The sequence below is a fragment of the Aquila chrysaetos genome, chromosome Z, assembly GCF_900496995.4.
Source record: "Aquila chrysaetos chrysaetos chromosome Z, bAquChr1.4, whole genome shotgun sequence".
NCBI classification, from domain to species: domain Eukaryota; kingdom Metazoa; phylum Chordata; class Aves; order Accipitriformes; family Accipitridae; genus Aquila; species Aquila chrysaetos.
Window position 1 is genome coordinate 81,463,308 of NC_044030.1, and position 144,179 is coordinate 81,607,486.

Here is a 144,179-nt window from a genome sequence, read left to right on the forward strand (position 1 = left end):
CCCCTTTCCTCCTTGCATTTCTGATCAGACTTATTTCAGACCCTGGTGAAATATGTAAAGCATCCATGCAAGGACTATGTATGGAGGGGAATCTGGGGGCTTTACCACCTTCTTTTCTATCTGCACCATAAGTGGCCGAAGGATTAGCCTCAGTCCATTCCCAGTGGCTCTGCCAGGGGTTGTCGTCCCATGAGACTTGCTCTCTCAGCTGCTTACGTGGACACTGCCTACCTTCATTTAGATTCAGCCAGGTTAGCAGAGTTCCTAATTAGACTGGTTAAGCTAACCTTGATCGTTTTCACTAAAAAGAGAGTGAAGCAGACAACACAAATAGTCCATCCGTCAGGCCAGCAAAAGCAGAAGTGAACAGATGGGGTAGGACAGGGAGCAGCAACTTCTTTAGCTAGTTGCGCTACAGCCACAGCGATGTGTGATCAAGGCCTTAGTGCAAGTCCTCATTCGGAATAAAAGTGGCACAGCTCTATTGACTTTACACTGATGAGGAGCCAGCTGATAAGGTGGATGCAAAAAGAGCAAGTTTCACAAGTCTCAGAGACAGGTGAATGTCACCCTTATGAGTTTCTCTTTGATCTTTTGGTTGACATCCCAAAAATTAAGCAATTCATATTGAAGCCAGCAGTCTACATGTTGAGCCTACACGATCACTTGGTAGGTTGTAAGTCATACCTTAAGTCACAGGATAACTTGAAACTTAGCCCAGGCTTGTTTAAAATTCAGCTCAGATTCATAAAGCTAAAAACCTCAGTGAACCCCGTGAACTTGGCTCAATTTTAGGGCTTGAACAGTCCAGGTCTAAACACATTTAAAATACTTTTTTTCAAAAGCAGCCTGGGCAACAACTGAAAGCCTTGGGAAAAGTTCCTCTGCATAAGAAAATAGCTAATGCATCAAGTTATGGTTTCTTAATGGCATTCAATTAACACATCACCGTTGTTAGTTGATTAAAAATTAACTGTGAATACACATTTAACATTTAGTACTTACAAATGTTCCTTGATTTATTAAAATTGTCAGGAGTTAAGGAGTCTTGGGATAAGCAAGGAATATTTTCTTTGCCTATTTTGGTAACTCTGTAATGAAGCAAGCAGCTTTTAATAGAGAATGCAGACTTGCTGAAAACTTTTCTGTAAAGCACATTATAAATCATTCTTCACATATTAAATACTCACTTTGCTCAATTCATGCTGTTTGCGAAAGCATGTATCGGCTAGCAGCAGTTGCACTAGAAGAAACCCCCTTTTTCAGCACTGCAAAAGAAGGGAGTTTTGTTCAGAAGATTCCTTCAGGAGTACAGCTGAGTTTCCACTCCTATTTGTGTTTGTTAATGGGGAATCTTCTCCACACTGACTTTTTGGATTGCAATATGCCAACAAATGCCACCACGAGCCTTTTGCTGCACGGCATCCCGGTGCCGCTGCTACATCAAGAGGGCAAGAGATGACACCCCCAGCCTGCGGTTGGGAGGACGCAGGAGGAAAGCCGTGCTCAGGAGAAGCACAGCCACATGCTGGCCAGTGGTGGGCATCCTCTGCACGGAGGGTTTTCAAGAGACTGGCAATCCCACCCAACTCTGGTGGTGCTTACAGGACCACTTCTGGCAGACCTGTCGATACAGCCAGCCTACATTCCCTACCGTCTGACTCCAGCGTCGTTCCTCCTCTTACACGCGATCTTCCTAAATTTGAACGTGTCGGTACTGATGCTGTATACAGGGCTGACTCTGACTGCACGTGCAGTTACTGCAATCGCATGTTCAAATAGACATTTAAGCCTCTGAAGAAATATTTGCACTCTCGGATGTGGCTAATGTGTTTATTGAACCAGGTCCAGGCAATGACAGGCATGAGGACACTGTGGAAATAGAAACAGTCCAACCAAGAAGTAGCAATAGCAGCGCAAAGCGCTCAACATTTCAGCTGAAGAAGTCAGGGGAAAGAGGGCTTTCCTCCTACCTGAGCACTGACATTTCAGGTCTGCCTGCTTTAGTCCACGATTGTGCCTCTCTGAATAAGTGTGTGACATATGGATGCAGATCACGAAAACAAGACCCCTACAATGTGAGCATTTGGTCACCCTGCTCGTGAGATGCTGACAAAAATCTTTTAAACGCAGAAGTTGGTTTCCAGCACTATAATTTTCTGCCTTTGCCCTCCCACATTGCTCTACCCTCAGTATAACACAAATATAAATGAGAAAAAAAAGAAAAAAAAAAAAAAAAAAGAAGGAAAAAAAAAGCTTGGGAGCACTTTGTATCACATCCCCCTCTGACTTGCTCCCGGAGAATGCAGCAGTGTTTTTCCCTAGTTCTGCACCTAATGAAACTCTTGTCATGATGCAGGGATTAATCTGATTATTTATTATTTGCATTAGGATGATACCATCTGCCCTTCCCTCCCCTCTCTTCTCTTCTTCTCTGCATGATTAGAGATCTATTGTGTTGAGCAAGACGGGTACCGTGTTAAGAAAAGGTTGTTATCCCTTTTTCAAGGAAGGGAAGTGAGGTGGGGAGAATTTCGTGATTTAGATGGAGTTTGCTGAAGCACAGTCGAAAGCATCCTATCCATTTCTGTGGGCTCTGGATCAGGCTCTAAGCATAAGCCTGCTCTGCGTAAGACATCACTGTGAGACAGAGATTTAAATTGGCTCCAAAATAGCTGAGTGTCTGCACTGCAGCATCGCCACCTGAAGAGATGCTAGTTCTGGCTGTGGGAGCAGACTGGCCATCCCAGCTTGGTGCTGGTAAACTGAGGTCCGGCAGCCTCCTCGTTCAGAGCTGGCTCAATGTACAGCGCTCCAGGGTGTATCGACCAAATATGACCACGAATGCCCAGAATAACCTTTCCCAATTCACCCAGGAAGCAGTAAAATGAGAAAATAATGCTTCTATTCATAAACTCTACTTTAGCGCTCTCCAGTCTTAAAGTACATCTGCCATACTGATAAAACAGGGTTCAGGATGAATCCAAAAGTGAGACATAGCTTTCACTTTTGTCTCTTCTCAAGTCTTCTGCCATATTTAGTATGTCCTTCATCATGTCTAAAAATCCAGTTTATCCAGTGAATAGCCATTCCTTAGGAAAAGGAAAAGCATTGCTTTATGATAGCAACAGTGGAACTCCTAAATGGTCTGGCAGAAATGCTTTTTAGCGCTTATTTTTAAAATGAAGAATTTTTTATCCAGAAGTCCTCAGAGACATTCTTAAAGACATCTAGATACTTAAAGGTACTAATAAGTGGTAACTGAACTTAAAAAAAGATGCTTCTCTTCTGCTGAAGTTAATGGGAATGAAATACCTAAAAACTTGAAAATCTTCCTTCGCATCTGCTGATCTTTAATCTAAGCACCCTTGAAAAATCTGAGTCTTGTGTGCACTTAAAAATGAGATCCCATTGTGCATGTCTGACACTCTTAACGGTCGAAGTATTTTGCTAGCATTACTTACAGCCAATGATGCCCCAAGACAAAGCCAGCACTAAAAAACCCTATTACCAAGTGGCGAGGCTGACTTTCACATGGTTAAAAGTGCATGAGCTGATGACCAGACTCCCAGAGCCTCTCCAGATACACCCTACTCTATTTACTAGACTGGTCTCGTCTCACCATCTTCCCACATGAACCACATCTTTGTTGTTACCGGCATTTACCCCTTAAGTCTGAGCCTGACATTCTTCAAGAAAATGAAGGGAAAGGGCTTACTCACCCCACTGCTCTTCATGTAAAGAGTATGACAGAGCTTATGTGCCTCAGAGACAGAGAAGGATCTACCCAGGCAACAAAAAAATCTCACAGAAAGCAGGTATTTGTCAGGTTGTGAGATAAAAGGCTCATTTCCACACACACGGAGGACCACAGAGCATAACAACGGGGAGGCGGGGGGGACCTAAATAACTTCAAAGGAGAAACGTGCCCCTGCTGTGGTCCTTCCAGGGCTGTCCTGGGAGAGCATCACCCCACCACGGTGAGTCGCGGGAGCTGCTCTCTGGAGCACCTCAGGGACAGAGAGGGGTCACTGCCCGGGGACACATTATGGGGTGCAGGGGAAGAGTGTTTTGGGATTGAACGGGACTTATTATGCGTTGTTTAGGGGAGGGAAAAAAAAAAAAAAAGGTGGGAAAGGGAGGGATCAAAGTGGTTTGGGAGAGCCAAACTGAGGGAAATGGCGATAAAACAGCCAGCTGTGTGTAAATAGGACTGGCCAGTGCTCTTGTCTGAATCCACTCGTGTGTGTGTGAGGGAGATGGTGCGTGCAAGGTGCGTGTACCCCTGTACCTCCCCTGGAGCGGGGCGGCAGCCCCAGGACCTCCTACCTATGTCCAGGTGCCAGCAGCGTGGGGGAGACAGGGATCCACAGGCAGCTACTGGGCAGACTGAGTGTCTGAGCCCAGCTACTGGGGGATCCGTATTTTATACATAAGTGTATATTTTGCACTGACAGACTTTCACCCTGATCAGCCAGGGAGGGGACGTGATGAGGCTGTTGGTGCTGATTGTGTTTGTGCGAGTGCTTTGTGTGTCTGTGGTCTGTATGGCTCTGAATACATCTATATGTCATATACATCTATATGTATGCTGTATATGTGTGTTCGTGTGTGTGTGTGCCTACTGGGAATACATGCTCAGTCTCTCTACTGGTCAGACCTGGGACGTGGATCTGCAGCAGCCTCGGCTCTGTTGGGCTGCCGAATTCAGTCTTTCCCTAACAATATTCTCAAGGCACTAAAAAATGCACGAGTGCCATATGTTAACCTGCAACAAATTCAGTGATGTCAGTATTCGGAGTCTGACTCTGGAGGTTTGGAGAGGCTACTATATCGTAATGCTCTGTTTGATAAACTTCCCCAGCCAGATCCGAGGAAAGGAACAAGAAAAAGAGGTACCTTTGGACAGGCCTGTCAGGCAGATGGACAGGGGAGCCTTTCTGTTCATGAAATGATCCCAAGCACAATTGCAGGCAACAGTTTATGGTGCAAAAGGAAAGATAATAAGAATCTAATGTGGAGGAAATTTTCAGATAACAACTGTCTTCCCTCTCTCTCCACAGGCTGATATTGCTCGGTGCTTTCATTTTCTGATACTCTTTACATCCAAGCTGACTGTGATCTCTCTTGATGAAGGCACTGAGACAAATAGCAGTTGGGTGCCTAAATATCTCTGAATATCTCTGTGGACATAGCTCTGAAGACTCTGAGCACTCAAAATTCAAAATGGGGTTAGATTCCTCCAGCTGCAGAACAATAACTTTTATAGCCCTTTTCCGCAGACAGTCTCAAAGTCTAGAGTTTGAGACTATAATGAGAAGTTTAGAGCAATTGAAGTCTCTTATTTCATTTTCATCTGAATGAGGACAGCCCGGAACATGGGATATCTCACTTTTTGGTCAAATAGCTAGACCTGTTTTATCTATGAAAGGGGCCTTGACTGAAGTAAGGCGTTGTGCTGAACTTGAAGACATCAGGGATGGTTCAAGTTGTACCTATCAGATTCAGAGGCTTAACTTTGCCTAATTCCTGGATCTCACTGGGATTTAGGCAGGAGCTAGCCAACCCACTGTTCAAATTTAGGGGAGCCCAGGGTATGTTTTCAGGGTAAAAGCATAGACACCCAGAGAGTTTATGATTCCCGTGAATTAAACAGTTGAAAGGGGGTATCGTTTGGATGATAATTTGAGACTACATTTGGCACCAAAGTCCTTCTATGGGAGTGCTCCTGAGATGCATTTGTGAGCAACAGAGAGCAATGAGCTTTGCAGGCAGCGTTTGCAATTAGAAAAGGTTTCATCTCACCTAGTTTTTCCCATTTCATTGGGTAGCACTGAACTTGGAGTTACCTGGAGTCACCTGGGCTCCTTCCAGTGACAGAGGCGAGCAGAATGGACTCCTTCTTCCGTAAGCTATGCAGCAAGAATTATCTTCATATTTTTGTTTCTCTCTTTCCCCTATAAGAAGGAACCCAGATGTTCAGCTTAGAATAAGAAAAGGGAAGGCAGAAAAGATGAGTCTTGCTCAACACAACACTCTTTCTTCCCAAAGCCCTGACTTAACCAGCACGGAGTTTAAAGCAGAGAAAACTTTGGGAAGTGACCACTCATTTCAAAATCTTATTGTATAATTGGAAGATGTTCACTAGCGCAATACAGCTTGATAATTATCAAGCATTAAACATACGAGGCCAGACTTTGACATCTTGACAATGACGGCAATCTTGTATACAAATAGTCCTGCTGCAATAAATTGGACCATTTGTGCAATGGGATCTACCCAAGGCTACGAGTGACTCAGTGTGAATCCAAATCTGACACCTAATATTTATAACAGGGGACTAGATGACTCAGGGCTTCGTAACAAAACACAGAGTTTTTCAGCCTCCGGCTACCTGCTTTAATCTCACCGCTGTCAACCATGACAAAAAGTCAGCACCACATGACAGCTGTTCAGAGACATCCTAATGAGCGGGTGATGTTGGAGGTCCTGGTGGACATCACCCGGGAAAGCAGCTCTACGCCTGGATCTCCGCGCTGGCAGCTGCACCGGAGGACCGGTGGCCTCCAGGTCAGGGTCGGAGCATGTCGGGTGGCGTAAAGAAACCGGCACGGCCGCAACTCCTGCAGCATCTGCTCGAGGAGAAAGGCACGTCTCAGCTCTGCGGGCGCAGCGAGGAGAGAGCTCCCCATCAGCATGCATAACCAAAAATAATCCCCCCCCGACAACTTTGGCTCACCAGTGAGGCCTAAACCATGTATTCTTCGGGGAGTGCAGCAAACCCGGAGACCATAATTAAAATATGTTAATCTACACTGGGCACTTACCCATGGATAAACACTTCCATTTGGCACAATTTCCTGCAATCTTCTGAGGTTTGAGACTGATCTCAGAACCCCACTCCTTTCCCTTTTGACATTTTTGGTCTTACTTTTGAGCCAAAAAGAAAATTAAAAAAAAAAAAAAAAGGAAGGAAAAAAGAGAAAGAAAGAAAAAAAAAAAATGACACTTGTTTTCTTCATAAGCTTTGTAATTCCAGTTTGTTTTTACTGGGGGTGGGGGAATGCTGTAGCTAAGCTATGTGTTCATTACAGCCAGGGGGAAAAAATGAGGTTGGCTCCCAGTTTTGCTTATGTTGTTAAAAGAGCCTCTGAAGCTGCAGTTCTGGAACAGGTCTCCTCTTTCTTTGAAAGCATGCTGTTTGATAGACTGTCATTTGTCCCCTCCTTTCAGAAGAGCCAGCTGGCAGCTAAGTGCTAAAGCCAGTGACTTGCATGTGTTTTTCTGACATTTAACAAATGGGAACAGCTTGCAAATCTGCATTAACTCACTCTGTCTCACAAATAATCATCGGCTACGCGGTGTAGACATTCGGAACATTAGCGCAAACACAAAAGGGAGCGGGAGTCTGTGGGAAAAACAAGTTGGCAAATAAAAGATGTTTTACTAAGGGACAGATATAGCTTTTTGGTTCAGATGGAGGGTTCGGATATAGATCCTGAAGATGGGGGGTGGGTGGAGGTATGAGAAGCGCGTGGCGAAGGGAACTAATCCTCTCCCTCGAACCGCAGGGAAAGCTATCAGATTTGCACCTGAAATGAGAGCTTCTTTCACCTACCATTCACAAGTGTTTATCAGTGGAGCATTTTCATTTTGCAGCCACCACCTGAGATAGTCTGAGGAAAATACAGAAAGTGCACCCAATGCCAAGTTGTTTCCTCATCAGTGCTTCTGCGTGGGAGCTTATGGATGTCCCTGAGTTTTTCATTTTGTAAATTAACGTAAGAGGCTGTTACTAGGATAATGAATACTATGGGATGGTTCAGGTAATAAAGGAGCACGGATAAACCCAACACATGATCAGTTCTGAGGCTAAAATACAGCAAGTAAAACATTTACCTTCTAGGCTTAGGTAAGAGATTTGGACTTTTCACTTGAAAAAGAAATGGATACTTAATTCCTTTAGCCTTTCTGAAAACTACAGCCACAGCTTTTAGGGAGTGAAAGAAAAATCCAGCTGTTATTTCATCTTAACCACGCTTTCTTCCCCCTTCTGGGGACGGAGAAAGGCACATCCCCAGGTAACAATGCGGACTTTTTCCCCTGCTCTATGAAAACCCCCTTCCTTTGCAGGTTCACACTCTTGTAGGTCATGAAGCACACGTAAAATGATGGGAAAGCCTCACGTACAGGCCATAACAGTTTGGGGTGATCATCATATCTTCCTTTGTAATAGCACCCAGGCCAGGACTCCAGCATTTAGACCAAAACATCCCTCTTGCTGAAGCTACGGACTAAGTCCTGTGCCTGGGAGTCATCAGAGACTCGTGGCACCTGCAGGTGCATCTCTTGAGGCCATTACTGAGTTGCAGTAACAGAAGAAAACCACCTTCTGTCCCTTCCTGGGACAGAAGAAAACCACCACAACACCAGCCCAGTTGAGTGGATGCTGAGGCAGGATATGTGATTTCCAGAGAGTACCCGGTGGATTCGAGTGCCATTAAAAATAGTTTTGCCGAGTAGACAGGTATGTTACTTTGCATTACTGGTAGCTGAGAAGGAAACATGCCTTGGCTGCCTCCATGTAGCACACTAACATTTCAGAAAATATCACTCGGTGTGAATGAAATATGAATATATTTCTGAGATAATTTAACCAAGAGGCTATAAACTATATACTGTATCACTTTACCCCTGAGTTATCCTGCCCTATGCCAGTTGCGGTTTAAAATACTGACTATATACAAGCTTTTAACTAGTCTCAGTAATGCCAAAAAAGCCCAGGATCAAACCTTGTGCCAGCTTTTCCACTGGGCAGGATTCCGCAGCCCGTAAGATCCCGTGAGGACACAGCCCTTCAGGAACATGCCTGGCCTGTAGGCAAAGCCTTAGCGTGCTTATGAAATTCTATACAGCTCTACTCTTCTTCCATTAGGAGCAAAAGCAGCCCCATAGTTTGCTGGGTGTGCCTGTGCAGTTAAGTGCTTCTCGGTGTGCAAAACCTGTCTCAGAAAGAGCAGCAGAGCCATAGGTGCTGGCTGGCTGGATTTCCCCTCACCTGAGCATCTGCAGGCATGGTTTTTGTCTTTTGGGGGTTAAAGATTCAGGATTCTAGGCAAATAAGAGTCATTTTTTGTATTCAGCTCTGTTCCGCCCACCTTTCCCCTCCAAATATTTACTAGTAAAAATCATCTGGTCATTCAAATCAGCTACAGGAAGTTCAAGACCATGGATGATAAATTATATGCACCATCTCTAATTACTCTGTCATCTGTTTTCCTGTAAGTACTGGGCAATTTCAGTGAAGCCTTAAGTAGGGAACTCAAGTCACACTTCCTTATCATATGTACACTGTGGTGTGTTTGCCTCTCTGAAATATAAGAGCTGCCATTTTTCCTGTAGCATCAACATTTCTTTTCCCTACATCCCTCTACCTCCTTCTCTCTCTCTTTCCCTCTCTCTCTCACAGCACTTGGCAAGTTTCTCCCTGACAAAATGTCCATCTGTAAAAAATAAACAGAACAATAACACCTTGTAGGCATGATGTAAGTGTTGCTTGGGTTTTATTTTTGTACAGATATTTATATATTTAATTAAATACAGTCCTGGCAGCTTTGTAATTGCTTAAGAGTATTCTAACAAAAGCCTAACTGCTGAAGTGGGCAGAATTGCATGTTCCTTCATTTTTCTTGCTCTCCTTTAGCGTATTCTGTGCAGTGCAGCAATGAGCGTATGATTTACTATTGTCCTGGAACAATCTCTGCAAAACCTTGCCTTTGATTCCCCTCCCCACCTTCGACTGTTCATACGCACAGATACACATTTTGTATCCAGAGCGGTCCCAAGGGAAGATCAAATTCGTCCCTTGTATAACTACCCTGAAGTCAGTGAAGTTTCACCATCACGGCTGAGTTTGGCCCCTTCAAGCAAAGCTCTGCAGCAGTTACAAGATATGTATGAAACAACCCAAAAGGTATTCCCTTCCACCCCGTGAAGCAGCAGATCAGACAGACAGATGGAACAACAGACAGACAGGAACAGATAGGATTTGCTCTGAAAAGAAGAAATGGTGAATACTTTCATGGCTGAGCTAGGAGTGATGCAGTTCCGGAAAAAATTTTGGAAAGTAATTTCAGGGACTTGGAGGCAAGTTGCAACGAATGAAATAGAAGTTACCAATTAGAAGAAAGAACAAAGTGTTTTCAAGCACGCTTACATCAGGTCCTACGCCTTTAACACCCTTGATGTTATAGGACACATCTGGCCAATAGATACAACCAGTGTGTGACTTCTGAAGATGCTGTAGTGCATCTTTATAAAACACCACAGAACAAAATAAAAACTGCCCAGAAGTTGACTTCTGAACAACCTTGATTCTAGAAAATAAGTAACTCCCAGCCAGCAGCTGGTCAAACTCACAAACTGCAGGGTAAAACTCACATTCAAAGGTTTCGCGCATGGACTCATTACCAAAGCCAAGTCCTTTGGTGCAAAGCCATTATGCGAGAGCAAATCTCAGTGATGAGATCAATGCTACAGCTATTCCTGAAACTTTGTTGTTTTGTGAAAAAAGTTCCTGCTCACAGCAGCTGCCATGAAACTAATGAATGGACTTTGTCCTCAGGGAGAACTTGTCCTGTGCTCAAGGAGCTTTAGATCAGGCTGAAAGCTGTTGGTTTTCTGTGGTGAGGCTTGCTACGGACAAGCAAAGAAATATGAAGAAGCAGAGACTCACCTTTTCCTAAAGAAAAGTTAGGCCTTGGTAACAAAGTCATTCCCTGCTAACTCTCTGGATGATCTAACACTTTATAGCATTTTTAGATGCACCTTTCCAACCTTAATGTCATTCACAGTTGTTTGTATAAAGATATAGCAGGATTGTTTGTTTTTTTGGGGTTTTTTTTCTGTTGGATAATCAGAGATACCAAACAAATATTTGGAGGTTTTAGAGCTCAATGGCACAGAATACCTCAAAGACAAATCATCTGAGATACTTTTAGAAAAGATCTAGTGGCTTTTTTTTTTTTTTTTTTTTTTGAAGAATAAGAATCAGGCTAACCTTTTCATGTACATTAAGCAACAGTATTGATCTGCATACCTCCAGGGACAGTTTATAGGCAGAAGAGGTCAGGAAGAAATGCTCCCAGTTGCACAGCAGGGTGTTCAATGGGAGGAACTACAGGGAGATATTTGTTATTCACTATTTCCTGGAAAAATCTCACTGACCTCTCCAGTGCTCCTCCTTGCTGTAAAAATTTATGTGGGGAATGAACCCAAACCAAAGCACCAGATTAAACTACTGAGCCTGGGATGGAATGGGAGAGGTTACCCAGCACAGAGCGAATAACAGTTTTGAGTCCTAATGCTATAAATTTGGACTGAAAGTCCAAAATCTGCAGCCAAGGTACCTTTTCAAATTTCCAGGTATCCACTGCAATATCGTTCCGATAGTTGGAGATTTCTCCCCTAGTCACTTTTGGAAATAGATTGTCCTTTCTGGAAACCAGAGCTGGAAAAAAGGAGCAGCTGCAATCAAGCTATCTTTTGTCTAGATCCTGCTCCCTATCTCTTCCAGCCTTTCCCCCAGAAAAAAATAAAAATTGTAAAAAGTCAAAAAGTAACATACAAGCATTTTATAGCTGTGTGGGCATGTATTTGCATGCATGTGAAAGAGAGAGATGGGGAGAGGATTCCTGCCCCAGAAGTGTGATTAAATCCAAAGCAGGTTGATAAAGGATCTACTGTACTAGGATGTATTAAAAAAGAGAGTTATTGTATCTTCTGAACTGATCAAGGTGATAAAGTAACTGATCACACAGAACTGCTGGAACTACACCCAATTCTACTCCATGAGTAAACAGAGTCCTGTGGCTCATTCAAGAGGCTATAAATTTAAGCTTAGTATTTCAGGTCTATATCTAAAGAGTGACAGAACCTCATATCTCCTGATTCATCCAGAAAGAATGCATCATCTTTTTGTACCAATCTAATCAGGAACACTTTTGCCATGTCCATTTTTCTTTTTAAGTCAAAAAAGGCACAGAAGAGATTTATTCTTTTTTTGTTCTTTTCTTTTTTCTTTCTTTTTTTTTTTTTTTTTTTTTTTTCCCCTCCTGGATGTGGGGAAAATAAAACCAACCTCGACTTCGCCAAGCCTCTGACACAGGTATCCTGACTGTACAGCTCACGCTAGCGCAGTTAATTTCAACCCTGTGCTTTAAGTACCATCTAGTGGTTAGAAATATATTTGCATGTCTGTTGGCGTATTTTCGAAATCCGATTTCTGTATCTTTTAGAGATGATCTAGTCTCATCATTTTCTGAAATGAAATAAAAAGAAACACTCTTTCATTTATTATTCTTCCCTTTTTTTTAAAGAAAATAAAATCATGTCTTTTTACCCACCTTGTCTCAGTTCCACTGGGAGCACTGAAATGTTCATCAACTTCAGAGAAAAAAGGGCTCAAGAAAAATGTAGCTGTGCGTTTTTTTTTCTTTTCTTTTTTTACAGATAGAAAATAAATGTCAATGCATGAGCCTTCGTTTACTTATATTTTAAAAAAAAAAAGGGATTTTTTTTCATTAAGAGCTCAACCCATATGTCTCTGAATATGCATTTGAGAATTGGCCTTCAATTTGAGCCATTTATTACTTTTGAAAGCATTGCTCCATCTATCTGTCTGTCTTAAATTAATATCTCTCTTTGTGTGTTCCCCTTTCCATATTGTCTGCCATCTGTTATATGATTACTGAGAGATAATGCCTGGTTCACTTGTTTGATTAGTTATCTTGCTTTCAGTTTCAGTGGACGTTGGTTAAATACCCACGGTGTTGTCCTCCTGATATCAGCAAAGTTATACCATAAACAGGTAGAGGTAACCTCCTCCTTTCTACAAAATCTGTGTGATTCTTTTCTAGTGTAAGACTCCAAATGTTAGTTATGTAAGTCGTAACCAGTTACCTTTAAAAAATAATTTGGGAGAAATTAGATCTTGTATCATCCTAAAACAGACATTTACGACAGATTAATTCAAGATGTTGCTTAAGGCACCTGTCTTCTCCGCGGATCACGGAGGGAGCTCATCGATGCAGGTCAGGCGAGGCCCCTGGACCACGATTCAGTTCCTCGCCGTCGACCTCCAGCGTTGGTCAAGCTCCCCCAGGCATGAAAGAGCCTTCAGGAGACCTGCCCTCTCCCCGACCCGCAGCTCAGGGTCAGAGAATACTAAGAGCAGCTCAAAGGGCCTGAAATCAGATAGTTTGAGTCCCTACATACCTAGCCTCTCCTTATCTCCTGGGGACGATGCTGCTCACCCAATACCAGGCACCAGGACGGCTCCAATAGCTCCCCAGGAGCTGCCAGCAGCACTGACTAAGTCCCTAACGGCTATAAGGACAGCTTAAACACCAGCCTAGGCATAAACATCCCTAGGTGTCTAAATTCAGGTGTTTTACTTACGCACACTATCCCACTCAATATTTTAGTCAGCTAAAATTTGGCAAGACGAATTCCACCTCGGAAGGTTGCTAATTTCACCTTGTAAGTCTAACTGGCAAGTGATGTGAGAAAAATAGAGACAATAAAACATTTATCATTCTCACACTGCCTCAGCACGGGTTATTACCCTCTCAGAGTTTGTCCCCACAAACATTCAATTTGGTGTTTGTCACAAGTGATGGAGCAGGATCCCATAAAGAATGTCCTGCTGCTGCTGGAAAATGTTTCTGTCCCTGGTTCTCCGTCCCAACTGCTTATTCCCTCACCCCCACGCTGGAGATATCCAGCCAGATCTGCATGTAGCCATAGTCTAACTCTGGAGATACCAAGAACATGTGCATGGGAGGAATTCTTATATGACAGTTTAAAAAAGTCAGTTAAGTTCCTAACTGAGAAAAGCAAGAATCATTTAAGTACATCCCATTTGACAAAATTTAGAGATTAGCCCTTTTCCTGTTAGAATACTGTTCATGCTGCTTGTATCATATATCATAAATTGCTGCCTAACATTGAGCTGTGAAGTTTCATCCTAGAAATTCTGCTGGAGACATTTTGACATGAGCACAAGATTTATTGCTGGGCAGCTAGTGGATCTGATGTCTGTGATGACAGATATTCTTTTTTCAAATGAGTATAATGACACCAAAAAGAACAGCATCAACCTTAATGTCCCTGAAGTCTTTTTCTGTGAGCTGCAGATGTACCCACATGCAGATTTCTGAGGAATCCCCATTAGCAGACGCAGCAGCATCACATAAGGTTATCGAGGAGGAAAAAACGTGCATGTTTGTTTTATCAGGCAAATGCATTTTTCCCAGGGTTGGGGGGCAGGAGGGTGTGATTGAGTCCTGGACTGAAGCTAAACTAGTCGGGAGATCCTGCTCTTACACTGGAAGATATTGCACATCTGCACGCTAAAGCACATTTCTGTTACGTTACCCAGAGCGAATAGTTTATTACGTATCATTACCTCCGAACAACAGATAATCAATTTGGATGTGTCCTTATTTACCTGGACAAACACTGGAAGGCTTTGCAATTTAATGGCCTAACAGTTTGTTAGAACAAATAGACCTATTCAATTCTGAGATCACAGTCAATCTGACGGTTTATAGCTGGTTGGTTTCTGCTTTCGAACTGTGAAACCCTGATTTGTTTTCAAGGTGTAAAATTAGCAGTAACATTTTCACATGCTAACGGATAAGTCCCTTATTGAAACATATGACTGCACTTGCTCGTTGTAGAGTGAAAATAGCCTTGCTCAAAAACCCAGCACAAAGCCTGTGGCCCGCCTGAATTTCACACAAGCCCTGATGTGATGCCAGGTGTGAACTGGCCCAGACACCGGCTGTCTGCACAAGAGTAAATTTCAACTATTAATTTACAGGTTGAAGCAGGAGGTTTTCCACTCATTATTAAATTATACTATTTGTATGCAGCTCTGTAAAGCAGCAATGGGGTGCTTGAAGCGAACATGGGCATTTAAAACAGTAATTCTTCATTTCATCTCTGAAATGATTAGCCTTGGTAAATCATTCCAAACACTGAAAAGAGGTGTTAAATCATGTCCCCTTGGTTTAGCAATATATTCCACCTTGTAATCACACCAGTGTAAATAAGCACAAGGTTAAAAAATAAAGGAATATCTCAACTCAAACCTCTGCCTTCAGATCTTAGAAGCCAAAGGAGTCAGAACAACATATAAGGAAAGGAAAAGCAACAAGGGGAGAAAATGCATTTTACCATATTAATGTGGTGGTTATTTTTTTCTGTTTAGTTGGGTAAGCCAAACTAAATCCTCAGAATCAGAAAGCCAAAGTAAATTTTGAACATATCAAACTAGACTTCAGTGAGACAGCTGAAGATGGAGAAAGGAAAAAGTCTGGCAAGTGAAACAGGCTGCACATGTAGCAGTTCCAGTGAAAAGCATCAGGCCTGTAATCTGTTTTTTGGCCAGCGTGGAATGAGTTGCTGTTTCCAGTACAAACATCACCTTATCCAGCAATATCCCAGCATTAATCTGCTTGAGAGACTTATTGGAGTTTGGACTTCTAAAGAAGACACTTATTAGGACGCACTGAAGTATATATGTGGAGTGTATGTGATAAGGAGATACTTCAGAATATATAGTGATGTTCAAAGAGGATGCTTCAAAGTGGCGTGTGGCTGCTTCCAGCACACTCTGTCCAGAGGACAGCTGCACCCAGCTATGCAATTTATCTGCACTTATCTGCATTTTTCATTGTTTTTCTCTAACTTGAATATTTTTTCCTCCTTCCAGGGATTTGTCCCCATGAGGAAAGATAATTATACAGTAATAATATTACTTCCCTGCCTTGCCCCCACCCCTTTTGGTTTAAAAGCCCATTCTCTTTTAATCTTTCCACATAAAATAGGTTCTATATTCCCCTGTTAATTTTAATAGTCCTTCTCTGTACCCACGCCATTTCAAATTTGTCTTTTTGTGGCCATTAGTGCCTTCAAGTTCCTGTTAGAATTTTTTTGTACTCGCCTTTCTTTTAGTTGCATCACTTTAATGATTCACAGACATCACACAACTTCTAGAAAGCCCAGGTCTTTCCCCTTTCTCAGTAATAACTGATGATCTCTCTATTTAAATCAGAAATGGCTAGGTTAAAATTCCTTACGAGTGTTATCACAAAACTGGTTCAAAAGGGGTCCTATGAGCAACCTGAAGGAAAGATGCACATCCGACACAGTGTTTTGATAAAGTCCATTTACATTTTGGTTATCTTACCCTTGTACATGCTGAGATGGATTACTTTTTATTTAATAAAAATTCCCACTTAAGTCATTTAGATTGAATATAACAATTTGCTGAATTGTGTGTTACTTAATCACCAATCTACAGAGAACAGGTATGTCACAAGCACCTCAAGAAGTCGTATGTGAGAAGTAAAACCGCACAAGACACACAGAACACAACTACCCCAGTAGCTCTAGCTCAGATAAGGGCATCCATGAACTTAGGATGCTTCGTTGCCTTATTCAATTCCCAGTGATACTATTAACATCTCTGTTTAAAGGCTCCATCATCTAATAATGAAGCTAGTACACACTGCCACTTAGATTTCCCCATCATAGAGCTTCAAAGCACACTGAATCAGTGGTATTTTGCTTACTCTTCTAAAGCCTTAGATTTTTTTTTTTTTTCAGTTCTTGACAGAAGTGATCATATTTGTCAATCTTTTCTTGCATTTTCAATTGAAGGTTTTCATCAAATGGAAGAAAAAAAATTCCACAGTGAATCCTTCTCCCTCTTATTAACCATTATCACTAATATTATTATTGGCATGACCTAACACAGATTTAAGTTCTTTAGCTCTTTCTACTAAGGCTTCTTGCCTCAGAATATCCGTGACTGCCACAGGAAAGGCTTTTATCGGAGGTCCTGAATAAACTTCCAGAAACATTTTTGGACCAGAGTGCTAGAAGGATTTATTTAGTTATTGTCAGGGATTCATCTTTAAATTAACTGTGCCTTTATAGTACTAAAATTCTGCTTTTTCATTAGTGACATAGCTTAATTGCTTCACAATCAGGGGAAAAAAAATTAGAAATAAGAAGAAGAAAGAAAAAAAGAAGAGTAGCAAATACCTGCCTGACTTAACCACATTAAGCAGCATGGTGCAGAATATAACTTAACAGTCCAGTGAACTGTCAGTGGCAGAAGTAATTGGAAATTGGTGGGATAGTTCTTCATGTGATGGGGATGGGAGTTTTTCATGCCTATTTTTAATGGGCAAATAGCTCTCAGGGCAGCTTCGTATTCTGACATTAATTTGTAAAGATCCTTTATAATGTAGAAAAGTTAAGATAGCAAAAAAAAAAAAATTCCAATTACATGTTTAATGACTTGGCATTTGTGGTAATGCTATCTAGCACTAATTCACCTGTTAGAAAACAGTCTATCTTTTAGCCCCTGGGGTTAATAGAGTGCAAAAGCCTAGTCTTATCAGAGGGTGGGAGAAAACTGATTAATTTTTTCCTACAAATAAGAAAGAAAAGCAAGAATGACACAATTGATTATGCATTTTCAACTTGCTTTTTGAGCTTAGACTATTTATTAAATACCTTTTTAAAGAAAATAACAAACTTCTAATTGCTGGTGTCTATCTGGCCCTCAGTATTTTGCAGAGAGGCATGGGGGACTTCAGTCCCTTTGTACCCAACACGAGCACCCACTGGAGTGAGGCATATACCCATATCGTGCCGTGGGGCTGCAGCGATGATGCCGTATAGCCTGCCCTTGAGATCAAAGCCTCCTTCGCTTCTGTATGGAAATGGGATCCATAATAAAAAACGTCGTTTGATCAGTCAATAGGTGGATGGATGGATTTATCCAGTCCTCAGCTGCATACTCATAACTACAGCGAAATCAATAGCAGATGCTTAAATGGAACTAAGAGCAGAATTTGTTCCACAACAGCAAAGAAATACAGTTTATGCAAACATTCATATCCATTTACATGTCTGTCTTTATCAGCCACTGCTGTATTTGCATCTCACCCTGGATAAAAGGTTAGCAAAGGCATTTGTAATGAACCCTTCCATTTTAAAACATTTAAATAGCCTGTAGTATAAACTGCATATTCTAACTGACTGCTCTGGTGTGAATTTTTGAGTCCACTGAAAGGAAGAGAGGCAGCATTTACCGTGTTTATGCAACATCTTCCTTTGCTTAATACCAGATTTGTCTGTGTCAAGGCTAAACCAGGATTAGCAGCAGAAATACTAAATGATGTTAGAATTCACGCATCCCTGTCTAGCCCATGTAGAACATGGAGATACTGGTAATATCAAAAAAAACCCAAACAAAACAACCAATTGTCATCAGTCCAATCTCTAAAACTAGGAGTTTCACATTAAAGATAAGTGCTGTCTAATGGCTGGAAAACAAGCCCAGAAATCAGGGCTTATCTCCCCTGTTCCTAACTCAGCTCGTGGTTCATCTGTCAGGAGCTAATGAAGGCTGAATACTGAGCATCCAGAATACTGAAATCCAGTGATTTCATCTGGAATTCTGTAACCTTGGGTTTTCTGAGCAGTCAGCCTGTACAACTTGCTCCTGAGCCCTTTAGGGTCAATTATAATTTTGTCATTAACTTCAACTGGAGGGTAAAACATCGCACTTTATATTCCCTGTACCTCAGCACCTCCCATCTGTGGCATGGAAGCAACAAAACCCAGCGCACCCTGAACAATTTGGACGTTTCTGGTGCTTAGAGAACTAACACTTGCAATGTGCCCTTTTGTGATCTGGTGGTTACAGAGAAAAATACATAAATCTCAGCTTAAGGGTGAGATTCACCTCATTTAACGTTAGCTTATAAAGGCAGTGTTTAATACAAGTCAGTCATCTAAGTTCCTTTTACAATTTTTTGACAAAAACAGGGTTGCAAACAGTGGTACATCCTGGCCTCACACAATTATTGAAGGTAAGTGTGATTATATTGGTCTTAAATGTTACCGTCTCCTTCCCTTGACTCTAAAGCAAGGTGAGGCTAGCCTAGACAAGGTAGAATTATGATTCCAAACATAACAGCATCATTTTAAAGCAATTAAAAATCTTTTGCTTATGGCCTGAAGCTTTATTTGGATTCGGATGCTATGAAAATGGACTCCTCTGTAAGTGGATGGATGGGTGGATGGATGGATGGACGCACTAAATTTTGCCTTTACATGCCTGGTCAAAACTTATGTTTACGGTGTTTCATTTTTTTAAAAAGTTGCTATTATCATTGCTTCTTATTTGGAACAACCTAAAAGAGATGTTCAGCTACTTTGGGGAAGCACGGGGTACAGGTGAAAATATGACCCACTCTTATAAAAGACTCAAACTTGTTTTCCCTAAGTTAGTTGAAAGTGATGTGCCCTCATTCCCATGGCAAGGAACATTTCCTTTAGTGCAGCTGACAAGTTTTTCAAGGTGTTTCTGCACATCCTGTAGGGAAAGCAAATTGTCATCAAAATTGAAAATTCAGAATATGGTGGTTTTTTTTTTTTTCCCCTGAAGGTCCTTAGGGCTCTTGAAATGCTAAGTAGAAAACTGAGCTCAATGCATATGGAGGAGATTTTCATATTTTAAAAGACAGACAGAGTGTCAGCCGGCAGACGCAGCAACTCCAAGAATCTTCAAAAAGGCAGAAGCAGAAAAGTTTACTGCTTGTTCGGCGGACACATTATTTTAACCTGTGTTCTGCAGATTGAGAGGCAGATTGCCTAGGGTCAGAGGGTGACCCTGCCCTGCAGCATGAGTATTATTCCTTTTTTTTTTAAAGTGCAAATTTACATTTGGCTGCAACCTGCCTCCTTAATGATGGATCAGCCTTTTGTGCAGGTATAAGCTCTGATTGATGGGGCACGGGGATAGGAAAGGAGAATGGAGAAAACAAGTTTATAAATTTGACATAAGATTTGAATCGCAGCAGGAACTCTGCCAGTCTCCTTAGGCATAAAATTGGACTGGCTGGAGATATGTACTGCATGTGTGATGTTTCAGCACTTACTGCTTTCATTATATCTTTACTTACTCAGTTAACAGACTACTGAACTTGCAAAATCTGGCAGACCAGGTTTTTTTAAAATAAATTTTATGATGGGGGAGGGGGAAGAGGAAGTGGAAAAAACTGAAAATTGCATACCAGATCTTCAGCTGGTGTAATCCAATATCATTTAATTGCTTTCACTGGAGTTATGCTGATTTTCTCTAGCTGATGACCTGACTCAGTATTTTTGTTTTGCTTTAGCTTCCCCCCCCCGCCCTTTCTGAACAGGCTGTGTTGACATTTCATATTTCCTATATATTATTATTCCTTCCCTTCTTTGTTTTGGGAATTATATGGCTTATTGACTAAACAGCATTAGAAAACTAAAGTTAATGGGCCAAACTCTTCCCTAGTGCAACTTTATTGAGTTCAAGTTATATAGAGATGAATGAGTTCAGGGACTTCTCCAAAAGGGTTACTGCAGAGGCTGATTCTATAATAAAAGGGAAGTCCACAGCTTTGTTGTCATTTCAATGGAAATTAAATGTTGCAAGAAGCCCAGTGCTTTCATCTTCAGCTGATGTGATGAAACCTGAGAGTACTGAGCACAAAAAGGTAAAATTATACCTCGTTTTAATGGATTAGAACAAACCCTTTAATATTTTCAAGGATGCATTTAATAACACTCCTGTTCATGTCTACATATTCCCTGGAGCACTCTGAGTTGTATGGCCAACCAGAATGGCCATCTTCTCCACCACATCTCTATCAATGGCAACTGAGGGAGTGGTTTGCTGACTGGTATCGCATCTGTCCCAGGAGCAAGGTGAGACTGTGAGGATCTGGCTCCTTAAAATAGCAGAAATGCAGCACCAGTCTGGATCACGCTCAGAGAAAACAGACTCTTATGGATGGGACAAAAAAAAAGAAGATGGTTCCTAACCAGGAGTGTTTTAGGACAACCTTCTCGTGGTCTTAGAGGAGCCAAAAGCCTTTATGCTTGTAAAGTGGAACTCACCAAGACAGATTGAAAGAGTTGGTGCTGGTAATAGTAGAAGATGGGACTGAATGTGTGAAGAGATGCCTGCAAGTGCATTCTTTGAGCACAAAGAATGATGCTGTTGTTCTTGGACAGAAGGATGGGGAAACAAGAACTTGGAAAGTTTGTTCAGTGGTAGTGTCACTTAACGGCACACACTAGACAATTAGAAAGTACTGTACTTCTTACTGTTGTGTTTAAGAGCTAAGTCCTATGATAGCAAAGCACAGTAGGAATGCAGAAGGGTAGTGACTTCTTCCTCAGAGAACTCTAATCTAAATCTAACAGTCGTTAGTTATGGAAAAATATAAAATCAGCTGGAAAGTGAACCTTGTTAGGTAAAACATCATTCCATAAACCTAAGTTATCAGTACTCTGACTTTTCAAATAGAGCTTTACGCATGGATTTGTATTATCCGGATGAGAATCCACAGGGCCACCCTTGTGACAGCCTCAGCTCTCTACAGAGGTATATGCTGCTGGCCGAACACTCTCTGTTAGACTTTGGACATTTGCTCCCTGCTCCATATGGTCTAGATCTGAATGTTTTTTGAGCACATTACAAGAGCAGCTTTGTTCCAAGGCTAGAATTGTGAGAAGGATAAGGTTTTGGACCCAAATGATACTACTAGGTTTGAATTTAACTCCAAATTAAGGGGGGGGGGGGTCTTTACAGCTAACTATTGTTCTGCATGGATACTTAAAATTATTCAGTATTTACAGTATATGAATCAATGATCTTTTAATGCACCTATAAATAAATGTAAAACATACATTTGAAGAAAGGAAAGGTGTGTTCTTTTCTTAAACCCCATTCTTACCCCTTTTTAAAGAAAATAAGATAACCACTGTGTTAACCACCTCTCCATTGTGGTTCTGAAAACCTGCCCATCATTGTGGTACCCAAACAGCAGAAACTCTCTCTGCTGTACATCCAGCATTTAAAGTCTTTCTCAGGATATTACTAGAGGGAAAAAGGCGGTTGCCAATTCAGTTTTGTTCCAGTTCATTAGTGACCGAAATCCATTACCATCTGACAGATGTACTAAGGGTTATGTGTAGTTCTTAGTTGTCTCAGTCCAGTTTCAAGTGGACAGATGTCCACATTCAGAAAAGATGAAACAAAGCAAGTCTGACAACACAGCTACTTTGAGCAACTTCGCTGAAAGTCTCTACCAAGAATGTGGGACCTGGCTGAACATCCGAACTGATCAGTCCTCTTGCTTATTGTGGTAGTCCCACTAGCAGAAAATAGATGGTGTATAAGGAAGCAATGCCATCCTCTGGAAGATTGTATATATTTCTTAGTGGGATTGAGAGGTTACATATTTCTCTGTGGCTATCAGTCGAATATGAACTGCGAGTGATACTTTTGCTTCAAAACAAGAAAAATAGCTCCATTCCCTCCGAAGAGAATCGTGTCAGTGGCAGAGCTCTCTATTGCTCCCACTGTTTTTCTCGATGCTTCACCTCATCAGACTTCTGGGACCTGACAAACTATCAGACTGAAAAACAGAAAAGAGATGGGGAAGATTTTAATGCATGAGCAAAGCAATGAAGAGTGTCAATCTCATGCTTCCTACAGTCTTCTAATGACAAGAATGGCATAATATCAGTAAGTAACTAAATCTAGGTGTAGCTAGCCAGTTACTTCTAGTCTTCGTGAGAAAAAATAAACTTCACTTTGTGTACCTTTCTTCAAAAAGTTTGTAAACGCTTACATGTGTTGAGTTAAATTGGTGTTTCATGATCAAAGACTCAGGTAAACGTTAGGGCTCCATGGGAACTGGTGGCTGGGCTGTGCTGTGGCAGAAAGCCAGGGCCTGTCCCACTGCCCCAGTCAGAGAGCAGGGCAGACTGGGGGGCGGCCAGGGCAGCTCCAGCCCTGGGCATCAGGCACCTCCATGGGGATGGGACGTTAGCCCAAGAGTGGGAGTTGGCTCAGTGGAGCCCATGGCTGGGCCAGGCAGGGCTGTGGTGGAGCAGGAGACCGATTTCTATGGCATTGCTGGGACATGGAACGCCCTGAAATGGGGTCCTGGGCCATGAGCAGGGGAGATTGGTGACCATTAAGGCCTATTAGTCCCTCAGGTCCCTCTCAGTTTCACCCCAAGTCTAGAAGGGATAGATGCCCTTTTTCTGGCGGCACGAGGAAGGTCAGAGTTTGCTTCTCAATGTACTTGGAGCATCAGCAATCTTGACACTCTGGTTCACTTCCAGAACTTGTTCCTGCTATCGCATATGTGCAGTTGCCTGTACAGTGTGTGTGCTAGTTCACTCCCGGACTCCCTTCTGGAATATGCTTACGAGTTTCCTTAAAGAAGAAACCCATGTAGAGTTGCCAGGAGAGTTTGCTTACGGCTGTGCTGCAGATCAGCAACAGCAGAACAGACGTGCCTTGTGTTTGACACCCAGCACTTGGAATAATCCTGCCCTACTTCAGTAGGCCAGAAACACTCAACCACCACAACGTGCCTTCACGCCATGCCCTAGACGTCACGCTGTGAAAACCTTCCTGCAGGCTGCAAAACAACCCTTACGTTACATCAGGCACTTTGAGCTGGAAAACACACACAGAAATAATCGTGTCTTTTGGCCACAAGAGTGGTCACTGAAGCTTAGAGAAGAGACAGACCAAATATTATTGCAGTTGGGATACAGATGGACCAGTCTGCAGGGAGCAAGTCAAGATAGGGTGGATGTGAGTCACACGTACTACTTGATTCAGGGGCAACAGCCTACGGTGGCTGTTTTTAGCAGTATAGATGTTGCCATGAACGGCGAGTGCCCTGAAGGATCCACAGAAGTGGCAGCAGAGCATAAATGGGATAATGCCCTTATCTAGCTCCGCATCTGCTCCGTACCAAATGGCCCTGCTCAGCTTTAGTGTGCTACCTCGGCTGGTTGTAGCAGTGTGGCATGTCGTACAGACACTGCACCCGCTTAGACATCTGTCACCTCTGGCAAGATCTGTGTCAGTAGTGTAGGCAGTGATGCCCAGACATGTATGGTACGTTCACCACTGCATTTTCGAAGTACTTTAGGGTCCTTCACGGTGAAAAACACTCTTTCTACCTGCCTCTATGGCAGTATTTGAGAACTTATAAATGTAAGGTTATTAATATGAGAAAGTAGTATAAAGTGACATTTTTGATTGAAATTGCATCTTTTTACAACTTCATTGTCAAAAATGTCTTTCCTAAACATTGTTATCCTCTTTTGCCTCCCACAGACCTAATTTATTTATTTAGTTAGACACACTGGAATCTGAGAAAGTTGGGAAATACACCACTTCAAAAACTTTTTATAATGCCAACTTCAGAGGTCTTCTGTAATTTTTTCCCTTAGCTTTTTTTTCTGATAAATAAATAAAAATTCAATAATGACCAAAAAATGTCTCTGTAATGGTGAAATCGATGCTGAGATTACTTAACTGATACTACTAATTCCATTAATTGAAAAAGGATCCAATTTTTCCTGGGACAAAATAATACCGAAACAGGTACACACATATGAATGTATTTGCTGAGATTTACATTGCTTAGCTTTAAAATTGTGACATTTATTTGTCTTTTAAATTTTTACAGTTTTATGTTTTACTTTTTCTCCATCGCCAAGAAGAGCAATACGTTTGTTTATATCTGTTATGGAAAGCAGAGATTTTATGTAAAAAGCTGGGCTGGAACCAAACTAACAAACAAACAGAAGCCATCAAAAATTATGAGGCAGGCAATAAATGAATGGCAGCTGCCAAAGCTGTAGAAACTGTAAATGTGATCAAAAAGTGACAAATTAAGATAGAAAAAGCTGGACACCTTTTTTTTTTTTTTAAGTTATTTTCACATCATCTGTGCGAAGGAGTTTCTTAATTTAATTATGTTTAAATTACATTTTGCACTCATGACACATGCCAGCTTGGCAGTGCTTGAAAGCAAAGGCTTCATCTTAGTGACATATGGTTCTGGGTCACGGCCTTCTGTAACTTCCTAGTTGTTTTGGAGAAAAAGGAAAAAAAGACCTCCTGGTCACAGCACCTGAGGGGAAAAAAAAAATAGTGTTGGGGTGAAATAGTCCTTCTTTCCTCAAAGAAGGGTTCCTTCCCCGCTTTGGCCTCTTCCCCCCTTGCTGCTGACTTGCAAGAGAAGAGGACTAGCTGACGACATGTCCTTCCACATCCACCTGTTAACAGGTCTTGCTGTGAAAATGGAGGAGAACGTGCTGGTTCCAAAAGACAATTATCTTTTTATAATACGAGCAGCACATGCTGGGAGAGAGCACCTCTGTCTTCATGCTTCCTCAGGACTAGTGCTGCAGTATATACAGCGAGCTACATTAAAACAGCACTTTTTATACTTTTGTTCAGCAGTGCTGAGAAGTTCAGCGGCTGTGGTGGATCATAAACCATGAACCTCCTCTTTAGGCAGCCCCGGCTGCTTTGCCTACATAGGCAGAATAAGTGTAGGATAGTAATGACGTGTGTATTTTTGTCACTTAAAAGTGGCTGCAATCCTTAATAACCCTTGAAACACTAAGTATTGTTTAAAATCATGTTATTATTTACAATATGTAAGTTGTGGGTGATTTTTGGTTGCCTGTGTCACATGTAGAGTCGTTCTGTACTTCGATTTTACAATTTTGTTTTCTGTTAGGTGATGACCACTGATCACCTAGTGCTGCTGACAGCTGAGACTTCAGGAAAAAAATAACAAATGAGCAAAAAATACTCCCAAAGTAAGTGTGGTGAGACTTCTGATAAAATCACCATGATGAATTCAGCGATCAGCCTGCAATGTCCACGTCCTGCACAGTGTTCACTGCATGGTGGTAGAAGACAACTGCCATTTCTACTGGGCCTTCTTCAGAGCTGTCAGCAACATAAAGCAAGAATCATTAATTCTAAAATTACCCACCGTGTGACTACCCCTGGAAAAATGTAAGGTGTACAGTCCGTAAGCCTCACAGAAGTAGCACCTGCCTTCCAGGGCACAGAAAGGTTTTGGAGATGAGGGATTTGTCTGCAGCGTGAAGAATCGCAGCCTGAGAAGACAGCGTGAAATCTAGGTAAACTGCTGGAAAACCGAGCAAGAGTCAGAGCCCTGAAACCTTCAGACACCTCACCCTGGAAGCTGCTGCCGCGCCGCCCAGCCCTCTCCGCCCTCAAGTGGGGCAGGCAGCCATCTCGCACCCAGCTGGAGCAGCGGCCATCTTGCCATGCCTCTCCCGGAAGCGGCCATCTTGCGTGCCGTACAGCCGGCAGCAGCCATGGTGGTGAGGGAGACGTGGGCGCAACCCTCTCGGGGCCGCCCGCTCGGCTGACTCAGGCCTGGCGGCCATCTTGGTAAAGGGCCGCTCTAGCGGGAGGCGGTGGCGTCCCGGCTCCTTCCTCCCTTCAGCAAGATGGCGGCGGCGCATGCTCAGAGGGGGGCGGCGCGGAGGGCCCAGGCGGCGCGGCGCTCATGCCCGCGGGCTGTTGTGGTGGAGGGCTCGGGCGCCGCTGAGGCGGCGGGCGGGGACCGGCGGCAGCCATGGGCGAGACCGAGAAGCTTTGTTATGTTTATAGCTGCGACCTGGACATCAACGTGCAGCTGAAGATGTGAGTGAGGGGCTGTGTGGGAAGCGGCCCGGCCCCTGCCGGTTTGGGGGAGGCTGGGCTGCCCGCTCACCGGAGCTGCGCTGGGTCCCGAAGCCTGGCTTCCCCGCGGGAGTCCGGTTACGGGGCGGTGCTGGCTCTGTGTCCCCTCGCCGGCACCGGGAGCCCCTGGATGCCGCCGCCTGTTTCCCTCAGGGCTCCGGGCCGGGCGGAGGCAGCGCGGCCGTGTCGGCGTCCCCTCAGCCCCGCCGCCGAGCGGTGCCGTGGGGAGGGGACGGGCAAGGGACCGCGGCGGCAGCAGGGCCGGGGTTGTCAGCTTTGCCCTAAACGCCTTAGAAACGTTCGTGGCCTTGGGTCCCGCGGTGCAGGACCGTGCTTCAAGGAAAAGGTTGGTTGTCAGTTCAGCTCTGATGTCTGTGATAACATTTCACCTGCTGGTGTCACAGCTCACCCCTCAGTGTTAGGGGAAGGAGGTGAACTGGGGACACTCTTTCCTACTTGTTTACGTGCTCCTTTGAGAGCAAGTTGCTCTTAGTCGGCTTCTTTGTTGTAGACAGATCCAGGTGCTGCAACATGTAAGTATGTTCCTAACTGGGTATGTGTAAGCACTGTTCTTGAAGCTGGTGTTATCACACGCTGATGTATTTGCTGGTTAATTTTGAAGTTTGGGATTTTTCTGCATCACAGCAATGGGATGTTTACATTTGCATAGGAGAGACGTGGCTGGCTCTAAAATGTATACCTGGTGTTGCTACGTTGCACTTTTTTTGAAAACTAACTTGGGGAAGCTTATTCGGGGGTTGTTTAACTTCTGAATGGAAGATGATACCTGAAGTCAGATGCATGTGTTCTTTTTGCTAATTCATTCTGCCAAACAAAAATATAACTAGGATTTTGTGTGTGTGTGTGTGTGCATCAGAGTGTATGTCGTCCTGGAATGTGCTGTGCTAGTTTCTTGCAAGAAACTTGTTCATCTACTCTGAAGTGTTCTTGTGGTACTGATAGATTTTTTTTTTTTTTTTTTTTTTTTTTTTTTTCCCCTGGAAGATTGATTGTATATGTTTTCCCATCACCACCACAATTTCTTTTTTGTTTTCACATGTGCATCCACAGTTAGATATTTAATATGCATGATTGTTTTCATCGTGGTATAGCTGAGGCCTGAGAAATTCCATCAGTTTAACGCCAGCACTCTGCAAATTGTTGCAGGGCTTCAATGAAGTTTGATTTGAACAGTCTGCTTAGTTGAGCTTTGATTTGTTGTTGATTTGAGAGACGACTGGCATTCAAAGCCAGTCATACGTTTCACATTTCATACAGTTTAAAACTAAGGCTCTTCTTATCATGTTGTGGTTTTTTTTTCCAAATAGTATTTGAGCACATGTGATCTGGTGTTTGGTTTGGTTTTTTTTAATAGCATCATATGTTATCTCATTGTTGCCCTGCTTAAGGTACCTCATTTGATCCTGTCTGAGAATCTGCAGGTTGTACTAGAAGAAGTTATCTCCATTGAAAAGGCAAACAAGTAATTCTTCCCTTGTCTGCTTCCCCCCCCCGCCCTTCCCCAATGAGCATAGGAATAAATTTTGTATTTGTTCACCATTTCGCATCCTGAGTTCCTCTCTGATATTTGGATTTCACTACCGGCTAGTAATGCAAAGTGAGGATAGCCTCAGTACTGGGTAATCTAAATATAAGCTATGGAAATAGAATAGGATTTTTATTGTGGATGAAATAAATTCTGGTTTGTTTATTTCCCCCCCCCCCCCCCCGCAGAGGAAGTCTGGAAGGGAAAAGAGAACAGAAGAGTTACAAAGCTCTCTTAGAAGATCCAATGCTGAAGTTCTCAGGACTGTATCAAGAAACTTGCTCTGACTTGTATGTAACTTGTCAGGTGTTTGCAGAAGGGAAGCCTCTTGCTCTACCAGTTAGAACTTCCTACAAGGCTTTTAGCACTAGGTGGAAGTAAGTGACTGGCTTTTATTTCGTATTCCTCTTAGTTACTGGGGCATCAAGTTATATAAATAAATTTGTATGGTTTTTATTTCTGTCAGAAGGGTTTGTTTTCTATTGTCTTCCTCAAATAACTTACGTTTCTTCAAGTCTCTGTATGGTTATTAAGTGTTACCCTGACAGCACAAACCCAACCTTTTTGTGTAATGGGTAAGTGATAAAATTGTTACTTGCGTGTTTGGGCATGGCTCACTACTTAACTTCTGGGGCCTCAACTAGCAAGTTTTCATACTATTTACTGGACAGACTGATCTTTGGTATTTAGTCTCAAGCCAGAGTATTTCTCCTTTGGTCTCTAGCCTTTTAATCATGCTCAAGACAAGTATTTGAATGGTTAAAGCCCACAGGAAAATAGTCCATCTGCTCTTAGAAATTCATATTCTAGGAGAATCTGGGTTGTATAAACTAATACAGAGTAACTTGAATTCTAAAGCTTTATAACTAATAAAAAGTGTTTCTCTGCAGCTGGAATGAGTGGCTGAAACTGCCTGTGAAGTATCCGGACTTGCCTCGCAATGCACAAGTGGCTCTGACCATCTGGGATGTATATGGACCCGGTAAAGCAGTTCCTGTGGGAGGAACAACAGTCTCGCTCTTTGGGAAATATGGGTATACTGCTTTTTCTTCTGTGATACAGATTTGAAGCTTACTTGTGAATAGTAAGGTAGCAGTGGTTATGAGGGTTTTTTTTAATTTATTTTTTTAAACCAAGTTAACAGTTCCATGTTTGCAAAATCAGATACGTAGATGATTTATTTACTCTATTTCCTCCTGACTGTAACTTCATACATGCTACAGTGTTGTAAAAAAAAGTCTTCTCTTGTATAACACCAAAATTTATGCTTTTTTTTTTTTAAAATCTGTAATCTTGGATTTTAAGGTAGCAAATGCTGAAATCACTTAATATTTATACTTTTGTAATGCATGGATGCCAGTACTGATAACTTAACGTAATTGATTTAATTGGCTTGCAATTGGGCTGTTAATATTATTTAGGAGGAATAAAGTATAACTCAGTAAATCAGGAGTTTTCAAAATTAATAATCTGTGATCCAATAGAGGGTGAGTTTAGTAAATTTGTGGATGATAACACTAAGATGGGAAGGATTACAGGTGTGCTGTAAGGTGAACAATACATCAAAAAGATCTTGACTAAGTGCAGAGGGGACTGAAAAAAAAATAGGATGCAGTTTAAGGAAAAGTATGAGGCGCTGGTACTTTTTGCAATTGATTGTAGCCAAATACAGAATGGAGAGCAGCTGCCCAAGAAAACAGAGGAAAAGATTTGTGTTTTGGAGTGAATCTTAAGTTTTTCATGATTCAGCATGGTGGTGCTCTTGGGAAATGTGTGAACAACATTGAATATATGAACAGTTTAGAAGTATGTGCATCTGGGACAATGTTGTATCCTCTATACTTGTCCACTTGTCTGGGATATGTTCAGTTCTATATAACTGACTTTAAGCAAGTTACCGACTACTGGGAGTCTAAGGGAGTCCATATCATTGAACTTCTAGCAAATAGGTGTGATGGAGGAGGAATGAAGACTAGTGAGGCTGAAGAAAAGACTGTAGGAACACTTTTCTAGTATGTAGGTAGCGCTGGAAAATGGGGAGAAATAGCCTTTTTTGTCTTGTCAGTGGATAAGAAGTAATAAGGCTAAACTGAAGTGCAGGAAAAGTTTAGGTTAACATTAGGAAAGCTGTTCTAGTGATGCTTGAATGCAGAAAATGACTGTAGAGAGAGCTTGTGTCTGTCACTGAAGATACTGCTTTGACAAAAAGATTGACATTGTCTTAGGGCAGAAAATTGAACTGGATCAGTTGGGCTATGTCCCAAAGACTGCTGGTAGTTTTTAAAGCATTAGAGCATAGCTCCTGGAAAAAGATACAATATTTATAAATGAAATTTACTTTTATTTCCGGCATGAGGGGCCTGGGGGAAGTAGACAGACAGAAAGAAACAAATAATTGTGGAATTTTGTTTTTGCTTGTAAATGCAAACCCTTATAGTAGTATTCCAGAAATTGATGTGTAAATTCAAGGTCAGATGGTCTGGTCCTTCTAGCTGGTTTTCTCACTTTTAATGGTTGACTTTTTGAAGTGTTCCTTCCAGTTACATTTACCTGAAGTTGTTAGAGTTAAGTGATCAGCTCTTATTGGCAAAAGTAATGCACTTGATTTCTTGGAGCATTTTTTATAGGTGGATCAGCACAAATATGCAAGGGAAGCAGGGTTTTGCAGAGAAAAGATGTGGTCAGTTACCCTGCAAAGTTCTGTTCACTGCACAGTTTCAATTACTAATTCAATTTCAAGCATAGATGGAGAAAATGGTGTGTTGAGGGTTGTGTGGGGTTTTTTTTGGTGGTGGGTGTTTTTTGGGTTTTTTTTTGGCAGCTCAGAAGGCTGCTTTATATCAGTTGACCTTCAAGTGAAACTTAGGTAGTTTTTTAGTTGATTTCTTTTCAGACTGGCAGACCTAAAGTCAGTATTAGAATTTGCAAGTCAAGAGGAATACTTTCTGCTTCATTACAAATAATAAAAATATGAAGGTCAAGCTCTGTCCTCAGTTTGCATTTGTACCACCCCACTGACTTTGGGAATTACCCATTTTTCTTCCACTTGCCAAATAAGTTATCTCAGACTTACTCATTTTCTTCTAAACTCCATGTGCCAATAAAAATGAAGGCCGTAGAGGGCACAAGGTGCAAGGCACTTTGCAGTTCAGTTAAATTATGCATGGCAGTGCATGTTTGCGGGTTTGGCCAAGGAAGCTACTTCATTGCAGCTGCTGCTGCACTTTGATTCGTAACAGCTGTATTATTTTGAATGTACTGAAGTGATTCTGCGTTTTTCCCTGCAGTATGTTTCGTCAAGGTATGCATGATTTGAAAGTCTGGCCCAATGTAGAAGCTGATGGCTCGGAGCCCACCAAAACTCCTGGGAGAACCAGCAGCACAGTCTCTGAAGATCAAATGAGCCGCTTGGCAAAGGTAATGGAATAGCAAGTAAGCTTTAAGATGTATGTGAAAAGTTTGCGCTTTCACTGGAGTGAAATTAAGACAGGCTTTAATGAAGACAGGTGTCTTGTGTTGTTTTCTCATGTGAAAGCTGTCTTCCTTTGTTTGTTTAGATATTTCACAGATTTATACAAATGAGTAATATAGATCATGCTCATTTGCTTGTGAAGTATTTATTAAAAGGGGACATATAAATACCTTTTAATATACATAGCATTCTGTTGTAACAACTTAACATCCTAATTCTTTGTAAAGAATGAAAATACGAAGATGCCTTGAAGATGCTTGAAGCCAAAATTCCATCAGGTTCAGTAAGAGCAGCTCCTGACAGTAACTTGTGAGGACAGCCTAGTTTCTTTCAGTAGCCATCCTTTAGATTTAAGGCTGTCTGGTGTAGTGTTCAGATGTGTATGACATACCTCTACATTAGAAAGAATTTGAGTAGAACTGCGAAAATTAAACAAAGTTTCATCCATTTAAGCTCATGAATATGTGTGTATATTAGTATTTTCTTCTCCCAGCTTGATGGCAGAGTGTTTTTTTGGCATCAAAACTACTTCTGGAATTGATCAGTAAATGTTAGTTCTTGAACTGTTTTACTAGCAGATCTTTCTCATTCTTCAGGTGAGCTTACCCCAAGCTTGCCAAATTGTTCAGCTCATTTACCCAGTGTACTTTCTTCTTAATCTTGGTCTCCTAGTTTTCATCCTCACCTTTGTGCAACTCCCAGTGAAAGATGGGTCCAGTGCCATAAATACGTTCATTTTCTCATCTAGAGATTTATCACAGCAATAAACTAACTTTCATTTAGGGTCTCTCTTTTATTAGTCTAGTTCACCTTGAATTTATAATGGGAAACTCATTGAAGCTTTTTGCCAGTGGTGGAGCCCCATTTCTTGATCATAGTAGAATAAATTGCCTTTAGCCTAAGGAAGCTTTGTAGACAGACACTAAATATCAAGGCTTGTTTATAGTTCATCAAACAGTTACATGATGTAGGCAGTGGGTCTCTGAGAACGGGTTTTTAGAGTGTAAGCCTTCCCTTTCATGTTAGTTCTGTTATGCAAATATGACCATGTCCTACCAGTGTTTTTTCTCTTCTTCCCTTCACTCCCTTATGCTCCCTAGCTCAAGAAATACAAATAATGTAGAGTATTTCAGTCTTAAAATACCTGGGTCTGTTCTAGACCGTTCTTTTGGCATATGGGAGATGAGGGCTCAAAGCCTCTGAGGAAGAGGAGGGAATTCTCCTTTCACATCCCAGTTGAGAGTCCTGGTAATGGCTAATGAAATGCTAATAACATCGCTGCCATCATTCTTCTCTCCTGAAAGCTGTTTTCGGAGATACTAATTTCTGAAAGATGAGAGTGTTTTCACTGATACTTTGTTGTGTTCATTTATAAAAACATTTTACCAGCAGATGCTAGCGAAGTGAATAGGGTTTCTGGGTAGCATGTCTATGAGAGCTTTCATTTGCACAGCTGTTTACACAGCAGATGAGGTTCTTGTGATGTATCACTCCTAAATAGCCATTGTTTGAGCACAGTCAGCTTCAGTTTTTCTATGACTTACTCCTCAGTTGCTGAATGTCTCCTGATGCTACTGTATGTGCAGGTATATTTAAATACTGGTAAGAGGAGCAGGACTAATTAAATACAAGATGAGTTTGTGTGGACTTTGTTATTCTTAGTTTTTTTTCTGTTTATTGCACAGACTTACCATTTATAAGTGTCATGCTACTGATTGATGTCTCATACCAGAGGCCAAATTAGAGTCCTCCAGATAATAAGTAACTTTTGAGAAGAGCTTGCTGAAGGACCTTTTCTCCATCTAAAAGATAACTTTTTATTTTCTTGACATGCTTCTGAGTTTGTGTGGTATTTATTATTATAGGGAATTTGTATAAAATCAATGACTGGCTGCTGGAGGAGTTGCATCCTTTTACCTTAAATAATTGATACTATGGCAAGTCTCTCATTTCATGTTGAAGTGCCATATGGTTGTGCTCTTACAAAACACATGGATGTTGATTGTAAAATTGCTACTGATGAAAAAGCCATGGCTTTCCATCCTCAGGGTCATTGTGAATGCAGATTCTTCCTGTACTAAGGAATATTAATGGGAAGAGTGTGGAATACCTTAGCACGCTCAAATATTAATGACATTAAGATGTTTCCCCAATGAGTGTTGTGTTAATTTATTCTACTTAAACAAAAAGTACTCTTAAGTTCTTTTTGATCCATTCATTTCCCTCACACCTGCTGCTGGCTGAATGAAATTAGATAATAACAATGGTGAGATAGTATCTAAAAGGATGCCTCTTATTTAGTAGCAGAAGATGAATGCTTCTTTCCCTGAAGGGAATGCACTAGCTTCTCTCTTATTTTAAGCTTTAAATATTAATCCAAGAGAACGGTTCTTCATGTGTGTATATATATATGCCTACAGATCTTCTGGGTCTTGTATGCAGGCCTAACTAGTTGCTCTATTATGACTTTTTTCCTCTCTACAAGGGAGGTTTGCAGGTTTAAGAGATTAATAATTTTCCTCTAAAACATACAGAATGACTTTTTTTTATTCTCTAGTGCAGTGAACAAGAAAATGAACTAAGAATTTGTGACCAAGATATCTAAATAACTTTCTTTTGCCAAAGCTTTGATTAAGTGCTCTCCTAAATCTGTGTATCAATGCTGGATGTGAATATGTGGTAGTCGGACAATTTTGATGCATTGGTTCAAGGTAGTGGAAATAAGAGGGCTACCTTGAGTAAGAAAAAATACTTTTGTTAGATTAAAAAAAAAAAAGGCAGGGAGTAATTTATAAGTGGCTAAAATGGTGGACGTGTAACGGTAAGGAATTTCTTCATTGTTGAGAAAGCGAAGACCTTTTCTGTGAACTAGGTAGGACATTTGTGAATGTGTTTAAGTGATCATGTCCAGCCTGTCTGGAACAGCATTTTGGGTTATAACTGATCTGTGTGTTGCTGGTTCTCTACCTTTGAAATATATTATAAAGTCACATAGGAGGCAAAGGCCAAGTCTTGTATTATCCTGTTAGTACAGTCCTGGCGCATTTTGTCTCTGTAATAATGCTGAGATAAAATTTGATGAACTGGCTGCAGAATATAACGTAAGATATCAAAAAGTTATTACTATATTGTGCTCCTGTTTACAATCCTGCTGATAAGTTGAAAGAACTGAAAGACTGGTTATACTCAGCATCCTGAAACGTTAGTAAGGATTATACTTTGCCGCCTCCCCCTGCCCTTCCTTTTCCTTTTGTACTGTTAAGTTTCTGAAGTTTATTGAAGCTAATCTGAAGATTAGCTGTCCCAGAGTTTACTGGAGACAAAACAAATGAAAAAAAGTCCTTTCTATATACTGAATGGAGTTAATTAATTCTTAGAAGTTGCAGTGGTCTTCCAAAGTTTGCATCAAAATCTTATTACTTCTGTCAAGCTATACTGTGGTCTAGAGCTTAAAGAAACGTTAGGTGAATCAGCTGCTTTAAGCGAACAGTATCATAGTCGTTATGGGATTGTGGTTTTGTGTTTCATGGAATGAGTTCAGGACAAAGGGCATCAGATTCTCATGGCTGATGTACTATTTAATGCTTCTTGAAATGGCCAGTTACTAGCAAATCTGGAAATAAGTCTAGTTTTTAAAAAAGGCAGGATTTTACTCCCAGCAGAATAGCTTTTTGACTGCTTTTTAAATTGTGACTGCTTTTAATTAGTCCTTTACTTTGGTGGAGCCACTAACTATAGTTGAGGATTAATATTCAGTGGAAAAATTTAAATCTCATCACTAGTAGACTTAGTAGGAACCAAGAATTAGAAAAGGTGAATTAGATAACATATCTGAGAAATGAGCAAGTATTGGCATTCAGAGCTAAACATCATGCTTGCTTTCATAAGTAATCGCCTTAAAATTTAATTCAGATCTTGAGAGGGTGCAGAGGCCATGGTGTGGGCTGTAGTGTATTCCAACTCTTACTGACATAAACTGTTTCCAAGAAAACTAAATTAATTGGGAGGTTTTTTTCCTGCTTAGAAGTGGGAACCAGTATCCAAACCTGTTAGACCATAACACCAAATTAAACTCTAGGGAGGTGAATAAGAGAAAAAAAAACCCCAATGACCTTGTCTTAAACAGCAAGAAGTCACTTTGTGGAAAGTGAACAAGCAAGATGGTTTGTTGTTGTTGGATATGAAAGGACAGTTGATCAAGGTGTTAAAAGACAAGGATTAAATGCTTACCAGCTGATCTTTGACAGATCAGTTCCACTGATACACGAACACCTGCAGGGAGACTGCAGAACACTGAAATTTCATTTCATTAATGGCTTTAATGGCTGTTTATAGTCTTCTGGAGACTAGATGATTATTTGCCTGTTATCTCAGCATTACTTCTAAGAGATGTAAAAAGCTATGTGATTCTGCATAATTTCTGAAGCTTGGCTTCTTGAGAGTTTGTCATGTATGAATTCTCCAGGTCAGTCAGGATCTGTACCTGGACGTGAAGTTGATGCTCCTTCCAGAGTATATCATGATGGGGTATGTATTTAGCCTAGGTCATCCTTGGTGTGCAATAATACTTGTGCCCATACTGCTAAGACATCAGTTTACTGGGGATTTGAGTGAGAATAGTGAAACAGTATTACTGGTGCAAACTCTTAACCTTTTTTTCTTCACAGTGATTTTTTTTTTTTTTCTCCTATCTATAGTGGTGAGCTACTGAAAGTCTCGTGCAGGTATCTGACAAGCTATGCAACCTAGACAACTCCCAGCATATTGCAAGTGTTAAGTCTTCTGTGTCTTTTTTTTTGTAGTAACCTGATCTTTTTTTTGTAGTAACCTCATCTCCAGTTCTGTATGGAAGAAGCAGGCTGTTGTGTTCTCCTGCATACAATACCTTCCATTCATATGCTCTCCTAGTTCTCCTTGTATATTGCCTGTCCCCTAGCTGTCAGCTGGGCAAGAAATGGCAGTTGGTGTGACTCTGCGGCCTGTTCAAATTTAAATGCTCATGGGTCGGCAGGGTGAGCACAGAACAAAGCTGGTGGAGTATTAGTTGTAACCCTTCCCTTAATAGGAATAATTTTGAGGGTCTCTTCACTGGCCATTTTCTAGACAGTGATTTCTTTGAAACATGAAAGAACTTGAAGTCTTCTAGTTCCTTTGCATCTCTTCTTGCATGCTGCAAGAATCACTGTTTTTTTGAGGAACACTTGTGATTTCTTAGGAGCCAAAAAGATGATTTTTGTTCATATTTGTGTGGTGGTCTGCTGAATTTTTCATAAATTATTGTGTGTCAGTGCATCTGAAACTGCAGGTAGTATGGCTTATATCTTGCTTATCTGCTCTTCCACTCTTCTAATGTTAGGTAGTCTTTTAAACAACTCAACTTCCTTGCTATTAGTACAGCAATATGTAGATGTAGGAGTAAAACTTTTAACTGCTTTTCAGGTGACTAAAAAGAAAGGGAGAACAAGCTGTCTATGGTTTGCTGTAAGCATTCAGCTGACCTTTTGCGGTGTGTAAGTCCTGGTCTGAAAACTTGTTTAGGTAAGGCTAACAAGGGCAGAAATACTCAATTTGGATAGTTTTTGAAATATCTTCTTTTTCTTTGGCTTGGTAAGTTTTACTATATGAAACTTAGTAACACAAAAAATTAAATATATTTGTTACGTGACTTTGCTTAAAAAAAAAAAGGGTCCTGTTTTTAATGTGTTAAAAATGCAAAGGTGATGTGCTTGGAAAATGGTTTTGGTCTTTGCCTTGACTGGGGTTTTAGATAGTAGAACTGCTTTTATGGCATGGCTTAGCTGTTTACAAGCATCTACTGTGTGTGTACTGTACAAGCATTTTTTTCCAGTTCCTTTATTTTTTCCCCTGATTTCACGTTAGTGTCTCTGTTAAATTGTAACTTTGATATTCTTCTTGCTGTGAGCAATTTAAATGTTACCATTGTGGTTTTTTGTGCAGCTCACCAAGTCTCATCGGCAAGGTCACATGGTGAAAGTGGATTGGCTGGACAGACTGACATTTAGAGAAATAGAAATGATCAATGAGGTAGGTCATCATGCATCACGGTTGTAATTTATATTTTTTTGGATCTTGCTAATACGGAACCTTTGCTTGGTTAGGGGACTAAGTTGAAGTACTTGTCCTATTTTTCTTCAGCTGTCAGTGTATATGATAAAAGGAAAAAAAATTCTTGTAAGCTTCCAAAGTTGATTTTACTTTGGCCATAATGAGACTCATAGAATCACAGAATAGTTTTTGTTGGAAGAGACCTTTAAAGGCCATCTAATCCAGCCCCCATGCAATGAGCAGGGACATCTTCAACTAGATGAGGTTGCTCAGAGCCCCGTCCAAGCTGACCTTGAATGTTTCCAGGGATGGGGCATCGACCACCTCTCTGGGCAAACCTGTTCCAGTGTTTCACCACCGTCATCGTAAAAAATTTCTTCCTTTTATCTACTCTGAATATACCCCCTTTTAGCTTAAAACCATTACCCCTTGTCCTATTGCTACAGGTCCTACTAAAATGTCTGTCCCCATCTTTCTTATAAGCCCCCTTTAAGTGCTGAAAGGCCACAATCAGGTCTCCCCAGAGCCTTCTCTTCTCCAGGCTGAACAACTCCAACTCTCTCAGCCTGTCCTCATAGGAGAGGTGTTCCATCCCTCTGATCATTTTTGTGGCCCTCCTCTGGACTCACTCCAACAGGTCCATGTCTTTTCCTGTGCTGAGGACCCCAGAGCTGGACGCAGTACTGCAGGTGGGGTCTCACCAGAGCGAAGTAGAGGGGCAGAATCACCTCCCTTGACCTGCTGGCCATGCTTCTGTTAATGTAGCCCTGGATACGGTTGGTTTTCTGGGCTGCGAGTGCACATTGCCAGCTCATGTCCAGCTTTTCATCCACAAGAATAATCAGCTGTCTTACAAGTTTTCAGCTTTAATTGAACTTGAACATGAAAGACAGGACTTATTAATAATTTGGAATAGCTTTGAACAAATGCTGTTAGGTATGACTAGCTTAACTCTAGGATTTAGATTGTGATGGGAAGCTTTTTGGCATACAGTCGGTTCCTTGGTTTTGAGACCTGTCCAGCTTTATTGTTTTTGATTTTGGGTGCTGAGGAAAAACTCTTGTAAGATTTGAATGAATATTTAAAAAAAAAATAAAAATCCAGTAGTTAAATATCTGAATGAGGTGTTAACCCTCATTGAGCAAAATCACCTCCAAACTGTGAACTGATTATACTCATCTTGCACAACAGAACTCTGTTATTTTCTGCTTTGCGCTCTGAGATTTTTGTTGTCTTATTTATAATTAGATCTCTGGGAATCATATTCTTTTTGAAGTTAAATTTGTGCTTTTATAAACCTTTATGAATTTTTTTTTTTTTTTTTTTAGCAGTCAGCCTATCCCACCCCTTTTTTTTTCCCCCCTTCCCTTTCTGTAAAAATACAGAAAACTAAAAATGCCTGATTCCTAGAGCTGTGCAGTTAAGTTCAGAACCACTGTCTGTGCTGGAAAGTCAGTCCACTATTAATGCATAAAATGAACTTGAGTTGCTCATTATTAAAGGCGATGCTTATTTTTTTATTAAATTTATGTTCCTTGTGGTGGCTATGTATAACTTCTTTCTTGTTTCCCACCTAGATTTTAAAATTCTAAGCACTTTTGCTAGGTAAAGCATTTCAGAAATGCATACATGAGCAAATCTTCCTCCAAAGGTGAATGAGCTGCAAATCTAATCTCATAGTCCGTGTTTAATATGTCTCTTTCATGGTGTTATTTAAAAAAGTGTCTTCTGGTTTTTGACTCTGACATGCGTAATTGTGTGTAATGATTTAAAAAAAAAGCAAACACAAAACATGCGGTTGTCATCTGGTTATTCTTCACTGCCGTTTTTCAGACCTTCAGCCCACAGTCGCAAGCCACTGAAAACAATGGGATTTTATCTGTTAAATGTGGGTGTTTATCATGAAGTAGGAATGTGAGCAAGTAAGAATATCAGGAAGAAGGTGATATGGCTTCAAGTAGTGCCATGAAATGATTAACTGAATAATTGCTACAACAACTGATAATCTAATTAATCAGTTACGGCACAAAGGAAGTAAGGTAATTGCTGTAGTGAGAATGCTGAAGATTGATGCACTTTAATGTATGATGCACATCTGTGGTGGTTCTCTTCTCAGAGGGAAAAACGAAGTTCTAATTTTATGTACCTGATGATTGAATTCCGTTGCGTCAAGTGTGATGATAAAGAATATGGAATAGTTTACTACGAAAAGGTATGTGCCTTGCAGGCTTTATGGTCGTCTTTAAAAAGCAACATATGCACCTAAAATGGATGGGGTTTTCTGCTGAGGTGAAATATTCTGCTGCAGGATAGTGGCAGACAGCTGTCAGTGGCAACTGTTTATGTACGTACAAATCAAGTAGTACAGATGCAACAAGATTGCAGAAGTCAATCATTTGTGTAATACAGTTCGAGATTACAGAATTTAATAAGTGTGAGTGATTAAAAACTTTTTGATTTGTGGTTCCTTCAGTCCTCCAGTAGTACTTTCAGAGTAGCTGTCTGTAAAATTATGTCTTATATCAGGAAGAAATGTACCTGTATTGATTGGTAACTTAACTCTTACAAAGTTGTTAAAACTTTGCACAGGAGCTCTGCTGGTGAACTTTTTATCTAAAATGAACAAATGTAAAAGTTCAGTCTTCCATGCTGAAAATGCTTTGGAAGTCATTTAAGTGAAAGACTTCTGGATTGGAATGTCTTGCATCTTTTCTTCCTGTTTACAAAACAGATCTCCAAAGCAGTGCCTTCAGTGTTTTGTATGAGTTCAAACATAATGGAAAAAAGGATTAACAGTGAGCTTAACAGACATCAGTGTGGCACTGGAAGGCATTATCAGTACTTTTATGGACCTCTGTATTGTGGAAAGACCTACTGAAATAGAAAAAGCAGTGTATCTCTAATCTGGTTTCAAAAAAAATTTGTCATTAATTGCCTCTTAAAATTTTCAGCATGTTTAGATTCATAAGAAGTCAGGAAGTTACTGAATAATACAGCTTTATGGGAAAGAGAAGGTACAAGAAGAGGCTGGAGTCCTGTTGAGATCAGAGACACTAACTTTAAGAGCATCTATTCTGAGAGCTTAAAAAAAAAAATCTAACTCGGTATGCAAAATGTTAATACAATGGAAAACAGATTACAAGTATTTCTATGTATGTGACAACACTACCAGTTGATCTGGACAGAAGAAGTGTGATCTAACTTAAGATTCTTGAAGAAGGTAGTGAAAAATACAGTAATAAATTGCAAAAAGCAGGATTTCACAAAAAAAAAAAAAAAAATCTGAGAAGGCATGGATCAGAATCTACCTCAACTGTATGATATGGTGCAAGTTAAGGCTTGTGAGTGTTTGAAAAAGAACTGTTTATATGCTATTAATCTAGCCCTTTGAATTAAGGTGTTATTGAATATCTGAAACTATTAATAGTAGTCTTGGCACTAATTTTAATAGAGATGCCTCTATAAAAGAAGCTGTTATGATTGTTTTTCAAATTGCTGTAGTCATAAAAAAAATGAGTGGCTGTTTAAGAAATTTTCGAAGCCCTTGTAAGAGCTGTGTCTTGCAAACAAGATATAAGCATAATGCATGCAGATGTCCACGCTCTATCCACATATCCCATATAGTGGTAGCTGCCTTTGTGATGCTTATGGAGGAAATAGGAGTTCCACTTGGCACTTAGTGTCTCCTCCTGCACTCTGAGGCAGGGGTGTGTTTTGGGGGAGGGAGTTTCCTGGGGTTTTTTTGGTGTGGTTTTTTGTTGTTGTTTGGTTTGGTTTTGTCTTTGTGGTTGTTTGGGGGGGAGGGGGGAGTTGGTGGTTTGATTTTGGGGTTTTTGGGGGGGGGGGGGGGGCGGGTTTGGTTTTTTTCAGTGGTGGTGTGGTTTGGGTTTGGGGGTTTTTGGGGGGGTAATTTTGGTGAAACTGTGCCTTAGGCAGATGTCTTGGTTAGCTCTTTAGCATTTCTTTTTGCAGACTGTAGTTGACAATGAGACCTCTCCACACTTTTCCAAGTCTTTTTCCCTTTAGAATAGCTTGTTTCATAGTGCTCCTATACACTTATCCTAGAAGCAGCTATTGTAGAGGACCTTACTGTTACAAAACTCCCTTGTGTTACAAATCAGAATGAAACCTATGATGTGTCAAATTCCTCCAATAAACTAAATAAAGTTACTTCTGTGGAAATCAAGGAAATACTTTTCTGGAGATCATAATAGAGTATGATCAAAATATTGAAACATTTTACTAACCCATTAGCTTTTTTCATTAGAATGTGCTGTACTTTTTTTCACAGGTGCAAACTGATGAGCATGGCTACTGTGTGGCTGTGTGTCCTCTTGGCTCTTATATTTTTATAGTTCTGTGTGATGTTCCTAGAAATGATTTTTCTCCCTCACCTCCAGAAACCTACCATTATAGATTAATTACTCCTGATTTAAATGCACAGCTTTTTTTGTCATCATTATGGTTTTACATATGTGCAAGGTGCAGGAAAGAAGATTAAGACTTGAAGCGTGCCTCTTGCTTTTAATAGATGTTTCTGAAACATATTAAAAGTGCATGGAACAAAATAACTATGAATTGGCTGCTCTTGTGGAAATAAAGTAATTGAATGTGTAATAGTACATATTAAAGCTATAACTAAGTGCAGTTTGAGGGATTTGTTGTTATGAAATAGCTTTTCAACAAGTTCTTGACCCTTTTCTGGCAGCAGTAGGAAACGGTACATAAATTAGTGCCTGTCTTCTCAGTTTTGTCATGCTTCCAATTACAGTGTACAGTATATGTATCCAGCATCACCAATCCAGTATATTGAGTCTAATGAAAGTAGGTTCTGTTGTCACCTGCCTGTGACCGATAGTCGAAGTGGAGATTACTTGTCACAGTTTTGTTGATAAATTTGTTTTCAAGTGTTTACGAAGAACTAGCCTGTTAAACAGTGGCTGATAGAATTTGAGATTCTTTGACTCAACATTCAATTACAATGAAGTGAAGTGGCAGTGGCTCTTTCCGTGTTCTCTGTTAAATTAATTTTAATACAGCATTCAAGACGTGAAGTATAGCAGTCTGCTAGTAATGAGAGCATTGCTTCTGATTCTTCATTTAGGTAAAAACTCAGTGTGACTTTCCAAGTGCAAATAACACCAGCATTTACCATTTATGTGGTTTCATGCAGGTTTCAAGTGAAACCTTAGTTTGAATAAATAAATTGATTTGCACTGCTGCATCCAGTTCATTTAGGAAAAAAAAAAAGTAGTCTTGATTATCAGAGCCTTTTTCATGGCTTGAAAGAAAGAAAAAAGTAGTGTCTACAGCACTGGGTGTCCATTTACTTTTTGTGGGGGAGAAGTTGGATCCCATTGGTGTTACTTGAAATGACGTTTTGGCTAAAGAATAAGATAAATAGAACTTCCTTGTTTATTGATGTTGTGAAACTAATTTTCAGGAAAGTGCAGAAGAACGTTGCTGCTTCAGAAAATTCTGCATATTTTGTTGACTTTCTTAAATGAACTCTAATATTTATATTAAAGTAACACACACTGACCTTAACATAGTGAAATACCTCTAAAGCTTTGCAACATAGTAGTTTAAAGTAAGTTAATGCTGTTCAGTACTGATGTTGCTTTTGTTTCCCAGTGGCAAAATAGCAGGTCATCTCAGGTTGTGGCTGTGCTATGAATGAATGCTTGGCAAAACTTGGTTTCATAGCAAGTTTTGGTTGAAGCTTAAAGCATTGTTCTAAAATGCAACGAAACGCTTGGAATAGAATTTTCCTAGTGCTTGAGCTAAGTAACTAGAGCTTTTCAGCTTGGCTTTTCAGCATAATCTAACTGCATTTGAGAAGAGGCGTTTAAAGAACAGTCATTACAATATTTCTTTTGAAAGGCTAAAAAAAAAAAGATGCCAGCAATGAGTTTAGAAATCATTCTTTTAACACTAGTCTTGGAAAAAATGTGCAATCTTTGTTTTAGAGGGTATTATAAACATTTTGACATGAGGCACTGGAAGGCTTCGCACTTTTGTGCTTTTGTCATTCTCATCCTAATAAGTTCTGAGTTGGTAATAGCTGTCACAGGCTTTTGATTGTGGGGTAGGTGCTCCATTTTTACCAGCCTAAAAGCTTTGTCAGACTTTCGTTTTACAGCTATTTTATCTGAATGTTTTCATTGAGAGAAAGATGTAGTAGTATGGGTGTTATTACTAATCCCTAGAGAATCCGCATGGGGTATGGATGTTATAAATGCCTCTGTAGGAGTTTGAAGATTTATAAGTTGCTAGTGAATCCACTCCTGTGTCAAGTTTTTCCTACAGTGCTTTTATGTGAAGGGTCTAAACAGAGTGGAAACTTGTTTGTCAGTGGGGCATTGGTAATCCTTGGTTGTTTTATAAAGGTCAATTCAGATTGCAGCCTTATGGTTTTGATTAGGAAGATAACTAATTAGTAGATAGAAATTGGTGTGTCATCTCTTGTCATCAGAAGTGTTTATTTTCAGAAGGATTTCCCCCCCCAACCAATCTCATTGTTTTTTATGTAATATGGCTTTGTAAAACTAGTATAACATGATCTGAAAGCTCTGTCTGTTGAGATGGCAAAGGTTTTAGTCCAATGCTAGCGCTGATCTGTCAGTGTGGCTCTACTCACTTCAGTCTACTGTTATGGTGATGCAGTAGTATTTTGTTATAATAGAAATACTTTGGAAATACAATTAATTATATACAATTAGGTTAAAGCTAAGTTCGTTATTTAGGCAGTATGATTTTTAAAACAGAGAAACTGTAAGCAAATGTACTCTTTGTCCTCTTCAGTGTTTGCATGTGTACTTTTTTTAAAGACTACTGGGAAAAGCAATCCTGCTCGTGTTCTGGGACCATCATCAGCCACAGCCAGATTGTATGTGTATTTCCTTTAACTAGGAATGATGTGTGTGTAGTTACTGTCATTATTTTGACAGTAAAATCATTACTTCAGAAAGGCATAAGACACTAATAAATGTAATAGAAGTGTCTTCCTGAACGTGCATTTCAATAATAAGAGATCTTTTACTGTAGTCAGCAACACAAAATTTATGTGGCTGGAAAAAAATGTTTCTCCTGCAAGGTTAATGGCAATTTTAACTCCTGTGTCTTGTTGGTGACGACTGATTCTTTTCTTCCCCTTGATACAAGCACCTCCCTTCTTTGAAAGTTACCTCTGAAAAGTATAAAAGCAAAATCATCCCAAGAGGCATATGTGATTGGAAAAGCAGGAGGGGGGGGGGGCGGGGAAGGAGGGTGGCGACAGAAGCAAACCTGAGCAAGTTATCTCAAAACTTACATTATTGAGGGAAATGTTGATATGTTGAAAAAACTTCATTCTGAGCTGAAATTTACTCCAAAATAAATGAGAACAAACTAAGTATAAATATAGCATAGCTCGTATTATGCTGGTGTTGTCTTGTTGCTTTTTCTGTTTTACTGTTTTATACTGTCTCTTAAATGAAATGTTCTTCCGTAGATTGTGTCAATTAATGCTTAGTTACACTTCTAAGGTAAAAAAAAAAACCAAACTGAACTGCTGGGTGTCACTGAAAGAGGGAAACGGAGTTGCTGTTTTTGTCATGTGGTGGCAGGCTTTGTATTTTTTTGTTCCTTCTGCCTGGTTGAAACAGGAAACTTTTAGCTTCTCCCTTCCCTTATTTATGCAGCAGCAGCTTAGACTGCCCTGAAGAAAACTAGCAGGCTCCTGTTGTACTGCTCTAGAGTAGCACACCATGAACTTCTAGAAGAGACTGTCATGCTCCATGTGGAACCTGTGATAGATGGGCACACATATGTCTTCCTAAATTTGTCTGTGTTGAACTGTTAGGAGATATTTTCTGCAACATGGTTGTTATTTCTAGGAAATTACTTGTTTTCAGTGGAAATACGGACCCTGATTTGGTTTTGTTTTGTGCTTCCAGAGGACACATGTAATGATAATGCAAAATTTCTCCACTTACCTGTGTGCCAGCATGGTAATGAGTTGCCAAGCTGTGTCTCATCACATGAACTTTCATCTGTCTTGCCACCTTGTTTATCATCTGGCAAAAACTAATAAGAAAAAGAATCTATTTCTTATTTTCTGTTTTTCCCTTTATAACTTTCAAAAGTCAACAAGGTGCAGCTGCATCATTTTTTCACTGTAGTATAATTCACAATACATTAATATGACATGTTTTTTTCCTAAAACTTGAGATGTTTAATATGCCTTTAACTTTTTGTCATTCAGGATGGTGATGAGTCATCTCCAATTTTAACAAGTTCTGAAATTGTCAAGATTCCGGATCCCCAGATGTCTATGGTGAGCATGCTTCATGTAATGCAATCCGTATTATAGTATTTTTGTTGAAGTTTTGGTAAATGGAGATGAAAGCTTGCCTCTATTGCTGTCTTCAAGATTTTAAAATTCCAGTGGAAAGATATATTTGACCAGTGGAGAAATATCAGTGGGTTTGACTTTTTAAATTTTTTTTTTATTTGCTGCTGCTGCTAGATTAAAATACAAGAAGTGGTTTACTGTTTATGTTCATCTCCACCTTTCCATACCTAGTGTGCTTGCTTGTGATGTGTAGGAAAGCAGAGAAGGGGGATTGCTGGCAAAAGAGGTCAGAGGGTGGGAATATAAGGTAAGAGGGAGATGAAGAAATGAAATGTAGAGGATGGTGCAGTAACTCTTGGTCACTTCGTCTGTTAAAATATTTTCTCCCTACACTCTCTTGTATGTTGTCTTTCATGTAGACAGTTCCCAAGTACAGTTCTAGAAAAGATTTCCATTATTGTGGATGCCAATTCAGTGGGACTGGTATTGGCAGCTTTGGGAACCTTAATGTAAGTGGGCTTCTACCGGCAACACTGTTTGAGCACTGTGTAATCTAACACTGCAAGAGCAAGTCTGACAATGCTGAAAACTGCCTTGGCTGCTGAAATCTCATTGACACTGTGGCTCCTATTGTGGCTCCTACTGTTGCTAACATGGTATTAACAGTGGGAAAACTTTTTGAGATGTTTTTCTTGCATACAAAGCTTTATACTGCAAACATCATCCTAAAAAACATTTATAAAGTGTCTAGCACGTTGTGAGTGCTGTCTAAATCACAGACATGTCGACTGAAACGCTTACATTTTGCAGCAATTCACCAAAAGGCAAGGTAGGGTTTGTAAATTATGTGAAGTAGAAAACCAAAACAAAACCTCAAAATCCCCAACAACCCTCTACATATTATTGAAGGAGGTTCTTCTAAAACTACAGCAACAACAACAGCAAAAAAATCCAGAAGATGCTGTAGTTTTAGATGTGAATTTTAATTGCCATGCATTATTCAAGATACTGGTGAGTCTTTCCTAGATGGTTTCATTTCAGTAGTAATTTTCTCTGGAGTTTTAAGTATTTATGAATACTGACTTACTCTCTGCGTTTAGGAGAACTTAGTAGAAAGCAAACATCACAAGCTTGCTCGAAGTTTAAGAAGTGGACCTTCTGATCATGATCTGAAGCCTAATGCAGCTACGCGAGATCAGCTTAATGTAAGTCAGTCATATGATGGCTAAATTCAATTTTATTAGGTAGGCTGGTATTAATATATGGTGACAATTTAAGGAAAATACAGTTAATTTCAGTTTATAGAAAGTGATTAATGAAGAAATGTTAAGTGTTTCTTACAAATGCTTAGTTAGATGGGTCCAACTCAGGAGCAGAAGGTACTTGCTCATTTTTCTGTAAAGCAGTTTTGGGGTGATAAGAATGCATATTGTGCACATATCAGGTAGGTGCTAATGGTGGTCTTAAATTAACTGTGTATGTTTGCCTACACTGCCAGTTCAACCACATAACTGAAGAGCATCACCATCATAGCATGAGAACTTCGTGTTGTTGGAAAGATTTTTTGTTTGTTTCTAGCTATTTTCGTGTGTTGTCAGTGTTGTGCTTTGTCACAGTGTAGTCTGTTAACTTGTTAGTTATGCCTGTTCATGTTTTTAAACTCACTTTCTGACTATGTATCTAATAGATCATAGTGAGTTACCCACCGACAAAGCAGCTAACGTACGAGGAACAGGATCTAGTTTGGAAATTCAGATATTACCTTACTAATCAGGAGAAGGTAAGTTGAATGATTTGAGAAGACTTATTAACGCAAGAGGTGCTTCATCTGGCACTTATTCTACAATGTCCTGTCCTTGCAGAGATACAGACCTTCAGTGTCTTAGAAGCTATTCAAGATTATTTTTTCTACAATGTTACTGATTTAAAAATTAGTGACTGTAATTTTTTCTCTTAAATCATGTGAACTGTCTATTACTGCAGCAGCCTTTCTTCAAACACTTTGTCAGCTTAAAATACCAGTGTTGCCAATTTTGTCTGCAGCAAATAAAAATTATTAAAGAGTAGCTTCTTCATCCCTTTTAGACAAGGGTTAGCGTTACCAGAATAAGTAGCAGCACACCAAAAGCCCGAAGTAAATTAAATAACTAAATCCCTCAGCAGTGGCATTTTTAATGTAGTGGTAGTGGTGGTGGAGCAGTAACCATTGACTTTACATTTTACTTAGAAGATAACTCAGCTGCAGTTTTTTGGGACATACTAAAACAATTCAGTGTTGTATTGTCACTTATATCAGTAAGATTTCCCAGGTCTGTGCTTATGTAAACACAGTCTGAATCCAGTTCTACCTTAACATGAAACATTAATTTCTGAAATAATTTGTTTAGCCTGGCTTTTCACTGATGAATTGTCCAATGTCTTTCTATTTAGGCCTTGACAAAATTCTTAAAATGTGTCAACTGGGACCTACCACAGGAGGCAAAGCAAGCACTGGAGCTACTGGGCAAGTGGAAGCCCATGGATGTGGAAGACTCTCTAGAACTTCTGTCATCACACTTCACCAACCCAACGGTTCGGCGCTATGCTGTCGCCCGGCTTCAGCAGGCTGATGATGAGGTATTCATTGGTCTGTGGACACATGTGAAAGTCAGGTGGTCTCAGGATTTTTAGTCTCATTGAGTACTTGAAATGTTTGCTACTTTTTAAGGTGTTTAAGTAAAGAATAGTGATGGAAAACTAAAAAAAAAAAAATAAAAAAAAAATTCACTGTGATGCTATTTATTGTAAGCTCTCTATGGAGCAAAGTCTTCACATTATTAATTGGCACTCATTGATAATTGTCTTAGTGTGAGCAGCCAGTGATAGCTAGTTTTGTCAAACAAGGTGAAACCACCATATGTTCTCCTCAGAAACCAGTGACAAATTTTGAATGTTAACCTGCATAGAAGTGCTCTGAACTTAAATAGTCTACTAAAAGATTTCCAACAAATCCTCCTGCTAAATTGAAGCAGTATATCATCATACTCTTCTGCTCAAGAAAGTGAGTAGAGAAGCATCTGTGGAAATAAGGTGTTTCTAATTGTATACTGATTAGAATATGATGAGCTGTGATTTGTGAGTAGAGCCCACTTAATAGATGCTAATCTGTTAATTTTTAATTATTTATGTATTTAATTTTCTTTTGATGGTAAAAAAAAAATAATACTTTGAATGTATTACCATAACTCTTGAATCCGTGGCAATCAATAGAGTTTAAAATAGGGAGCATAAATGTATCAAATTTTTGCAGGCCTACTTCAATAGCTAAGGTCATACTGCTTTGACTTGAAAAATGTACCTTTTATGAAACATTTAAAGGCAACTATACAGAGCAAGTTGAATAGCAGAGGGAAAAAATTCATTATAAACAGCAAGTGATTAAAATTCTATACTTCAATCTAAAATAGATCAGATATGTGGGTTTTTTTGGATCCCCAGCTATACAAGGGATTGGAAAAAAAAAAAAAAAAAAAAAACCAGAAGAAAAATGATAGTGCATAAGAGAAGAGAGAATCTGAATTCCTGGTACCACGGTCTAAATTTTATGCTTGAATTTTTTTCTTGGAGCCACAAACTGAAAGGTTTATTTTGTGGATGCTGGAAGCAAGTAGGGCAGCTTAACTAAGGAGAACTTTAAAGTAGTAATTGCACTTAAATATTTACTTAATTAGGACTTACTACCTTTGAGTAACAAAACATTAGTAGTGTGATAATTCAGTATCTTTTGCGAGTTGAACTTCATCCTACACCAGTTTTTCTATTGTATATTGCTTGCTAGGGAGACCCCAATTTCCATTTCTTTGTAGGCCACTAAATCCAGACTGAGTTCTCTATAAAATAGAATTTTGAAAACATGGAGGCCTAGTCAGCTTTGTCTGACCCCCTCAATTCACTTTAATTTTTTTCCTCCATGAGGATTTGCTGATGTACCTGCTACAGTTAGTCCAGGCATTGAAATATGAAAACTTTGATGACATAAAGAATGGACTGGAACCTAGCAAGAGAGACAGTCAAGGTTCAATGTCAGAAAGCATGACAACATCTGGAACTAACGGTGCAGAAATAGACAGGTAAGAAACTTAGATTTCCAGTAGAAAAGCAGAAACATGTAACACTGTGAGCCCTCAAATTCTTTCTCCTTTTTAGGGACTATTGCATATTCAACATCCTATTTTATAATCTGAAGCGGTAACATTAAAAAAAAAACAAACCTGATCCCTGAGCTTTCACAGAATGTATTTCCTGACAGATAGTTTACAGAGCAAACATTCTTAATCTTGAAGTTGTGGCCTTTGACCTTACTGCACGAAAGGAAGACAACTTCTGGAGAGCAGGAAAAATGCTGGCATTGCTTCCTTCTGTCCTTGCGAAAATTAGGATGTCTTCAGTGAAGCTATGTGAGGCTCCACTTCCCACTTGCATCAAAGAATATGGATCTAAAAGTCCGATCAGTCTGAAATAGAAATTTCTTCCTGCTCCTGCAGAAGAAGGTGTAGGGAGAGTCCTGTGAATGTAAAGGAGCTGGGGGAGCACAGTTTTTATTCTTGCAGGAACCCAAAAGAAAGGCTGAAATATCTAATTAATATAGTATTAAGCAAGGTGCAAACAAACTTGGTTAACTGAAGTCTCCTGTGCATATTTAATACAAATTTCCAGGATTTTTAGTCTTAAGCTTCAATGTCTAATCCCTTGTATCACTAGGATATACTTTTCGTATTACAAGTACGCTGCTTTTCATTGATCTTGCTGTTAAGCTGTAGAGTGGGTATACTGGGATGTATGGTGTGTTTTGAGGCTGCAATGACACTTAGATGTTAGTAGAGCTGTTTGATTACTTCCTTTCAGGTAAATTTGCTGTGTGATAATTTTGCCTTGCAAGCATTGGGTTTGTCTACTCTGTTATGTGTAATTGCATTCCAGAGACGAGTGCTTGCAGGTGTTGTGTATTAGCAATTTCATCTTAAGAACATTTAAAAAAAGCTTATCCTGAAAATGTGGATTTGCTAAATTCCCATCTATGTCTGCTTATTTTTTATGGAAGATGAAACAAAATGCTAAGTTTCATGTAAGTGAATGTCCTTCAGAGCCATAAACTGTGTAGCTAACCAGGGACAGATTTTTGCCGTTTTCAGGAACTGCAGCTGTCAAAGATGCTGTTCATGCAGTTTGTTCTGAAACAGGGTTGAGATACTATCTTCAAAGTTACTTCTCATCCAGTTTTCTGAATTTATTATGCTGTGAAAGTGAAACGCGTTGCTATTTCCATGCATGCCCCCTGCTCCCCAAGCAAGAAATTCGAATCATGCCAATTACATGCTTTCCTTATGTAGTTCCCAGATCATGAGTCCTATTCCACCTGTTTCCTCACCACCTCTTACTTCTAAGACAAAGGAGCTTGCAGACAGTGAAAACCTTGATGTAAGTCAAATGCTTTACCTTCTGTTTTTGATACTTTTTTAGTGACCTGCTACTGGTTTTGGTTTTTGTTTGTGAATATTTGAATCTTTCTACTGTATCTTGCTGAATACTTACAGTGCTCAAAGAATATAAATCTAAACTAAATGCTAAGAAGATAGCAATAGCTTAACTGATTATTTTTTTTACAGGCATCTATTTATGTGCATGGTCACACTACCCAAAATTGGAGGACTGGCCACTGAATTCTTCATAAAATTAAAGTACTCTCCTTTAAAGGAGAAAATTACTGCAAAGACTATCACATGCTGATTAGATACTGACAACTGCATGTGTTTGAGGTGTTTTAAAGCAGTTTTTTTAAAATGGAAAACAGTTATCCAAATGTTTTAATCTCTGCAATCTGTTCTTCCTGTAGCCATATTCTTTGGCATGGGTGTCATCTTTTTTGCACTTAAGTGAGACACTGTATTGATTTACATCTGCCAAGGATTATACTCAATTTATACCACAAGTAGAAGAGTAATAAGAATGGGACTGGAGGGAGGGAGAGATAGAAGGTAAAGACAGTTTGAAGGAGTCTGATTTTAATGTAATGTGCAGTTAATTGGTCTTTGAACTAAAGATCCATTTTCTGTTGCAAATCTTCCTTTTTGAGTCTCATTACTGCATAGAAAATACACCTCAAATTGAGCATATCAGTAAAGTTACACATATTTCTTGTTAGTTGGAATATTAAACCTTGAAAAAGCAGCTAAATGCTGTGTATCCTCTACAGATTTTTTCTTTATGTTAAAATGTAGAACATCTTAAAGATTTTCACATCTTCTGGATGCAAAACAGGGTAGCAAATCCCTTTCAGGGTTGAATCTTACAGCAATGGATAATTGCATAGGAAGAAAGTGTAATATACTGTAAATAGAAACTTTATATTAAAGATTTATTGTTGGAGAACATATGTACTTTTGACATGTTGGTAAATATATTACTGTAATAGCAGACCTTTTTTTACTTGTAGTGTTGTTGCAGGATTTGGAGTAATATTAAAACTAATATGATTTAAATATTAAGTTGGATTGGATTCAGATTTTAGAAGGAAATGTATCTCTCAAAATGCCCTGCAGTTATTTGGTTTTTTTCCTTAACTTTGTGTCTCTCTCAGGTGCTTAGACTTCTTTACAGCTTAATTTTGCTTTTCTTAAATCCCTTCCAGCAAGACCTTTGCACTTTCTTGATATCACGAGCATGCAAAAATTCGACGTTGGCAAACTACTTGTACTGGTATGTTAGAAACTATTTATTCATACTGTATCAATGTCTAATTGAAATCACAGCTATAATACCCAGAAGGATGCACAGCAAAAGATAACCTGTCTTGAGAACTTGAGAATCTCAGTTTCTCTCAGGATGAAGTAGTGGATTTAAAACAACATGCATTTGAACAGAATGATTTGTAAAAGGAGGGCGCTGGTGGTTTGTAGGTCATTAAGTACAGTGTACTTAATGCATTAAGTACAAAAAAAAAAAAAAAAAGCCTAACTGTACTTTAAAAGTTGTCATTCAAATTGTTTATGGTGGTGGGGTGGAGTTAAAGTTCCTCTTCTGCTCTGCTTTTCTGTTTTGTTTGTGTTTATAGTTTTTGACAGTGTTGGCTAGAATACTGAAGTTATGCACTTTAGTATTAATCAAGAGTGTACTTTAGGAAGGTTCATAAAGCACTATTTTTTTTTTGTGCTAATCTAATTATTTTTTTAGATTCCATTTGTGGGTATATTATGAGCACAAACAAAATGTCATTGCAGATGCATGCTTTCTTAAGGGGGAACTTTGGTTGTGAATAGTTCATTTAGATAGTGGAGAAGTACGATTACTTAGCTAAGGATCTTGTCTCACTTCAGTGGTTTAAGAATTAAATTAGATGCCTAAACCAGTCATCTGCATGCCTTTTGAGTAAGCATTTGCAGATAGGAATTATCTCATTTGAAGGAAGCTGACATGAATAGAGCTGTACCCTGTGAAGGTGTGTGTGTATATGTGTATATATTAATGTACATATATAAGTGCATATACACAACACATACAGCTATTTACTTGTATATACACATGTATTTTAAAATAGAGAGCGTAGATGCCTTTTACATGGCTAAACTTAAGTCAATTTGCATTTGTATCTTTTGTAGATGTATCTAATAATTAAAAATACTAAGACCCATGATCATATGTTAATGTGCTATGAATATTAACCACAAGTAAGTCATGAATTGGGAACAGTGTGATATGTGATGCAAACCTACCAAACCGTTCTTTTAAAATTCTTAAAATAATCCTAACCTATGGTAAGAGTGATTCCATTTGTGTTTTTTATTATTTCATTGCTTTTTCAGTAGCTTGAATTTAAGATATTTAAGTGCATGACTTAACTACAGTTCCTATTGCAGTGGCCAAAGATAATGTTTGGCTTCAGAATAAAGTGCTGTCAAATTTAAATTATTAAAATAATTGCAGGCTGAATTGATCTGGGTAGAAGCCAAATGCTTGACTTAATCAAATATTCTTCATTAAGATCACTGTTAGTAGATTAGCTTATTTCTAACCCATGGATAGAAACTGTGCACTTAAATTTTGGCAACATCTCAGTCTACAGAAAGTTCAAACATCCAGAACTCTGAAGTTTTTGTCTTATGACTTTATAAAAAAAAAAAAAAAAAACCAAAAAACAAAACAAAAAAAAACCCAAAAAAACAACCAAACAGACAAACCACAAACAAAAAAAAAAAACAAACCCCAAAGCAACCACCAAACCAAAAAAACCCAGTCAATTTATTCTTTGTTTTCTTTCCAGACATCTCAATTTCTCGGTGACAAAATACAAATGTTGCAGCCACTGTTTCAGCTGACGTAGCCATAAATCCTCTTGGCTGCTGATCAATTGCTTGTTTCAACTATCCAGACACAGCATGCACCTAAAATAATCAATGGAAAAAGTACAATAACCCTTGAAAATCAAACCTCCTGCTCAGTCACTTGTCACTGTAAAGCTATCCTATCCTCATACTTTAACAGCAGCTACAGAAGTCAGCTACTGCTTTTTTCTGTCTCTTCTTCAGACATACGAGACACCTATCCGAGTATGAAGGATTACTCTTACTCCTTGTTTCAAGATAGCTTTGAGAAACTGTCTAGGGCTTTTTAACAAATGAAGATGAAAATGGCATGTTTCAATTCATTACTTCCTGTTTCCCTTTAAGTTTTGGTGCACAGGCTTTGTAAATATGGACTTATTTTTATGCACATACTACTGCAATCTAATTTTGTCATTTTAGTGAGGGAATGATGTAGAACAATTTATTACCAAAGTCCTAGAAGTAATCTTTAGTTACAGATTTCATTGAGATAATACTCATGGAATGAGTTACATATGCCTTATTTTAATGTATGTAATATATTGTGTATTTACAAATAAGACTTGTAAAATGTATTTACAAATAGTCAAATCTGATCAGCTGCAAATGACAGTCCTCTAATTTGTCCCCTAATCATTCAGTTGGAAAGAGATTCTGAAAAAGTGCATAAGGAAGGGTTAATTCTAGCTGCCAGAGTAAAGTCCAGATGTGTTTGTTGAATGTGTAGAGTCGCTTTTGAATCCAAATTCAGTGTTTTAAAATCGACTGACTTGCTAATTTCTTCCTTTTTTTAACAGTGGGATTATATTTTTTTTTTTACTGGGTGGTGCTAGGAGATAGATTGATCAATGGAAAGAATAACTTCCGTGCATAGCTACTTTTTGATTGTAAGTGCTGTGAACAGAAAGATGCATAAAAGCATTCCAAACAACTGCTTAACATATAAATTTTCAGTATAACTGTCCCAAGTTGTACTGTTTAAATCTTGTACCTGAATCCTAATTTTAGAAATGAAAACTTATTTTGGAATGTAGACTTTGCAGAGCTGCTTCAGGACTAACACCATCTCTTCCACCATTGCTAATGGTAAAATAGGGAACAGGTAAGGTGACATTCTTCTTGGTTTTGCAGGTATATTTGAATAGCAAGTTTGCAGCCACTACATTGTGTAGAGGGTAGTAGCACAGTGGAATGCCTGCTCCTCCCATGTGTACTGCTCGGTTGGAGTGTTCATGTGATTTGGACTTCTGACTTGTCCTGTTTGAGTGATGCCGCTTCATTGCAAATGAAAGACCTCAGAAACTTTGATAGGCTCTCCTGATCCAAGTGGGAATTTGTGACTATGCAATTTTGAAGAGTTCACCTGTTGGTTGAGATAGCGATCTCATTCAAAGATCGACTTTATTTTTAGTTCCAGGCCTATAATACGGGGCTACTGTATTTCACTCAAATTGTGTAGCACCAGAGCACAGCATAACTTGGGTTGTTTTTATGCTGCAGGTATGTAATAGTGGAGTGTGAAGACCAAGACACTCAGCAGAGGGACCCAAAGACTCACGAAATGTACTTAAATGTGATGAGAAGATTTAGTCAGGCTTTGCTGAAGGTAATGCCTCTGCGTGAGGAAATACATAGTAGTTTGGGATAGTCATTCTTTAAAAAGACATAGGTGTCTAGGAGGATGACAGGTTTTTATGTCATAGGTATTGAAATTTTAAAAAAGCTTCTGCTTTTGCTTGGATTTTGAATTTGTGGTAAACCAAAGAAACTACTGAAAAAGAAAAAGAACAAGTATTGGGAACTCTTTCCTCTGTTTTATTGCTTGTTCTTGTTAGTAGCCTGCTGGGCCTAAAATCCTCTCTTGTGTAATCAGTCTACTTTATTTACTATTTCTTTATTGGAAGCACTTGTCCTTGCGGTGTAAATTGAGACAAGACGCCTATCTTTTGAATTCACAGTGTTGTTCTGTGTATCAGCAGCAGAGGGTGCTGGAGCAGTGGGGAAAAAAAGCAAAAACAAAAATAAAAACTTTTGTGAATTGCAAGCTATAACGTATAGCAGATGTGCAGTCTTTCCTGATTTTCATGTATCTCACGCTTCATACTAAAATTCTGATTTTAGGGATGTTGCTTAAATCTGACTCTTATGCTTCATAAGAATATTCCATGTGCTTATCCTTACTAACTTATTTTGGCTGTGTGAATAGGTTTGTCATGCATGACTGTTCACCACTGAAATTGTTGATGCAAATTGAAGTGCACTGCTGGTCAGATAATTGATTGCCAGCTACAGTGATTCTGATTGTGTTTTACAGAAAATACCTTTCGAATTGACAGGAAATTGGTCATTATTCATTTACCTCTTAAAAGCCCAAAGGTCTAAGAATAAAGAAATAATTTCTAGATAAAATAATTACAGAACAAAGAACTAATTTTGTTTCTTTTAATTCATTTAGGGTGATAAATCTGTCAGAGTTATGCGTTCATTGTTGGCAGCCCAGCAGACATTTGTAGATCGGCTGGTTCATGTAATGAAAGCAGTGCAGCGTGAAAGTGGGAATCGTAAGAAAAAGGTAACTAAAGGATTGGAAAAATTATCTCTGGCTAGAATTTGATAATAGGAATGTTGGCTTTTAACTAAAAATTGTTAGCACTGAGATTTTTAACAGATGTCCATCTGTCCTGTAATAACTTTAGGTAACTTGAAACAAACTTTGCAGAGGTTTAGATTGGTCAAAGTTCCAAAGTGTTCTGAAAGTTTGTAGATGAAAAACAGAAGAGGCCCTTGAGAAAAATCTTGGGATACTTTGGCAAAAGGAAGATAGGGGAATAATTGAGTAGTTGAAGATACAAGAGTGAACAAGTTGTGGGGGATGTGGGAAGGTAGCAGAGGTTATTGTGGTGTGAGAATTATGCCAGGAGAGATAATGAAATTTGACTAACAGCAATGTTTAATTTGTTCCAAGCGCCACAAAACTATTCTTTTATAAGGAACTTTGCCTTCTGTTGCATCTTGTGGAAAGGGATTTCTATCATAGGTGCATTTTAAGAAGATTTGTCCTTCTTAGTTAAAATATTTTAAGTGAACTTGACAGATGTGTATGTGGAGGAAGCAGGAAGGCCAGAGGGATTTCTATTCATGTTTGGTTTTTGTTTTTTTTTTTTTTTTTTTTCTTCTGGCACACATCAGTATTTTTAAACATGTATTTTTCAGTGTAATGATTTTTGTCACCCTTCTTTAAATCTGTGGGGTATATTTCTGCAGGAAAATGAAACACAAGTATTGCATCATTGTTATGAAATTTTGTGAATGTTCTATGTATCAGTAATAAAGGTGTAATCACTAAAAGAGGAGGAGTGTTTTTCAATTCGTAAGAATGTATTTCTTGCTTGTACAATACATTGGTAGCATTCTGTCATATAGTCTTTTATAACTGCTGGGATATTTCTGTAAAACTAAGAAACAAATGGCTTCGGTTTTTCAATTAAAATCTAGCTAGCAGCAGTTAACCACTAAAAGTATTCCTAACAGTAGTGGGCTACCTTGCTGTGTGTTTTTGCCTGTTATATTCAGTAAGGGAAAAGGCTAGAGACTTTTCTGTATTCAACCTTTATTATGTAGGGCACCAAGTGTAAAGTACTTGAAAATTGACTGGTATTGTGTTTCTGGTAACTACAGTTGTAGGAATGTAGAGCAAGCCCTGGAATCAGATCTGTGCAAGCTGTTTGCAATTTGGTTCACTGATGGTAGGGGATCTCCTTGAGTTCAGGTATTTAAATGATCAGAGCTAAAGACTTGAATCCAGTTTCTGAAACAGAGCTAATGTTTGATACTGGTATGGAAAACAAATCATCCTGCTACTTGAACAGGTAATTTAGAAATAAATTTTCGTAAGTCTATTATATCTGGCACTTAAAAAATTGCTTGATTATACTCAGACTAGATGGAGTATCTGCTTCCTTATTCACATTACTGCAAGTGGGGAATTTTTATTTCACTGGTTTTTAAGAGTGAAACCTTGATTCTTTGGAAGAGTAAATAATTGAATAAATTGGCTATTTATTAATAATACATCCATTGTCAAAAGACTTTTTAACTCTTCATACATACCTAGTATGTGTTTTATGTTTGTGGTTTTCTTGGCTTTTTTTAAAACAAGTTTTCATTCTTTTATTCTTTTAGAATGAGAGGCTTCAGGCATTGTTAGCAGATAATGAAAAGATGAATTTAGCAGATATGGAACTTATTCCACTTCCTCTGGAACCTCAGGTGAAAATTAAAGGGATAATCCCTGAAAAAGCCACACTCTTCAAGGTAAATAAGATATTCTGAATAGCTGAAATACAAACAAATCTTATGAGCACTAAGCTTAGAAACATCAGTTTGAAAGATTTAAAGGGGCTGACATAGTCAAGGCAAGATGTAACTGTAACGTGCTCTTAAAGTGGTTAAACAACTCTTTATTTTCTTTGTGAAACTCTTTTTTTCAAGTTCATGTGCAAACTTTAAAGCAGCTTTTGTAAGAATGATACAGTTTATAAAGTTTATGAAGTCCCCAAGCTCAAGGCATGCTTCCTAGTTCAGAATTTCTCTGAGCTTTAGTTAGACAGTATTCAATAGGAATACCATGTATGATCAGAATCATACAAATCAAGTCAGGTGTGCGGGATGTCAGCTAGATGTATGTGCCTATTACATTGGAAAATAAAACTGTTAAATTGGTGGAGACTGGAAAGCAATAAGGTGGTCCGTTTCATGCACTTGCAGTGGGCTGACAGGTAGATCCTATATCCCTGTGGTTGATAAGTCCTTAAACCAATCTGTAGCAGTTGCTTGTGATCATATGGCCATCCCTTAAACTAGTTAATAAACAGTTGAAAGGCCTGGGGTTATTTTGCTTCCTAGACTACTTGGAATGTAAGTTATTGCTTGGAATGTAAGTTACTACCTGTGTCCAGTGATGTAGAACCTCTATATAAATTTACTTTCAACTCACAAAGGTGACTGTGATCTAATTTTAAGATGACCAAAATGTGCTTTATGAGTCAGGCCTATGTCCAGGAGGCATTCTCTGCCAGTTAAAAAACGTACAAGCTGCTGTGACAACCAGTGTTAATCCATCATCTCTACTAGCTCATAATTTTATTATGCCCAGTAGTTTCAAACTTTGGTGACTGTGATATAATTTGTGTTTACTTAAAATCAGAGATGAACATTTTTGCATAGTTTTCTACCAAACCATCTCTTGTTTTCCCAGCTTTGGCTTGCCGCTTTATATACCAGTTAGTCTCTTTGAAGAGTATGCTTCTTCAATTGCATGCTCTTGCACCTCAGGTTGAAGGCAGCATTGGAAAGATGTTGTCGTGAAAACAAGATTTTGCAAACTTGGGTCAACTTTTAGCATGAATGTGTTGTAAGGGTTGGGGGAAGAATGTTGACAAAAATACTGCTGGAACAGCAACTAAATATTTCCTATCAAGCATAATTGCTTAACTTGATCAGGACAAACTCAAGTCAGATAGTCTTCTACATATTGGTCTACTGTAGCAATGTAGAAAACTTAGGACCAAAAATCTGAGATATAACTTATTTCAAAATCAGAGATGGTTTTGATGCACCTGATTCTAAAAGGTTGCAGATTTCCATTTAATCTCTCATTCTGTACTGTTGGATAAATGACTAATTTTTGGTGCTCTTGGACATCACATGGCAGCTTTTGTAGGACTATTTAAAGAATTATTTTTCCTTTATTTATCGAACTTAATTTTGAAGCATTCATTGCATGTGAAAATCTAATGTAACTGCTCAAATATTAAACTCTGTATCCTTGAATATTTTTTTTGGTTTTGAGGGAAGTGACTTGGTCGGTTGCAATAGATGAAATAATTCATGTAGGTAATTGATTCCCTTCAACCCATTTTATGCAGAGAAATTGCAAACAATTAAATTGGCTTTCTCAAACAACAATGTAAAAAGGCATTTTTGCTTTTACTAAATAGATTAAGGAAGCAATTAATTGTTTAAGATGTCTTGCCCCTAGCATTTCTTTGATGTTTATCCTATAATTGTGTCTCTTTTTGATCTGGTCAGTTTAAATTTGTTTTGTTGTGACCTTTTGCATAGTGCTTCTGTGTTTATTGGAATTACATGCATACAAACAAAACTTGAATACTTCTGTACTTTTCTGCTGCTGGAGGGGGGATGTGGCAAGGGAATGTATCCTTCACTCCTTGCTAAAAAAAGGAGGAAAGTCTTAAGGGGGTTTTGGTTTTTTGTGGTTTTGTGTTTTTTAAAACATGCCTAGATCACACTTTTGGTAACTAGAAATGGTATGTTCTAACTGTTTAGTCCTAAACAATGAGTAACTGCTTTTAGAAGCTTTAGAATTGCTTCTTTTCTACCAAACTGGAGGAACAGCGAAAGAGATCTGGTACTCACTGCCACACTGTTGGTATTCAAATGGGACTATTCTAAACCTTTTTTGTAACTGAATTTGGTACTTGAATCCGATGACCTGATACTTGCTTAATTCACTTCTTATCTACAGTGCAGTAAACAAAGATTTATATTTTAGAACTCTACTGTAGCAACATGTTAATATGAACCAGTTTAGTAGAACAAGTTTCCTTTTCCAGAGTGCCTTAATGCCTGCTCAGTTATTCTTCAAGACAGAAGATGGAGGCAAATACCCTGTAATTTTTAAGCATGGTGATGATTTACGTCAAGATCAACTTATTCTTCAGATTATTTCACTCATGGATAAGGTGAGAAATATTAATCCACATCCTTGCCCTTCTCTGCTCTTGATTTTCCTTGTTGAGAGCAAGACTGTTAAAACCTGTTAACACAGTTTATGTTGCTAATACATTCCAGGGTCCTCAGATCTTAGGTGGCTTTTTTCTTTTCTTTATAGACATGCAATGATCCTGTGTAGATTTTAAAAAAAAAAAAAAAAAAAGTCAAACAGACTTTCACTCGTTACTAATTTAAATGAAGAACAGTGGAGATCAATGTCCAATACACATTGGTTTTAGAAGTAGAAGCTGCCTTTCTGTTGCATTCATCTTCGCTTTTGTGTGTTGTTTTTTTCCAGCTGTTAAGAAAAGAGAATCTGGATTTGAAACTGACACCCTATAAAGTGCTGGCAACTAGTACAAAACATGGTATGAATACTTTTATTTCCTAAAAATACAGTATTGGGAGGAATCTTCTTCCTTGTTCATAGACTGTGTTGTGACACTGTTTTCATGAGATGTTTTGCTTAGTACAGCATTCTATAAAGGAGCTCAAATGTGTAAGAAAGTCTTATTGCAATAGAAGTCATGGAAGTAAACAACCTGAGTGACCACAGTATTCCATAAGCGACTCAAATATCTTCATAAAAGAAGCCTGGTCTGGTTTTTGGAGTATGGGACAATCAGTAGTCTTATCTTTGCTGCTAGCTTGCTGTGTGATCTTGGACAAATAACTTTTAACTCTCCTATTTATAGATCTTTGCATGAGATGGAGGAAAAAAACAAGACAAAACAAAATCAAACTTGACTATGTTTTTAGAAGCATTCTGGATAAATATTTAGAAAGCCATTGATATACTTTCTCTTCCCATGAAAACTTGGAAGAACAGACCTTCTGCAAGCTAGTTTGGTGTTAATGACAAGTTGTTTCAAAACTACTGAAGGTGTAGAAAATTGGAACAAAATGGTTTTTTTGCTGATGAGAGGCAGCTGAATGAAAGTGTGTATTAGTGTTGTCCTTTAATAAACATGCATTATAGAGTAGCCTGAAAGTTCTATGCATTGGAGATTTTTCTTTTTTTGGTTGTCTTCTGTCACAGGCTTCATGCAGTTTATTCAGTCAGTACCAGTTGCAGAAGTTCTTGCTACTGAGGAAAGTATACAGGTACGTGATGGGGGATTTTTAAGTCGTCTCCTGATCAAACAGTATAAATTGCACACTTAGATCTCTCTTTAGTCTTTAGTCTCCCACTGATTTTTGTATTTGTTGTTAGAAGAAAAATTATAGCTTGAAACATAAGTATATTTACAGCAGATGTTTTACTTTAAAAAATATATACTTAAATCACCACATGAGTATCTCATGTCCTAAAAGTAATACCATTTAAGTAATTAAAGTGTAATTTAGTTGTGATACTGAAATTCTGGCTTTGCTGTAAAGGTGAATGGTAGGTGCGTGACACTCTACTGTACTGTTTTGTTGTTAAGTGTTTCTGTTGTTCCTGTGGTAGTTTTGGCTTGATACCTGGTCAAAGTATGTTTTAATAATTTTTTTTTGATGGAACAACTAAATAGTTTGTTCATATAATTTCTGAAGTCTGTTTCCCTGCCATAGTGGCTGTATAGATACTGTGCGATATTTTTTTTTTTAGCAAACTTTCTGTAACTGTCATGAAATTGAGTAGGGACACATAATTGAGTAGCGGCACACAAAATTCATGCTAGTTTCAAGCACAGCACACAAGCTAGGTAGCAGAGTTCAGCTGGTTGAGATAAATATAGTTAGATAAAAATATACCAAATTGCTGTATGAGAGATATAGCTAATAAGTTTTTTTTAATGAAAACACAGCATGCTTATGTTGGATTCAATTTGTCCCAGTACCTTTTTTCCCTTTTTTCCAGTTGATAGTTAAGTTTGCATGTGTTCATAGCTCAGTAACTGGGAGCCAAAGTAAACAGCTCCCAGCTACTATAAACTACATATATTAAAAATACAGAGATTAAAAAATGCTTGTCACTTGCCATTATCGTTTGCTTAACAAATAAGCATATCAAGTGCTTATCATTTATAAAAAATGCTTATCATTAGTCAGACAATGACCGGCATCAAGTTGCTTACGTTTCTTGAACTTTTCATTCTGTAAATGTGGTGATAAGCTACATCTACACATTCAATAATCATACAGTTTAGAAAGTGTTTTCTTGGCAATCCTTTGTAATCTTGGAAACATACTACTCGTATTCTAGTTCATTGGATGTTTTTATAAAATAATATATTTAGAAATGCTTGTGAAATTGTAATTTTGCAATTACTTACAACATCATATTCCAATCTGAAATGGATGCCCTACTGTTTTAGTTGCTGTGCAGACATAAGGAGCAATTCTTCCTGTGAAGAATTGCTAATCTAAATAGACAAGACGCCAAAAGAATGTGATCTGCAATTACTTCACAGATCAATGACAAAATACATTATAGAGCTCAGATTTCCTGTGCCAAAGCATGATAAAATAGCTGGGCATTGTAGGCCAAGGAAATAAAAACTAAATGAACATTTTTAGGTGTTGTGAAAGTTTGGTTTATTCTTTTTGTAAATGTTCATTTTGGGTGTCACAGCTCTTGTAATAAAGGTGGGTACTGTATATAGATATTAAAAGTTTCACTTCTGAAAAGAAATAAAGCAAGTAATCTAATATGGGCTGATAATGCAGATCTGCAGGACAGAAAAGGTGTTTTGATGTTTGAGTGTTATTTACCTTCTGTCAACAATCTTGAAATTACAGTTTATGTTTTAGAGGTATTTCTGTTCCACACTTGACAATTTAGCATTTGGATGGTCTGAAGTATGTGTGTGTTTTGTTTAGTTTCTGGTTTGGTTTTTTTTGGTTTGTTTTTTTAACATACAGCATCTAACATTTTGGAGCACGCAAAGTAGATCTCACTATAGTATCCTGTTAAGCAGTTAAAAATTTCCTTCCACATTTCGCTTAGGGATTTCATTTAACAGAATCTTTACTCTGTCAGCTTTTTTAACGTATTTCAGAAGGGCTTTTTTTTCTGCAAGCAAAGATAATTAAAGCTTTCTCCAGGCCTTAAATCTCTGATACACATTACAACAGGAGTGCTTTTCAAGCAAAACTTTCTTAAATTGCCTGCAGGTACCTTCCTTCAGTACCATCTCCTCTTTTTTAAGATTCCTTTCATTTTTTCATTATGATTTTAGTCACTTATATGTCATCTAGTTGCCTACAAAGCTCCTCTTCCAGTGCTTGCTTAGATTTGTGTTTGCTTACTTGAAGAAACTTGTGCTTAGGCTTGGATTTAATTTAGTTACCTTTCATCTCAGTCAAGAAAAAAAAAAACAAACACACTTTTCTTCTGAGTGGTGCGAAAGACTGTTTTGGCCCTGTTCCCGTTTCACAGGAAATGTGAAGTTTCCATTTGATGACTTAGATTTTCCTTTTAAATTCAGTAGTGGTTGGTTGTATTGAGGAATATGGAGACATATAGCAACGATAAACCTTGTAAGAGAGTGTGTTCCAAATGTAGTTACTAATCTGGACTGTTAGTCCTGTTTTAGTTTTTGTTGAGCTGGCCTAAACAGTTTCTTGTGGAAGTATTTGCACTCATAGTTATTAATCAGTAACTTTTCAATGCATTGAAGCTGTTAATAAAGAAAACTGCTTTTCAGTTTGAACTTGAGATCTGTTTCTCTTGAGTATAGGAATGTGATGATTAAGACAAAATAAAGCGATAAGAAATTAGATCTTACTAGTTTTTTAAGGAGTGGTTGTTAGTTTACTACAGATTGTAGTAATGGCCACTTGTGGTCTTGATTTAAATCTTTTTTTTCTACCAGTTCTAAAGATCCTGTTTCAGATCATGTGGAATAACTAAATATGTTGATGACTTCCCCTCCAGAACTTCTTCAGAAAACACGCACCTAGTGAGACTGGCCCTCATGGAATAAGTGCAGAGGTGATGGACACGTATGTTAAGAGCTGTGGTAAGTTACAGTCTTACAGTTGGTAACTTCATATCTGAAGTGTAAAGGACAGGGTAGATGAGGTATTAAGACATTTCACGTCAGATGACTGTAGATAGGGCACTAGCATGTACTTGCTGTCAGAATCCCTGTGAAAAGAACGGTTTTGAGCCTGGCATGTCATACGCAATTCCTCTCCTCAGCCCTCTTTTTGTTCTCCTTAAAGGAGACTAGAAGTTAAATATTCTTTGCTTTCTAGCAATAATCTTGCCTCTGACCCTTCCACTTCATGAGTTGGAGCCTTTATAATTCAGGGAGATGTAAAGCATTTATATAATAAGAAATCATCTGTATTTGAGGTGAAAAATTTTTATTTGTTTTTAAAACATCAGATTTTTGGGGGGGTGAGGCTACATTCAACTTCTTGTTCCATTTGGATGACAAGAAAAAGCGTTAGTGTCGTTCAGTAAACTGGCAGCAATGTTAAATATCACATTTGCTGTCCATTAAATGAAAAGCAACTTCATTCTACAAAAAACAAAAAAAGGGAATTCGGTTGTTGCTCCTCAGTATCTTCTCCTTTCCCCTTTGCTTTCTGATGGCACAGTCTTTAGAGCTGCTTCAAACTGTTCTTGTTAGTGGGTGAAAGTAACAATTACCCAGTTCACTACTTATCACTGTCTGGCTTACTGCTTAGCTTGTGAATACTGCTGACGTATACATTCTGATTCATATCAATGTCTAACGTTTGTTACAGTCTTCAGTTCAAAATGAGTACATTCATTTTGCTCAAAGCACTTCATCTTCCTTTGAAGTATCTTGATCCCAATATTGAATGAATTAAGGCTTTTAGTGTTAAGCGCATGATTGTGTAGTAAGAAATTAAAATCTAGGCAGTACTGAATAAACTTCAGAGTTTTTAATCGGTTACTTCAAATGTTCTTCACAGTGCTGACAATCTTGATTATTCTTCACCAGCACCACCCCTGCCCCAGTGTCTATGGTATATTTATTACTAATGAACAAGAACTGAGATAATGTCATACACTGTTGTTAATTGTGTGGAACTTGTTGCTCTCCAGGAAAGATATTGATATTGATGTTTACAATTTACTTGTTACAGCTGGTTATTGTGTAATTACTTACATTCTCGGAGTTGGAGATAGACATCTGGATAATCTTTTGCTAACAAAAACAGGTAATTCTTTTTAGCAATATAATTTTATAACAGCAGTTGTTTAATTTCTAATGTGTTGGTACTGTTGTGTTCCATTTTCCTTGAGTATAACCCACTGAGTATTGTAGATTAGAATATATATTTTTAAATGTAAAGTTATATTGTCTCATCTAAGGTAATATTTAGTTCAGTGAATCAAAGTTGAGGTTTAAATTATTAGTAGTGTGAAACAGCAGCTGAAGAATAAGAAAGCAAGTAGATTAATTGTTCTCTAAATACATTAGTAGGCAAGATACAAAAAAATGTGTATCTGATACGTGGGTTTGATGTCAGTTTAAGAGCCATTTATACATCTCTAGGTTATGGAAGTCTAACTTAACCTCAACACAGACATGTTTATAAACACTGGAGTTTTTGTATAGTTTTCAGTTGGCTTATTTTACAGTCCTGTGTTCTACCATAACTTTTTACACTGAAAGCTGGACCTGTAAGTTGTTTTTTGTTAAACTCAAGAATTTTCTTGAGCGATGCTACCTTTTTTGAAAGTAGTATGGACAATAGTATACGGTAAAATTTGACTGCCTTTACCTAAGACCAAGAAACATTTCACCATTATCTTAAACTTGGCTAAAATCATAATTACATTGTTTTTTTCAGAACTCTTGGTACAAAGCTGGAAAAAAGAATGCATCAAAAAATACTTGTAAAGTGACTCTAACCCCAAGTATCCTAATTGTTCTTTATCAAACCATTTAAATTTTCATTAAATTGTTACATTCCTGTTTAGTAGCTTTTTTAACATGCTATCAGAAAGCAAATTCAAGATCTACTAGTTGGATTCTAGTTGTATTTTAATAGTTGTCAAATAATTCTGCTTTATGTATGCTATTCCAACTACAGTAGACGTTTAGACAAGTATTATCAGTAGTCATAGGGAATTAGGTATAATCTTGATGACTTTACTGAGATGTCCGTGTGAATTTTTGCCTCAGATTTGACTTTCTTTTAAACAAAGTGGTTCTGTGAACTTTCCAGGTCTGTATGTTTTTCTGAGAAATTTACATGATAAGTCCCAGAAGTGGGAACGTAATGTGAGACCTGTCAGAGCAGGATTCACTTCAGCATTTTCTATTCCTTATGAATCTTGTGTTCCTGATGAAACCAAACCACTGCAACAAAAATCCAGTAGTTGAGCTGGCTGGACCATTCAGCTCAAGTTGAGATTATATATGGTTTTTTAAGCCTTCTCTAAAAACAAAGAAGGAAATAGACACTTTAGTGTCCTGTTCATTACAAATTCACAGCTGGGGGAGAGAAGGTAGTAGAAGTTACTGTTTAATCAAGTCCATCCTTTAGTTTGCAGCAAAAGCCATGTATCTTGAAAGTTCAAAATAGCAGATGGGCATTTTGATTCTCCCTAACTTGTTTTAATTTTTTTTCAATGTTATTTTTTGTTGCCATCTGTATGGATTAATAACAGACCAGGTAGAGTGAATAATTCTAGTGTTTCTTAATAAATAGAAGATTTCTTTACCAGAGGAAATGAAGGATTTGAAAATGAAGCTACTTCAACTATTACAATCAGTGCCTTGGGGTGGAGGGAAATTCAAGTGTTTTCATTGAAAATGAGTTCGTGTGTAGCTGCATGAACGTCACAAAGTTTTAACAAAAACATTTGTTGTAGTGGAAAAAAATTTCGGAGTTGTTTTTTTGTTTGTTGGTTTTTGGGATTTTTTTTTTTTTTTGCTTGCTTACTTTAGAACTACAGCTTTTCATAGGAGTTCTGATGCCTTGAATACCTTCACTACATAGTGATGAAGAGTTAGGAGATGTGGTTAAGTGTTTATAATAAAGTGAAATGTTACTGCATGAGAAACATCTAAAAAAATGGTATTTGGCGAAAAGAGACACATTCCCATGGAAGGCTTGTTAGCTTACAGATAAGGCTGAAACATATATTGCTTTGAATCAGCATACTCTGTATGAAAGAGTAGAAAATTAACCACTGGACCTTGATTAGGGTAAAAGGTCTTGCTCTAATAACATGGGGGAACAACTAAAACAAGTGTAGTTTTCCTTATCTGCTTGGAGATGTATAAATGGGCATTTAAAAATCTGTCTTGAGAGGTCTCTGTCATTTGTCTAAGGTGACAGGTATAAATCTTTTCATTGCAGGCACTGCTTGCGTGCTCAGAGTAGCGATATTTTAGTATTTTGTTTTGGGGTAAAGTGCATCTTAACCTGTCTATGTTAAAAAGTAACAGCACAATGGCTGTTTGGCTTAGTGGAAGAATTTAAGCAGTACAGCAGAGGGCAGCGCACATCCACGGTACGGTCTGAGTCTGAAATTGTTTTCGTCTGCTACCTGTGCTCTGTTACATACTGAGAGAGGTTTTTTGAGCTAACAAGAGAAATTCTTATGTTCCAAATACAACAAAGGCTTGCTACAAAGGCTTGTTTTTTGCTACTGGGTATCCCTTAGACTTAAGTTGGAAAAAACTAACTTCTTTCCTCTCTTGGAGAATGGAAGCCGTAAGTACCTTTCTTCAAAACTGCGTGACTATATACGCATCCTTTCTTGATGATGCTTATTTAGTGAATTGAAGCTTTCCAATAGGATAAAGAATGCTGAGTACCAGCTGTGGGTTCACATACTTTCCTTGGATTTATATGGCAATATACATCATTCCCTTTTTTGACTCTATCTTTTAGTTTGGTGGATGTAGCCACATCTGTGTTGGACTCCTTCCAACAGAACTGTTGCATCATCATCTAACATACAGATGTCTATGCTTATAATAAATTCAGTATAATTTAGATATTAAGCAGTAGATACCAAAGTTCATAAAAACAAATTGTTTCCCACTTAATGTTAGAAATGTTTTGGGTTGGGTTTTTTTGCACTATAGAATGAGAGTGTCTGTTATCTGGGTGAAATAACTTCTGCTGTTTTTCATGACTGTTTTATGCTTATAGTTCTAGAAATAGGGTGACACTTTTTTTTAAGTAGTCTTAAATAAATATCTAGATTTCCAGATTTTTTTAAATGCTGTACCATTCTTCAAGGGCAGGTGTAGAAATTTGTTTGGAAAGAGATACAGGGAATCTTCAGTCAAAACATCCTCATCTATAAGTAATGTTAAAAATTACAAGAATACTTCAGTCAGTTTCACAAATGTGTGTTAGCTTATAACCTGAAGGTCACATTATATAATCGGTATTACATAACAGCAATATTTATTTTCTCTGAGAACCTTCAACTTCCTACTTATCCCGGAGATGAAATATGTTATCAATTGCTGTATGTTTTAATTTTTTGTTTCCAAATCTATAACAGCAGATATTACTGTGACTTCTAAATAGCAAGGCACTGTTTTGCAGCTGAATACCCAGCCTTAAGTAGCATCAGCGCCATATTGTAGGATTACAGACTGATTGGTATTTTAGTGCCAGCATCTGACTTACCAGCTAATGTGCTCTCTGTTGCCTTGGAAGGAAGAGCTGGATGGTTGTGAAGCTGGATTGAGATATGTGAGATGTAGCATGTTCAGTTAACTTCCATGTAATATGCGTTACACTAGTATGTTTCAATTCTGTCATGCCTTCCCTTGAAAACACTTTCCTCTGCATTTGTTCCACTCTGGTTTTGATTGCAGTGTTGGGATCTAGCTACTGATATAACATCCAGATATGGATGTCTTCATGTTTACTAAGCCTTTTAAAGTCTTAGGACAGTCAGTACAGCCATCGTTAGAGCTTAGATAGTTTCAGCTATGATAGACCAGTGAAGTCTCCTGTCCCATTTGAGATATCGTAGTAACTTCAACTTGCTTTAGACAGACAAAGGTTTCACAAAGTTCCTGTCATATTTGCAGGCTATGTGTAGATATTTTAGGATATCCTGAGACATTCAAATGGCATTCTTGAGTAGCACTGCATGTGTGTGTCTGACCAGCTAACTCTCATCCTAGTGACTGGTCAGCTTAATCTTTCAATAACCTTTAGGGACCTACATGTAAATTCAAGTTCCCATTATAGGTTCCCTAAATACAGGTGCTTTGATCTGAACTCTACAGCTGAACTTGCTCTGTAGCAGTAGAGCATGCTGCTACACGGATAAAATTAGGTTATTAATATCTGAGGGCATGTCAAAGTCTGAGGGCTCATAACTTGAAAACCACATTTGCTTTTAGCATCATGTGTAGATAGTGAAAGAACAGGACTGTCTTCTCATTTAATGCTTAGAGGTAGAGCTGTGGTCTGTCTTCAGTGTGAAGTGCACCAATTGACATCTGATTTATTCTTCAGTCTCAGTTAGAAAGGGTTGCCAGGTAAGATGGCAAAGATCTGAACAGTTCCATATGTGAGGTGACACCATGTGTTTGTACTTTTAGTGCTTTTCAGTTAAAACCATCTATCCCAAAGCAGGTTTGAAGATGACAAAAATGGAAAAACTATAGGATTCAAACCCTCCTTCTATATCAGTCTTAGATAAGTACATTGATAAATACATTTTTAATGTTGCAAACTACTACAGTATGTGAAATGCAATGGAATTTTTAAATATGTTTTTAAATGTTACTGGTCTTGATAGAGGAACATGCTTTTTGTAAAAAAAAAAAAAAAACCTAACACATACTGTAATCCTTTAGATTTCTCTCTGCAACTCCTATTTGTGATGCCTACCAAAAAGAATATAAACTTCTAGCTGTTGGTCTGCTAAAAAATTTTCTCTTATAGGTATCTTGAACAGTACTTCTCATTTAACAATTCATATCTGACATCTTTTTTTTCCTTACAATATGCCTGCATAGAGTGTATTTTGAGAATGGACAGCTTGATGTGTGAGGGGGAAAAATTACAATCCTTAGCACAAGCTGAGCCCTTATCCATTCTATGGATGGTGATGATAAACTTTGCCTCCAGCTGTTGCTGCATCCTGAGTTTAAAAACTGTATTCTGAGCAAGTCCTTAACAACTCATGCTACTTTCTTCCATTTTTGTGTAGTCTTAGAAAAGTTATAACATGTAGCTGATGAAAATTATGGCAATAAATTAGGCACAGTGCTCTGTTAGCAAAGGAGAAATTTTGATGGTAACATAAGAATTTGCTGGGAAAGCCAGGAAACCACTCTCTCCATCCACTCATTTTCATCATAGGAATTTTTATCCTGTTGCTTCGAATTTAAAATAGGAATTCAGTTAAAATAGTCACTAAATTGTACTTTTGCTATACGAGTCAGGTTAAAATAATAGTGGCAGTTGCAGTTTACAGAAAATACATTGAAATTCAGAGCTTGTTTGTTCCCCCAGCTTCCCAAAAGTGGGAACAGGTAAGTTCAAAATAATTTGTAAGGCTTTCTTACCCGTTAAAGACAATTGCCACCAGACTTCCTTTATTCCTAATTTGCTTTGCCTTCTGCATTTTAAGGATTTCAGAGTTCTGTGCAGGTTTTCAGTAGTTTTCCTAACAGTCCTCTTGTGAAATAAAACAGTTTCTGTGCTGCTATATGGGAACTTTCTCCTGTACTATAATCTAGGCATTAGCAGTAAAAGTGGTGGACAAATCAGCCTCTCTGGCTGCAGCCAGATGTTACTGGCTATTGCAAGCACAAGATATCAATTTTTAGTCTCCACAAGCCCATACTTCACTTAATCAAAGATCAGTTCACTCTCAAGGCTGAAAGGAACTTAGGTGGACTTTCAAATCCCTCATGCCCTGACTGCTAGTCAGGGAAACTTTCCACGTTTGATGGCATTTCCTTGAATTCTCCAAGGCCCTGTCCTCTTTATTCCATATGTTTAGAAAACCAGGTATTCAGGAGAAAAAGACAACCTCATAAAATGAAAAAAAAAAAAAGCTTAAAAGTAGACAACAGTATCAGCTTTTAGGTTTTGAAGGAAATAATTTTATGTGTTTATGCTGCATTATTGCCTATTCTTGGAAACATCTCATTCTTTTCCAGTCAGTGTCGCAGATGGAGTGACACACTTCACTCGTAAGAGAGAAGTAATGATATGTTTATTGATACAAACCAGCAGTTTAACAAAGCTTGATAGTAAATGTGACAGTGGTTTAATAAGATTTGATGGCAAGGTACACTTGAGTATTTACTGCATAGAGGACAGGGTCAGACACAACTGTGAGGGAGACCCTCCCGTTGAGTCACAAGGTTCAGAATGGATCCCCTTGTGTTCTAAAGTCCTTCTCAGAGAGGAGTCTAGGTGCGGCTGGATCCAGTTCTAGTCCCAGACTTGGTCAGCAGTTTATGTCTAAAGGATTATATATGCGCAATCAATCCTTTATATCACTTAGCTAAGATTTCAAAGATTAGCATGCTGTTAATCACTTGCTGAGAATCTGTTGCGGCAAGGAATCTCTCAACCTCGAGGAGTAACCCTGAGAGGCATCTCTGCTGAGGGGGACATCCTGGCGTGCAGCCCGCTGCCGTGCAGGATTGCTCAACGGGCCCTGGGCTGTCCTCTATTTATGGAGTAAGTTAATTGACTCATGGTCATATTTGTATACCGACTACAGATGTTAGCTTTTCCCAAATTTGGCTTGAGGCGGACATTGACCAACACTGTGGTTAGGTGGGCGCATTGTTCAAATTAGCCCTTGGCTATTGCGTTGTTACCCGTCTCCCCCAAATCCACTTTGAGCTGGATGCAGCCATCAGGACCAGACGCATCCGTTACAACTGCCACTGGCGGTTATCGCTTGAGCAGGGTTACTGGAAACAAGGGTCAGGTTGCGGGGGTAGGGGGCATGGGGAGCACACCGCCACAGTCAGAAAATGCCTTATGTCTTGCTTTTTCTATAGTAAAATAGCTTAAATGGGGAGTGGAGAGTGATTATTAGGGCACTGTTTTTTAAGGTGAGAAGCTCTATTCAAAGTCTTTCCAGCAGGGATTTTTCTTGCTTCCTGAAAGAATGCTAATACCATCTTTTAGACTTTGAGGAGTGAGCCACTTTCAACATCAGAAATGTTTGTCCAAAGCTGTGTATCTTGAACTATATGTAGGAGCCTACATATAGTCCTGCTCCTAGCCTCAAAACAGAATAGAAGGTTCATACATATTTGTCTGTGGTCTTGAGGTGTTTCCTGAATTGTTACGTTTTGTTTTCTCAGATACCTAAAATCCCCCATTTTTATAAGGAACTCAGATTTCTAGATAGATGTCTAAAGGTTTCAGTGTCTAAATATTAGAAATCCAAGGCCTTTATATCTAGCCCTACAAAAATGTAAGAGGCTCAGAGGATGAAATGTGTTTCACCTGTTGTCTTAAGTGACTTCTCTTTTAGTATAAAACATGACTCAAACAAAAAAACCCTCACCCATATGATTTAGCAGTTATTCAGGAACAGTAATAAACCAAAACTAGAAATCCAGGTTTGTCTTTTAATTATTAGACATGCTTATAAATTAGAGCCCTTTAAATTAAGATCTAATAAATCTGAAGAAGATGGATTAGAAGCTGAGGTAAAAACATGATGGTTTAAGAGATCAAAGTGTATATGTTATGGCACTGACACTGTATATTGAAGGAAGGAAATGTAATTGTTTTATAAAACATGTAAGTTCAAAGCCTTTAGAAAAAGTAGTGTGACACGAAGGTCACAAGCAGTCTAATTTACTGGGAGGATAGATGATAACTGTATACAAGTACCATGCTATGGGTATGAATTTTTACTCCTAGTGAGGGTGACGGAACACGGGCACAGGTTACCCAGAGAAATCGTGGAGTCTCCATCCTTGGAGATACTTATAAACTGTCTGGACATGGTCCTAGGCAAGGCAGCTGGCTCTAGGTGGCCCTACTCGACCAGGGGCTTGGACCAGATGTCTTCCAGAGGTCCCTTCCAACCTCAACCTTTCTGTGTTTCTGTGAAATAAAGGTTTAAAAGGGTCATCTTCTAAATTTGGTTGAGAAGGTATGTTTCTTACCAACCAAATTACATAAATTTCAGGAACTTTCAAATACAAACTGCACAAATTGTGTGATGCTCCAGAACTAAAAAACTCACTCAACACCTGCCCAAATAAGATGCTGATTCTCCTGTTGACTGTTTTTCAGCTGTGATTACTAGACAAGCTTATTTTTTAATTATTGTCATACCTGAGGCTGACAGATTTCCAATGAGTAGTGTTTTGAGGAGCTGTGCTCTTGAAGAAAAAATTGCATTTAAGCTGACAAAAATTCATGAGCTGGTACTGGCAGTTTTTGCCTCCATCCTTACAGATGTGTATCAGGAGTGATGGCTATGTTAGGAGACAATATGCTATTCACAGTGAAAGTCAATTCTTACAGAATAAAAATTCTTACTAAATATATTTTCTGTCCTCTTAAAATTACATCTTCAGTACAGTGAGTTCTAGAACAAAGTGATATTTTTTGTTTGAAGTTCATATACTCTACGACAGTTGCTTTATATAGAGCTGGGGTGTTAGGTTCCTATTTTTATCCTGCTCTCTCTGCTACTGTTTAGTATTTTCTGGCACTACACCTTGTCAAATAGGTACCAGAAACTTTCTCCAGCCTTGTTCTTGTAATAGAGCTTATACTGAGTGGTAGTCTAATCATCACATTCATTAATGTCTGAAAGTGGGATGTTCAGTGCTATACCCTGACTTTTACTTGGGCTGATCACTTGAGATAATTGCAACATTTTATCTTAGTATTAAAAGATTTCATATCATCTGTTGTTAAACTTGATAAATTTATTATTTATTAACATGTATAATTTTCAGTATTAAATATACAACCAATTTCATTTGTCCAAAGCAGGCTTGTTCTTTGCTTGTTACAATTGTAGTTAAGTCCTCGGGGAGAACATAAGTCAGGCTTCTTTGTAGAATGCTCTAAAACCGCAGTACCTCCCTCAAGCTGGCTGGTCAGTCTTTACTGGTGTAGCGGCTTCAGGCAAGCACCAAGGGGAGCCTTCTGTCCATATTCTGTAATATGGTATGCTGGTTCTTGGATCTTGGAGGAACTGCACAAATGAAAATCAGTTAAGTCTGTGTTTAGTACATGGATTTGAAAAACATTAAATATATTTAATGTATTTAAATGAAAGCTTTTGACATACTTTTTAAGTCAGCCTAAAAATCTGCTGGATTTTGAAGTACAGCTAGGGAAGCTAGAATGTTAATGCAGGATGGCCTCATCTTATACTTTTTTATACTTCGTTCCTGAAAATGCGTAAGTACTTGATATCTAATTAATTTATATGAAAGTATATCAGTCAGCTATTAAAATGGTTTTGAATGCTTTAGATGCATCTTTGTTACCAATTTAAATTATTAATTGTTGCCTCTTATTCCCTATCTCCAGAGCAAACTAAAAAAAAGATTTAATTACTGCCACAAGAGTTACTGTTTTATTCAAAATGTTGTCTCTTGACTCTTGAAGGTGACAGGTTTGAATAAGTGAACAGAACACAGACCCCCCAAACTTTTTAATTAAACATTTTTTGTAACTTAACGGTGGAAGGGGGTGTATATATCAAAATGCCTACTTCAAAAAGTTAGTGTACAAAAATGAGCTCTAAAAGTAAGTCTTGTAGCAGCTTGAAAAAAACTATTGAAGGAAGGGATGGGTTTTGTAGCACAATTAGGTATGCAGAATGTAATGGTTGTGGCATTTATCAACTAGCAAATACTTTGCCTGCTTATTAAGCTTCTTTGTGATCTCCCTTAGAAAATTGACTGTGATGGAATTTGTTTCTTGGGTTGAAGAGTGCTTATGACAGATCTCAAGCAGCGTTTTCTGATGATAAAACATTATTATTCAATGAAATGGCCAAAGAGGGGTGACTAATTGAAAAATACTGACTGTTCCATTTTTTTCAAGAGTGCTGAGCACCTAAGCTTATGAAAATATTAAGATGAATGTGGATGCTGCAGGTTAAAATAGCCCTTAGCAAAGAGATCTCTGTCCATAAAGCTGTTCAGTTCTATAATTCTGAAGCAAGACTCTGTATGTTCTGTCCTATCTGTGACTGTCTAGATGATAATCATACTAATAATTTTTTACCTTCTTGTTTAAAAGATCTTCCATCTTGTATCTGCATTTCATTCTCTTCTATAAATTAGTCATATAAGACTTAAATTTATTAATGTCACTGAGTAGCTTTGCTTTGAATGCAGAACTTAATTTACCTAACGGCTCAAACACCCATCACCTTTTTGTACTTCTTAATTTATTTCCTGATTACTTATTACTGTAGAGTTCAGGAAGATGGTTTCTCTCTGTCCTAAGGAAATCACTTAACAGATTTCACTTATGTTTTTTCTTCTAAATTTTTTATATAGAAGTTTCTTGGCATATCTGCATTCTTACCATCTTTTTGTAACGCAGCTCTGTTATGGCCCAAGTCATTGTTTAAAATTTATATTTTAAACTGAAAATTTATTTGAAGAACACTTTAAAAAACTTTTTTTTTTTGCTTTATATGGTCAATGTTTTCCACTTAAGTGAGTCAAGAATGTTCCTAGAAACTGGCTTCCTAAGAATTATGGATTGTACGATTTTGATTTGTTGACAACGTTTTTGTTTTGCGTACCTATATAATATTTAATCTTCAGATTATCTAAATGTTTTAGTAGGTTTTTTGAAGTTGCTGGTGTTGCAGTTGTTCATTTTGCCACCTATTGCATCTCGTGTATGGTTCAGTACTATTGAAAGAAAATGCAGTGAATATTCCCTAACAAAAGTCTGAGCAACATTGTAAACAGCATGGCTGCATGCAAGCTCTTGATAGTAAGGGAAGTTGCCTTATGCATTTGAAGCAAGAGATGTATATAAGTTTTTGTGAAGTTAATGCTGCAGAAACATTTTAAATGTAGTCAGTTGACCTGAGAAGGGGAAGGTAGTGATCAAGTGATGTAACTCTTGTATTTTAGTACTGAAAAAGTGTAAGACAGACTTAGGCACATTTGAAATACAGTTTCAGATTTGGAATTGTAGTGATGTTTCTTCAATGTCTTTGAAAATGGTTGATAAATTTTAACCTTACTCAAAGAACTAAAAGAATTTTGAAACAGCTTTGAAATCTTTGGTGTTTGGTGGCTTCAAAAGGTCGTTCTTAGGATCATGAGTCTTAACTTTCCCCTTGGTAAATTTAACATACAACTAAAATAATGTGTTTCATGCCACAGCAACCAAATGGGATACTAAAAGCAATGCGATGGGTGTATTAATATTTTAATTTGTTAACATTCTACAGAAGGCACAAAGAATATATAACAGGTATCTGTTATATAACTGTGCATTAAATATCTACTGACCAGTTTCAACATTGATTCAGTCTTTGTGAATATACTCCATCTGTTTAAAAAAAAAAAAAAAAAAAAAGGCAGAAAAACTTATCTTGTTAGTTAGTACTCTTAATGAATTTGAAATCAGCTTTACTTTTTTTAAACCCGTAATTTCAAATTGGCAGCTGAAGATATAAAATATACAGTTATAAGCTTTATAGAAAACAGTGAATTGTATTTTTTTGAGAGCTGCTTAGCATCTACTAGAGATTGCACTTAAAAATCACCCCCCCCAAGTTTTGCATTAAGATTTGATACTATGTGAAGTGTTTGCCTTTCCTCCTTCTACAGGTAAACTATTTCACATTGACTTTGGTTATATTTTGGGTCGGGACCCTAAGCCTCTACCTCCCCCAATGAAGCTGAATAAGGAGATGGTGGAAGGTATGGGAGGCACACAGAGTGAACAGTACCAGGAGTTCCGTAAGCAGTGCTACACAGCCTTTCTCCATCTCCGCAGGTAACAATACTATTTTTATGCTAAAAATCTATTAGAGCCACCATAAAGCAGGAGACAAGAGGAGTAAATGAATCAGAGAAAATATTTACGTTGAAAATTCAAAACTCTGAAGTCTGAACGCAGACACAAGAATTTGTACAAAACAAAGGAATGAGAACATCACAGCATTGGTATATTGTGGAGCTTGAATGTAATTGTCCTTTAAGTTAAGACCTCCAATTTTGCTTGTTTAATAACCTAAATAGCTTTTTTCCATAACTCCTATGAGGTATTAAATTATATCTTGCTTTTTGGATATGTTTTTGTCCTTAAGCAACTTTCTCTCTGATTATTGATGATCAAGTAACCGTCCTTTTAACTCTGAGTCATTACTCATTTGCTGTTATCCTCCTCCAGTTTAGATTAGTGGTGATCAAATTCTTTGGCTTGAAGATGGCACATAAATAGCCTTAGTTGGGTTTGGGTCCTGCAGGACAAAAATTAGCTATTTGTAGTGACAGTCGAGTATGTTAGCAGTTTCTGTAGATACCCAGAACTGTGACAGCTAAAACCTCTTTAGACTGTATTTATTTATGGACCAACAGATCTCTCCTTTAAACTTGGAATCAGCTTCATTCTTTTGCAGCAGCTGTATTACTTACCATGAACTTTCTGAGCCAGGTAGCTCAGCTTTGTTCTGTTTGAACAGAACACAGGTAAGCACTCTTGGTCTGTCCAGTGATTTCATTTAGTACATCTTCAGTGGAGATGAAATTATTTCACTTTAATATCAAGATCACGTAATGTAAACCTCCAAATATGTGGAAAAAAATTAGTAATATGAAAAGCGTATGTGAAAAGTACATATAGTGTGAAGAGTAGGCAGTCAGTGATATGAAACAAAAATGCAGCGTGTAGTTTTCCACTTCTTAAAAGGAGAAAGAGTAAGGAGTTGTTTATGAACTGACATTATTAATAGGTTACAAGCAATTCAGCTGCATTAAAAAACCAGTGGCATGTTATTAGCAAACGATATTCTGACTTCAGAGAACAATCTGAAAGGCTAATGTATATTCCATGTTCTAAATTTCATTTAAAACTGTTTCATAATACTATATTTTTATTTGTGAAATACTTGGAAATACTTGAGTTGTTTTTATTGTTTAAACCTAGCTGTTCCAATGGAAAGGTTTGTTGTGTCAGTGAAGGATTATCAATTGCATTAATTTATGTAATGATTTGCTACAAAGATCATCATTAAGTGTGGAGTATAGCAGTAATTTGGGTATAAAACTAAACTGTAAATCAAGATGGTTTCATTTTTAATGTCTGGGATTGTAGTTGTAATTATAGCCTCTCCAATATTTGTTCAGTTTAATTGGAAAGTATTTTTAAATTGTTCTGGATAAATATCTTTAAGGCTTTCAACAAAGATAGATAGCGTAGGATAATATTAGTATTACTATAACTATTACTTTAAGCAGCTAGAACTAAAAACGATTAAGATTACTTGCTTATTGAAAAAAAGAATAATTAGAGGTGGAATGGCTTCATTCTAACAGTTCTGCAAGTTGACACAAACCCGTTCACAGATACTTCTGGCTAAGTAGCGGGAAATCATAACCTCTGATTGCTAAGACAAAATGCAAACTCTGCTTGTCATCTCTGTCAATTTGTGTTTTATTCTTTCTTTATTTCCCTGGGGCATAGACAGTTCTCTACATCTTTAAAGTGCTATATCTCAGTGTTTCAGGATTCCTGGTTCTATTGGTGTTGCAGAGTGAAAACAAAACCAATTTAAAACTTGTAAGTGGGAAAAATAGTGTTGTTCATTGTTTTAGGTTGGAAGTAGTTTGGCATATGATCAGTAGTGTGCATTTTTTGGTTGGTTTTGTGTTTTTTCAGGGGGTGAGGGAGATGTTTCCATTTTTGAACAACAGTAATCAGTCGTGTGTGTTTGTCAGCAGTACTGTAATGAAAGAGCAGCCTCTGTGTTCTCAAAGTGTTGCAGGGCAAATTGTGGCTGGCAGCAGAACTTGCATCCTCACTTGGGCTGTAGCAGCCTTTTTCATTATACACGTTGAGCCTATTTAAGATGTTCAAGTCCTGTTACGTGTCAGCATTTCCATTCCTCTGAGAATTCCCAGTTTACGCATCCTCAGCAGGATCCAGCAGAGAAGAATCCAGCTGCAACATTTGAGAGCTTTTTCCAGGGGGACGTTCTAGATTGTGTTGTTCCTTCCCAAATAAGGGTTTCCCCCTGTGTTAGTCATGTGAGATGATGTTTGATGCTCAGTTTAAGTGCTTGGGCATAGGTAAGGACAAAGGATTAGGAGGTAACAAGGGACAGAAGCTGTAGTTTGGGCTGAGATTTGCTCTGTATGGATGGGGAATCCAGCTGGGTGGACCAGAGTGTTTTTCCCCAGTCTGGTCTCAATGGTATAGGGGACAGAGGAGGCTGTATAGATCCGAATGAAAACACTATAGGCAACAAGTAGATAGCTGTGATGGCCCTTGGGAAGTGCTGATTCTTTGGAAAGGTTGTAGCTAGGCAGTGCAGGGTCTAGATAGTCTTCTGAAAGCTGGGGGTAGATGGTGAAGAGGGAAGAGCAAAGGTGAAACTGGATGGGATCAGGTCAGTTTTGTTTGAGTCTGGACTGTGAGGAAATACTTTTGGAAGAATAAATGCCATAGTTTATTATAGCTGACTGGGACATGATAGTGGTTGGGGAGTACACATAGCCTTGTGAAGGGGAAAAAATGAGTCCTGGGGGGTCCCAAGTTACACTGCAGAAAAGGTGACTGCATTTTAAACTTCGGAATTTTTGAGTTAGACCAGGTAAACAGGGCTTTAGTATGGGACTGCAGATAACTGTATACTTTCCTGTCCTGTCTTTGTAGTAGAAGTTAGTGGCTTCGAATTTGATAGATTACTGCTATGTCAACAGCCTAAGTATTTGGTTGATTTAAGACATCTATATACAAAGGGGCCCTTAAATGTTGAAAAAATGCATAAAGGAGTGCTTAGGATCAAGCATGTATTTTATGAGATATTAAGCACTTAAAACCAAAAGCTGCTGTTCTCAGAAAAGATGGCTGTGAGAATTTGAACTTTTGTGATGTGGGTGTTTTGGTATATATGAGGCCTCTCCTATGTAGGAGTAGAGTTATTTTGTTTGATTTCTTAAATTTATACAGAACCTTCTTGCTTTTAGCACTTTATGTTCAAACTGTAAGCTTAATCAACCTCCAGTGTAGCTAAGTGCTCATTTCTTTTGTAAATTAATTTGTACTGAGCTTTGAGGAAAACAAAGAATGCATTTACATGAGAGGAATTTAAGGTCAGGTTTAGGTACTTAATTGAAGCTGAGCTCCTAGTTCATTCTGACTGTGGATGGAGGTCAGCTGTTCCAGAGCCCTTTAATGTAGATGTCAAAGACGAGTGATATGACTTGCCTGAAAAAGGTGTTTGGTTTTTACAGGTCAGATTCTTAACTTGGGTGTTTCAGCAAAATGTCTAGTCTTAGGATGAATTTGGGCTGTCAGTTGACCAGTTGTGATCATCTTGGCATATTTGCCAAGGATGTTGCCTATGGGAGGGATGACAGCCAGCTGTCTAAAGTAGGAAGCTCTTAACTCTCTTGTCAAGTCCCAGTTTTTTAATAAATTTTCTAAAAATCTGTAAAACATGACAGGGATCATAGAGGCAGCTAACAAACTCACTTAAGATCTTTTTCACCCTTAGACCACCATCTAGTTGATTACCGAGTTAAAGAAATGTTGGGGTGAGGGTCAGAAGAAGAGACCTGCAGATAGCATAGTGAGCAGCTGTTTCCTAATTTTTGTCTCCTCCCACTCCATACTCCCCCCAAATTTACCTTCTCTTGAATTTTTTTTTTTAATGAGGTTCTTCAGTTAATCTTATGCTGCCAGTGCTTTTACTCTAAGCACCAAGAACCAAAAGACTTCATTGTGTGGAACAGAACCAGCTTTTAACTGGCCTCTAGCAATCATGCCTAGACCTTTGAAATCTCTTTTACAAACATCCATCTCTTAAATAACCCTAGTAACCTGTACTGCTCATAAGCTCTTATTCTCTGTGTGGTTCAAGAGCAAAAGGGACTCAGACTCTGGACTCCTGGGTCAGTTCAAAGGGACAACTACCAATGACCTAGGAAGAGACTTGAGAGAACATAGCTGTAAGATTTATGCATGTTCAAAGTGAGATTTGCTTGTTTCAGGCAAGTAGAAAAAATTTTCGTTACAACCTATGGTGTCTGTTCTGGCACCAAAGCAACTTGACTGCCAGATTTCTTAACCAGATCTGAAACAAAATGGTAGTCTAACCTTTCTTTTAATCTGTGATAAAAGTAATTTTCCTGATTCCAGTCCCTTGCCCCTGGGAAAGTGAAGCAGAACAGCTGAAACAAATAAGACACTGAAGATTTCTGCCCAAACAGTTTATATTAAATGTTTGTGTTTATAAAGAGTTAAAACTTATATTGGAATGTGTTAGGTAGTGCTAGTCCCAGATAATAATGAAGTGTCAAGAGTTTTTGATGGAATTATGCTTTCTAGAGAGATTTCGTTGTTGTTGTTGAGCAGTATTTACTTCGTAAAATACAGCTATGAAGCAGTCCTTTTGTGTAGTTAAAATACTTTGTACTCCTTGCAATTGTCAGCTTATTCAGCAGCTTGCTAATAAACAAGTTTTGCTGCTAAGAATTCATTTTCTATCATCTGTGAAGCTCCTAGTGTTCTTAGCAAAGCAATATTTCAGATTTTGAAGTCAGTTACCTACTTTGTCTCTGAAAGGGGATTAGATCTCTTTACAGAGGAAGGGAAGTTTCATTTTATGTTGAACAGCTTGAAAATTATCCTTTCAAAAAGCAACTTACAGCTAATTTCCTGCAAGGGCAAAATGATGTTCTTTAAAAGATTCGCGAGTACTTCCGATATCACTTTAAGACTGAAAACTATACTCTGTCTTGTCTTTTTTAATGGTTATAAATTACATTTGTACTTCGTAAGTGTAGCATGCCTACCAATGTTATTGCAGCTTAACTGAGCAACTGCAGACTTGGATCTGGTAAAATCACTTATATTCAACTTGTTACGGCAAAAGCCCTTGAAGCAACTTGAAAAATCATTTCTTGTAATTGTGAAGACTTCAGCTGTTTGAATGCTAATTTATATAATACTGCTGTATCACTGATATCCTTTTTAATAAAAAATAACCTTTGAATCAATATACCAGCATATGTTTGTCCTACTAGAGGTAGAAAATGGCATTAAATCTTTTAATATATGAAATCACAGTTTATATTTGATGTGTTTCTGAATAAATGTTCTGACAATTTTTAGAAAATTATAATAAAACCAGAGCAGTCTGTTCAGTTTTGGCAGTTTGAGACGGTTTGAGGGTTAAACTTTCACTGCTAATATCAGGTACCTTATGTTTTTAACACAAATATGTTCAACTAAAGTGTTATGAATGCACCTCCTCTGAAGCATTACCAATTCACATTAAGATGATGATGTGTTCTTAAATGAAGTTGTTTGCAAAATGTCTTTTGTACAGTTTACAAAGTGTTTTACCTAATTTGCTCTTCTGCTTAGGTATTCCAACTTGATCTTGAACTTATTTTCCCTCATGGTGGATGCCAACATTCCAGATATTGCTCTTGAACCTGATAAGACTGTAAAAAAGGTAACTGGAAAGCTTTCCTTGTCTTGCAGTGACCCAAGTCATGATCATGTCATGAAATTTTCAGTCACTTTTGGTGACTCATTTGTAACTGACCTGAAAATACTTGATCCTGTTTTAAAAGTTTTGAGCAATTTCTAGAATAACTGAAGTTAAAGATAGGAGAATATACTTTTGGGATCACTTAGCACATGTGCCCATAAATACAGAATTGCTCTTTATCATCCATGCGGTAGTGCAAAGTCTGCTTTAGCACTCTGTTCCAAGTGGTATTTTAGCATTCTGCTAAGAACAGTGATCCTACCTTATGAAACTTTTGATAAGTGAAGCAATCAACACTGACTATATATATCATGAAAGATTGTTCCATCTAGTTTAGAGTCCTGTAAGTCATAGACGGTTTTATAAAACCAGTCTGCTGAAGATTTAAAACCAGTAGACTAGTATGTCTTCATCACCAAGAATTTTGTTTGTTGTGAAAACAAACTCGTGTCCCATAATTCTAATTCTGTCCCTTTGCACCAACCTGAATCATTCTTTTCCATTTGATGTTTCAACAACAGTTGACATTAAAAAATACTGGATAAATGTTCATCTCGATTTCATTACACTTATATTTTAGGCAAATGTTGGCTTTTTTATAACCTGATTTATAGTGAAAGGCTATCTGTTTTAATTCCACGAAAGACTTTGTGGAGCCTGTGTATCCAATGGAAATCAGTTCAGTGTAATTTTTATTCAAGCAGTGGATTTTCTCTAAAATAGGCTGTTCTTCAGTGTTTTCAATAAGCTATGAAAGCAAAGATTCAGAATCTTTAAATTAATATTTCATGTTCTAATACAGTTCCCTTAAAGAAAACTAAGTTGTGACTCCAACCAAATTTTTCCTTTTGCCTGCAAGAATTTGAGCATTTCTGTTCAGAGTTTCTTGGTTTCAAATTAATACAAAGAGTTCATGTAGCTATTCAGTTTCATTTCGAGGAAGACTGAGCTAGCCAGAAGTGCTGTATTTTGTGGTAAAGATGACAGCCCTCCCTCCACTTGATACTTTTCCTGAGAAACTCACAGCTAATTCTTTTTCCATATCAATATTTGAACCTCACCTCTGTCCCTAAATGCCCTGCAAAGATTGAGTAAGTTACTCACATAGAACACGGGAGATAGAGGCTTCAAGTAGAAAACCAAAATGGTTCAATACCTACCAAGTTCTGGGAGTAACTACATTTTCCTGGAGAGACCTTCTTTTGAAAGAAGAGACCTTCCTAACAGTGTACTTGCAATGCATGCCTACGAATTTCATCTTTATAAAGAAGACATGTTTGTTTCAGGCTACGTATTGGAAAAATGAGGAGAAATACTTCTTTTTTTTTATTTTATTTCCATGATACAGTAAGGAAGGGAAACCCTTCTAGATTGCAAAGTCTACAAATAGATGCACAGTAAATCCTGGGAGAAGTTAAAGTATGCATCTACAGGTAGTGCAGGGGCTAATTTTGGAAAGTTTGTCGTTGACTGCAATAGTCATCAAAAGGTCAAACTGATGGTTTCACTGAATTCCAGAAGTGCTGGTTCTTTCATGTTTGCAGCAGTAAGTTTGAGACTTGCTGCGTATTTTAATGTTACTCACCTCTGTCCAGAGTTCACTGTCACTTGACGTAATTATGTTCGTTCTTGCCTTGGATGCTCTTTCGTGAGCTCTGACATTTATTAATCAGAGTCTCCCAGTGTTCACTGCCAATTAACGTGCAAGATCCTTGTTTCTTATTAGTATCTTGGCATTGTATTTTATGTTGGTAAACCCTGTAGAAGTGCTGCCCAAGGGTATATTGCTTTCTGTAGTTAATGATAATAGGATGTCAGATTCTGTAAAATATTTGTAAAGGATTGTTTTAATGTAGCAACATTTGAGTATTTCAGACACTTCTAAAACTCTTAGTCTATCTAAATTTCCTATATAATTTTCTTTAAGTAACAAATTGAGATACAGAATTGAAAGCCAACAAGTCTTTTCTACAGCTGCTAAGCATGTTACAGTTCATTGATGTACAGTAGTTAAAAATCAAGATTATGTAAAGTATGATTGTATTGTATCTGATTGGAGGTCATGGAGGGAAGCAAAATCTAAAAGGAAGTTCTAAGAGGTATGAATTAGATCAACATGGTTACTTCTAAATTCCCTTACAAAGTATAAATAATAGTGCATTCTTTGCATGAAAAGAACGTAAGCTTAGTTGTTATATGACAGACCATTATTAGGTCAAAAGCCGCAATTAGTTTTTGGGATACTGACTCTTGACAATGCTGCAGCTTGGTGAACTGTGACTTTTACCCTCATGGTAGGTTCAAGTCTGTCTATTCACAGAGGCTTTAAAATGTGAAAAGAGCTAGAACTGAACCAGTAAGGCAAGTATTTCTGATAAGGAGTGCAAATCACTTTCACATTTTCAAATCTTTTGAGAGGAAGAGGTTTCTCTTTCCCAAGTTCTTTAAGTTCATTTACAGTGTGCTTGTTCCTTTAAAAAACAAAACAAAACCCACACAGTAAGATATTATCAGAAAGATAACCAGATTGTTTAGCTTGTTCATAAATGTTTTATTTGTAATTCATAGACTTTTCAGCCCTCCCACAAGTATTGTTATTTTATATAAACTCTCATTTTTTTCTGATAGCTCAGCGGTTTTTAACTGCTATTAACTGTTCAGGTTTGGTCCTTTTAGTTAAAAAATTATCCTTTGAATATACTCCTGGAATTTGTGCAAAAATAATACATCATAATGGGCTCCCTAAAGAGTAGGTGAACAGAGTACCCTTCCATAAAGCTGTTGTTGACATTATGATCTACTGAATGCATACAACTATGTTCAAAGCTCCTATGACAGTAGTTTTCTTTAGTTCTCAATTTTAGTTTTACTTTTTTGCTTTAAAAAAAACAGTTAGCAAATCAGCTGTAAATGGGCTAGAATCAGAATGATCTTAACCCATTATAGAATGGTGAATAGGTCATTGTTTGTTTTTTTTAAATAATGCGTTGGAAAACTTGTTTTGGATATTAAATACCCATTAGCCTGTCTCAAATCAGTTATGAGCTTTGTTAGTACTAATAAAAAAAAAAAAAGAACAAGGTGTCTTGCATCTCTTGGGCTGAGTGGCAAGTCTGTTCAGTCACTTAACAAGATAATACTGTACCTTGTTGTAGGAAAATTGAATAAATGCTTTCAGCATCTCAATTGATTTTTATTTTTTTTCTTAAAGCTTTAAACAAAAAATCCATATATATTTCAACAGACTCAAATTAGCTAAAGATCCATTTTGGACTGAACTGCAAAATTAAATTACCTTTGTGTGAATCAAGTCAATAGCCATTTCAACCATGATACCACTTTCATGGAAGACGAAGGTGGAGATTTACAAATGTTTCTGTATCTAAGAAGGTATCCTGCTTACCAGCGTAGCTGGAAGTTCATAGCCAGCACTTTCGTTATTGGTGCTGTAGTAATACTCATTCTCTGTTTTGTAGAGCCTGCAGTTTTGCTTTAGGGAGCTGGTGAGCCGGTGAGGCTCTGGTCTCACAGGCAGCTGAAGTCAAGTCACTGAGGTAACTAGATAGGTTACCTTTATCTAAATTTGGTGATAAATCAGAAAACTAGTTTATGAGTAAAGTACATGGAAAATTATATAGTAGGGGGAAAAAAGAGTTCTTGTTTTTAAACAAAGGAATGTTTACTGAAGGGAGTATTATACTTCAATTATTTTAGAGAACAATTTGTTTGGTATAGAGATCTTTGATATTGGAATTTTTCAGTAGGTGCAGCTATACTGCTGTTACCAAGTAGGCATGAATTACTCTAAAGATTATTTCTACAGGAAGATTTTTCTTTAATGGTCACAGTTTTGATTACTCAAAGTGTAAGCATTGCGATGTTAGATGGTAGCCTAAGTTCCAGTCTAATCTTTAGCTTCACAGAGTGAAATAATGCGTCATCCTCGCTTCTGATAGGCAGGGAGGTGATTTATGTTGCAGAACATACCTGCCCACTGGTGAAAAACACAGTAAGATGTGAAGACATGCTTGCAAGTAAAGCTGCCTTTGGAAATATTTTTGGTGTTCCCCTTTTCTAAACTTTCAGAGAAAGTAATCTACTGAGTTTTTACAGCCAGAATTGAAGGTTTAATTTTCGAATCATATACGTATTCTAAATAAAAATAAAATTTGCATATACCATATGATAATGACAGCTAGAATAAAATAAATAAAGAATACTACTATCATTTTGTATGGCTTGATTTCTTGTGCTGTCTTTTGTCACTTCCTGTGACATATATGTGTATTGTAACAGGATGCTCACTAGTTAGGAAAGATGGTTGGAAGTCAGCAATCTTTGGACTTTATGTTCAGACAAATAAGGAAACGAAGTAAGATCATGAAAGAAACTATAATGTGGGGTGTCGTCTTCAGTGAGGCATTGGATGATTTGAATTGTGATTTTTTTTTTTTTTTTTTTTAAGAATTTCGGACTGGTATGCTAAATGACACATTTTAGAAAAATCTGAGTGTAGAAAGCGCTCTTAAGGAATATTATTACTAACTTGAAGAACGAAAGAGAAGGCAGGATCTTTATAGTTGGAGACTGTTTTTGCCAAAATACCATCTACCTTCCAGTAGCAACCTGACATCCCAAGGAGCTAACTGGCAGAATGTAATTGTATAATCAAGCTTAAAATCTGACTGAAAGCATATTGTCCAGGTGTCATTTCTGTCCAATAGTTGTGAAATGTCTTGGGAGAAATATGTATCAAGTGAAGGCAAAATTGGAACAGCAGCTTGTCATGTACAACTTCCTGTAAAATAAGTACAGATTAAACCTGTTTTACATGGTTTGTGGCACAGGATGGTGTAAGTAGAGCTGGGTGCTCTGTTCCTGTCATCTGTAAAGGTACTTTCACATTCTTCTTGTTCAAAAGAAGGTAAGGTCTACACGAACGGATTTTTCTTAGTGGAGAATGATGACAATTGTGGATATTTTCTCCCTGTTAGTGTGAAAAGAACCAGAAACTCCCATTGACTTCAACTGGAGATGTGGATTTAAAGCATACCAAAATTTGACAATAACTTCTTACTTGCTTTCCATAACATTTGTTTTCAGAAATTAAATCAGTGCTGACCTTATTGATGCGTTCTTACACCTAAAATTGGACTGAAAATGAGTAAGTCAGCATTGGCCTGAAAACAAAAAAAAAGCTCTGTTTGAAGTTTCACAACTATTCTTTGAAAGTGTATGGAAAAATGTTTTTTCAACCAACTATCTACTTTCAGTGTGTATACCCAGTATCACTGGATAAATTGGCTAGTACCTTTCAATTGTAAGAAGAGCTTGTTTTAGTGACTCACTTCCCTCACTCCAGTTTTGACCACTACTTTTCCCCATAGAAAAACCCAGAAAACAGCGATTACCAACTACACAAAATTGTCCCTGTCCTCAAAACCATAGGAACCCTATTCACATTCTTGGTGTTTTGTTTAATAGTAAAACATTTGTCAATTTTTGACCAAGAAAAAGTAGCTGCAGAGTTTAAAATTATTTTGTTTTTTGATCCTTTCATCTCCTTTTGTCCTCTCCGTACTATTTATAAAGAAAACTGTCAGTCTAGGGTGCTTCACTTCATGGTTCATGACACTATCTCTTACTGCCACCCTCTGATTTAGGCCGTTCTGAAAACCCACTTTGGCTCAAAAATGTCACAAAATGAAATTAAATTGAAAAGTAGGGGAAGAGTCTCCCCAGTTTGCCTCTCCCTTTCTGTGGCCTCTGAGGTAATTGCCTTTAAATTTTCTACTCTTTGCTTATGCTTTTCCACTTCTCAGTTTTCAGGAAAAAGGCTGGGCTGAAACCTCTTTATGTTGACTTGTCAGTGCATAACTGATGATACAATGAAGATTTCCCTATGCACACCTTTTTTTCTGCCAGTGCTACTTGCTTTTTCATTTCCAGTACAGCTGCAACACTAATTGCTAACTGTTGGGCTTTTTTAAATTAGCCAGTGCTATAAATTTAAGTAGTAATGACTAAAATCTGGAGCCAATTATATAACCAGTTTTGCATAAGGAAGAGGTAGACCATCACTCTTCAGATGTAGCTAATGTATTCAGCATTGTCACCTCCTAACAAAAAAAGCTTTTGATTTTTCTACAGGAAAGCCAGATGGTTTCTATCTGTCCTTCATAGCAAATTTGACCTTTAAATTAGAAAACATCAGGGACCAGTGATTCATTGGCTCACAAAGAACCCAGCAGGCATTAAAGGACAGTGTCCTAATTGACTGAGCTGTGTTTCAGAAGCCCATTGATTAAAGAAGGTGCTGCAAAGATGCTGCAACTGTTTTATTTACGGGCGAGGTTATTGTGAACATAGCAAACCAGCAAATACCTGGTGTCCAGCAAGCAGTAGGTAACTGATGTTGGTGAAAGGAGCCCCGTTCAGTTTTGATAGCACCTTTGGGTTTACGCAGAAAAGGCTAAAATCAAACCATTCAGGAGAGTGGAGAATTTTCTTTCTACGGGTTTTAACGCTGAGACACCCTCTGTGTCTCCCAAATATATGCAAACATTGACTAGGTCTCATCTTCCTTAATAAGAATATGAGTACTGTAATCGTTTGGAACTAGCAAGAAGAGGGAGCAGGCATGTTTTGTTCCTTTTACATTAAACATATCAAGGTAAAATGATTTTTGTTCTACAGCCATAAAAGCTGAAGCAGAGATATGATGTGACTTGAGGTAAAAAAAGAATTTCAGAGCTAGCTTGTTTGTAAACCTGATCTAATGTTGCCAGTTTCTTCAGCTGGGTTGTAGTAAAACTCCCTGTGCTCTTTCCTTCTCTTCTGTCCTCCCCAGGAGTTACTCAATGGATAATTGAGGGTTGAGCTTACAAATTAGTGAAATGGAAAGGACTTCTAATTTGGTGCTTGACATGCCTTTTTAGGCAGTGGATATCTGTGTCTTTTCACCTGACTGAAAATACAAGTATTTGTTAAAAGGTGGAGCTAGGAAAGATTTCTGAGATTTATTAATGTCAAGAGGAAGTTTATTTTATTGGAGAAATAAGCTCAGTTTTGCTAGTTACAGTCTGTTTGTTTCAGTATTTATATTTGCTTGCTGCTCTGGGGAGGTTTATTCTTTGTAAAAGTGTCACATTGACATGGAGCTTATTTTGCCTAGGCAGACGTTCATCTTTCTGTCCATTTGGGTAATGACGCTGCAGCTGCACACCCAGCTTTTCTGTTTCTAGGCTGTTAATTTTGCATGTATATTAATTCATTTCAAAATTAAAAAAAAAAATGGAATAAACATCACAACATGAACCAAGTGTGAGAACACTCCTGTTGCTTTATATCACGCTGTCTATTTGATTATAAGTTTTTGACCAATATGTTGAAATTCTGAGCTGGAACAGTATCGTCTTTGCATTTTGCAGCAGCTGAAACCCTGATTTTCATGGAAGTTCAATTTAGAGAACTAACATCTTTAACTTTAACATCTTTACTGCTTCTATTTAAAAAAAATAAATAAAAAAAATTAGGGAAACCTACACAGGCTTGTTTAGAAACTGCAGTCTGTTCAAATCAAAGCCTTGAAAACAAAAGCTTTTGTCAGGATAGTCTTTCAAATGAAATTGCTCATGCAAATAGAGCATCTTAGGAGTTTGTACTGTGAGTTGTTTGGACTGCAGGCAATAGGGAAAGCAAGAAAGTCTTTTGCTGAAAAAGATGAAACATAGTAAGGATTAAGCCAACCATTTTGCAGCCAAGTTCTGCTACGTGAATGTTGGATGCTGACTGTTGGTGACAATTATAAGGCAAAACAGTAAAAATAATCATGAAAACCCCACTAAATTTTGTTTTTGTCTTTTTTGGCTATCAGTTGATTTTTATCTGACGTTTTGGTAGTAGTCAGGGTGCTTAGATCCAATACATATCGTGACCCAACAAAAAAGGACACTGAAGTTTCTCTTAAATTTAAGCAGCTGACTTTGCAATGAGCAATACCATATTGGAGTGATAAAATTATGGAGTGATAAAATTATGTACCTACTAGTGACAGAAAACACAAGCAGTGCTGCTTAATGTTGCTGGAAAAATAAATAGTAGAGCAGCCACCAGTCTTCAGAATGGCTGACCTGCAATTTGTCTGAAAACTGAACAGCATTGAGAAAGGGTTCTCATATGTACATATGATATGTTACCTCAAAATGTATTACTCCCTTCTTCAGTAATTACGAAAAAACATAGCTACAAATGTTCGTGAAGCATGGATTTGGATACTGCCCTGAAGTTCATAAAACTTCCTAACAATTTCTAAAAAGCTTGTCTTAACCTTGAGCCTTAAGTACCTAATCCATTTCAGGTAATGTTTTAGCAGTGAGATGGTTTTTTAGTAAAAAAGAAAAATTCCTGACTTTAATACAGTGTGGTTAAGGAGCAAAAAGTGTAAGTGAAGATCTTGGAACTTTGCAATGAAGTGCGCTTACCTGCACTAGCACTATTCCCAACTGGGTTTGTGTACGATCTCTCAATCCCAAGGCTGACAATACAAAATACCAAAAGAGAGAAGGGTAAACTTGGAGATTCATTCGAGTGAATGAAGACATAGGCCTACTATTATCTCAGACCTTTAACTGCAATTTTTAATATGATGATTAGGGCTTTCTTGAGTATTTCATCTCCTCTTTATTGCCATCCTGATTTTATACAGTACGCAGCTCCGTGAGCCTGACTGGGAGTTTTCTGTGAAATCAGCTTCATACAACATGTTTGATACCATTTTCAAAATGATAGTCTTTTTAGTTCTCCTTGAAGACACTTCAAGCAAAAATAAAGTGCAAGTTTACCAGCAGTTAACACTACCTGTTATTCTGGTAGATGTTATGCTCTTTCCCTCTCAGTTAACTTTACAGCTTTCCTTTTTCTAGTGAAATGTCATATAAAATATAACAATACATAAGGTTTACAGGTTTTGAAATTTCATGTCTTTAAAACAGGTTTTTGGGGTTGGGTTTTTTTTTGGGGGGGGGGGTTGGTTTTTGGGTTGGGTTTTTTTTTGTGAGTGTGTGAAATAGCAGTGTTTACCATGAAATTAAACTATTTCTACTTCAGTCTTATCTCTCATGATGTTCTACTTCCCCATATTAACACTTGTGGTGTAGGAGTTCCGTTTCTTGCCCCAGAATTTAAGATGTGGGATTCTAGTTAGTATTTGCTCTGATCAGGCTATGTCATCATAGGATTGTGGGTTTGGGGTTTTTTTGCAGTAGATGGATGAAGTGACCACTTGATTTTGGGTTGAGGTGTTTTGTTTGGTTTTGGCAGGTAGAGGAAAAGAGGAAGTTAATTCTAATTTTGACTGGGATCTCACAGGGTGATTGTGTTTTGGGGTTTTGGTGGTTTTGTTTGTTTGTTTTAGCAAAAGTATAGTCAAAACTGATAGCTGTTTTTGTTATTTCATACCCTCCCTCCCATATCTTACTTAGTACCTTAATCCTTATGTTTAAACTATTCTAGAAAGCGTAATAATGTATCTGCAAACTGTGATCTGGTTATAAATAAAATATGTAAATGCAACTTTAGACCATATTAAAAATAAGTGCTGTAGAAGTTCATCTTTGCATTAAAAAAGGAGGATCTTTTTATTTAACGGTTTAATCTGAAACCTCTCCAGATACTGAGAAGTTCATTGCATGCGGCAGCAGTAATGGAATGTGTGAAGACCTTTGATACCTATCAGTTACAGAAAACAAAACAAAAAAACTCCACGAACAAAACACTACATCTTATTCTATTGGTTTTGCACACTGTGCTGGAAGGTGAGGGAAGCTACTAACTATCCAATTCCTCCTCTTGTGCTTTTCTCTTGGGTTTGTTTCAACTCTGGTTGATAAACCTGTAATTTTGGATGGAATAAGCACGGTGCAAAGTAGTATTTCTTGGTGGTTTTACTGTAAAATACATTCTTTTACTTTTTCGCCTTCTTACCTTGCTAAGTTTCCATCCTCCGTGTGATCCTGCAGCAAGCGATGATCAGCTTTTTTTCCGTTCTCATCATCAGTTCAGTTCCAAGTAATTTATACTAAAATGCTTCTCCCCTCACCCCCACCTCTCCATATTTTCTTCTGAACTGTCCCTCATGATTTATGGCCTCTTCCCCTTTTAATTTTTATTTTCTTTGTCTTTTGAGAAAGAAAAGCTCTATCACGATAACTAACAGTAGCTTTCTTACAGGATGCTTCAGTTTTAACTGAAGTATAATAAAATTTCTAGTCAGGCAGATTTGTACAACTGTGCAATCCTGTTCTTTTATACTTTAGCACTAAACCATCCACTGTGCAGGGGGATAGGAAATGGAGAACTTGAAACCTTCAAGTTGATGTCAGTATCTTCATGGACTCTCTAGTTCTTTATCCAGCCTTCATATCCTTAAACACTGAAATCCTGCTGTTGAGATCTGATGTTTAAAATCAATATGTGTATACAGTGTGGGGCTTAAAACTTTCCTCTCTGGAAACAAAGCAAAAGTTTAACCAGATTCAGCAAGTATGTTTGTTTTCTCTTTGACAGATACTAATGACTAAACTAAAACAATTCACTTAATTTAAATGCCAAAGTCAGAACTCTGAATAATTCAGGTGAGATGTTTTTGATGCCTTCATGGTGGCCATTCTTAATTGTGTAGAATGAGACAATGGTATAACTCATCAGAATTTGATCTGCCAATTCACTTTTTTTTTTTTTTTTGTTACCATGCAAAAGTCTCTGCCTAGTTGCACCTCCTCTGTGAGAAATTGTTGGCTTTTAGAATACATGGTTTACTTTGGAACTCACAGATTTCAAATAAGAATTACTACTGGTTTTGCTGTAAGAACTATAAGTCAGTGTATATTAATCTTGTTGCTGCTGTTGCAGCTCAACAGGTAATTTGTCATCTTGCCGTGTTTCTTCTCAGTTAGGCTGCAGTCAGTTTTAATTGCAGTACTGAAAAACTTTCATGCAAAGATCTGGTACTCAGCAGCATTTGATCCTGCTGTTAACTGCAAACTGCTTTTAAGATCTAGCTGTGGGTAAACAGTGGAAAGCCACATGTATCAGTGTGCCAGTCTGTTCCTGGGGAAGGTGGGAAGCGGGTTTAAATAGTCATTAATTCATAGAATGAGGCTGCATCTTAATATTGCTAACTGCAAGACTTTCTGAGAAGTACTTCTATGAACAAAGTAGCAGATCGCTGAAGTGCTTCGTTACTACAGTTGTGTAAAAGCATGTTACAGTGAATTTTTTTTTTTTTTTTGAAACTGCAGTTAGCAATTTTGCTGAATTCTCATTACATCACCTTTTCTGTGAGCATGAAAATAGATCTGATAGAAGTCTGTGCTCTAATTTGGGCAAGTATTTAAGCTTGTGTGTAATTGCAAGCATGCGAATAGTCCATTAAATTCAGTTGGATTCTACTGTGTGCTTCGTTGGCTGTCAAACGTCTAATATGTCTGTGGGAGATAATAAACTTCCTTCTCATCATGTTTGTTATGAAGATAAAAGTTATAAAATACTAGCCTGAAATATCTTCTAAATCTCTCCTTGGTACTTGCTTCCTTGAGAGTTTGAACTTTTTTGGCTTAATGTATTCTTTCATATTGATCAATCTTCTATTTGAGGGGAAGTTGAGGAAAAAGTCTATTTATGATTACTTCAAACATATCAGCAACAGAGTTATAACAGTATTTTGAGTGAAGCAGCGTTATCTTTCTATACTTGGCAGGCTAACATGCTTTTTATTGTAGTGCTGGAAGGGTGCTGTTCTGGAATACGTTGCCTTTGAAAAGAATGCAGAGTAATACTAACCTGAAATCTCAGAGTATTTTGCTATCATAAAGAGCGTGGTTGTATATGCCGTATCCTTGGTGCATAGAAAGAATACAGAGTGGGAGGAGAAGGTAGTGTCATCTCACAAATGTGACCTTATTAAGAACGTTGTTGAAATAATTTGGCTCGCATTTTTGTCAGTGCTTAAAAAAAGTGAATGCATGGAAAATGTTCAGGAAAGACTTGATTCTGTCTTACAGTCAGTCTCCTTAGTCATATCCAGGAGAAGGTTAAGAAGCAACTTAAATAATTTGATAATTTCCTACATGAGATAGATTTCTGATGGACAGTTCTTTAATGTAAAAAGTTTTAATGAGCTCAACTGTTTGAGATGGAAATTGGACAAATTCAGATAGGAAATAAGTCACAATTGTTAAATAGGGCAATTAATCATTGAAACAATTTACCTAGGACGTGAAGCATTCTGTCTCAGTATAAAGACTCTGTAAAAGAGATTCTTCTCTCTCTATCTTAGAGATAAACTAGAAGTTGCATACTTGATGCAAAAATTGTTCGATACCATTTTACCTAGCTCATTATGCAGGAGACTGAAGTTAGAGGAGCACGATGGTCTCCACAAGAGCTCGCATCATTTGAAATTTATCTTTATGAGAATAAAGCACGTGATTAGATGGCAGCAATTAATTTTCTGCAAGTGATGTGAATTTTCTGGGCAATTTCCATATTGTTATCAGCACTACTTTGCAAGGTGACTAGTACTTTTAAACTTTGGGGATAGGGTTGATTAGAGAACACGAGGATCTAGGCTTATTGAAAGAGCTTTAAACTAGATTTGAAGGGAGAAAGGGATAAAACCAGGCTCCCTAGAGGTAGGCCTGCAGGCAGCATGCCAATGTTTGAGGGACGGTGTGCTAGCGAGGTCCTTCAGTCTGCTGTCTCAGTGTAGGTAGGGAATGGAGATCCATGCGGCAGCAAAGATGCAAGGGTTATTGATGTGTTAGAAACCACGGAAGCGCCTGAGAATGGTCACGTAGGAATTAGAGCTTCTCCCTGTAAAAAGGTGGCAGGATCAATAGCCCTAATGAAGTGCATCTACACCAATGCACGCAGCATGGGCCACAAACAGGAGGAGGTGGAAGCCATTGTGCAGCAGGAAAACTGTGACATAGTTGCCGTCACGGAAACGTGGTGGGATGACTCGCGTGTCTGGAGTGCTGCAATGGATGGCTATAAACTCTTTAGAAGGGACAGGCAAGGAAGGAGAGGCAGTGGGGTAGACCTGTATGTTAGGAAGTGTTTTGATTGTCTAGAGCTTAATGATTTTGACGATAAGGTTGAGTGTTTATGGGTAAGAATCGAGGAAGGCCAACAAAGCAGGTACCATGGTGGGAGTCTGTTATAGACCACCCAACCAGGATGAACAGGCAGACGAAATATTCTATAAGCAGCTGGGAGAAGTCTCACAATCACTAGCCCTTGTTCTCACGGGGGACTTCAACTTGACAGATGTCTGCTGGAAATACAACACAGCGGAGAGGAAACAGTCCAGGAGGTTCCTGGAGTTTGTGGAAGAACTTCCTGACACAGCTGGTGCGTGAGCCAACTAGGGAAGGCACCCCGCTGGACCTGTTGTTTGAGAACAGAGAAGGACTTGTGGGTGATGGGATGGCTGGAGGCCATCTTGGGCGTAGCGATCATGAAATGATAGAGATTGTGATTCTTGGAGAAGTAAGGAGGTGGGTCAGCTGAACTGCTGCCTTGGACTTCTGGAGGGCAGAGTTTGGCCTGTTTAGGAGCCTGGTTGACAGAGTCCCTTGGGAGGCAGTCCTGAAGGGCAAAGGAGTCCAGGAAGGCTGGACATTCCTCAAGAAGGAAATCTTAAAGGCACAGGAGCAGGCCATCCCCATCTGCTGAAAGATGAGCTGGCAGGGAAGACCACCAGCCTGGCTGCCCAGAGAGCTTTGGCTGAAATTCAAGAAAAAAGAGAGAGTTTGGAGACCTTTGGAAGAAGGGGCAGGCAATTCAGGAGGACTACAAGGACGTCATGAGGTTATGCAGGGAGAGAATTAGAAAGACCAAAGCCCAACTAGAACTTAATCTGGCTACTGCTGTAAAAGACAACAAAAAATGTTTCTATAAATACATTAGCAACAAAAGGAGGACTAAGGAGGGAGAGTCTCCATCCTTTATTGGATGTGGAGGGAAACATAGTGACAAAGGATGAGAAAAAAGCTGAGGTACTTAATGCTTTCTTTGCCTCAGTCTTTAATGGTAAGACCAGTTGTTCTCCAGGTACCCAACCCCCTGAGCTGGAAGACAGAGACGGGGAGCAGAAGGAAGACCCCATAGTTTAAGGGGAAAAGGTTAGCGATGTGCTACACCACTTAGACACACACAAGTCTATGGGGCCAGATGAGATCCACCAAGGGTACTGAGGGAACTGGCAAAAGTGCTCGCCAAGCTGCTTTCAATCATTTGTCAGCAGTCCTGGCTAACTGGGGAGGTCCCAGTTACCTGGAGGTTAGCAAAAGTGATGCCCATCTACAAGAACGGCTGGAAGGAGCATCCAGGGAACTACAGGCCTGTCAGTCTGACCTCAGTGCCGGGTAAGGTTATGGAACAGATCATCTTGAGTGTCACCACACGAAATGTACAGGAAAACCAGGCGATCAGGCCCAGTCAGCGTGGGTTTATGAAAGGCGGATCCTGCTTGAATAACCTGGTATCTTTCTATGAGAAGGTGAACCGCTTAGTGGATGAGCGAAAGGCTGTGGATGTTGTCTACCTAGACTTTAGTAAAGCCCATCTGACCCTGTTTCCCACAGCATGCTCCTGGAGAAACTGGCTGCTTGTGGCTTGGACACAAAGCAAACTTTGTGGCTGGAGCAAAGGAGGCTGAGGGGAGACCTTATCACTCTCTACAGCTACCTGAAAGGAGGTTTTGGGCCTCGGTTTCTTCTCCCAAGTAAGAAGCGATAGGACAAGAGGAAATGGCCTCAAGTTGTGCCAGGGGAGGTTTAGATTCGATATTAGGAAAAATTTCTTCACCAGGAGAGTTGTCAAGTACTGGAACAGGCTGCCCAGGGAAGTGGTTGAGTCACCATCCCTGGAGGTATTTAAAAGATGTGTAGATGTGGCACTTAGGGCATGGTTTAATGGTGGACTTGCCAGTGTTAGGTTAACAGTTGGACTCGATCTTAAAAGTCTTTTCAAACCTAAACAATTTTATGATTCTGTCTTAGACTCTTAATTCTGAGAGATCATGGACTTGCTAGGAGGTATTCTACAGCACAAATGGTTTTCCAAATTCAACACCTCAAGGGCTTTTTAATGCAAAAAGTAGAATAGACTGTTTCAGTTGGAGGGTACCTGCAATGATCATCTAGTCAACTGCCCAACTAATTGAGGGCTAACCAAGTTAAAGCATGTTGTTAAGGGCATTGTCCAAATGCCTCTTAAACACTGACAGGCTTGGGGCACTGACAACCTCTCTGAGAACCCTGTTCCAGTCTTGACCACCCTCTTGGTAAAGAAATGCTTCCTAATATCCAGTCTGAACCTCCCCTGGTGCACCTTTGGACCAGTGTGATGATTTCCTCCCCCGACCCCAAAAGAATCTGAACACTTGCCATTCCTATATGCAGACCTTGCTGCACAGCCAGCACGTCAGAAAACTCAGAAAGTAATGTTTTGGCATCTGTAGCACTTCCTCAGGTCCATGCATTAGGTTACTTGAACTCATCCAAAATGCTTGTTTATGCATCTGCCTCGCATAAATGTTGTGAGGGATAAGGCACGTCTGCAAAACTTACTTGGCTCCTCTAAAGCAAAATCTTTTTCTATTTTTTTTTTTTTTTTTCAGTAAAGATCTGTTTAAGCTCTTGCCAGTTCTATGTACAGAGGTTTTTTGAGTATTACCAAAGGAATGTCTGTCGTGACGGTGCTTGTAAGATGTTGCCATCTGGAGCAGTCCTGAACAATTGGCATGGAATTAGTTGGAATTCACAGAAAGGCATCCACTGCACCTTTGTAAATATTCATGGGTCAAGGCTTTGCCAAGACTGAAATAGAAAAGTATAGATGTTGCTGTATTCTTAATTAATAGTGCATTCCCCTTTTAATTCATGTATAAATTGCAAAATGTGTTATTGGTACAATAATAAAAATATGTTGTCGTCAAAAGGAAAAACAATGTAAGGGGTAGCAGTGTCTCCAGCTAACTGTTTATGGATGGTGAATATAATGAAAGTTAATGAAATTCTCACCTGCCATATAAAGGTCAGTTTTCACGTGGTTGATTTGCCCACCCCTTCCTCTGATTATGTATTCTTTACTTAATAGTCTTACAGTTTCTGAAAGCCAATGTTACCTGAAAATAAGTTTAGAATAAGGAAGTGTTACATACTTTCAAGAACGGTTAGGATCGTCCAGACTTTTCCAACTTTGTATTTAATATGCAAAGTTGTGTGGTTTTTTTCTCAAGTGACATTTAATTCTTTTTTAGTGAACTTAGAGTGTTTTCTCTTTTTCTCAGACCATTTTAGTTCTGTTTAAACTCTTATGTCCAGGTACTTCTCTTGACTCTCTGGCCTCAAGCTTTGAAATTACTAGTTGGAGGGATAAGGTGTAGGTGGATGTTTCTAGCTTACTTAAATACTTGTTTTTATGAAGCAGTGAAAAATGGGCGTTTTATGTAACATTGTAAATTTCCAATAATCTGCTGTAATTTAGAAGTGAAAGAGAGATTCTCTACTAAACTTTCATAACTGAAATTGTTATCTGCTACTGTATACTTCAGATAGAATAGTGCATGTGTTAATGGTTGAATTAATTTTTGTCATCTCTGCCCCCATTCCAGGTGCAGGACAAGTTTCGTTTGGACCTGTCTGATGAAGAAGCTGTCCATTATATGCAGAGTCTAATCGATGAAAGTGTCCATGCCCTCTTTGCAGCTGTGGTGGAGCAGATACACAAGTTTGCACAGGTGAGATATCTTCTCAGTTGGTGCTCTCTGTGAAAGCTCAGTAAGGTGAGAAGTTGCGAGTGGTAAGTTCAAGACTTAACTTCATTGTTTATGATCTTTTTAGTTCATTTTCCAACAAGTTAAAAGTGTGTTCTTGCTGCCAGGACTGGAGAGCAAGCTGTTGGTGGTCCTAGAAAATTTTTTAAAGCACCTTAGCAAACATGCTAAGTGGGATGTAACTGGTTGTATTACTAAGGGTTAAGAACTGCAAATTGGAAAGCTGGAGTTCTCAGGGAAGGATCCAGAACTTCCTTAGCTTTCATTCCCAAAGTAAATGAGTGAAGATAACTTCCTTACTTTCATACCTTTGCTAGACTTCCTTAACTGTGCATTCCAGCTAGTCATTTTGATCATTGACAGACATAGCAGCTTGCGCAGAAGGGGCCAGGAACTCTGCTCGTAACAGCATCCACATCTTCTGCAACGTTGATAACGTACCCTAGAACGTGGTCCCTTAGCGGCTATGTGGACAGCTATCCCCTATGTCAGAGGCGTCGGCACAGAAGGAGATCCTGAGGGATAATGCAGTTTTTCAGATTTGGGGCTGTAGGGGGTGGCTGAGACCTCTTGCTGGGGCAGTGGGAATTGGGCTCCTTGCTTGCAGGAGGTGTGAGGTGGTGGAATGTCTACATCACCAAGTAAAGGAGCTGTGGGAGGAGGTCAGCGAACTGCACAGTATCAGGGCTGACAAGAAAGAGATTGACCAGATCTTCACAGAGACCTTGAGATAGAAGAGCCTGAACCTCCAGCTGCACTGAAGGAGGAGCAAGAATACATTGTGCTCATCGAGTTAGGAAATGGAGACTCCCGGGATGGTGATGGCTGGAACCTTGAGACTTCTGGTATTAGGAGGGATGGCTTCTGCTCTATGTGCAGATCTGCAGAATAGATTCAAGGTGATTGGGGTTAGTCAGCATGGATTTAGAAAAGGGAAATCATGCCTGACCAGCCTGATGGCCACTTAAGATAAAAAGCCTAGCTCAGTGAACTGGGTGAGAGCTTTAGGTATTCTTTGTCTTGATTTTTCGCAAGGCTTTTACACTGTCTTCCATAATATTGTCATAAAGAAACTGGAGCAATACAGACTACAGAACTGGACAGTGACGTGGATTGGAAACTAGTCAGTGTGCTGGGATTAGAAGGTTGTGATCAGTGGCATGAACTCCATGTGGAGGCCAGTCACTAGTGTTGTACTCCAAGGGTTGATACTGAGGCCAGAATTGTTTAACATCTTCATTAACGACCTGGATGATGGGTTGAAGTGCACCCTCAGCAAGTTTGCAGACAATGCAAATCCAGGAGTAGCAGCTGATACACCAGAAGCGTGTGCTGCCATTCACAGGGACCTTGACAGGCTGGAGAAATGACTGCACAGGAACTTCTTGAAGTTCACCAAAGGGAAGTGCCGAGTACTGCATCTGGTGTGGAATAACCCCGTGCACAAGCATGGGCAAGCGAGGGTAGGTGATAAGGTGGGAAGCAGCTTTTCAGAGAAAGCCCTGAAGGTTCTGGTGGACGAGTTGCACGTGATGCTTACCACTAGTAGTGGTCAATGGCTCAATGTCTGGATGGAGGTTAGTGACAAGTGGTGTCCCTCAGGGGTCCGTATTGGGACCAGTGCTGTTTAATATCTTCATCAGTGACATAGACAGTGGGATCGAGTGCACCCTCAGCAGGTTTGCAGATGACAGCAAGCTGAGTTGATAAGCCTGAGGGATGGGATGCCATCCAGAGGGACCTGGACAAGCTCGAGAAGTGGGCCCATGTGAACCTCATGAGGTTCAACAAGGCCAAGTGCAAGGTCCTGCACCTGGGTCTGGGAAACTCCTGGTATCAATACAGGCTGGGGGATGAAGGGATTGAGAGCAGCCCTGTGGAGAAGGATGTGGGGGTACTGGTGGATGAAAAGCTGGTTGTGAGCTGGCAGTGTGTGCTCACAACCCTGAAAGCCAACCATATCCTGGTCTGCATCAAAAGAAGTGTGACCAGCAGGTCAAGGGAGGTGATTCTGCCCTTCTACTCTGGTGAGACCCCACCTGCAGTACTGCGTCCAGCTGTGGAGTCCCCAGTACAGGAAAGACATGGACCTGTTGGAGTGAGTCCAGAGGAGGGCCACAAAAATGATCAGAGGGATGGAACACCTCTCCTATGAGGACAGGCTGAGAGAGTTGGAGTCGTTCAGCCTGGAGAAGAGAAGGCTCTGGGGAGACCTAATTGTGGCCTTTCAGCACTTAAAGGGGGCTTATAAGAAAGATGGGGACAGACATTTTAGTAGGACCTGTAGCGACAGGACAAGGGGTAATGGTTTTAAGCTAAAAGGGGGTATATTCAGAGTAGATAAAAGGAAGAAATTTTTTACGATGACGGTGGTGAAACACTGGAACAGGTTTGCCCAGAGAGGTGGTAGATGCCCCATCCCTGGAAACTTTTCAGGTCAGCTTGGACGGGGCTCTGAGCAACCTCATCTAGTTGAAGATGTCCCTGCTCACTGCAGCGGGGTTGGACTAGATGACCTATAAAGGTCCCTTCCAACCCACACTATTCTATGATTCGATGCAGCAACATGATCTCATGGCGAAGAAGGGCCACCAGAGTGTTCCTGGTAGGTGGAGGGACGTGATCCTTCCCTTTCACCCAGTGCTACGTGAGATGCACCAAAAGGTGCTGTGCCCCTTTTGGGCTCCCCAGTGCAGGAGACATGGACATACTGGAGCAAGTCCAGCAAAGGGCCATGGCGATGATTAAGCACTTGGAGCATCTGTCATACGAGGAGAGGCTGAGAGAGCTGGCACTGTTCAGCCTGGAGAAAAGAAGGCTCAGGGGGATCTTATCAATGCGTATAAATACCTGATGGAAGGGAGTAAAGAAGATGGAGTCAGACTCTTTTCAGTGGTGCCCAGTGACAGGACAAGAGACAACGGGCACAAACTGGAAGACAGGAAACTTCATCTAAACATAAAGAACTTTTTTTTTTTTTTACTGTAAGGGTAATCAAACGCTGGGACAGGTTTGCCAGAGAGGTGGCGGAGTCTCCATCTGTGGAGATACTTAAAATCCAACAGCACAATGTCCTGAGCAGCCTATTGTGTTTGATCCTGCTTGAGCAGGGGGGTTGGACTAAATGATCTCCAGAGGTTCCATGCACCCTGACACACTATCTGATTCTTGCTAATGGTCTGGGGTGACAATAAATTGTTGTCTTTGCTGTTTTTATTATTAAAATTTACCCTTGCTCTAGTATGGAGAATGAAATGTTTAACCACACATATGTGTGCTGTCTTACTACAAGCCACAACAAGACAATAAAGTGTTTAATTCTCACGTTGAATAAAACTGTGTTCACAAAAGCATTTCTTCTTTGAATTTACAATGTTTTTTCCCTAAAATCATCTGACATATTTAGTTTGTGTTTATCAGGGATTTAAGATATTACATTGTTTGCCTTAAGTATTAGACTCATGACAAGAAATGGATTTGAGAGGAAAAATGAAACCAATCTGAAAAGCCAGTCATTATCTCAGGTTTTTTTATTGATTCTTTCTTCAAAAGACTGATCAAATTCTGATATAAACCAAGGAAAACTATGGCTATGCATTTTGCTAAAGGTCTTCCAACTAATATGTTGTTTCCTACAAAATTTATTTTTATTTTGAAGAACTGCACTATAGTGCAGGGTAAGAAGCAAAAGTGTCATTTCCATCTGCATATGTATTTAATAAAGGTGATCTTTCACGTGATGTGAAAAAAAGGAATGTAATTATGCAAAAATGTTGCAAAATTTGCTGTCATTCATTATGGATTGCTTTGATCATAGGATGGAGGACCATAATTTCATAAGACAAAGTGAAAGATGCCTAGCATCTACCTTGGGGTTTAGAAAAAAAAACCCCAACCCAGCCATTACAAATATTCAAGATTAAAATTTTAAGTGCCTGCAATATGTGTGTAGACCTTGCTTTTAATCACATACTGACAGTCACTTTTTTTAAGACATGTCTTTTTACTTCATTGGTTTTAGGTGACTGCCAGACTCTCCCAGATAATTGTTATTGCATTTGTGAAGCTGTATTAGTAAGTCAGAGTTTACAGGTTTGATTTAGGTGACCTTTTCTTTTTCCATTCAGACTTGTTCTTGCTTGACCTTTCTTCAGCACTTAAAACTGCTTTTAAAATCACAGGACAGATTTGTTCAGAATATTTAAAAGTACCCAAGAATTTGAACCCTAGGCTTCTAGCTGCCAGGAATGGTGTTCTAAGCAAGAGGCTGATACATACGGCAGCAGGCACCAGTTGCATCTTCCCTTCACGTTTTTGGGAGTTAAAAAGCAAGCCCACAGTGTGTATTGCACTTTGGATACCAAATAAGCAGATATGACAGCCACTAATGCAGGCTTGATCCAGTTGTCTCATTTGGGGATTTTTACCTCTCCAGCTGGCTGATGCTGAGTTCCAGCATGGAGACTTTTGGGCTGCTTTTCCTGAGGCCCTGAATTCTCCTCGTGCACAGCTGCAGAGTTTGCTACCTATATGATATGCCTTTAGCTTTCCTTTCTACTTTTGGGATCAGGTGCCTAAAATGAAAACAATAGTGTGTTGCTCTGTAAGTGCTTAAGGCATCTCTTGGCTCCATGCGATGTCGGATTCTTCTGCTAGTTTTGGAGTTCAGATTATTGCCTTCATTCATGTTCTGTAAACACTTACACATGCAGGCTTCCCCCTGCGAGAATACTGGATGTTTATAAGAGTGAGAAGGATACAAAAAGAATAGTCACAGATTAATCAGCGGTTGACAAGTCTTAAGAATCTGAGCTCTATGTATGTATTTTTTAAAAAACTTAACAGAAAAATCCATCAAAATAAAATGTAGTTAATGTCTATTTATATTACAAGTGAAATAGGACACTTTTTAGTGATATTTAGTACCTCATTAGTCAAAATCATTATCTTTCCTTCTTGTCTGAGGTGGTCTTAAGAATTTGCTGCTGGAGTCTTCACAGAGTGTAAATCGTTGAACAAATGAACAATTAATGCATCATTGAATTTGCTGTAAAGGGGTCATCTTATACAATGGCCAATTGAAGCTTTCAATTTGTTCATGTATAATGCTGCAATGAATTGCCAATGGCCTTGCTCTTAATAGTAATGCAAGTTGTCAAAAAAAAAAAAAAACAAAACCCAAACCACTACACAGGTATTATGACACAAGCATAAACAGCAGATTTTGGCCTAATGCTGCCACACAGTTTTTCCTTTGAAATGCCCTTCAACATGTTTTTTTGTTTATCGATAGATATTTATTCTCTTACTGCCTTCAAAATAGGCCTACAAGGAATCTGTGTTGTCTACTGCAGCAGTTAAGAGCTTTTTAATGAGGTTGGTTATTATAGTAACTGTTGTGTATCGCCATTCTATATGTCACTCTGTAGTAAGTAAAGCTCTTGGATAAAGCAGTCTAGATATTTTGGTATTGGCTTAGTATTGTTATTTTGTAACAATATTGTAAACTGAATTCAGTTTAAAGCTGTGTTATGAAGCCTTTAGTTTGGTTTCTAATGTATCTCTAATCTGTTATCTTACCAGATATTTTACAGATCTTTTTATGTAGTACTTGTCTCCTTCTTAATGGTTATCAAAAAACTGTTGTCTCAAAAGTAAATAAATTTAACATTTAGAATAAGTTAATGGAGTTGTACAATAGTGCTCAAGAGGAGAAAAAGTGCATACTAATTTTAGTTGATACTAATGAAGACTGGATAGCCATTTCTCCCTGGAGAGTCATTTTCATTTTAACAGCATTATTTATTTCTGTAGAGGAAGGAAACAATCTCCAGTTGAAGTGACTAATTTCACATTTTACTTCCCTTGTAAATTTACAAGTCAAGTCAGTTACATTCAGGGCTCATGCTAAGCAGTGATTAAAAAAGTGTAAGCTTGGGGGATGAGGGGTGTCCCACCTAAGACGTAGGTGTACAATTTGGGGTTGTACTAATGCTTGGCTGCTGTCTGCTTAGGAGCAGGCTCAGTTTAAGCTGTAAATGTTACCTGGCTTTAGAATATCTCCAAGCTGTGGTCCCAGTGCTGCCGCATCCTGGAATGCAGCTGTGGTTCCTTTCCTTCAGGACAGGGCTTCTGTTTTCCTTCTGTTGGATGCCAAAATAAAATAGAGAACATCTACCAGCAGGATTGTGTAGATCGGATGAAACCGTTTGTGAAGAGGCAGATAGAGTTGGTTTCCATGCTGTTTGTTCTCCTGAAGGGTTGTGAAAATCGCCTGCCTTTAGGCATTTCACCATGTTTTTAAACACAGAGTTCAATTTATGCATAACTTTTGTTTCTGAGAGTAAGCCAAGTTGAATAAATGCTGTGCTATCTGTTTTTTGTTTTCTTTTAGTATTGGAGAAAATAAGCCTTTTGCCTACCTGTGGTGGAAACAAGCAAATGCTCAAGAGACTTTCTCAAGCCCTTGTGGACTTCACCAAACAGTTTTGGAAGGCAAAAGCTGCAGTTTTGGTAGCATGGAGAATTGAGAGCTCAGGAGGTAGAGAGGCTTTTTGAGTCTCTGTTCATTGAAGGTTTAAAAACAACCATTTTTTAAAGGAAAATGGTTGTTTATACCATCCTTGGGGCTCAGATGCTATGGCATTTCTTTCCACTGAAAACGTTTGAGCCTCAAAAGTTGAAGTAAGCAACTTCCTCTCAAGCCAAAGATAACTGGAAGAGGCTGCATTTGATGGTAAATTCTTGTACCTGTTAATATATTTTCTTATTTAAAAATAGAAATCATTGCTGTACTGAACAAGAGTATGTACAAAGTTAGAACAGTGAGGTTACAGTTCCTCAGTGCGGAAAAAACACAAAACTATGGCAATCTCCTCTCTTCCCTTCCCACCAACTTTGTTCCGTGAGTAAATTTTAATGTAATGCGTATGATCCTTTATTTCCCACCTTGGGCAATGTTATCAGTTAGAAAGGACAATCATTTCTTCCCTGCTTACAAAAATGTTTTTAAGTGCTGATAAGTTAGCCAGCTGTAGGCAGCCAATTAAATCATCACTAACAGGCTCAGCAACCAGAATGCACAGTGAGCGGTTCAGTATTTCACACCTTAACTCTGAATGTTTTCTGTACAGTGGTTATATATTCTTGACTCTAATAAAGTCTTTGTTGTTGCAGTCTTGAGGTGTTCTGTTTTGTCTTTTTAATCTTACCTGCTGAGACATGGCATACTAGAGGATTATGTTCATAACTCTTGGCTTTTTACAAGGATTTTCACTTCTCAGTTTGCTTGATGCAGGAATAAGGCCACTCATAAAATGACTTTTGTGCCACATGTTGAGTTCATAATGAATCTGGTTTGAATGATCAACAATGTAATTAGCTCTTCATAAACGTGTGGATCTCTTCAAAGAGTGCTCTTACACTCCTGTATTATTTTTTTTAATAACAATTCAAGTGAGGAAGAAATCCCTCCCAATTACAAAGATAAGAAGGACTGATTTGAATCTGAATCTGACCGATATTTGTGAGTCAGTCTTGCTTTGTGCTGCTTTTGCTAGCAAACACCAGAAGAGCTTTGATGGAGGAAAATCTACTAGGGCTGTGATGAGCCCTTAGTTATTTTAGCGTATTACCCAAATTTGCCAGTTAAGCACAACATTGGTTCAGCCCCTCTTTTCCCCTATATGTGCGACTTAGAGGAACTGTGTTACCCTAGTTACTTAGTGCTTGTGTTAGCTGGCAAAACACAATGCCACAGAGGAGCCACAGTAGTACCTTTTATCTTTACCTGGCTTTTCTTCTGAGAAGTAGTAATTACCATTTTCTTGTGAGGTTTTTTTTTTGATCTTGCTTTATCTGGCAGAAATACCTATTTCTCTACTGCCTCCATTTCTCATGAACTCATTTTGCATACAGTACTTTGTGGTATCTTCCAAGGATATTTCTGCGAGCATGGACTTCTCAGACATTCAGAGTAAATTCTGCAAAAAAAATTTGTTGTTTTTTTTTTTAAATTTGTTTTGAAGGGGCATCCTACATGCTCGCACAACTTTGATTTGTATGTTGTAGCCACACTTTATTTGACTGAGTTCTGAACTCCTGATCCCCAGCCCTTCCCACTGTATATATTCTAGGATTTTTCCTGTATTTCTTTTGAAGAAAACTTCCTCTTCCCCCTGCCCAAGACTAATTATGGCCGTGAGCCGCTCTGTACCAGTTGACCAGACAGGCCAAGGATGACTCCTTGTTAAAACCCAAAAGACATCATCAACCTGATCCTACAGCACATTCCACTTTGCAGAGAGGTTTATAAAGTGTTAAATATAACTTTTGTAAACACATTATGAATTAATACATGTTTTTTCACTATGTCTTGTGGTTTAAAATTAACACAATAACCTGTTCATATGCTGGACTATGCAACAGCCTGTTAAAACTGTACGCTAAGTCAGTTATAAATGTTAGCATGTGAACCCAAAATGGAATCTGAGTATGACAGGTAAGGCTTAAGAAGACCCTGACTTCACTGTAAATCACTGACTGCTTTCTAAATGGAGAACATCAGGCACAGAAATGGAAAAGCTTGCCTGAGTCAGTGGAACATAATCCAACCAGTGTGTTCTTTCTGCTTGTTGAGTCACCCTGCTTATATTTTCAGTGTTTTTTCCAAACAATTTTGTAGAACATGTACCAGCTGAGCACTGACAAACTAACTGGATATGTCCCTGATCCAACTAGTGAATTTTTGGGGGCTGATCTGCATAGTCTGTTCCCAGCTGCTATGAACCCTTACAGCATGAAGAACAGGACAGCACTGGGACTGCTACAATATACTAGATGTAAGTAAATTTATTACTTTAAGCCTTGTGTTCTAAATACCAAATATTGTTGAAAATTGTTCTTAGAAGTCCACACATCAAAAGATTTATATATGTATATCTTTTTATTCCTCATATACAAAGTAAGTTCTGACTATTTTGCAAAATCTGATGGCTCTTAGCATTTCGTGCAGCATCATCTATTTAAAGTAAAACAGAAAAAAACAAAACTGGGGGGAGTAAGCTATTTTGTTTTAAATGAAGGGTTTTCTTTTTCGGTATGTTAGTCTAAAGCTTCTACTTACTGTAGTAAGAATGTTTAATAGTTTTATCTATCGTGGCTTGATATCTCTGTGTAATCCAGTGCTGTGAGTATCTTATCTGTCTCTAATAACTTCTGAGTCCCTTGAATAACTACTACTGATTTTGTCTTGAGGAGTACAAGGCTTAAAGGTGAAATCCTTCTATGTTTCACAAAGGTAGATCCCCAGTCAGACAAAGGTCCCCAGGGGGATGTCAGACAGCAGTTTCACCCTGCGCGTGTATTTGCACGTATGCATATGTGGGGCTGCATACACACACAAAATTCTGCGTAGAGTGAGGCTGTGAGGTCTATCACATGTACTAAGCATGATGCAGTAGTTAGTAGGAAACCCGGCTGTACCAGTTGTGTTGTAGAATAACTTGTCAAAAGTCATCCTATTAAGTCTCTCCAGGAAGTACTGCAGAGAAAAAGAACAGAACAGTCAAAAAATAATTTTTGCCACGGGCTTGTTTTACCTAGCAGTTGTATTTTGTATAACTAGAGGTAAGAAGTACTATAAAGCCAGCTTGTGGGTGCTTTATTTGCCTTTCAACATCTATCTTGGTTTCATCCTGATTTTATTTTCTTCTGGAATCTCTAGTGGTCTTTCTCTTGGGATCGAGGGTGAGGGAAGCGAAAGAAATTGCTCTTTTGTTTTTTTCTCCCCTAGCTATAGACTGTCATTGGTTGCTTTCAACTGCCAGTGCTTCAGGAGCAGAAAGTGGCACAGTCTTCTTTTCTTTTTCGGGGGAGGAAGCAGTAATTGCCAAAGTAGTATTTTTTGGGGGGTGGGTTAGGGGAGTAAGAAAGAGAGGGATGGGCCCTTGGTTTTAATATAAAAGTCATATACCCTTTTGGCACAAAACGTCCCGGTTCTTGCAGACAGTTACCTGTCTTTGTTCTTCTTGTGTGCAGTCTAAAATAAAAAGCACTTTTGCAAGGCTTTGGAGGAATAATGGCTATGGAAAAGGGAAGGAGGAACAGAGAATGGGAATCTTAACACCTCGCAGAGTGGGGGTAGCAGCAACGAGAGGTAGTATCACTAAATGGCCTTCCTTTTGTAGTCAGCAGAGGTTTTACTCACAAGACCCGGTGTCATCACTGGATGGTAAAATACCGTGGTTATTATGAAGTATCTGAAGCGCGTACATTTAAGGAGTCTTAAGGGAGTCATCGAAAACAGATTGCAGGTGGATTGTGTTAAAATAGATTTTTGTAACCTCTTCAGCTGATGCGATGATTCTTTGTAATAGCGAAGCTACCTGAAGTGCAATATTGGAGTCCTCCTGTCCTTCCAAGCATCGGTGATTTAGAAAGGACTCTGCCGGGGGGGAAGAGATTTCACTTTGGAGGGTAAAATACCTAACCCCTGTCGGTTCTAGAGAATCGAGCAGCGACACGGTTCATCTGCATGGGTTCAAACCTGAAATGGCAGGAACAGTGCTTGGAGAGGAGGTAATAGCTCATCTACGCACAGACATTAATCAGTTAAGCTGCGTGTGGGTTGGTCCTTTCCAAAGTGAATTAAGCTATACCACAGGGAGGTACTTAAATTCTGAATAAAACCTCTCCACAGCTAGAAGTTGTGCAAAAATTAACAGAGCCACTTTGAATTCCTTCCCTTGACAGAAATGTGTTTGTCCTAAATTTTTCCCCATCGCCCTCATCAATGGCGAGGGATCAGAAGATGGTGATTTTACAGACTTGCTCTGAGGAGGATGTTCAATTCATAAACTACAGTGCACGGAAAGTAAAGCGATGTGAAGGGAGGGCTGAGCCAATGTGGGGACTCAGGGGAACTCTGAGATCAGTTCTTCCGTGGGCGAGCCGTTCAGTTTGCTCCAGCCTGTAGTCCTCACAGTGACAGTTGGATAACGGCACTTTTCCCCATCTCGCTAGGTGCTTAGACTTTAATTGGAATATGTAATGGGTAAATCATATGGATACACGTTCCACAGTGTCAAACAAGCTGCTTCATCTGTCCTTGATCTATAAAATAGGAAGAGTTTTTGTGCAGTCCTTTCTTCAGTGTGTGTTCTTTCACTGGGAATCAGATTGTGAAGTTAATTGTAACCAAAGGCTTTTATCTCCCGTGTCTGTTTAATATAACATCTCTCGCTGATTAGAGACTGAAGAACCCATATTGCGGAAGAAAAATAGCTTTTTTTTTATAATAGGTTTCTTTTCTGGCACAGTCATATATAACAGTTTTCTAGCTGAGAAGGTGGGAAGTAATTAGGGAAAAATCACTGCTTTTAACAAACCATTCACAAACTACTTCCCTCTGAACTTTAGGTGGAATAACAAGCTCCATGTCTACGTGCAGGTATAGAGAGGTGCCTACTTAATCTTGCCTAGCGGGTGTTGTAGCACCCTGTGACAAGGGCACGGTGTCCCTAGGACAAGACAGAGCTTTTTTTCTCTTCCAGTAAATACTGGATTGTTTTTTTTTCCCCATATCTGGTGGTGTCAACTGTACTCATTCAGTCCAGTCAGCTGTCTGTCACCTTTCTAATGCTGTATTGTCGTCAGCTGACATACGAGGGAGAGATTGCTGATAAAAGCACAACTAGTCTAGTAGCGGTGTCTATTCCCTGAAGTAGGCAGCTTCCATTTCAGCTTGAACTTGGGATTTTTTTCGCTTTGGCTGTCCCTGCTGGGAGCCTTTCTTGCGTGGATAACTTTTTCACTTCTAACGCTCAGGTCTGATCATGCAGTGACCGACCCGGGTACTAAGTTTTCTGACCCAGCAGAGGCGAAGGGGAGGCGGTTGATGCTGTAATGATTATCTGATTCATTCACCAACCTCAAGGGTGAGGACAGCAGCGTGCATGGCAGAAAGCTCTTTCTTTAAAGGAGTGACTCAGCTGAGGTCTCTGACCAGGTTCTGCCAAGGCAGCATTACAATGGAAGCTAATTCAGTTTCTTTTCCGAGGGAAAGCACAGCAACAGACCTTGGGACAATGAATGAGGTGGTCTTAAAAATAAAATACATGGCAGAGAGCTGGCTACCGTAAGAGCTGTACTTGTTGAAATCCTGAATGGGGGAAAAAATGTGGTTATATAGTTCAGAGGTGTTTTGCATGGTTAGTCTGCACAATTTACTAAAACCTGTAGGTAGTGTCTTTTCAAGGATATTGGGCCATATTGCATTTATCTTTTCCAAGTTGCAAACAACATGCCAATAACAAGGTGCTGAGTGGCATCTTACTCCGCAAACGAGGAGATGACAGGTCTTAGCTCCCATTCTGCTTCTAACTTGACAGACGCTACTTTTGAAATGAGAGCTGAGAGACTGTGTTACAGCCCTGGCTGTGGTTTTTGTTGTCCGTTGGCCTTGAAGATTTTTCACTTTTTGAACTTCTGTTTCCCTCCCAGCTCTGTAAACTCAGTGGTGCAGGACCCGTTTTTAACTTGTCTCACATGGGAAGTACCATAGCTTGGGGCTTTAATTTCAGATGGATCTGGGAAGTGCCATTATAATCTACCAAATAGCAATGCGTTTTGATTACATTTTGCATTCAGCCTTGGTTTGTTGGCTTGTATTTGTTCCATACCTTAGAGTTGAAAGATGCCTGAAGAAATGTACTTGCTGGAACTCCTGTTCCTGTCAAACACTGTTCTGGCGGTTCTCTCCATCCTTCTGTCTTAGAAAGCTGTAGTAAAAATAGGGAAAAGGAAAATGTTTCTTTGCTTTCATTAACTAATCCTAAAGTTCAGTATGTACAAAAAGAAAGCTTAACTGAAACACAGCAAAATAAGATGATCAATTTTTCAGCTTAAGCAAGCAATAGCCACGAGACACATTGTCAGGCCTTTTTATCAGGGTCCACGTTTTCTGCATCCGCATCATCCAGCTTAATGGGTACCTGATGCTGATTTAAAAAGCTGCAACAGATAAATTTTTTTTATTCAATGAAGAGATATAGCCAGAAGGGTAGCTAAAAGCTGTACGTTTTTTCTAGTTTAACACCATATGGATTGTAAATGGGGGTGTACAAGAACAACTGAGAAGTTCCAGAGATTATTTTCTCATTTACAGTTAGAGCTATGTAATAAGCAAGAAGACCAACTCATTTAAGTTGTGTAAATCAGCGTAAATCAGGACACCCACAGTTCAGTCTTACATCTCCATTATGTATGTATACAAAAGGCTTACTTAGCATATGTTTTTCCATTATTTCATTATTTTGTTGCCCATATTAATATCCCTGGTCATGTACCTACTAATGTTCCTCAGTGGCAGTTTTAGTGTTGAGCCTTTTGTGCAGTCATAAAGATTGTTCTCTTTGTTACTCAGGTTTTGCATATTGAGTTCTAGTGCATTACTATTGTAGCTTGCCATTTTTCAGCCATGATGTTAGTACTAGTGCAAAGGCGAGCACAGGTGTGGTGGTAGGGTTACCAGCTATCCTAATTTTTGTGACTGCAGAGTGTTGACCCTGGACTAGAATATCTCTGAAGATGCAATCACTGCTTAAATACTTGACTACAGTGTACACAGTGTACTGTACTGTAATACGGGAGCATGAAAAAGGAATCTGGGACCATTGCAGTTGGTGCCATACAGACACAGATTTGGGGCAATTAATCCTACTAGATAAAGCTGCCAGGTGTACGCGTGTTCTAATCCTGTAGATTACAGTATGTACAGGATCCTGTTCCGTTCTTTGCTGTCCTTGGTTAACGAATAATCTCTTCCTTCCCATTTGTCTTGCCAGGCAAGCAGGTAAGGATCATTACCCTTAGCTTTATATTGTGATATTTGAATCACGGATCAGGATTTCTGAAGGAAGTTTGTTTAAAGTAGGTCCCAGATCTAACCAGTATCCTTCCTGGACTCTAGCTATTACTCTAGAAGAGCATGGGTTACACGTATTTTCCATGTTATATTCGCCAGCCTGTCATGGAGGTCGTGGCTACCTCAGGCCATTTCAAATGGCACTGTGTGCTTAGTTTTAACCAAATTGAATCAAGGCTTACGTGCCTACTTTAGGATGAGCTGACTCTGAAATATTATATTTCACTGACTGTACTGAGTAGGATTTCCATGGACCATGCTGGGAACTTAGATGCAGGTATTTATATGGAGCTGAAATACACACGTGGCAGTTCTGTTTTCCAGTACTGGCATGTTCCTTGCAAGGACCAAAGAGAGGGCATCCCTAACTGGATCTCCCAGTCATGGGAAGTTTGGATAATTAAGGGAGTCTGAGGTCCTATTAGGTGGCAGGGGAGAGGTTCAAGGCACTCCTTCTCTAAGAGGTCACAGTCATTGGTATGCAGACATGATGTTACTCTCTGAGCAGTGGAATTCACTGTGAGATGTGGATTAAGTGTGCATCCAAATCGCGTTTGTTTGACTGTATGGTCCCACGTTTGTTTTCTGAGAGGAGTCACGGGTACAGGAATGTTCAGAGAAAGGGTTAATCCCATCACATTTTCATCCAGCTGGTTACCTTGGAAAGATCATTGTTTCCATGAGCCTAACTTCTGCAGAAGTTCAGAGCTTCACATATAGTAAAGTATTAGGAGTACAGCCCTGTCACTGAACACTGAGATCCTTCTCCTACATTCAAATACCCATAAACTTAACTAGAATAAGAGGTCTGCCCCCAGAACCAGAGGAGGTGGTGCTGTCCCAAGAAGACAAACTGATTTTACCTAAATTTATTAGTGGATGATGTTGCAGGAGAGAGTACCACCTTTTAGAAATGCCATCTTCTCAGAAGCCAGAGCAGAGTCAAATGCATTTCACACCACTAGGCACATCAGCCAAGCTTAAATCACGGAGTAGATAATTACATTGCTCTAGGAAATCAACTAGCTGTTCCGTTATGCCCAGCTTTGGGCTCTAAATCTTCATGCAGCATCCGATTGCCATGGTAGCTAGGCTTCGGATGTGCTTGTTCTGATATCTTATTCTTTACCTGCTTTCAGGTGTTTTGTGAAGTTTAAAATAACAAATGTGTTCAGGTCCTGGTAGTGGAAAGATGCCAAGTGAGGCATAAATTATTAACTTTTGTAAGGTAGAGATTTGCATGAATTATCTGAAGTTAAACGTGTATTTGTACTGATACTGCAGTTTTTGAATGTCTCTTGAGGATTTTATTGATTATTCCCCTCCTATATTTTTTTAATTCCATAAAATTCATCATGATTGAGAGTGGGAAGGAGGCTACTTTTTTTTTTTTTTTTTTTTTTTTTTAGTTTATTTTCAATCTAAATAATTTAAGAAAAGAGATTTACTTGAATTTGCAATCATTATAGTGAATTTCTGCTGGCACAATAAAGAACAGGCTTGATCCCAGTGCTCCACAGATACCATGCCAGCTGTTTGCCATTTCACATGTATGAACAGTTTATCCAGTCTCCTTTAAATTCTATGTATCTGCCATTAGGGATCCAAGTGGTTCTTACTTCACCTGTTGCATCCATCTGTGTTGTCTTCTTTTGACCTTTTAAATTTGTAAGCGCTTCCGAGCAAGGATCATATCATTACATTTGCATAGTGATTCTCACCATAGGTCTAGAATCTCTGAGTGTTCCTATAAGACAAACAATTATGGAAGAAACCAGCAATCCAAGCCCAAATGAAAAGGCACATGTAAATAACATAGCTGGATCTTGATAGTTAAATTAACTGTAAAATGAGAAGGGACACTAGATAGCTGCATAGAATACAGAAGCCTTCTGAAGAAAATTTATACCTTCTGCTAGAAATAACTGACCTCACATATTTTCACTTCGGTCAACCTGAAAATATGAGAAAAAAAATGTCATTTTTTGTTTTCTAAATCCGAGTGAGAAGAACTGTCAACTGTTGTTGTTAAACCAAACTGTATAATCACCCAGTGAAATCCTTCTAGTGTGCCTTCTAGACTCTGCCCAATAATTTCTGGTGGAGAAGAAAACAATTAATATATTCAGATAACTTACCGTTACGTAGGATAGAGCTGGAAAGAAATGTCTTGTCTAAAACTTGAGGCAGAAAAATGTTATTGTTAAGGTGGCAGTAATGCACTCCTGTGAATTTGTGTCTCCACACCAAGCAGCTGTGTGTTGAATTGCAGAAACAGATAGCCAAGCTTTGTAACAAAATAGTTGTGCCTTTGGCCATGAGTGTAGTGAGTGTATTTTAAGTGCTTCTCATGCTTTTGGAATGAAATTCTAAAGTACTCCAAGTCCTACCTCACCGTAGGGTGACACGCCTCTCCTGTCTTTTAACAAACAGCTGTTTCTGATCAAATCCCGTGGAGTTTTGCATCCACTAATCTGCATGTCGGAAGACAAGACGACTTTCTTGGAAATGTGAAACGAAAGAAAACGATGCAAAGATTTACAGTAAAGCAGTCTCTATGCATGTCTGTCTCGTACAAGGAGATCCAAGGACTTCAGACCCCTCCGAGTGTCTAGTCATAGGTCATGGGAGCTAATCTGGCTTTGAAAAGCAAGTTACATGGCAGAAGCAGGTAGTGAAGGCATGGCTGTTCTGCTTCCTTCTCCATTTCACAAGCCAGAAGTCTTCAGCCCTTGGACTGCTTACTTTACATATGTCTAAAATCATGCCCACAATGTTGATGATAGAGGTGTCTGAATTATTCTGTCATTGCAGAGACCAGTATGCGAGTGTAGAAGGCGTTTGCATAAGCTATGCCGTAACGACCTCAAAAAGAAAATCACTTGTAGGATCAATGTATTACTTCAATATTCCACCTTTACACATACATTTCTATCCTTTTTATCCTTCTCTTTTTTTCCTCCCTTTCATTCACTTTTCTGTTTTGCCATAAGAAAATAATTGAAAGGGGGCAAAAATGCCAATGCAAAATAAATTCCTTTTTCAGTTTTTGTTTAAGAAAGCAAAGCAAAAACTGAAGGAAGAATAGGGGGAAGCATTTGAAAGTGATTCTAATAATAATACCGTAAGAAAAAAATTGCATTATACAACCCCATCTGTTAAAAGGTTTATTCAGGAAAGAGATCTCAGAGTTTTAATACACAGTTTTAGGAAAACATCTTTTCATGCGCCCTACCAGTCAAAGAGCAATTGAACATTAGGAGTTGTTAGAAAAGGAATAGAGAATGTACAGAAAAAATCCTCCTGCCACTGCACGTGTGCATGTGCATCCACACACGGAATGCAAACAAAGCTGTGGTTGTCCCAGCCCAAAATGGATATATTGGTTCTAGAGAATATGAAGATAAGTAAAAAGGATAAGCAGGGGAACTTGAGGAAGGATAAGCAAGGGAGAATGACTCCCAACACAGGTTCAATAGCTGAACCGGGAAGCTTCAGTCTAGAAAAGAGATGGCTGAAGACGGATGAGATAGAGGTCTTTAAAACCTGCAGTAGTGTGTCCAGTTCTGGGTTCTTCAGTACAAGGAAGGTACAGGCTTATTAAAGCAAGTCCAGGAAAGGGCCAGAAAGATGATTAAGGGACTGGTCCATCTTTCCTATGAGGAAAGGCTGAGAGCTGGGACTGTTCAGCCTGGAGAAGAGAAGGCTCAGGGGGATCTACCAACGTCTATAAATACCTGGGGGCTGGGAATGAAGAAGAGGGTGTCAGACTCTTCTCAGTAGCGCCCAGTGACAGGACAAGGGGCAACGGGCACAAATTAAAACACAGGAAATTCAATCTGAACAGAAGAAAACATTTTTCTTTCTTTTTTTTTTTTTACTGTGATGGTAGTCAGATTTGGAGACAGGTTGCCCAGAGAAGCTTTGAAGTCTCCGTCAGTAGGGATGCACAAAACCCAACGGGCCAACAGCTGCTCTGGGTGGTCCTGCTTGAGCGGGAGGGTTGGACTAGGTGGTCTCAAGAGGCCCCGTCTAAACTAAGGTATGCTGCGGAAAATCCTGAGTAATATGGAAAAAAGTGAACAAGAAAGGATTGTTTTTTTCTCTTTCTTAATGAACAGATGGTATCAAAAGGAACTTAGCAAGAGAAAGGTTTGAAACAAATAAAAGGAAGAGCTTTTCACACAGTGCCTAATTGAACTACGGAGCTCCTTATCATAGTGTTTTGTGGATGCTAACTAGCAATTAGTTAAATGCATGGAAGAAACATTCATCAAGGTCAGTTAAATGTAATATTACCCACACTTCTTGAATTTCCTGAAACTATAATTCACTGGAAACTGAGAAAATACAACAGAGAAATACTAATATATTCTTACTCCTCTCCCCACTCTTCTTTTGACGTTTCTCACTGGTCTCAGTTGAAGACAGCACAATACAGCTGACCTTGCATAGTTGGTCATATGTTTAGAAGTACAAGGCATGTGCACTTTGTAATTCATTTCATGGCAAATGCTCTCTGAAAAGATCATAAGAGAAATGGGTGACTATCTTAGAAAAAGAAAATATGCCTTCAACAGAAATTATTTGCATCGAGAGCAGATTTGTTGAGCAAGAAAGTTCCATTCTCGTGTCTGCTTTTGATGAATGCTGTATTTTGAGACTTTTTTTTTTAATTGATATTTAATGTATAATACAGGAAATTCCATACTGAAAACTATTCAAGCACAAGTGAAAATTCAATATGCTTTTCAGAGTCTTGGTGTAATTCTGAGGTATGTAAGTATAAATAAAATTACTTAAATGACTTAGAGTGAAATGGGAATTAGGAAATCTGTTCCTTTTACAAAATACAGGAGTATAGCTGTATATTAGAAGAGTGAAAAGTTTCCCATTTTAAAAAGCAAATCATACAGTTTTAGGAAAATCTGGAGCATATGCTGAAGAAATGGTTCATCATAATTAATTCTTCAGCAAAATAGTGAAGAACTTGATTTGCACAAGACAGAAAACTGATAATCTCTGTAACGTACTAAAATTGAGGAGACTGAACCCTGGGGGTTATTTTTTGTTCTGATTATGACAAATAAAGCAAATCAAAAAGCAGCCACAGTCTTCACTTATAGTGCAGGGAAGGAAAAATCTGGATAAGAGAGTTTATTTCCTTTTTTGGCTAAAGACCTGTACATTCAGTCCAGGAAGAAAGAACAAGTGGAAGTGACAGCATTTTGTGCAAAGAATCTGTGCAAGGTTGAAAATGTTGAAAAATTAGACAGTGTGGGGATTAATTGAAGTCTGGGCAAGAAAGTTCTCTCTTGAAGATGAGAGCAGCTGAAGCTGCCTTTGAACTGATGTCAGTGGGACACTGTGATTAAATACATCTTGTTTTTAAAGCATTGCCGGTCCCTGTGGAGCAGTGATTAGGAACCCAGATCAATTATATGTCGGTACTGGTTTAAGACTGCTTTTTTCCTGCTGTTGCCTGCATTGCAAGCCTTTGGAATGAGATGGTAAAAAGGAGGAACTGCAGGTTACTAACCTGGAAAGGCTGTTAGTTTTGTTTGGGTAGGTAGAGCCCCATGGAATATCACATCTATTTCTTCCTCTATGTTCATTCAGGATAGTCCTGCTTTTTTTTGGGTCCTTTTTTTTTTTTTTTTTTCCTTTTTTTTTTTTTTTTTTTTTCCCCCTCCACCTCTGCCCTGGGTAAGTACTGACCTGCTGTGGCCAGCAACTGATCCTAATGCTTGCTGTGGCTTCAAGCTGTCATGAGCTTAATCTGGAGAGCTGAACGCAGCTGTAAATGTTCTGAGTCCCTTTGTCTGTAGTTTGATTGCTTTGATAATACTCTTCTGTCATGTGTGATGACAATTAAAGAACATTTAAAGCACCAGACACAAAAGAAGCATGAAGCAGTGCTGGAAGCAGGATAGAAAATGCTTTTATTTAAATATTGAGATCTTAGGGAAAGAAAGAGGAGGAACCTGAGTGCTTAAAATGGCTTTTAAGTAGAATTTGTGTATCTGTGGTGCTGACACCACCCACTGAGTCAGGCAGGACTTTGATAAATCTCTCAGTTGCTCTCTTTGACCTTCAAGTTTGTGCCTCAAGATGAGCACAATATAGTGCCTGTTTTGCTAGGTTTAAACAACACCGAAACTTAAATCGGGATTCTGAGAGCAGGTGACCCTCTCAGCTTCTGCCAGGCTCAATCTGATGGGTTTGCTCCAAGGAAATACAAAAAAGTGCCCTTCGGGAAACTCGGACGTCAGGCAGAGCCACACCAGCCACATCAGACCAGTGGTCTGCTACTGATAAAACTTCTTCTTCAGGAGGAGGGCCACATTCTGTGCCCTTTCTGTGCTCCAGGCTACAAAGCAGGGGCTGACGTCCTTTCCCAGAGCACTGCTTGTTTCCATAGACTGTTCCGTGATTTCCCTCAGAGAACTCTCTAGTGGATGACTGAGTGGAAGTCCACCATTACTCCAGGGGCTAGAGCAAGGAGATGGCCAGAACTCCCACCGTGCGGCACGATCCACCAAGCTGTTGGACTCCTCGGTAATTAGAGCTCACAAAAGCAGCTAGTTTTGATGACTGATGGATATTAATTACCTTTAGGATATAATCCCTCCTGTCTCTGACTATTCAAATAGTCGCCTGAGAAGTCAAGACAGAAAAAGAGGAAAAATCCCCTCTTGGAAATTGTTTCCATATCCATTATTCTTAGCTCATTGGCTGCTAATTATTAACTGTGTGTGAGCTCACATTATCGCACATTGCAGAAAAGGCACCATGAAAGATGTTATAGATAGCATTTATGAACACAAAGAGCTTTGAAAAACCACTTTTAGTCCATAACAGTCAAGTCAAGCCTACACTCCAGTGAGTTGATTGCCTCTGATACAGTTTGGACAGACTTTTCTAAAACTCAGCATATAGTGATTTTGTTCTCTTTAATCATTCTTCCATGGAGGCATTTGCTATGAATGCAAACCCTGGCCACACTGACAAATGGAATTGGGGTTTTCTCCCTTTCCAGAAAGAAGTAAAAACTATAGATATATTTGTACATGTATACTGAGTTCGGGTTTATTTTCACAACAAGGTTTTCAACTGGTGGAGTTGTCCTGTTCAGCAGATTAACTATAGTATATGGAAATAATATATGCTACAGGAAAAAATCCAGAGTGACACAGCGGTACAGAAGGGCCTGCTCTGGAAGGAATAGTTTCCCCCTGAAGGCAGTAGAGTTCATTCTGGGGTTCCACTATAACCAGATGCTGTGATCTCTCAGTATGTAAAAGAGACCTCTGTCAAAAGGAAATTACTGTCTGCAGGTCACCTGGTCCAAGAGACATGAAAAATGATGCGCTGCTTCCAGGAGGAATGATTTACTGGCTCAGCACAGGGGCCAAAGCAAAAGGGCTTATTTAATTCCGTTTCTCCCTAAAGGATGAGGAGAGGACACCTGTGCTGTGGCTCAGAATAACTATTTTAAATCTTACTCATAGTGACTTTCCATGTGACGTTTTCTCTACCAGCAAAACCAGTTTAGGATAGCCTTTTCTTTCCATTGTCCCAAGGGCTCATTCTCGCCCGTGTGCGATACCGTGCTGCCTCTTCAGTTGGGCCACTGTTAGATTGTGTGTGATGAAATTATCTGAATTAACACAAAACACAGTAAAAAATCCAGGACTCTTCCAAATGAAGAAATGGGATGACAGAAGAATTTAACTCAGAGAATTGAGGAAAGTAGTTAAAGTACCTGTAGTCAAAAGGAAGATATGCCTTGTTAGCATATAAATGCACATAAATCAATTCCTGTGCCCTGCTTAGAGCCCCAAAAAAGCTTTAATACGAGTGGTGATGGCTCCCTGCATGACAAGGAATGCAGGTACCCACCGAGCAGTACTATGGGAGGAATGGGAGACCCCAGAACTCCTCCAGCCTTTGGGGAATGTCTCTCTGCTTTCGAAGCATGTAGCTATTCCTGGTCACGCATTGCTTCTTAGCAGTAGTAAGGATGTGTCTGCTCTTGCCATCCAGCAACCTGCAAGCATCTGCTGTCCGTTGTGCCCAGTCCCCCAAAAGCACCATTTTTGGAGTTCTCCCTGCTAGTGCAAACAAAACTGAACGCAGTGATGTGATGCTTCCCTCCTCTAAAGGCAGCTGAGCTCTCCCTTTCCAAACAGGTCCAGTCCTTTCTCCATGATTCTGCTGCCTTCTGAGGGCTTTCTGGCACTGGCTGAAATGCTTTGCAGAAATTTCATCATGGGCTGAAAGTGATTTAGAAGATGGGTACTCATTCAGCTTGACGCTTAGTCATTTCATTTTAATAATCAAATAATCCAGTGGGACAACTCAAAGGCAGTCAGTTACAAAAGGAGAAAAAAAGACAGAAAAAGAGAAACCCAAAGAACCCAAAGAGAGCTCTTGGGTTAAACTCTGGCCTCAAGAGGCCTGTTTTTCATAAGCAGCCATGCTACTGCTCAGTTTCTGTTTTGTGGAGGAAGAGACTTGGAATCATAGAATCGTTCAGGTTGGAAAAGACATTTAAGATCATCGAGTCAAACCATTAACCAACATTGCCAAGTCCACCACTAAACCATGTCCCTAAGCACCATATCTACACATCTTCTAAATACCTCCAGGGATGGTAACTCAACGACTTCCCTGGGCAGCCTGGTCCAATGCTTGACAACGCTTTAGGTGAAGAAATTTTTCTAATATCCAATCTAAACTTTCCCTGGCACAACTTGAGGCCATTTCCTCTTGTCCTATCACTTCTTACTTGGGAGCAGAGACCGACCCCCACCTCACTCCAACCCCCTTTCAGGTAGTTGTAGAGAGCGATAAGGTCTCCCCTCAGCCTCCTTTTCTCCAGACTAAACAACCCCAGTTCCCTCAGCCGCTCCTCATAGGACTTGTGCTCCAGACCCTTCACCAGCTTCATTGCCCTTCTCTGGACACGCTCCAGCACCTCAAGGTCTTTCCTGTCGTGAGGGGCCCAAAACTGAACACAGGACTCGAGGTGCAGCCTCACCAGTGCCGAGTACAGGGGAACAATCACCTCCCTGCTCCTGCTGGCCACACCATTTCTGATACAAGCCAGGATGCCGTTGGCCTTCTTGGCCACCTGGGCACACTGCTGGCTCATATTCAGCCGACTGTCAACCAACACCCCCAGGTCCTTTTCTGCCGGGCAGCTTTCCAGCCACTCTTCCCCAAGCCTGTAGCGCTGCGTGGGGTTGTTGTGACCCAAGTGCAGGACCCGGCACTTGGCCTTGCTGAACCTCATACAACTGGCCTCGGCCCATCGATCCAGCCTGTCCAGATCCCTCTGCAGAGCCTTCCTACCCTTGAGCAGATCAACCCTCCCTCCCAACTTGGTGTCGTCTGCAAACTTACTGAGGGTGCCCCTGATCGTCTTGTCCAGAGCATTGATAAAAAAAAAGAGAACTGGCCCCAATACCAAGCCCTGGGGAACACCACTTGTGACCGGCCACCAACTGGGTTTAACTCCATTCACCACCACTCCTTGGGCTTGGCCGTCCAGCCAGTTTTTTATCCAGCAAAGAGTACAACTGTCCAAGCCATGAGCAGCCAGTTTCTCCAGGAAAATGCTGTGGGAAACGGTGTTGATGTGTTTTCTTGTGAATTTGAGGCAATAAAACAGCCACAGTAGAAGAAAATGGCAACAGCAACAACAATTAATCAAGAACAGTAAACCTGAAGTCTTATTATAGCATCATCACCTTTTTTTCCTAAGAATAGGAGAAAATACGCATAGGACACTTCACATGACCTGAAAGTTTGGCTGCATCTAAAAGGGGTCACCATTTAGAAACAAGTTACAGTATGTATAATGCTGATCCTTGGTGAATCTATTGCTGAGGTCCTGAGATATATATTTCATGGCAATTTCTATGATGTCTTATTATAGATTGGGTAGATGGATAGACGGGGACAAATGTGTTTAATGCAACACAGTGACCACCCATCACTCCTTTGTTTTCTTATAGTGTTAACTTTGCTTTGTTCTAAGTGCAAGCTGAATCCAAGGGGGCATCTCTTGGACACAAAAAATAATGCACTGGAACAACTTGTTCTTTGACCAGTGGAAGTGTTGAAGAACTGTAGAGAGTGGTCTGTTATGGAGTGCCGCTCTGCTGAATTTTCTTGTGCTTGTTAAAGTGCCAATAGCAACAGTGTTTGTTGTTTTAGTTTGGGGTTTTTTTCCCCTAAAGCCAGGAAGTTCATAAAAATTTCTGTTGCAGCTTCTTTCATTAATGATTCTTACTCTCACACTACAGCTGTTTTAATCAGCAGAGAAAGTAATAAGGTCTCCTTTCTTGATTAAAGATTCATTTCCATGAAACACGCATTCATATAATATCTTTGAGACCTCCCTGGTCCACCACATGCAGTTGAAACTGGCCCAGAGCTTCAGCAGTTGTACTACGAAGAATGGACAGATGGATGAAAATTGATGACATAAACCTTCCGGCTTCAGCATAACATCACTAAAATTAGCTTTGATGTCTGTCAAACAGAATTATACTAGCTAATTTTTTCCCTACTAATCCTCAAACTAAGGACTATTAGGAGCTTGGATTTTATAAAACTTTAATTTATGAACCCAACATGGTGACTTGTTGAAAAATGCTATTTTATCATTTTGGATCCAGGGAGAAAGCCTTTATCTTTGATAGGAAGCATTAGCCCTCAGTTCTCCTCATCTGCACTGAACAAACTATTTTGTTCCACCTTTTGATAATGTTAAATTTAAATTAATCAACATTGTCTGCAGTTTCACCTTTTGAGGATGCCCTTTCCACTGTCCTTCAATGTCCTTTTGAAGAGCGTGGGCCAAATTTGGCCAGCAGTTCCATGGATGCAAATGTAAAATATCTGTGATAAAGTCTGGACCTCTCCCCTGAACACCTTGGTCTGCAGTTTACTGCAAACAACTTGAGCAGTCTGAGCCTAATGAAGGTTTTAAAGTCCTGCTATGCAGCTTGAGGAGCCCCTCAACTTTATAGCCAGCCCAAACAGGGCAAAGAGCTACACTTTGCTGGGATTACAGAGTTCGGTCAAGGTGCAACAGTTATAACAGCTCTACCCAGCTTTGCAATTCTGGCTCCGAGCATTCCAATAAATTACTATTTCCAAAGCCTCGACGGTTTGTGATTTCGCATCTCTCGCAGAGGATCCATTTTTTTCCAAGCTTCAACATCTGCAGAGGTGCTGCGTAGCTGTACGTGAGACAAGGAGGCAGAGAACGATCCCTCCGGCTAAGGCAGGGCTACAGCTAAGGGCACAATAATCTCTTTCTCTCCAAGAAGTGATGGAAAAGCTCCATAACGGAGCAGACGTTCTCTGAACTGTACAGATGTCACATTAATGCCGTACCCAGGTGTACAATGGAAGCTAATTGAAGCAATCGAGCAAAAGATTGGTGCATCGCAAAAGATGTCAGTCCGGCACGCAGAACCCAGGTGTTCTGTGGGAACTAATTAGATCAGGGAGCGAAGGCGAGACGAGTCTTTGACAGAAGAGGCAGGAGGCTTGGGAGGGAGAAAAAGCAAAAGAAAGGAATAACTACATTAAGGAGTTTGGTACGGCAAGGAGGGGGGATAGTGCTGAAAAAAATGCCCAGCGTGTGGCTCAGTGCAGGGCTTTGGGGCAGGCAGTAGGATTTGATGAAAAGCCCACGGTGACGAGCAGGGAGGGCTGTTCCATTGGTGCTGCTACGGCAGGAGCTCGGTGGCAAAGTTTGCAGGCAAATTCCTTCCAGCACAGCCTGGGCATGAAGTCTGGGAGGGGAGGGAAGGACTGGGGAGGCTCAAGGCTGTGTGCTCTACAATCCCCATCCTCCCAGCTGAAATCTTTCTTGAGAAGACAGACGGCAATAACAGTCCTGCCCTTCTGATAGAGGCAGGATTCTAAAGCCTTCCTTACGCCCCCGTTTTAATCTTATTTTCCTCCGTGTACAAGCAAGTCTGAAGGCTGCTCTGAGGCGCTGCTGGAGTACAGACCTGTTACCCGTGGAGGATGCGGAAAACTGGGCACAGCGTGGGCCGGGCTCTTCCCACCTCCAGTGTCAGCTTGAGGATACGTGGTGCAGCATTCTGCAGCTCTCTCTTTCGCCCTTGATTACAAAGGGGAACCAAAACCCCTAACGTAGATGTCTCAATTTTAGACTTGCCAATTTAAGGTGAGATACATCCTGACCCAGGGGTAGTATCTGTTTCTAATCAGATAAGTTTAGCAGTCTGAAAGCTTTGCTGCGTTAGGGTACCAGTGCTGTAGGATGCTGTAACATCTGCCTGGAGAATTTGTTTGCAGTCCGTGGGGTTACCCACTATAATTTTCAGCTGTTTGCAGGCTGAGTGTTCGCTTTGTGCATATCAAGCTATTTTACTGCTTGTTCTTACTGACGTAACATAACAATGATGTGAAAATGGTGTCAGTTCTGAGTTTCCCATGGAATTTGGCTTGTTTTGCCACCATCTGTCTGTATTACTGACTTTCAAAACTGTAGGCTGTGAGATAAAGACTGATAGTTTGTGAAGCCACCTCTCTGTGGTTTAGCTTTTTTCAGGAAAACTGATGAAAACACATGTGTTGAATCCTGGTCATATGTCAGAGGCAGAAAGTAAGCCCTAAAGTAATCAAGTAATAACTATTCTGTAATGCCCTAGAAAAAACTAACTAAGTGTTTTAGACTTTTATGTGCTGGCTTTTGTATGGCTCTATCTTCTTCAAAGGAAAAGGTTAAAAAAAAATAATAATCCAAAAGGCAGGGGAAGGAGTGCTTTTTTTGTCTGAACAATGGTTTGTATAAAAAAAAGGGTCGGTAGAGGGTATGATGGCACCCTCTTTTTGAATTGGACCTTTAAGTGATTTCTGACACCTGAATATCAAGAAATACATTTGGCTTCTCATTCATTGTAGGCATCTGATGGTGCTGGAATGGTTGCAAGCCTGTGAAGAAGTGCTCTGGGCTCTGTATTCTTAGCTTATAGAAGATCCTGGCAAAGGTGAGTTTTGTGCTGTTTTATACATGAGTGGTCTCTAGAGGGTAGGATTTCTAATCTGCCTTCTACTTTGTTGTTCAGGGAGACACATATTTTTTCTGCTGTTTTCAGTGTGTAATAAATTAAGCATTTATCTAATTCACAGTAATTTTCATGCCACAGTGTCTTGGGTCTTTAGGTGACTCCTCAGATTTCCATTTTTCCTGTATAATTTTCTCTTATCCTCATCTAGATTCTGTAAAGTCAAAATTAGATTAGAGACTCTAGTTTTAAAAGATCATTTACATTAACTCAGGGAAAAAAAAACCCCACCATACAACACTTTGGCATTGAGCAAGATCCTAACTGCTGTGCAATCACATTGAACTGAATCTGTCCTAAAGTTTGTTCTCCCTAGGCAGAATGAGCACAGCAAACCATTTGACTGAACGGCTCCACTGGGAGTAGTTACATGCTACGTTTTTTCTGCAGCATGCGAAGTTCCCTGCTGTCCCTTCAGCTGTGTTGATACAACTGTGTGCGGGCTTGCAGTTTAAACCAGGTCTGAAATCATCTGGGTTAAAACAAAGAGCACAACCTTGTTCTCTGATTTGTTTTATCATTTTTGTACATTTTTGCCTTGACCAGCGTCACCGTAGACTCTGTTGTGTTGGTACAGCAGAGGGGCAGGGAGGGCTGCAGAGGGAAGGGAATGGGGAGGGAATGGGAAAGGAATGGGAAGGGCCGACGGGAAAGCTTTTAGAGAAGAAAACTGAAGGAGTGTGTGTAGTTTCATCCTTGCTTTCTGTGCTCTTTGCTTTCTTGATAGGCAAGGTTTTAAGCTGGGCACGTTGATAATAGCCAGTTCCCTTTGAAAGGGAATAAAGATGGACTGTGACCCCAAGTTAGAAGGGAAGGACCAGCACAGGAATGCTGTATAGTGCATGCATTTTCCTGGCACATATGATGGATTCCTTTTTAATACCCCCAGCACTTTGTAATTTGAACTGCTGCCTGCTATTTATTTTACTTTAATCTGTGTCATTTCTCTGTGTGTTTTATCTTCCTTCCTACTGTCCCTCAAGTTATGTATTTCTAGCCAGGCTCCTGTAATATTAGGAGGTCTTTTCAAGAAGGGAGGACTGGGTTTGTAGGGAGGGAAAAGTTCAATAAATTATCCATGCAATTTGTAACTGTCAGAGTACAAAATACAAAGTACTTAAAAAAAACCAAAATAAAGTAAAAGTTTGCATTTACATTCCATACTGGGAACTTATATTTTAAACTTGAACTAAAGCCTTTATCTGAACTGTCAGTGTTATAGATGGTGGCTTTATATATATAAAGATTTGCATAGTTTTTATCAAAGTGATGCACTTAGCCGATTTAACATTCCAGCCTTTTATTTAGGAAGGGGGGAAAGATAATATTTTAAAAGAATATGAAAAATGGATCGCCTGTATTCAGGCCAGTCCATCAATCTGTCTTGTATTAGCTCACTTCGTACACAGGAGCCCTTTTTGGTGGTTGTTCAGGATATACTGCCTGTGGGATGGATTCTGGGTCCGGTCTTCCATCTTGGTTTTCAAAGTCTGCCTATAAAGTGTCACTCCTCCCATGCTCTTCTGGTACCAGAAGTCCTGCACATGGTGGTGAATGCCTTGACCAGTAATGAAGATTAATTTAGGAATCACCAGTTGGAGTAATGAGGTTTAGTTTGCTTTGGTTTGCTTTGGCTTAGTTTAGTTTGGTTTGGCTTTTTTTAAGCCCTACATTAAGTTCAAGATTGCATTTTCAGATCCCAAGATCAGCTTTAACCTACCGGTCACTGTGTGTTGTGTGACCATGCTCCACAGATGGTGCAAATCTGTTGCAGTTCTCCCAAAGTACGAATTCATCACAGCCTAACTCAGTCTGTCAGAGCTGCCTTTCCCTGTCCCAGCGGTGGGTAAGTCGTGTGTCTACCCAGTTCAGGGAGCAAGCCAACAAAAACCTGATCCATCGCTTATATAGTATTGGATTTCTTACGGCTGAACTCACTGAACTGATTTACTCATCGAGCTGAGGAACACGAGGGCTGGTGCAAGTGGGACAGGGTGTCTGTTTGTGGCAGTCCCAATTTAGCTTATCCAGTTATGGAGCGGGATACCTTTGAACTATCTCAGACTGTTGACACAGAAGATTTTAGCACTGAAAGCGCCCATTCAGTCCCTGGGGTCTGGCGTGTGGTGGTTTGTCTAACAGTCTTAACCAGGGAAATGATATTAAGGGGTATTCAATCCAGTGCACTAAAGCATAATAGAATTGGATAGCAGGAAGTTTAGGTCAAATAAATTCAAATGGAAAAGAATGAATTCTGTCAAGGTGTTTAAACACATTGTAAGCTTACCAAAGAAGGTGGTAAATTCACAGTGAAGCGTTTACGCCGAGACTGGATGTCTTACTTAACGATAAGCTATAGTTCAGCCACCAGCAAGTTATTGGGCTTGATAGTGTTCAGTTAGGAAGAAAGAAAGAATAATTCCCTCTGCCACGGTGGGTGAAATCCTATGGTCTGTGTTAAACAGAAGGTCGTGCTTGCAGAGGGCTATGATCAATTCTCTTTTGAGATCTATGAATCTCTGCTGGTAGGTGTTTTAAGGTTGCCATTTGCTATGTGTTTTACTGAATATGTGAAGGGAAGTCCCAGACCTCCATATGTGAAATTGGTTGCAGTTGTATTAATCTTTCAAAAATTATCTAGCCTTTAAAGACATATACCTCAATACAAACAATAACAAACTGCAGTGTTGTCTAGGCACTCCCAGGTTGCTAGAGCCCTAGAATTTGTGTTATAGTATCAAAGGGTTAAATCCCATTTCCAAGAAGGAAGTGGAAATTGGACACAGGCTCTTTCAAATTTAGGCTTTTGTCCTTCATCACCCGAATGGGCTCTACAGCCTCAGTATTAGGGAGCCTGGATTCCCATCTGGGAGAATCCAGTGACTGAAAAAGATGGGTCCAGCTCCTCTAAGTGGAGCAGAGAAGAACCCATAGTAGGTGAGATGCGTCTGAAAGCAGTGTGCATGTATGTCCATGGAAAGTCCAACTCTGGAATAATCTCTAGAGAGCAGGCACTAATTTTTTTATTATTTTTTTCACCAAAAAAAAGTGACAGTTTCCACGTTTTTGGCTGATACTCTGCATTACATTACTCAGAATGGGAGTTCAAACTCCGCCTAGCTGGGGTGGTGGAGTTTATCCGAAGCACCAGGCTCTCCACAAGCATCAGATAACATCCATCCTTTCTGATGAAGGTCCAACTCTCTGCCACAGCGAAAAAAAACCAAACAAAATACCAAACAAAAAAAAACCCCAAAACAACCCACCCATGAACTTCTTCATTATAAAATTAACCTCTCCACTATCTTCAGTCTTAACTGAAGTCTATGCTCTTCCTGAAGCCTCCCCAGAAGTTCAATATGAAGCTAGAATCAGGGTTCAAAAATTATTCTGTCTGCTAAGTTGGTCTGCTACAATTGTCCCAAGTTTCTCTGGTCCATGGAAAGAAATACTGTACATTCCCCTTTCTCTCTCTACACCATACTGACAGCTTCCTATAAGCATCAGTAACATCGGAGGGTCTTCTAGACAGTTAATTGTCCACAGAAATGTGGCAGAAGTGTTATGGGCTCCCATGCCCTTCAGTCCCTTTGTATATAAAGCCCTGACAGCTGAATTCAACTTATTCATGTAAGAATCTTTGATTTATTTTTTAAAGATTAAAATCTCTCTCTCAGTTGCACGGAAGAGTTTACAATCTCCGTCTGAGAGGAAGGTGAAGCCTGCAAATTGCAACACAAGGATTTTGTTTTCTTTTTGAATATTGTGATTCTTAAACTCGATCTCACAATTTTTGAGGTGGGGAAGGGCAGACCAGTATTGTCATCCTATTATCAAATGCCTATACCTCCTGCTATTTACTGCTGCTCTGGAGAAAAGCGAGTTTTACCGCTTGTCAGGATTATGTGAATCCAATGCAATGGTAATTACGATGTGTTATGGCAGCTCTGGGCATAGGGCTGCAGTTCTAATGTGGGCAAAATCCTCCACTGCTGTCTCTTCCTAAGGAGCAAGCGTCTCATCCATTTTCCTTGTTTCGTCTCTTTGATGTTCTTACTGAAATTAATCACTTGACAGCAGCAAAGGCTCGCTACTGGCCTCCTGTGACTTAGCTATCTATCATGGATTTTATTTAATATAATAGTACAAAACTTTCTTGCATTCAAATCTGTTTTAATGTTTGTTTAGGAAGTTCAGGAGTTGTTATCTCCCTCCCTGCACCCACTCAAGCCACACGTAGAGCTTAGGAATTGCTGGTTGTCCGTTCGCAGCCATGGGAGCCATCTGAAGTGCTTGTGGCCATCGGTATTAAACTAAGCTTGTCTTGCTCCTTAAGCCCAGGTTGCTGCCTTCTTATCTCCTGCTAGAGATAAAGGAGAATCTCTTTGACAGGTTTCCACAGAGCCTGTGAGACACACCAAGGCCGTAGCAATTCTGTCAGGCAGTGTACATTTTGGTCTGGGGGTAGCGCTCTCTTCTGCATGTTTGTTAGGCTGTGATCTCTCTGAAACAAAAACCCTGGCACAGATGCAAAACAAATCTGGAGTGTAACTCTCCACTGAAAGACAAGGCTGTTTTTCAGGGAAATGGGCAGGGAACCGAGGTGCTCGTTAATAGCCTTAAAAGCTAGGAATTTAGTCAAAGTTAGTCATTCACTGGAGAAACAGGCATGTGGTCTTGAAAGAGATGTCAGACAGGAGTTCAAGGAGCCCATTTGGCTGGCTTGGACTAGATACTCACGTAGTACCGAAGCTAGGCGAGATGAATTGCAACCTCCGTGATCTACCCAAGTTCCCACAGTAAACGCATGTCTTCTTGGAGAAACCTGAAGGAAGGTCTTGCCAGTGCCTGATCAAGAAGGTCGTTGCCTCCTTCCCCAACCCGCTGAAGTCAGTGGGGTCTTTAAACTGCTCTGAACTAGTGAACAGTAAACGGAGACCGTCTGGGGATTTGTCTCAAAATCGTGCTACAGCTCCAAAACAAATCACTGCAGCCACTGTCAAACAAAATTTGGCAATCCTGTTTTCTTTTCTTACAGGAATATAGCGTAGGGCCCTGTTGCTACTAGAGACAGAACAAAACACCAAACCAGTGCTCTGTAGTGTGGGATTGTCAGTGCTTCCATTTCAAGACCATAAACTATCTGCTCTGTCCAATAATAGCATAGTGCAAGGAAGTGTATGTTTTTCCTCTCTAGCTATTGGCTTCCTGAGCCTGTTGCTTAACAATTGAAATAATATCTGAGCATTAATCCTGTGGTGTTGAGAGACAAATTATTTTTCTATTTATTATTTTGTTATTTTATTATTATAAAGATAAATTACATTTACCTTTTTTTCTGAAAGTGTTTTAATAGGAAATACCTGTTAGAACAGATGAAGTCGATCATTCATGGGATTGCTAACTGGGAAAAATAACATTTAAAATACTTATAAGTGTTTTTACCAAAACATTTCCATAATTTCTTTTAAAATAGGATAAATACCTTCAGTCAGCTGATGGAATGGCAGTTTGGAACTATTTAATCCTTTGTGAAAGCTTTGTCACTGGTGAAACAGAGAAGACTATTTGGTCAAGAAGTTTTGGAAGTTAGGACCAGAGCTCAGGAGTGATGAAAGATGGAAAGATGGCATATTTTTTAAGAGAACAGAGATGATATTTGAAGGATCAAGCTTCTCAGCTTTGATTCAGATTGACTGTGTCTTTTTGGGTAGATAATTTAGGCTTTCTTAATGGTGACAGCCAAGTTAGACTGTAGTCATCCTCCTGTAGTCAGTGGAGATAGGTACCTTCGGAGGAAGAGTGGGGTCACTAATGCTGCTTTTTGAACTCCCTGTCTTTTTTAGTTAACATTGTAGGGAGTCTAAGTTGAACTGGAGAGGAAAACACCCTAAATGTTGTAATCATATATAAAGCATATGCTGGTAAAAATATAAAAGCTTTTGTAAGTGTTTTGAGATCAAAAGCCATTAGAATTAGTCATTAATTTCTGCTCCTTAATTTTTGTCTGAGGAAAAAGAAATCCAGAAAAAAATAGGAATTGCTAAAAAACACTGCAAGAACAGCGATGAAAAGAAAGCTGAGTTGGAAATAATATATTGGTCTCACTGGTGTATATTTATTTACTTAATTTTCAAGATCTCACATCCGTTGTATTGGCTGAAATACTGGTGCCATACCATTCTGTCAAAGACCTTTCAATTCTTCTGGAGCATTATCTCTGCTGCAGCTGGTGTGGCAGACAGAAATGGATAAATTAATTCTTGAGTTTTCTTCTATGACACAAAACCTTAAAAATTAACACGTATTGACTGAAGTACTGGACCATGTTGAATATTCAGAGTACTTGGGTTCCTGTACCTGTTGACTCCAAAGGCAGAGCAAACAAAAATAACCCTTATGAAATCTAGTATTTTACATAAGAAGCACAGTTCTTGTGTTCTTTCATATTGCCAATGGCTGAAAGTGGATTCCTTATTTTTTCTTCATTTAAAGAAGGGCCGTACTCACAAGTATTTTAAAAACCATTATGAGAGTAGTATTGATGACACCTCAATAACTCCCTAAAATAAACAGAAAACTTCTAGTGATTTATTGAGTGGATTCTTCTGTGTTAGAGAAAGACTGTTATCCCAGAGCCACAGTTACATATGTCTAAATTAATTCTGGTTTCAGTCCTTAGGGAGATTCTATGTTATGCTGCAAAAACAGAGGGTGGTAATTAAGAACAACCACAGCAAAGTGTTAATCGTGGTGAGAGTTGAGGAGGGACTGTTAAAATCACACAACAGGAGCTATATTTTTTAGTCTAAGCCAAGACTGCATTATTGTCTGTTAGATTTCTCCCAGGAAAAACTACCAAGAGACTACCAGAGCCACGTATGTGGATATTTGCTTCCTTTACCTGCTGGGTCAACACCATGTTGGTACAACACCAGTGGGGTCTTCCTGGAAGGAAACCACCTCTGTTAAATTCAACCAAAGCCAAAGACTATCATCTAGTAATTTAATCTGCTATCAACCTCTTAATTCGATTTCATTACATATTGTATTAATGCAGTGATTTGATCATTCTGAGGCTATTGATTTACTGATTTCATTTTAATTGTGACCTCAATTTGACCATCGCGTTGTTCGGTCTTTAATTGTCCTAGTAAAAATGTAGTATATTAGCTCACTAATAGGCCCTCTTAAGTGAACATTTGCTTGCTCATCCTTTTAAATAAATCCATTAAAAGTATACAGAACTGTTTTATTCTGTCTGCCTGCAATGTGGGTCACGCATTCTGAAGATACAATTAACCTCAAGTGAGAAATTTGCAAGCCACTAAGTTATTGCATTGAAAAGTAAAACCAAGGTCTTTTCACCTTATTATGTAAGACACTATAAAGCCTTCAGTTTCTTGCTGGAGAGAGAATTTCAGAGCAGAGATGAAAAGATAGGATGAAATGAACAGAAATGCTGAAGTTTGGGGTTTTCTTTTTCTTCTCTTTTCCATTAGGATATCACTCGGGGAATACAGTACCACCAAGGGCCCATCTGGTGGCACTATTAGCTGAAGTCTTTATTTCACAGGCAGAGGGACAAATGTTATACAACAAAAAGAGAAGGAAAAGGACAATTCTCACTAATGGAGTTATTCATGTTGCAGTGGTCAAGTGACATGGTCAAGCCTCGTTTTACGTGCCTGTACCATCACATTCTCTTCAGTCCCATTCTCAAGATTCCCGCAGGTGGGAGTATCTGATTTTTTTATCCTTTTCTTGTTTTTTTCAGTTACAGCAAATACCAGAGAATAGAAAAACATCCCTTGTTAAATAAATGCCCAAATGTGCGATCATCTACAGATATACATGTGTTGTGTCTACTTTTTTTTCCTGTAGTGTCAGAAATCTGGTAACACTGAGCCTGATAAACTTATCAACAATCCTAAAGAGAAATTCAGAAATTTGAAATGCAGATGTGCTGAACACATAGATGTATGGAGGAAATCTTTTATTTATTAGTCATTATTTTATACCTTAAAAAGCATTCAATGTGTTCCTACTTGGAACTGCTTGTAAAGACACCCTTGCTTTTTCACACTTTATGCATTATTGAAGAGTTAATATATCCCCTTTTCTTGGACTAAATACACCCTTTAAAGTCATTGAGATTACCGAATTTTTAGTGACATGACTGGAGGTCACTGATGGAGAGATTTAGGTGTCCAGGGCCATTTTAGATGCCATAGGGTATCCAAGACACCTCTGCTGTGCTGCAGATAAGACACAGGAAATCTGCAGCACCCACGTCCCGTATGGACACCAAGTGGGAAACCACACGGGATTATCTTTCCCCGAGTGTTACAAGACCTTTGTAAACTCAGGGTACCTCAGTCCTCGAGGGAACGATTGCAAAGGCTACTCACAGCAGTGTCTACATGTGGCACTGGGGTGGGAGCTCCTTCCACTTTCCCCTCCTGGGTGTCTTCTGTCGCTTTTTTGGTGCTGCCTTTAGCATTCTTAGGACCTTTGCATGAGCTAGTTTACCTCACTAAAATGGCAGTAAATGTCTCTGGGGAGGGAAGAGTGGGTAGTTTTCTGCTCCTTTATTTAATTAAATTGGTACAGCACGGGTCCAGAATCGGCCCAAGGGAGGGTGGGACCTCATGGCTCTGAGAGAGGGACAAGGAAGAAGGATGGAGACCTCCTCTTCTGGCAGCAGAAGTCCGTTACGGTATTTTTCTGCATTTGAATCAGCACCTCTCGTGTCTCCCCGCGGAGAGCTTTGGCACTCTCTCCACCGGGCCAGCTGGCTGTTTTCAGGCCCCAAGCCAGCAGCTCTCCCCCACATTTGATGTGGGAGGATATTTGGCACCTCCCTCAGCATGGCGTATACCCCCTGCAGAGTTATGCACCTAACTTTGTGGTGCTGGGTGAGTCATGCAGCTTTGGAAGGTGGGATTTAGCTGCTATTATGAGAAAAGTATCCCACGCCTAAAAATGCAAGTAAGTACCTTGGGTCATTTCTGAAAACAACAGCAAACCAGGCACCTGACTCCAGATGAACACTTGTGAAAGTCTTGCTATAGTCTCCAACTTCTTGTTCAGAAAGAGATGTGATAGCTCAGCCCAGGACTACCTACTTACCCCTTTTAATTAACTTAGGTACCTATCCTTAAAATATTCCTAGTTAAGTTAGTAGGGATAGATTTTATTTGTGGTTGCTGTGAAAGTTTCATTGAGTTTAGGTCCCCTTCTTAATCAAGCCATTAACTTTTAAAGAAGCAGTAGAGAAGAGTACAATGTACCAGCAATAAAAATAATTAGGGTTGGAAATGGGTCTTTGTTGCTGTCTGGGAATTTGCAGAGGAAATCTGAGTTTTGACATACACTTATTGTCGTGCTGCATTGATATTCAGACTGATGGTTGCTCATTGAATCTCTTTCTCTTTTTTCCAGTATAATGTGAGACAAATCTACACAAGATGAGAATATCTACGTGTTCAAACTGCAGACTTTCAACCTGATACAGTAAGAAAGGAAGTTTGTAATTGAAAATTAATTCATACTGGAAAGTGTAGTCAATAGACAATTACTGAGATACAGCTTGTGTTTATTGCTTGAGGAATTTTACACAAGATTTATAACAACTAAAAGCAATTACCTTTACATGTAAAGAACAGTCTAAAAAGATGAAACTTAATTACTGTAGAAGCCTTCAAACATTCTTTATCTCATGTAAATAATCACCAACCAGACAGTAATTAAAAAAAAATTAGATGTGAAAGTCAGCATGTTATCCACGTCAAAAAAGATTACAGAAAAATACCCATATTGTCCACGATTCTTGTTCTGTTAGTTTTACAGAAGTGTGGCACTGTTTTACTCCAGATGCAAGAGGTGAAAATCGGATACAATGTTTATGAAACTGAAATCAAGTAGGCATGAATTTTTTAAAAGTATTCAGGTACACTACTGCCTCTTCCATCCTTTATGCCAGCGCTTTAGACCCCACTGATAATTTCAGAAACATAGAAGTTGCATTCTTCATGTGGAAACTTCTGAAGGAGCTTCCCTGGGTGTAATAATTCCCATTTGTGGACTATGTGCTATCTTGGAAAGTGAAATACTGAATGCATGGCATGAATACATTTTAAAAATGTTAGAGATAAAGGATCTGTAAGGACACAAAAGCAAAGCAGCCAGATACAACTGGGAGTCCCAACACAAAATACAGAAGATGGTTCAGAGCATGAAGACCACCTTAGCATAGCAGGAGACCAAGGGCACTGGCCAAACTGGAATAGTATAGAAGAATGGAAAGGTGCATCCTCTTTCTCCAGACTCCTGGGTTTGTTGTCCACACACCCAGAACCAACCCCCTGCTGGATTCAGGTCCGGAACAATGTTTTCCCTAGGCTTTGTTTCTGGGAATCACTGGTTTGGGTTCACATTTTAGGGGGAGTATGGTTTTTTTCATTTTTTTAATTTTTTTTTTTTTATATTATGGTACGGCTCACATAATGAACAGATCTTGGTCCAGTAACCAATGCGCCTTGGGCATTAGTACTATCTTGGTCTTTCTTTTTTGGTCTCTGACAGACAATAGTTTAGACTCTCAAGGACTGAAATGCCTAACTCTGAGGCATGGCATCAAGGTAACACATGGAAGACACATGCAACGGTCTGTAGAATACAAAAAGTCAGATAGGATAAAGTAATGGTAATGGTTCCTTTTTTTCCCCTTTAAAATCTGTGAAATCCAGCCTGTGTGTTTTGGTGAATTAATATTTTTCAAATATTTTCCTCTTTCTCCCAAAATCAGAATGGAACATCTACAATCAGGGGTGTGAAAATTGTTTTCTCTTTCTAACTGTAATGACCATAATTAACTTTTATATATGTATTCTCTTTTTTTCTCATTATTACTTTTTTTTTTTAAAGACGACCAATATGTGAATAACTGTTTAATGCCTCATGCTTAAGATAATGAACATCTCCAGTCTGATACCCTGTGAATATGTTGTGGTGATTGCAGGGAAGTTTTGACTTCATGCACAGGTGCAGGGATGAGAAACAATGAGAACTGCAGTACATTTTCACCCTGGAGTGAAAGGAAGCTGCAAATTGGTTATAGAGAGAGAAATAAGTGTGTGTGAGTGGAAATTTTCCTCTGATCTTCCCTCTGCAAATTACTTCTGAGATTAAAAGAGTAATTAGGAAAAAAAACAAAAAAAAAAAGCCACAAGATTTATTGGTTGGTAAGTCTAGAGCTCTGGGTTGGTGCTGCTTTTGTTGGAGTTGCAGCAATCTTTTGGTTTATTTTAGATGCTGGGAAGGCATCTTTAGCAACTGCACTGAAACAGAAGGTAGTGCTGTAGTGACCCAGGAGAGGGAAAAATGTGCTCAGGGAACATGCAAGCTCCTGTGATTACCTTCACGGCAGTATGTCATTGGGCTCGGTGGGATGAGTTTTCCTTTGTGGGACCCAAAAAGCATCCCAAGGGCTTCCTCGCTGAACGAGGGAGGTGTCTTCTCTGTCCCTTCCATGTCTGGGCTTTCTGAGTAAGGGTCTGTTGTGGTTTAACCCCAACTGGTAACTAAGCACCACGCAGCCGCTCACTCACTCTCCCCCACCCAGTGGGATGGGGAGAAAGAATTTGGAAAAAAAAGTAAACCTTGTGGGTTGAGATAAGAACAGTTTAATAGAACAGAAAGGAAGAAACTAATAATGATAATGATAACAATAATTAAATGACAATAATAATAATAAAAGGATTGGAATATACAAAACAAGTGATGTACAATGTAATTGCTCACCACTTGCCGACCGATGACCAGTTAGTTCCTGAGCAGCGATCCCTCCCAGCCCCACTCTCCCCAGTTTATATACTGGGCATGACGTCACATGGTATGGAATATTCCTTTGGCCAGTTTGGGTCAGCTGTCCTGGCTGTGTCCCCTCCCAACTTGTTGTGCCCCTCCAGCCTTCTTGCTGGCTGGGCATGAGAAGCTGAAAAATCCTTGATTTAGTCTAAACACTACTTAGCAACAGCTGAAAACATCAGTGTGTTATCAACATTCTTCTCATACTGAACCCAAAACATAGCACTGTACCAGCTACTAGGAAGACAATTAACTCTATCCCAGCCAAAACCAGGACAGGGTAGTAGTAGCAGTATTTAGCATCAGAAAGACAGACAGACAGACAAACACCCTCCTTTTGCAGCCCCTTCCTGAGCTTCCAATCTGAAAGCAAACTGCAGTGATGTGCAATTACAGGATATAGGTTACCAGGGGAAGATTTTTCTTTGTATCTGATCGGGTGTAACTGGATCTGCCACAGCTGGAGGGCCAGCAGTAGGGCCAGCCCCAGCGCGAAAGGGTAGAGCTGTCCTGTCGTGGTCCGTCTGCTCCTTTTTCATGTGCAAGGGGGGAATCGGGACTCGATGGCAGAACAGATTTGGTCCTTTGTGAGTGTCTTTGGCACAAAAGGCAAAACGTATGCGTGGGCTATTATGCACAGACCTCCTGGGTGACTTCTCAGCACTTGATTACATTTTAATTATTTTTGTAATGTGAAAGTGAGCCTATTCTCCTGAGAAGAAAGAACTGTTTCTATTAATCTAACAGGTTATAGCAGAGGCTCAGCAATTAGCTGTGTGCTTTTTATTATGCTATAATTATTAATAACGAGGGGCCTCCAGGAGCCCCATTTTCCATAGCAAATCCCATTTGATCGAGCAGTTAGATGGTTCGTTTCAGCCGAGGTTTGACAGATGGATCGAATGTGGTGTGAGCTGCGTTGAACTGAGCAGAGCCTGGGCAGGTATCTCTAGCCGATGTATCCCGTGTAACGTGGTAGCACGACCAGCACCGGTTCTTGGTGCTACACAAATAGGTTCAAAGAAAGTTCCCTGCAAAACACAACCCACAATCTGATCAAGGAATTGCCTGCCTTCATTTCTGTTGTTGTTATTAGCAGAACAGATGGACTCTCCAGCAGTTAAAGCTACCTTTACTGCCGTTCAATTGAAGGCAGATGGAGAGCATTTGAGGGGTGTATCATAAATGCTGGTCCTGTTATTCTCGTCATCTGCAAACGGTCTAGTCCTGGAGTCAAGAGTGTGATATGTACTCCTGTAAGTATTGCATCATGTTTCAAGCTACCTATGACTTGCCCGAAGTTTATTCAACCTCACGTTTTCCAGGCCAGATGTCTACAGCCATGTCTCGGAACAAACTCAGGGAGAACTATTTTTTAAATATTTCCTTTTTACACAGACAAACCCCATTCTTACCACTGTTTTACTAAAAACCCATAGTTACTTAGAATTTCTCCAGGAGAGGCTGAAGTGCTGGTGGGCAAGTAACTGTGGTAACAGAAATTGTACATACTGGGTCTGAAAAATAGCACACTTGCAAAAGAGATTTTGGGAACTCCATTTCTGAACCCCCGTGGCTGGTTAAAGCATGCCCCACGGCTGGCTCTCCCCTTCAGTGCTGTCCTTCGGAGGGACGGTGCCTGCTCCTTCCCCGGATGGCTGAGGCTGAGAAGTAATTTTCCCTGCCATGACTGTTGCTTGGTTTGAAAATGTAATTTACGTGAAAGGAAAAGCATATATGACCAGATAACATAAACATACGGAAAAGACTGTGAACGAAACCCTCAGTTCTAGCTTATCTAAATTTTTCAGATCTTGATACTGCATCCTGATTTTTCTTCTAAGAGTGTTTTTGGTGATTATTTCTGGACCTGGTAACTTCCCAGCAAAACAGAGAATTTAACAACTATAATTTTATTAAGGAGTCTTACTTCTATTTGATAGCTTCTGCTAGGAAAAGAGCTTTACAAGATTAGTGTCCCTCTGAGCAATTAAGTAGCAGGGTCCCCTAATCTCTGAAGTCATACACAAAACAAATAGAGTAGTAGATGTTGCTTCTCTGGGATCATAACAATTATTTATTGCTTTTAATAAGTCTGAGTTTGCTTGGATCTGTCAGGATATCCTTTTGTACTAGTGTCAACGGGAGTAATTCTAACATTCAGTGGAGCTGATAAGGTGAAATCAGAATTATGACCAATTATTTTTTATTTTCTTGTACGATGAAGGAAAAAGAGAGCTTAGAAAAACTCTGGGGAACTTCAAACCCTATGGTTTTCTAGCTCTTTCATAAAAACCTGTTGGTTTAAAGTTTCAAGTTTATAAAGCTTCTCTCACTTTTCCACTATAAAGCAGTTTTATAGTGAACTTGTACTTTTCAAAGTATTACAGGCCAGAAAACCATTCATGTTGATCTTTCATGGTTTTGTTTTGGTTTTCGTCATGTGTAACATAGATCAGGGTGCAGCTGTGATCAGGAGGGTGGGAAGGACCTAGCAAGGCTGTTTCCCTCTTGCACAAGTTAGACTGGGTGCCCCTGAGAAGATGGTCTATAATGTCTTACCTCATTAGTTTATCATATATTGCTGTATTTGGTCAGGAGGGGCATATTCTAGCATGAGGGGCAGTCACACCGGTAATTGCTGGAAGTGTACATAGGAAGAAGTGCAGTCTGAATGATGGAGGGAGTCATGAATCCATATTTTGGAAACTAATGATCTTTCCTCCATGTTTTCAAGCAGGCAGGGAGACTCCAGCTTTGGTTTTTTTGTTTGTTTGTTTGTTTTTTTGTTCTTCTTTTTTGTGCTGGGTAGTTGCACCACTATCTGTATCCATTTTTACTTGATGAAGATGCTCTATCACCTCACTTGTTTGGGCAGGAAAATTGCTTGCAGTTGTTTTGGCTTGATTGTGTTTGCCTCTCGGAGCCACTTGATGGCAGTCATTAGTGTAACAAAATTGCATGTACACCCATATGTGTTTGCATGTGTTTATAATATACATAGATAGTAGAAATCATTTCTTAGGATCAACAACAGTCTATTCTCTGCTTCATTGTGCTTAGTGTGGTAACTGTCTTTTATACACAATGATTTTCCTTGTCTTTTCCTAGATTTCTGTAGCCTTCCCAAAGCATTCGCCAGCTTCTGAAAGCTCTTCACCAAAAGCCAATTCCTCATCAGTCGTCACACACTCTGGATGAAGCCAGGCTGTTCTTGAAGAGTGGAAGTAAAGTTTGAAAACATGTTTTCACAACCATTGTGATAAATTATATTCACAATGCAGCCTTCGAAATTTGTAAGTATGACACTTGCATAATACTTGAATGTAATGTACATCCTCCCATGCAAATTATGTTCTCCTGGAAGCTGTGTGTGCAGAAGTAGACAACCATTATGCACCAGCACAGGCTTCTAAGGATAATCAATAAGGGACAGAAACATCAGGTTATCAGGGAGAGGGGATTTCTCACTGAATAACCATTCTAGCTCCGGCCTCTCAGTCCTGAATCTCAAGGCAAAGCTACTCTACACCCCACTCCCTCCAAAAAAGCTCACCTAAATTCCTTCAAAAAATGAGTCTGTGAAATGGAATTCAGAACTGCACTGGATACTAAAAATCCTGGACTCAGGAATGATGCTGGCTTAAGATGTGTTTCAGTTTCCTCCTCCGTCCCCTTGCCACCTCCTACCTTTCCCGAAGGTGACAAATCACCTGAATCTGCTCTCCCTATAGGGGATAATCACCTCACCACCTTTTTCCCTGCGAACACTTATTTTTGCTTTACAGATACCAGCAACATTTTCTCTCAGATGATTTAACTAATTGCCGTATCAAGTTCAACTCAGAGCAATTGTTCTCAACCTGAATTTAACACTGACAGTTGCTGCTTCTCTTTCAGACCAAAAGAAGAGCTTTTGTTTCAGAAAGCTTGATTATTTCTCCATCTATAGCAGATACTACTTTTTTCTAAGCCCTCACTAGCCCTTAGAAACACACAAGAGCTCTAGGCCTGCTCTTCTGAGGCCCATGTTTCATGCCCTGAGGATTATGGCAAACATTTTAAACACAATCATTTGATTCTGCGATTTCAAATGAATAAATTACCTTTCCCTATTCGAGTCCAGGCTAAATCTTGATGAAGGAAACAAAGACCTTTGTTCCAAGGTGGTTTGGCTGACCCGGTGGGGAGCGTTGGACCACGGGGCTGTGAGGTTGAACAGTTAAATAGTGCCTGGGGGGCAGGAGGCAGCCGATGTGACTCACTCCGGTCTGGGGACTAGGCTGGCCTTTCGTATTTGCGCAGAGAGTGAACTCACTCTCCATGCTGCAAATGTTCTCTTTCCACCACAGATTTTCCATGTATTATTTGCCATGGGAAGGAATTTTTTAGGTTTTTTGATTAAAGGCAAATGATGGTAAACAGAGAACTGCAAAGGGTCAGGTGAAGGAACCCAAGAAATCCCCGTAATCGGTGAAAATGGAAGACACTGAATTGGTTACTCCTGAGACCATCGAAGGAGAAGGCTTAGCCCATTGTCCCTCCTGTGAACCCCACCAA

The 144,179-nt window shown here is 39.3% G+C and overlaps 1 protein-coding gene across 2 annotated transcripts; it reads left to right on the forward strand.

The window, feature by feature from the left end:
- The first annotated feature begins 26,446 nt into the window (after positions 1-26,446).
- On the forward strand, positions 26,447-107,878 carry PIK3C3 (phosphatidylinositol 3-kinase catalytic subunit type 3). 2 transcript variants are annotated; one of them, XM_030004229.2, is made up of 26 exons: positions 26,447-26,638; positions 28,412-28,600; positions 29,114-29,257; positions 31,511-31,640; positions 37,654-37,740; positions 39,878-39,973; positions 46,007-46,078; positions 46,516-46,605; positions 47,197-47,301; positions 47,784-47,876; positions 48,527-48,712; positions 50,051-50,205; positions 51,466-51,553; positions 52,764-52,831; positions 55,954-56,059; positions 56,909-57,025; positions 58,636-58,767; positions 61,089-61,217; positions 61,547-61,616; positions 62,288-62,352; positions 65,111-65,195; positions 66,298-66,372; positions 77,964-78,132; positions 83,731-83,821; positions 100,542-100,667; positions 107,098-107,878. In XM_030004229.2, the coding sequence occupies exons 1-26, from the start codon at positions 26,571-26,573 to the stop codon at positions 107,110-107,112; spliced, it is 2,751 nt and encodes a 916-aa protein (XP_029860089.1). In that variant the 5' UTR covers positions 26,447-26,570; the 3' UTR covers positions 107,113-107,878. The 2 variants fall into 2 exon arrangements, with proteins under 2 accessions (XP_029860089.1, XP_029860090.1); XM_030004230.2 differs by lacking the exon at positions 46,516-46,605 and having other exon boundaries at positions 26,448-26,638.
- The last annotated feature ends 36,301 nt before the right edge of the window (positions 107,879-144,179 follow it).

Bases quoted from the DNA above. Each gene is read 5' to 3' on its own strand.
- PIK3C3 (XM_030004229.2), top strand. From the start codon at position 26,571: ATGGGCGAGACCGAGAAGCTTTGTTATGTTTATAGCTGCGACCTGGAC. The intron at 26,639-28,411 runs GTGAGTGAGGGG...CCCCCCCCGCAG, and splicing joins ATCAACGTGCAGCTGAAGAT to AGGAAGTCTGGAAGGGAAAA. The intron at 58,768-61,088 runs GTAAATAAGATA...TTCCTTTTCCAG, and splicing joins AAAAAGCCACACTCTTCAAG to AGTGCCTTAATGCCTGCTCA.